The following is a 144,179-nucleotide window of genomic DNA, read 5'->3' as shown; positions in this document are numbered from 1 at the left end:
TTTGCTCAGTCAATAAATCTGAAGACTGAAGTGTAAAACTTTAAATAAAAATAATAAAGTCAAGTTTAAAACTTTCTTTAAAGAAAGAACACATCTCAGTAATTCGCTTTATACTACGAAGGCACGTGGGTGTTTATGTACGTCTAATAAAAATGCTTACACTACAGAATTAATTGATTTTCCATCTGCATTAACTGAACTTGCCTAGCTGTGAATGGATATCATTAAATTACCTGGCTCCAAAATACACCGTTCCCATCCGACTAGGGGGTTTCCTGTGCATTAGACCATTAGGAGGGACATCTAGCCAGCTGCACCGCCCAGAAGAGATGACACCGAACGGCCAGGGAAATGCACCATCAAAAGCCAGACAGAAATAAAGTACTTTGGAGCACTCCGTCCAAACATGGGGAAAAACACCCCTAACATTCAGTGGCCTCTCTTTTTAAACATTTAGAACAAATACTGAACTGCTTAAACACCCCTCATAAACCACACACTGCGGCTATTTGGCAGTTACAGTTTAAACAAGTCCATTTGTAAGTTACACAATTTTAACTTTTTTTTTTCCTGTCATAAATCAAACTTATAAAAAGTCAGTGAGATGAGAGATCCTCCATATGGTTTCACTTTTGGGGGGAATAAAAAGATAGAATGATAGAATAATTTTGGTTGGAAAAGACCTTTAAGGTCATCACGTCCAACCGTTATCCTAACACTGCCAAGCCCACCACTGAACCATGTCCCTCAGCACCACACCTATAAGTCTTTGAACACCTCCAGGGATGGTGACTCCACCACCTCCCTAGGCAGCCTGTTCCCATGTCTAACCACTCTTTCGGTAAAGAAATTCTTCCTAATATCCAATCTGAATCTCCCCTGGTGCAGCTTGAGGCCATTACCTCTTGTCCTGTCATTAGTTACTTGGGAGAAGAGACCAATACCTGCCTCACTACAACTTCCTTTGAGGTAGCTGTAGAGAACAATAGGGTCTCCTCTCAGCCCCCTCTTCTCTAGGCTAATCAATCCCAGTTCCCTCAGGAGCTCCTCATAACACATGTTTTCATGACCCCTCTGCTTCATTCCCCTTCTCTGGACCTGCTCCAGGACCTCAATGTCTTTCCTACACGATGGTGCCCAAAATTGCACACAGCACTCAAGGTGGGGTCTCACCAGTGCTGAGTACAGGGTCACGATCACTCCCCTGCTCCTGCTGGCCACACCATTGCTGATATAGGCCAGGATGCTGTTGGCCTTCTCGGCCACCCGAGCACACTGACAGCTCATGTTCGGCTGACTGTCAACTAGCACACCTGAGTCCTTTTCTGCCGGGCAGCTTTCCAGCCACACTTTCCAAAGCCTGTAGCGCTGCATGGGGCTGTTGTGATCGAAGCGCAGGACCCGGCACTTGGACTTGTTAAACTTCATGCAACTGATCTCAGCTTATCGATCCAGCCTGTCCAGATGCCTCTGCAGAGCCTCTCTACCCTCAAGCAGATCAACAGCCCTACTTAAATTCGTGTCATCTGCAAACTTGCTGAGGGTGCACTCGATCCCCTCATCCAGGTCGTTGAAAAAGACGTTAAACAAGACCACTCCAATACTGAGCAAGTTCCTCCACCAGCTCCCTCAGCACTCTTGAGTGTATTTTATCCGGCCCCATAGACTTGTGAGTGTCCAAATGGCAGAGCAGGTCATTAACTACTACTTCCTGGATTATGACGGAATTCTCCTGGTCTCCATCCCTGTCCTCCTGCTCAGGGGGCTGATTACCTTGAGGGTAACTACTCTGACTATTAAAGACTGAGGCAAAGAAGGCTTTAAGTACCTCAGCCTTTTCCTCACCCTAATAACAAATCCCCAGTGCTGCAATACCTAAGGCTACCAAACACGACTGGCAGATGTGCCAGGAAAAAAAATTAAAAAAAAAAAAAAAGAAAAAATAAACTTGATCATTCTTAGTATAGATGTCAGTGTCTCAGTCAGGTTTTCACATACCCCTAAAAGATATTTTAAAAGCTTGCAGACTGCAAAAGCATAAAGCTTTTAATGTGAAAACAGTCCGTTTCTTCAGAACACCCGATCTCTTATGCACAGGTTTTCCTCTTTGAGAACAATACAATTCTCACAGAATCATTTCTTAGTAAGCGCACAGAAACAGAAGAATACACACGCTTGCAGGAAGAGAAAATAAACAGAGGGAAGTACATTTTCCATTGGCCTAACCTGCTCCAGGATAGACATTATTTTATTTATCCAGTCACGATGGAGCAGTGGGGAAAGCGGCAAAAGCGAAGACAAACAGCAGCAATGTTAAGTGAAATCCAGCTTTAATTCTGATCACATCTTTAAGAGACTCTCCAAGTCTACACCTCAGTCCTACGAAGGACTAGTCCTTTTTTGGAAGGACAAGCCTCTTTTTTTATGTAAATTCATAGACTGAGGACTCCACAGAACAGAACGTGGACTGAACCACAAGACAAGCAGTCATCAATGCTCTAATGAAAAAAACAAATCAATTATAAACCAAGTTTAAACATTACTTTCCGTCCTCTTTCTTTGGTTACATTTCTACGGGCATCTAGGTGCTCAAAACTTCACTGTCCTGACACCACAGGTTACTGACAATGTATTCGGGCATCTAAAAATAAAAGGCCATCTCCGTCTCATCGATAAAATTAGGGTGAACCAACAGAAGAGAAATAGACAAGGTAACAGGCAGCTCTTACTTTATCACAGATGAGTCTCTTCCTTTACCTGGAATGAAAACATTTCAAACTCCCAAAGGCCCCCCTGGGGAACAAGCTGTGCTTTGTTAATGGCACTTTGTCACCAGCTTTTCTGCCCTGGCAGCAGATGGGCCGTTTTCCAGGCTTGAGTGGGGAGGGGCGGGGTGTGGTCACACAAGGACGGACTCTGCATACCAACCAATATGGTTTCAAGCAAAAGCCGTTTATTGAACGTTTGGCTGCGTTTTATATACTGTTTTATTTCCGTACATGTGATCATGCATTTTCAGATTGGCTACCTCGCTTTGTCCATCCGCCCAGCATGCAGTTACCTTACTTATGCGATTGGCTACAAGTTCTATGTGACAGTGTCTGTTAGTACCTACTATTCACCCCTTATTTCCTCTATGTCCATATTAAGTATGCTCTCTCTCTGCTAGATAGTCTCCTACAATTCCCCCTTCTTTTGTTTGTAAAGCAAATACAGAAGCTACAGCGTGCTCGAGCGCTTTTCCTACACAGCTTAAAATCACAGGTATTAATGATAATATTAAAAGTACAACGATTAATAAAACAAGTCCTCGCACCAGTAACCCTTTAAGCCAACCTGGAAGATTTATTCCCCATTTGCCCCATATTTCGTCCCACCATGTTGATTGTCCACTGTTTCACAGATAGACACTTGGAACAGTTCCCAGTTGCTTCGCCCGTCTTCAGCCGGGCCCCTCGTAGGGTTACGGAACTGCAGATCGGGACTCCACACTCGCTTCACAGTAACACTGCGTCTCACTCACTCACACATTCAAATACTGATAACCGGTTTTTACGCTATCACACAAGGAGCTCCTTTACACCATTCGCACAAAGGACATAAGGGGACACTTGCAACTATGATTACTACAATAGCAACTACAGCATTAAACAGACTAAAATCCAGTATCATACATGTGTCAGACAAGTTCCAATTCACGTAGTCAAATATCAATGTCAGTGATCAAAGTACATGTTAACATCAATGCCGACCCAGTTCACAGTGCGAGGACTGAGCAAATTACAGAACCAGACCAGAGCACGTTCCAGATCAAGTGCTACGCATTATCTTGCCAGATGTACAGTGCCCATCATAGGACGTCTCCTACGTTTTACGGACACCTTCCACAGGGTATACTTGAACCAGAACCAGAAAGAATACCTTTTTCCGTAGATGGTCCTTGTCTGCCCCTGCAGTGAGCCAGATGAGTCAGGGAGTCCCTCCGAGAAAAGGTCCCAGGGCGCACCTAGGGAGTTCCTGTCCTCAGCAGCTTCTGCAGCCGGTCAGAGATTGTCACATCTGGGTTGTCAACTGAACCTGAGAAAACTCAATAACAACTCAGTTTTATTAAGCAGGTATTCTTTATTGCGGCACCGGGCAGCACGGGGGATAACTCCTTCCACACGTGTGCCAACCAGATAAGTATGCCTGGGATTAATCTGATGAATGGCTGAGCTACCAACTACTCCTAAAATGCCCCATATTACAAACTTTAAGATCTTCATCTTTGATAGACCTGTTGTTGCTTCTCGCATTTTCGTTGTTTTTCCTTCTGTTTCTGCTCCTGCCTACGCTTCCAAACAAGCCATCTTTCCTTTTCTACCTTTTCCCACTGTCAAGGCCACACCGACCATAATACTGGAACCTTGATATGACTTCCACGCTCTACCCCACACAGTCCACATGCAACCAATACCCAAGGTCAACACTGTCCTTTATGTTCGGGGCATGTAGATGGCTTTGTCAATGGTGACCAATGGTGTCGAACCGCCGGGTTGTTCTTCTTCTGAATTTGATTCCTTCTCCATGCGATTCTTCCACGGCCGGACGCACTTAGCAGGTATCCATCGTGGATCGCTATTTGTAGAAACACAAGCATATCCCCTTCCCCACATCAATAAATCAGCAGGTCCTTGCCAAGCATTCGTGTTAACGTCCTTCCACAAGACTTTCAGTTTCTCCTGACCCCAATGCTGCTTTTCTCCCATTAACCCTTGTATATGTATTATTGCTGGTGGAAATTCCCTCTCATTTGCTAATCTTAAATAATTTAATACATATAACGCCTTATCTATCCGAGCTAATGGCGATAATCCTCCACCCTCCCCCTTCTTTTGTTTTTCGAGGAGGGATTTCAAGGTTTTATGGGCTCTCTCTATAATTGCCTGTCCAGTTGAACTACCTGGTATGCCAGTAATGTGTTTAACTCCCGAAGTTTGCAAAAAACATTGCGCAGATATAGCAACATAACCTGTCCCATTATCAGTCTTTATAGCCTGCGGGACGCCCATCACCACAAAGCGTTGTCGCCAGTGTCTTATAACTGCTTTAACATTTGTGGATGTTAAAGGGGTAGCCCAAATCATTGCTGAGAAGGTGTCAACAGTAACGCGCACATGGTGCAAACGGCCAAATTCTGGGACAACAGTGATGTCAGATTGCCATAATTGTAATGAGTGTAATCCCCGCGGGTTAACTCCTGGGCCTGCTAGGACTGATTGTCCTTGGCAGTCAGGGCACATGGCCACTATTGCCCGTGCATCAAACAAAGGAATCTTATATTGCCGGGATAGTACTTTAGCAGACTGATGAAAAAACGCATGTGAACTTTTGGCTTGAGTGAGAACGTCTACTGATGGAGATACCGTCGCCCATGCTGGTGCTACTAGTTGGTCGGCTTGCTCATTTCCTTCTGCCAAATCCTCCATGATGCCAGAGTGACTGCGAATATGCACTACATAATACAACTGTTTTCTCTGAGCCAAAAGCTCCCATAGTGTTGTTAACAAGTCCCAAAGATGCACATTAGGCGCTGCTCGTAATAAAGAACCCTCAAGTTGGGAAACTACTCCCGCCACGTAAGTGGAGTCTGTAACAATATTGAGTGGATGGTGAGGCCATTTTTTAAAAGCTCGAATCACAGCTCGCAATTCCAATGTTTGCAAAGAACCTTCCTCCACCACCAGCTCCTGATGCCATTGTTCCTCAAACCATACTAGACCCATACGTTGTCGTCAGCAGCTGGCATCTGTAAAAATTGTGAGTCCGGAGACAGGTATTGGAGGTAGCCGGGGTGATTGCTGGATAATGAGGTTAATATTGAACAGGCGGTGTTTAGGATAATGGTTATCTATGTGTCCAGAAAATCCTGCCAATGCTATTTGAAAGCTTTTTTCATGTTGCAATAATTGTGACAGTTGTTCAATGTCATATGGGCAATTAATACATGCGGGATCATTTCCACTGATATCTACAAGGCGCTTGTGGCCTTTAGCGATACACATTGCGACGGCTGCTATTCTGGTGGTAACAGTTCGAGGGAGCTGAGTTCGTAAAAAGACCCATTCCAGGACTACCAAAGGCTCTGATAGCTCACTATTCCATTGATATAATATTCCTGTAATGAACTTAGCCGAATTTAATACAGCCAATTTTATTGACAAATCTGGATAAACTCGACCAGAATAAGCCACCGCAATTTTTTCACTAATAATTGGTATTGCTTGGTCCTGTTCCTTTGTTAAACTCCTTGGCTCATTAGCTTTAGTGCCTCCCTTCAACAAACTCAACAATGGTTCTATATCTTCGTTCATGATACCACACAAAGAACGCACCCATTGTATATCTCCCACTAATTTCTGTGCGTCAGCTAACGTTTTAATGTCTGTCTTTATTTGAAGTTTCTGAGGGCGGACCTTAGCATCCATAATCGTCATGCCAAGATATCGATATGGTGCCTAGCGTTGAATTTTTTCGGGCGCAATTATCAAACCACCGCGACCTAATTCACGTTGTAAGATGACAATCGTTTCATTTATATCCATACGCTTTCCAGCTATCAAGATATCATCCATATAATGATAAATTATAATGTCCGGTAATTGAGCCCTAATTGGTTTCAAAGCCCATGCCACATAAAGTTGACATATGGTAGGTGAGCTTTTCAGCCCTTTAGGTAGCACACGCCACTGAAACCTTAGTGCTGGTGCTTGCTTATTCTTAGAGGGTACAGTGAAAACAAATTTCTCCTTATCATCAGGATCTAATGGGATAGTAAAAAAGCAATCCTTTAAATCTATTATCAAAAGTTCCCAATCAGCTGGCAGCATGACAGGCGATGGCAACCCCAGTTTTAAGGGTCCCATATCCTGCATGACTGCATTGATTGCTCTTAAGTCATGTAAAAGCCACCACTTCCCTGATTTTTTCGGGATTGCAAAAATAGGTGTATTCCACGGACTAACAGAGGGTTCTATATGGCCCTGATCCAATTGTTCCTGTACCAATTCTTCTACACGGGTGAGCTTTTCATCTGATAGCGGCCATTGATCAATCCAGACTGGGTTTTTAGACACCCATGATAATTTCAGGATTGGTCACCCCTCAATGGCCACCCCACAAACCCCTCATTTGACATTTGAATGCCCCATTGCGACAGCACATCGCGCCAAATTAACCATATTGAAGTGTTCATAACTTAAGGGCGAACCTTAGCCCTGTTCGAGGGTTCCTCCTCAGGCCATACCGTTACAAACTCATCACTGATGCAAGTCAGCTGTGCTCCGCCCACTCCCATTATTGGTGTATTCAAACTGGCCAGGGGCCAATTATGGGGCCACGCCGACCCGGGAACAATGGTTACATCTGCCCCGGTATCCAGTAAAGCCGCATTACAGTGCACGGTGTTTCCCTCTGGCCCCTTAAATGCTACCGCTTTTACAGGCCTCTTTTCGGTAATTGGCACGGTCAAATATACCTGAGGAGATCCCATCGAACCAAATGCTCCACCCCCTCTAGTGTCCAGTCCCGGGTGAGGCACACAAGCACGGAAAGGCACAAGTTGCGCTAGTCTCGTCTGCTCGGGAATGTGAACTGGAGGTTGTATCGCCTGTACTATGATTCCTATATTTCCGGTATAGTCTGCATCGATTACACCGGGGATTACTAAGATACCTTGCCCGGAAGTAGAAGATCGTCCCAATAACAAAGCGCTCAATCCATTACCTAATGGCCCATTAGCTGTGGATGGAACTACATGAACTTGTTTGTCTTCTATGGTGATTGGGACGGCAGTGACCACGTCCACTCCGGCACTTCCGGCCGTTGCGGATCGCATACCGGCCAGGCAGCCTGCCCTTGAGAAGGTATTGGTGTCATTGCGCTCCCTCTCCCTGCGCTCGTTTTCCAGTTTCCCGCCCCCGAAGCTCGCGGGGCAAGGGGGGTCCCGTCCCTTCTAAAACGTGAACAACATTCATTCTCCCTATGCCCAAGTCTTTGACATCGATGACATGCCCCAGCAAGGCCTGTACCTGCCAATGGTCCCCCGTTGTTGCTGTTAACTGTTGGTTCCTTTTTCCCTTTGTTATTCGGACACTCTCGCCTAAAATGACCTCTTTGTCCACAAAGAAAGCAATTTTGTGACCTCGGTCCCTTATCCCCTTTTTCTTTAGGTATAAACTGCTTGAGAGCAACGGCCAATGCCTGCGCCTTGACATGCACCGTTGCTCTTTCTTCCTCTTCTACCAATGAAGCCCTAGAGCAGGCTTCTATTATGTCTATTAATGTAGCGGTTTTGGGAAGGGCCGCAATTAACTTTCGACATGTGCTATTTGCATTGTGGGTTGCCAATTCCATGCCAAGCGTAGCCTTCATGTCTGCAGTTAGCCCGGGCGCTGCATCTAATGCTGCCCTCAAGCGATCCAAAAATTCTACAAATGACTCCTGATTCCCCTGTTTAACGGTTGTATATGGTGGCCGTGGTTTTCCCATTTGTGGGACTTGTTTTATCGCAGCTGTGGCCAGAGCTTGTGACTGTTACAAAATGGCAGGGTCGAGTTGTGCCTGTATCTGGGGGTCAGCAAATGGACCCTTTCCTAACAGCATATCCTTTGTGGCCGCAAACAAGGGGTCGTTTGGATTGCAGTCAAGATTTTGTAATATTGCAAGATCGACTCGAGACTCCCAATTTGCCTGCCACAACAACTGTTGCGTAGGGGTTAAGAGCATTTCAGTCAGCTTAATACAGTCAAAGAGTGTCAACAACTGGCCCGAAAATATAGAATCCACTATGGCTTGTACATATGGATTTTGCAAACCCCACTGTTGAATTGACTTTTGTGCCTCGCGAACGAGTTTCCAATCTAATGGAGCCCACTGACGATGTTGAGGGCGAGCTCACCGGGAAAGCATTAGGAACAAATTCGCCCTCAGTTATGGCTTCTCTTATTATCCCTTGCCATTTCTGAGCAGGATCATGGTTCAGGAGGGCCACTCTTGCTTTCCGTTCCCCCCCCCAACCCTCTGGCTGCTCTTTCCTGGGCGGATCGGTTAAGCAGCGCATTCTTGAGAACTTAGTTGTTTCTAAATCTAGGTGTCTGCTTGCTGCTCCCCCTACACCTTTCCCAGACAGATCGGTTAAGCGGCACATTTCTGAAAACTTAGTTATTTCTAAATCTAAAGGTCTGCTTGTCGCTCCCCCCACACCTCCTGCTCCCCCCACACCTCCCGCTCCCCCAACTAATTGTTGCACAATCTGCATTATATGCTTTAGTTGTTCCTTCTGCCGTAAAAACTCCTCATGTAGCTCATGCTTAGTAGGAGAAGCAGGAGAAGACAATTCAGGCTCCTCTCATATCGGTTGTACCTTAAACTCCTCAGGCTCTGTTTCCATTGGTGCATTCTCCACGAGGGACTCGTCTAGTGGCGGCACGAACAGTAAAGGCGGTGCAGGCGCAGACGGTAAAGGTGGTGCAGTAGGAATTATTCCATAATCCTGCCTCCCCCCCCCCCCCCCCCCCCCCCCCAATCATCTGGCATCCACAGGATACGCTCGCAACTCGTTAGGAGCCTCGGCTTCTGGGGTCAAAGCCTGCTGCGCCGAAAGCACTACTCGTTTTTCTGTTTTAATATCCTCCAAAATGGTCTTAATCTGTCTCCAGATGGGAGCGAGATTAGCTGCTTCCTTCGAGCCAGCACTGACCAAGTCCCACAAGTCCTGACCCATATCGGCCCATATTCCATATTCAAAGACGTTGTTCGGGGTTTTGAAAAATCCTCGTCTTTGTCCCCAATGCAACAATTTAGTCACAGTTTGTTCGTCAATATTCACATCTCTCTTAGAGAGTATAAGTAGCAGCATTTCCCGAACTTTTTCTTCCTCTTTACTTAGACGGATTCCCATTCTTCTCGGTCACCCACCTGCAATTTCCCAGGTGATTCGTGTGCACACTTCCCGTCTCTCGGACGCCCAGAGAAGTTCGTCTTCTCCCCTCTGACCGGCCCCTTGCCTGCCTCCTTAATCGTTATCACATCGGGGTCACCAATTGTGGTTGCACAAGGACGGACTCTGCATACCAACCAATATGGTTTCAAGCAAAAGCCGTTTATTGAACGTTTGGCTGCGTCTTATATACTGTTTTATTTCCGTACATGTGATCATGCATTTTCAGATTGGCTATCTCGCTTTGTCCACCCGCCCAGCATGTAGTTACCTTACTTATGCGATTGGTTACAAGTTCTATGCGACAGTGTCTGTTAGTACCTACTATTCACCCATTATTTCCTCTATGTCCATATTAAGCATGCTCTCTCTCTGCTAGATAGTCTCCTACAGCAGGGGAACCCTTCCACTCGCCCCGGTCCCTCCACACACACTCTCCCAGCCTCACATGGGCCATCGCCCGAGCAATGACAGCAGCCGCTTGCACAGGATTTCCCTCGTGGGACGTGGAAGGTGACACTGGGAAGAGGCGGTGAAACAGGAACCTCTTGGTCAGGATGCCCGGCCAGCAGCGAGAAGACCAGACAGGGTAAAAGCCTCACATGGGCAAAAACCTCTCACAGAGGCATGGACAGGTGGATAGGGAGGGGCATATACAGGTGCATACATGTTGCACATTCTAATACCTAATAATCTCACCTTCAGTCATATTAAGGGAAAAGCTGTCAGCCAAACTAGGGAAAAAAACAAGGTTACATCCTGCATGAAGTCCAGAGTTCCAGGAAAATCCAGTGCAGCTAGAACAAAAAAAATTCAGTTAAAAAAAAAAAATCTGTGTTTTTAAAGTATCTTGCCACCCCTGAACACTCAGTATAAAATTGCTGACACCAAAAACAACAAACCGGCATCCAATGGCACTCTCTATGTGCTGCTGGACCTTGCCCAGTCCCACAAGTCTTACCTCACACAGATGCTTCTGCTTCTCTCCGTGACCAAACCCCAATACCCACACAGCCCAGCCAGCTCCTGAGCTGCCACCGCTGACAGCACCAACAAAGCACCCACACCACAGCAACCTCAGAGCAGAATGAGCTCCCTGAGCAGAGACCAGGGCTCATATATCCCAGACCCCGACCACCACCCTTCCCACAATCACAGGGAACTGAATAAACAGAGACACCGAGAGTGGGAGACCTAGAAATGCCATTGTCACAAGCAACGAGGAAGAATGAAATCAGAGCTGGTGGGGTGCCAGAAAGGAAGAGACATAGAAAGGAAAGGTAGAAGGTGACACTTTACAGGGCAATGCTAGCAGAAGAGCAAAAAGCTTTGGGGAACCAGACAGCCTGAAAGGCAGACAGAGGCAGGGACAGGCAAGGAGGCAGGCAGAGACCTGCAGAACAAGAACAGGGATGGGCCCGGACACACACGAGGGGACACATGGCTCCTGGTGCCAACGGCAGACCTTCACCACCCCAAGGCTTTTCTCTCCGTCTCTGCCCCTTCCTCCTCCACAGTACCGGCTGCCTGACCATAGGAGTAGGCAGTGGGTGACTCAACGCACTTCTCCCATGAGGTTTCCTGGACATGCAGCAGCTCCCACTTGCGGCCAACAGAGCCGCCAAGGTCCTGGTGCCATGTGCTGGTGGCATGCTCTGTTGGGGATGGCTGGGAGGGATCCTTCCTTGCCACAGGGACCAGCTGGAGACAGCTGCCTGTGGAAGCCCCTTGGTTTGACTCCTCAGCCAGCTCCTGCAGGCAGGCATGCCCAGGCAGCCCCCTTCCTAGCCCAAAGCAGGGCCAGCCCCATCATTAGCCTCACTGGCCACACCTGCCCCAGCTGGAGCCCATCAGGAACAGGGGCCTGGCCAAATCCCCACAGCACATGGCCCCCTCCCTGGCACCTGCTCACAGCTACGAGCTCTGTACCCAGCGGCTTGAAAACCATCCAGGGGCACACAGGAGGCCGGAAAAGTTTACTCACCTCTGCCCAGAACGACTCCTGGCACTGAGCTGGCTACAAGGCTCAGTGCCCAAATGCAGCAGGACAGCAGGAGAGAAGAGAAGGGAAAAAGCAGGAGGAAGGTAGAGAAGAGGTGGGGGACAGGCAGCCAGTAAACGGGATGCTGCAAACAGGAGAGGGACAGGGAGCAGGACAGTAGCGTAGAGAGAGGAGTACTCGGACACTGAGCAAAAAACCCAGGGAGAGATGGAGGAATACATAAGAGAGAGGAGGAACAGGAGAAAGAGGCCAAAGGGACCAGCAGGACCACAAGGCAAGGACAAGATGAGGGACAGGCAAATATTGTAAAGGAATAGGGGAAAAGCAACAGAGGCAAGAACTAACACATAGGGTCAGGAAGACAAAAAGAGGGAGCCTTACAAAGACAACGTAAAAAGTGACACCATTCCCACCCACTCCTGACTTCGACATTTTCCCTGACTTTCGCACCCCATCTCAGCCTCCACTTTCTTCCAGCCCTGCCACCTCCCCCTGGCTTGAGGGGAAGCCCCAGTGCCATCGGAATGGCAGCAGGATGCCTGGCAGGCTTCCACAGCAAAGGGGCCAGGACAGAAAGCCATTGTTGGCCCTCCCCATCCCTGGGCAGCCCTTTCCCAGGCAGCGGAAGGAGCGACAGGCAGGGCAGCAGAGATGGACCGGGATGTGCATGGGAGAACGTGTGACTCACCCCAGCTCCCAGCACCAGCTCAGACCTTCAGTGCCCCAACACTTTTCTCTCAACTACCCTCCACTGCCAGGCTGGCCAACGGCTCACACACAGCTGATGCAGGCACCAAGCTCTTGGAAACCAATGCTGGTGGTCTGCTCCATCATGGACAGCTCAGAGGGATCCTTCCTCACCACAGGGACCAGCCATTCCATGCTGGGGGCACTTCCACTCCCTCCTCAGCCAGTTCCCCTTTACCAGCTCCCTCAGGCAGCCCCTTTATAGTCCACAGCAGGGCCAGCCCTGTCATTAGCCCCACTGGCCACACCTGGAGCCCATCAGGAACAGGGGCCACAGGCAAGAACAAACACCCAGGGACAAGGAGCTCAGAAGAGGGAGATGTAGGAAGAAAACGTAAAAAGTAATGCTGCTTTTCCACTCTCCCACCAACTTCTGCCCTTGGGAAAGCCTGATGGAAACCATGAGACTTCAGGGTGTCCCTGCTGGGTGCCCCTCATTCCCCCTGACATCTACTGGTGATGGCATTTTGAGGTAATCTTAGGGATTTGGGGCCCAAGGAAGTGCCAGAGCAAAGTTCGGAATGTTAACAGTTTATGGGTGCTGTACATCTGGAGCAGCAATACTCGAAGAGGTGGGGGCAAGGCAGGTGCATGGAGCAGGGACAAGGGGGGGACAATGCATGCCCATGGGAGGCAGGTGCAAGGCAGAAGCACAGGGCGAGGACAACAGTGTGAGCTATGCACACCCATAAAAAGGGTACAAAAAGCAGGCAAGGCACACCCATGGGAGGCAGGGACATGAGAAGTAGGGCCAGGCACACTCACCCTTGGCAAGGCCACCGAGTTGGGGGTGGCATGGGAAAAACCCCACCTGCGGCCACGGACGGAGGGATGGGGGGGCATAGACAGGTGCAGACGTGGTGCACATCCTCACGGCTGCTCGATAGTCTCACCTTCAAGTCCTAGGAAGGGGAATGCGGTCAGAAACACTCCTCACAAAAAACAAGTTGCCAGTTGCCATCCTGCAGGAAGTTCAGAATTCCGGGAAAATCCAGTGCACCTAGAACAAAACAGCACCAAAACTGTCAGTTATAAAGGCTGTGTGTTTTAAAACCCTCCTGTCACCCCTGAACACCCCGTAGGAAACTGCCGACGTAAAAAAAACCACAAACAAACAAACAAAAAAAAACCCACCAAAACCCAAGCTGCAGCCCAGGGCACTCTCTCCTGTGGGTGCCGCTGGACCCTGCCCAGTCCCACAGCTCTCGCCTCGCACAGAAGGAGCTCCCTGGGCGGAGGCCGGGGCTCATCTACTCCAGGCCCCCCCGCACCGAACCGGCACTTGGGCATCCTGGAGGACTGCGGGCCCATAGAGCGCAAGTTCGGAGGACTGAGGGGCACTTCCGGCATCATGGAGGACCGCGGGGAAGCGGCGGGAGCCTGCCGGAGCCCCGGAGGAGCCGGTGAGTCCCCCGCGAAACGAGTGCCGGCGGCCGCGGCGGCCGCGGCGGCGGCGCCGTCGCCGTCTCGGGGCCGCATCCGCGTCGTTTCTCTCCGGAGCTGCGGCCGGTGCTTGGAGGGGGGGGGTGGTGTGTGGCGCCGCCATCTTGTGAAGGCTGAGGCTGCCCGCGGCGGGGATGGGGCCGCGCGGGCAGGAGGGGACAGGCCGCCGCCCCGCCGTGCAGAGCTGCGTTCCTTGCGTGTTTCGGCAGGAATCGCTGTTGAATCCGTCTCGCTCTCCACGGCTTCCGGGCAGCTTCTCCGCCGGCCCTGCCGGTCCGCGGTTAGGCCGGCGCGGAGCACCGGTGACGGGACCTGCGTGCGTGAGGGGCTCTTGCGAGAAGAGCCTCACAATAACCAGGCTCAGCTCCGGGGCGGCACTAGTAAATGGCATGGTCCTCGGGCGCCGTTAATTCGTGCCACGCGTTTGAGCTGGGATGTGAGAGAATAGTCTGTTATTTAAATGGCCCGATTGAAGAGTTGACTGGTACAAAAAGCCGGTGAACGAACGGCTCACAGCCAGCGAGCGCTCGTGTGCCGCTGCTGAAGGGAGCAGGAGCAAAGCGCAGGCACCGGACTGACACAAGAGGAAAAGGTTAATTACCGTTGGAAATCACGGTTTCGGATTGTGAATTAGGACTCTAATTAGGGGTACGTTCACGACGACCGTTACCCTAAACTGCTCCCAATTGGTATTCTATTTCTGCTTCCTAATGAGAAAATTTTCACCTGATAGTGAAAGATACCCTGCGGGGGTATCTTTAATGCATCAATTTAAGATCGCTAGTATGGTTAAACGGGCATTCACGATGCCCAGTTAGCGTTCGATCTGTTTCTAAAATGAAATCTAAGTTTTTGTTCGTCGGATTTAATTGGCGTCATTTTTTTCTTTTAGCTCTACTTGGAAGGAATTGGTACCCGTCCCCTCCTCCCCCCCGCAAACGGCTATGTTTAAATTTTGGCAGTCGTGACTCCCTGTTGGTTTTCTAATTTTCCTTTTATTTTAAATCTAAGTCTTTTAGCGTTATGTTAGTTCACCACCGCCCGGGAATTCTTTTAGTACTTACGTTTAAACGTAGCCGTTATTGAACGATTCCTTTTTTTATTTCTCTTTATCTAAAAATCTAAAGCTTCGATTACTCTTTTGGTTCTAAGCAGGAGTCACTGTTGCCTCCCAGCTTGCTTACAGGGGTGTGATGGTTTAAGCGTTAGAGCCTCCCAATTAGTTTCCAGTTCAATTTGTTTAGCAGTGGTTATGTTTAAATGGAGCTGTTAATGACTCCCAATTAGTTTTCTGTCTTTATCACTTAAAGAGGGTCTCTAAACTATTAGTTTTTGGAATTGCAATACGGACTGGGAATAACTACTGCCTGGTTCATTAAGTAACATCTGCCACTAAATTTAGTCATTACTCAACCCTAGGTAATATTTCTTCTCTTTAGGCGCGCTCTAATATTTTGTGACTTTACCACGAAGTGGATTAACTAGGACGCGTGATTGTTTTCTTTTCCTGTTAGAGTTGTTTCGCTACAGGTATTCCTTCCAGTTAGTGCTCTGTTGTTGATATTCTGCTCCTTGCCCTTTGGTTACATCAATGGGGAGTAAGTCCTGTCTGCAAAGTGGGAAGCAATAGCTAGAGCGGACGACGGGCAGCATTCGCTCCCAAAGACTATTCTGGTTACTGTGACGGACATTTTTATTTTGAACGTTTTGACGTAAACGAGCGGTAAAAATTAAACTAATAGAAACTGACCACTTTGGAATTCCCCAGGAAAAACCACCGGAGCGCCTCGACGCGACCGGAGCGAGGACGCCTGCCGCGGTCCACTTGGGACGCTCGACGGTTTTGCACTCCGGCTCCAAAGTTTGAAGCTCCGCGGAGCGCAACCTCCCCGAGCGGCGACTCGGCCTGTAGCCACCGCCCGCTCTTCTCTCCGGCTCCGCCACCCGTTTTTCCAGAGCAGCCCAAAATCCCGGGGAAGCGAACCCGCGCACAGCAGATACGCCGCGACACCAAACCTCCGGCTGTCCAGCTGCGCCGCCCCCGGCCGTCGCTGCTGCGCCAACGGGAGCCTCCGGCCGACGCAGTGCCGAGCGCCCGCGACCCCGTCGGCCGCCGGCTCTGCCAGCGGCGTGGTCCGGCGAAATCCGCGACGCTGCCGAGTGTGCGGCGCGTCCGGGGCGTGTTTTTTTTAGCGAAGGAAAATGCCATTTCAAGTCTCGAGTCCAACCTGCAAGGAAAAAGAAAGCCCGCGTAACAAGGCTAGACCCGTTCCTGTCTGTTGCAGAACTTGTACCAGCGCTACATTCTGGACGGGACCGAATGACAGCCTGCAAGAATCCTCCTCTCAGAGCTCTCTGGTTGCAAAGTGAATATTGTAGATCGCCAGCAGTTGTAAGACACTGAGACTCCTGCTTTTCTCCGTCTGCCTCCCTCAACAGAAATACGTCCCAAAGGACAGAAAACACCAGGATAGGGTTGAAACCAAACCAAAAACCAAAACCAAGGAAAAACCGTCGGGGAAAAGAACCCCAAAGCATCAGGAACGGTACCAAGCACCTTAAGTAACACTGAAGTGACTCGAACCAAAACAAGTGACAAAGCACCTCAGGAGAGGTGCCAGGAAAGACAAATGAGTCCACACAGAGCAACACCCGTGTCCTTCTGAGAGGACTAGGCAGGTGAGAGAAGGCCCTTTGAAGGCCCCTGGTTCTGAGAAGGCCACTTGTCACGCAGATTGATTCTGGTGCCTGGATGGGAAATGGAGGGGACTGAGGGGCACACGAAGGGGAGGGAGGAACTCGGACAGCTTACGGAGATGCCTGCGGTGCAAAGCCAAAAAGACGGCTCCGGGATGGCTCGGCGTCGGTGCCATCGACCCCCCCCCAAAGATGCTGTGACCCCACTTGGGGACGACAACCTTTGGCCCTGGCGCCCCCGGGGCTGGGCAGAGGCAGCAGCGCTCGGCGTAGCTGGTGGCAGGGGGCCGGACGGGGTGGAACGCGTCCCGGCGGGGCCTGGCCAGGCCCAGGAGCACATCTGGTCCTCGCTGAGGGGCTGGAGCCGATGGGGGCCTGAGGACTACAGGGGTGGCCTGGTGTCCCCGGCCGCAGCTCTTCCCTGCCGCAGCCGCCTGCGCTCCTGTCCACGGCCGAAGCCCCATGCCCGCAGAGGCAGCTGGGTCTGGAGCTGCCAGCGCCAGCAGCCCCAGAGCAGAATGAGCTCCCTGAGCAGAGGCCGAGGCTCATATACCCCAGGCCCCGCCCCCGGGCAAGTGGTGGGGATGGGACACAAGGGGGGGCGGTGCCGGTGGAGGATGGGGGGGGGCAGCAAGGCACGCCAACGGGAGGGTGAGGCATGGGGCAAAAAAGTCACGCCCGGGGGGGGCGGTGCTGGGGTGGGGTGCAGAGCAACAAAGGCAAATGCGGGAAGGGGAGGGGGGGGGGCCAGGCAGGGCACGGCCACTGTCGGCGAGGCCATGGGGGGGGGGGGCGGTGCCGTGGCGGGGGGGAAGCAAGGCACGCTCACGGGGGGGGGGGGGGGGGGCGGTGCCGGGGCGGGGCGCGGGGAAGCAAGGCACGCCCACGGGGGGGGGGGGGCGGTGCCGGGGCGGGGCGCGGGGAAGCAAGACACGCCCACGGGGGGGGCGGTGCCGGGGCGGGGCGCGGGGAAGCAAGGCACGCCCACGGGGGGGGCGGTGCCGGGGCGGGGCGCGGGGAAGTAAGGCACGCCCTCGGAGGGGCGGTGCCGGGGCAGAAAAGGCACACCCGTGGGGGGGGTCGGGGGGGCAAGCAGGGCACGCCTACAGTGGCCACTGCCGAAGAAGGGCAGCAAGGCACGCTCACGGCGGGGGGGGGAAGCGCCGGGTGGATTTGGGGCCAGGCACACCCACCCTTGGCAAGGCCACCGAGTTGGGGGTGGCATGGGAAAAACCCCACCTGCGGCCACGGACGGAGGGATGGGGGGGCATAGACAGGTGCAGACGTGGTGCACATCCTCACGGCTGCTCGATAGTCTCACCTTCAAGTCCTAGGAAGGGGAATGCGGTCAGAAACACTCCTCACAAAAAACAAGTTGCCAGTTGCCATCCTGCAGGAAGTTCAGAATTCCGGGAAAATCCAGTGCACCTAGAACAAAACAGCACCAAAACTGTCAGTTATAAAGGCTGTGTGTTTTAAAACCCTCCTGTCACCCCTGAACACCCCGTAGGAAACTGCCGACGTAAAAAAAACCACAAACAAACAAACAAAAAAAACCCCACCAAAACCCAAGCTGCAGCCCAGGGCACTCTCTCCTGTGGGTGCCGCTGGACCCTGCCCAGTCCCACAGCTCTCGCCTCGCACAGAAGGAGCTCCCTGGGCGGAGGCCGGGGCTCATCTACTCCAGGCCCCCCCGCACCGAACCGGCACTTGGGCATCCTGGAGGACTGCGGGCCCATAGAGCGCAAGTTCGGAGGACTGAGGGGCACTTCCGGCATCATGGAGGACCGCGGGGAAGCGGCGGGAGCCTGCCGGAGCCCCGGAGGAGCCGGTGAGTCCCCCGCGAAACGAGTGCCGGCGGCCGCGGCGGCGGCGCCGTCGCCGTCTCGGGGCCGCATCCGCGTCGTTTCTCTCCGGAGCTGCGGCCGGTGCTTGGAGGGGGGGGGGTGGTGTGTGGCGCCGCCATCTTGTGAAGGCTGAGGCTGCCCGCGGCGGGGATGGGGCCGCGCGGGCAGGAGGGGACAGGCCGCCGCCCCGCCGTGCAGAGCTGCGTTCCTTGCGTGTTTCGGCAGGAATCGCTGTTGAATCCGTCTCGCTCTCCACGGCTTCCGGGCAGCTTCTCCGCCGGCCCTGCCGGTCCGCGGTTAGGCCGGCGCGGAGCACCGGTGACGGGACCTGCGTGCGTGAGGGGCTCTTGCGAGAAGAGCCTCACAATAACCAGGCTCAGCTCCGGGGCGGCACTAGTAAATGGCATGGTCCTCGGGCGCCGTTAATTCGTGCCACGCGTTTGAGCTGGGATGTGAGAGAATAGTCTGTTATTTAAATGGCCCGATTGAAGAGTTGACTGGTACAAAAAGCCGGTGAACGAACGGCTCACAGCCAGCGAGCGCTCGTGTGCCGCTGCTGAAGGGAGCAGGAGCAAAGCGCAGGCACCGGACTGACACAAGAGGAAAAGGTTAATTACCGTTGGAAATCACGGTTTCGGATTGTGAATTAGGACTCTAATTAGGGGTACGTTCACGACGACCGTTACCCTAAACTGCTCCCAATTGGTATTCTATTTCTGCTTCCTAATGAGAAAATTTTCACCTGATAGTGAAAGATACCCTGCGGGGGTATCTTTAATGCATCAATTTAAGATCGCTAGTATGGTTAAACGGGCATTCACGATGCCCAGTTAGCGTTCGATCTGTTTCTAAAATGAAATCTAAGTTTTTGTTCGTCGGATTTAATTGGCGTCATTTTTTTCTTTTAGCTCTACTTGGAAGGAATTGGTACCCGTCCCCTCCTCCCCCCCGCAAACGGCTATGTTTAAATTTTGGCAGTCGTGACTCCCTGTTGGTTTTCTAATTTTCCTTTTATTTTAAATCTAAGTCTTTTAGCGTTATGTTAGTTCACCACCGCCCGGGAATTCTTTTAGTACTTACGTTTAAACGTAGCCGTTATTGAACGATTCCTTTTTTTATTTCTCTTTATCTAAAAATCTAAAGCTTCGATTACTCTTTTGGTTCTAAGCAGGAGTCACTGTTGCCTCCCAGCTTGCTTACAGGGGTGTGATGGTTTAAGCGTTAGAGCCTCCCAATTAGTTTCCAGTTCAATTTGTTTAGCAGTGGTTATGTTTAAATGGAGCTGTTAATGACTCCCAATTAGTTTTCTGTCTTTATCACTTAAAGAGGGTCTCTAAACTATTAGTTTTTGGAATTGCAATACGGACTGGGAATAACTACTGCCTGGTTCATTAAGTAACATCTGCCACTAAATTTAGTCATTACTCAACCCTAGGTAATATTTCTTCTCTTTAGGCGCGCTCTAATATTTTGTGACTTTACCACGAAGTGGATTAACTAGGACGCGTGATTGTTTTCTTTTCCTGTTAGAGTTGTTTCGCTACAGGTATTCCTTCCAGTTAGTGCTCTGTTGTTGATATTCTGCTCCTTGCCCTTTGGTTACATCAATGGGGAGTAAGTCCTGTCTGCAAAGTGGGAAGCAATAGCTAGAGCGGACGACGGGCAGCATTCGCTCCCAAAGACTATTCTGGTTACTGTGACGGACATTTTTATTTTGAACGTTTTGACGTAAACGAGCGGTAAAAATTAAACTAATAGAAACTGACCACTTTGGAATTCCCCAGGAAAAACCACCGGAGCGCCTCGACGCGACCGGAGCGAGGACGCCTGCCGCGGTCCACTTGGGACGCTCGACGGTTTTGCACTCCGGCTCCAAAGTTTGAAGCTCCGCGGAGCGCAACCTCCCCGAGCGGCGACTCGGCCTGTAGCCACCGCCCGCTCTTCTCTCCGGCTCCGCCACCCGTTTTTCCAGAGCAGCCCAAAATCCCGGGGAAGCGAACCCGCGCACAGCAGATACGCCGCGACACCAAACCTCCGGCTGTCCAGCTGCGCCGCCCCCGGCCGTCGCTGCTGCGCCAACGGGAGCCTCTGGCCGACGCAGTGCCGAGCGCCCGCGACCCCGTCGGCCGCCGGCTCTGCCAGCGGCGTGGTCCGGCGAAATCCGCGACGCTGCCGAGTCTGCGGCGCGTCCGGGGCGTGTTTTTTTTAGCGAAGGAAAATGCCATTTCAAGTCTCGAGTCCAACCTGCAAGGAAAAAGAAAGCCCGCGTAACAAGGCTAGACCCGTTCCTGTCTGTTGCAGAACTTGTACCAGCGCTACATTCTGGACGGGACCGAATGACAGCCTGCAAGAATCCTCCTCTCAGAGCTCTCTGGTTGCAAAGTGAATATTGTAGATCGCCAGCAGTTGTAAGACACTGAGACTCCTGCTTTTCTCCGTCTGCCTCCCTCAACAGAAATACGTCCCAAAGGACAGAAAACACCAGGATAGGGTTGAAACCAAACCAAAAACCAAAACCAAGGAAAAACCGTCGGGGAAAAGAACCCCAAAGCATCAGGAACGGTACCAAGCACCTTAAGTAACACTGAAGTGACTCGAACCAAAACAAGTGACAAAGCACCTCAGGAGAGGTGCCAGGAAAGACAAATGAGTCCACACAGAGCAACACCCGTGTCCTTCTGAGAGGACTAGGCAGGTGAGAGAAGGCCCTTTGAAGGCCCCTGGTTCTGAGAAGGCCACTTGTCACGCAGATTGATTCTGGTGCCTGGATGGGAAATGGAGGGGACTGAGGGGCACACGAAGGGGAGGGAGGAACTCGGACAGCTTACGGAGATGCCTGCGGTGCAAAGCCAAAAAGACGGCTCCGGGATGGCTCGGCGTCGGTGCCATCGACCCCCCCCCAAAGATGCTGTGACCCCACTTGGGGACGACAACCTCTGGCCCTGGCGCCCCCGGGGCTGGGCAGAGGCAGCAGCGCTCGGCGTAGCTGGTGGCAGGGGGCCGGATGGGGTGGAACGCGTCCCGGCGGGGCCTGGCCAGGCCCAGGAGCACATCTGGTCCTCGCTGAGGGGCTGGAGCCGATGGGGGCCTGAGGACTACAGGGGTGGCCTGGTGTCCCCGGCCGCAGCTCTTCCCTGCCGCAGCCGCCTGCGCTCCTGTCCACGGCCGAAGCCCCATGCCCGCAGAGGCAGCTGGGTCTGGAGCTGCCAGCGCCAGCAGCCCCAGAGCAGAATGAGCTCCCTGAGCAGAGGCCGAGGCTCATATACCCCAGGCCCCGCCCCCGGGCAAGTGGTGGGGATGGGACACAAGGGGGGGCGGTGCCGGTGGGGGATGGGGGGGGGCAGCAAGGCACGCCAACGGGAGGGTGAGGCATGGGGCAAAAAAGTCACGCCCAGGGGGGGCGGTGCTGGGGTGGGGTGCAGAACAAAGGCAAATGCGGGAAGGGGGGGGGGGGGGGGCCAGGCAGGGCACGGCCACTGTCGGCGAGGCCATGGGGGGGGGCGGTGCCGGGGTGGGGCGCGGGGAAGCAAGGCACGCCCACGGGGGGGGGGGGGGCGGTGCCGTGGCGGGGGGGGAAGCAAGGCACGCTCACGGGGGGGGGCGGTGCCGGGGCGGGGGGAAGCAAGGCACGCCCACGGGGGGGGGCGGTGCTGGGGCGGGGCGCGGGGAAGCAAGGCACGCCCACGGGGGGCGGTGCCGGGGCGGGGCGCGGGGAAGCAAGGCACACCCACGGGGGGGCGGTGCCGGGGCGGGGCGCGGGGAAGTAAGGCACGCCCTCGGAGGGGCGGTGCCGGGGCAGAAAAGGCACACCCGTGGGGGGGGTCGGGGGGGCAAGCAGGGCACGCCTACAGTGGCCACTGCCGAAGAAGGGCAGCAAGGCACGCTCACGGCGGGGGGGGAAGCGCCGGGTGGATTTGGGGCCATGCACACCCACCCTTGGCAAGGCCACCGAGTTGGGGGTGGCATGGGAAAAACCCCACCTGCGGCCACGGACGGAGGGATGGGGGGGCATAGACAGGTGCAGACGTGGTGCACATCCTCACGGCTGCTCGATAGTCTCACCTTCAAGTCCTAGGAAGGGGAATGCGGTCAGAAACACTCCTCACAAAAAACAAGTTGCCAGTTGCCATCCTGCAGGAAGTTCAGAATTCCGGGAAAATCCAGTGCACCTAGAACAAAACAGCACCAAAACTGTCAGTTATAAAGGCTGTGTGTTTTAAAACCCTCCTGTCACCCCTGAACACCTTGGATGAAACTGCTGACATAATAAAACCCATAAAAAAAAAAAAAGCCCAAGCTGCATCCCAGGGCTCTCTCTACTCTGGGTGCTGCTGGCCCTTGCCCAGTCCCACAGCTCTCACCTCGCACAGAAGGAGCCCCCTGGGCAGAACCCAAAGCTCATCTACCCCAGACCCTGACCACCACCCTTCCCGCAATCACAGGGAACTGGATAAACGGAAACACGGAGAGAGGGAGACCTAGAAATGCCATTGTCACAAGCAACAGGGAAGAATGAAATCAGAGCTGGTGGGGTGACAGAAAGGAAGAGACATAGAAAGGAAAGGTAGAAGGTGACACTGTACAGGGCAATGCTAGCAGAAGAGGAAAAAGCTTTGGGGAACCAGACAGCCTGAAAGGCAGACAGAGGCAGGGACAGGCAAGGAGGCAGGCAGACATCTGGAGATCTAGGGCAGGGATGGGCCCAGACACACACGAGGGGACACATGGCTCCTGGTGCCAACGGCAGACCTTCACCGCCCCAAGGCTTTTCTCTCTGTTTCTGCCCCTTCCTCCTCCACAGTACCAGCTGCCTGACCTTAGGAATAGGCGGTGGGTGACTCAACGGACTTCTCCCACGAGATTTCCTGGACATGCAGCAGCTCACACGTGTGGCTAAGAGAGCCACCAAGGTCCTGGTGCCATGTGCTGGTGGCATGCTCTGTTGGGGATGGCTGGGAGGGATCCTTCCTTGCCACAGGGACCGGCTGGAGACAGCTGCCTGTGGAAGCCCCTTGGTTTGACTCCTCAGCCAGCTCCTGCAGGCAGGCATGCCCAGGCAGCCCCCTTCCTAGCCCAAAGCAGGGCCAGCCCCATTATTAGCCTCACTGGCCACACCTGCCCCAGCTGGAGCCCATCAGGAACAGGGGCCTGGCCAAAACCCCGCAGCACATGGCCCCCTCCCTGGCACCTGCCCACAGCCACAAGCTCTGCACCCAGAGGCTTGAAAACCATCCAGGGCCACAGTGGAGGCAAGAAATTTTACTCACTCCTGCCCAGAACAAATCCTGGCACTGATCTGGCTACAAGGCTCGGTACCCAAACGCAGCAGGGCAGCAGGAGAGAAGGGAAAAAGCAGGAAGAAGATAGAGAAGAGGTGGGGGACAGGCAGCCAGCAAATGGGATGTTGCGAACAGGAGAGGGACAGGGAGCAGGACAGTAGTGTAGAGAGAAGAGTACTGGGATACTGAGCAAAAAACCCAGGGAGAGATGGAGGAATACATAAGAGAGAGGGGAAGCAGGAGGGAGGCATGGGAGGGACCAGCAGGACAACAAGACAAGGGACAAAGAAAAATTCTAAAGCAATAAGGGAAAAGAAACAGAAGCAACAACTAACACATAGGGTCAGGAAGACAGAAAGAGGGAGCCTTACAAAGACAATGTAAAAAGTGACACCATTTCCACCCCCTCTTGACTTCCACATTTTCCCTGACTTCGCACCTCATCTCTGCCTCCACTTTCTTCCAGCCCTGCCACTCCCCCCCTCGGCTTGAGGGGAAGCCCCAGTGCAATCAGGAAGCTGGCAGGCTGTCCAGCTCGCTCTTACAGCAAAGGGGCCAGGACAGAAAGGCATTGCTGGCCCTCCCCATCCCTGGGCAGCCCTTTCCCAGGCAGCGGAAGGAGCGACAGGCAGGGCAGCAGAGATGGACCGGGACACGCACGGGAGAATATGTGACTCACCCCAGCTCCTGGCACCAGCTCAGATCTTCAGCACCCCAACACTTTTCTCTCAACTCCCCTCCACCACCAGGCTGGCCAGTGGCTCACACACAGCTGATGCAGGCACTAAGCTCCCAGTAACGTGTGCTGGTGGTCTGCTCCATCATGGACAGCCCAGGGGGATCCTTCCTCACCACAGGGACCAGCCATTCCATGCTAGAGGCACCTCCACTCCCTCCTCAGCCAGTTCCCCTTTACCAGCTCCCTCAGGCCAGCCCCTTTATAGTCCACAGCAGGGCCAGCCCTGTCATTAGCCCCACTGGCCACACCTGGAGCCCATCGGGAACAGGGGCCACAGGCAAGAACAAACACCCAGGGACAAGGAGCTCAGAAGAGTGAGATGTAGGAAGAAAATGTAAAAAGTAATGCTGCTTTTTCACTCTCCCACCCACCTCTGCCCTTGGGAAAGACTGATGGAAACCATGAGACTTCAGGGTGCCCCTGCTGGGTGCCCCCCATTCCCCCTGACATCTGCTGGTGATGGTGTTTTAGGCATAATCTTAGGGATTTGGGGCCCAAGGAAGTGCCAGAGCAAAATTTGGAATGCAAACAGTTTATTGGTGCTGTGCATCTGGAGCAGCAGTACTTGGAGAGGTGGGGGCAAGGCAGGTGCATGGAGCAGGGAAAAGGGGGGGGGACAAAGCATGCCCATGGGGGGGGGGGGCAAGGCAGATGCACAGGGCGAGGACCAGGGTGTGAGCTATATACACCCGTAAAGTGGGTACAAAAAGCTGTCGGAGATAACCTGACCGAAGACAATGAAGTTGACCTTGACAGCATTCCAGTATACCTTTGAAAAGACGGAAGAATTGGATGAAGAATGTTGTAAACCAGTTTGAAGAAGTGATAAGAGACTGAGCAAGAAGAGACTGAACAAGTAAATACCACAGAGCAGAAACTTGGCAAGAGAACGGTAGATAACGTGGGAAATAGAGTAGGAGCTCCAGCCAATCAGTATGTGAATAGAGGTGAATGGACAGAGCTAGTCAGTGAATCATTTTAGCAGCCTTAGTGCATGAACAGGTGGACAGATAAGAAAGGTTATAAAAGGGTATGCTTTTTCTGCTGGGCCATCTCGACCATCTTGGCTTTTGTAACTTAATAAATACTGACTTCTTACATATATTTTTGTCGTTGTCCATCCCTATCGCGAGAAAAAGCAGGCAAGGCAGGCCCATGGGAGGCAGGGACATGGGAAGTAGGGCCAGGCACACCCACCCTTGGCAAGGCCACCAAGTTGGGGGTAGCATGGGAAAAACCCCACCTGCAGGTACAGGCAGGGGGATGGGGGGGCATATACAGGTGCAGACGTGGTGCACATCCTCACAGCTGCTCGATAATCTCACCTTCAGTCCTAGGAAGGGAAATGGGGTCAGAAACACTCCTCACAAAACACAAGTTGCCATCCTGCAGGAAGTTCAGAGTTCCAGGAAAATCCAGTGCACCTAGAACAAAACAATAGCAAAACTATCAGTTAAAAAAGCTGTGTGTTTTAAAACCCTCTTGTCATCCCTGAACACCCCGGATGAAACTGCTGACGTAAAAAAAAAAAAAAAAAAAGCCCAAGCTGCATCCCAGGGCACTGTCTACTGTGGGTGCTGCTGGACCCTGCCCAGTCCCACAGCTCTCACCTCGCCCAGGAGTTCCCTGGGCAGAGCCCGGGGCTCATCTACCCCAGGCCCCGCCCACCGCCCTTCCCACCATCCCCCGGGAAAGGGGCGGCCTCGGGGCATGAGGGGAAGAGCGTGCAGTGCGCAGCACACCCACTGTAGGCGGTACCACGAGAGAGCGCGGCAGCACCGCCGGGACTGCAGTACCGCTTTTCGGTCACAGCGTGGCAGCAGAGAACGCGGCAGCAACCCCTAGGCTGCAGTACCGCTTTTCAGTCACACCGTGGCAGCGGAGAGCGCGGAAAGCGCCGCCACGGCTGCAGTACCGCTTTTAGGTCATAGGATGGCATCACGGAGCTCGGCAGCGCCGCCAGGACTGCAGTACAGCTTTACGGCCACACGGTGGCAGCAGGGAGCGCAGAAAACGCCTTCTGGTCTGCAGTACCGATTTTTGGTCACACGGTGGCAGCAGAGAGCGTGACAGCGCCTTCGGGGCTGCAGTAACGCTTTTCGGTCACACCGTGGCAGCAGAGAGCGCGGAAAGCGGCGCCGTGGCTGCAGTACCGCATTTTGGTCACACGGTGGCAGCAGGGAGCGCGGCAGCGCCTTCGGGGCTGCAGTACCGCTTTTCGGTCACACGGAGGCAGCAGTGAGCGCGGAATGCGATTTCGAAACTGCAGTACCGCTTTTCGGTCACAGCAGGGAGCGCGGCAGCGCCTTCGGGGCTGCAATACCGCATTTTGGTCACAGGGTGGCAGCAAAGAGTGCGGAAAGCGCCTTCGGGGCTGCAGTACCGCTCTTCGGTCACAGGATGACATCAGGGAGCTCGGCAGCGCCGCCAGGACTGTAGTACATTTTTCGGTCACACGGTGGCAGCAGGGAGCGCGGAAAACGCCTTCGGGGTTGCAGTACCGATTTTCGGTCACAGCGTGGAAGCAGAGAGCCCGGCAGCGCCTTCGGGCTGCAGTACCGATTTTCGGTCACACGGTGGCAGCAGAGAGCGCGGAAAGCGGCGCCGTGGCTGCAGTACCGCATTTTGGTCACACGGTGGCAGCAGGGAGCGCGGCAGCGCCTTCGGGGCTGCAGTACCGCTTTTCGGTCACAGGGTGGCAGGAGGGAGCGCGGCAGCGCCTTCGGGGCTGCAGTACCGCTTTTCGGTCACAGGGTGGCAGCAGAGAGCGGCACAAATCGGTGTCACCGCACACGTGCGTGTACCAGGCTCCAGTACTCAACCCTAGTCAAATGGTGGCAGTAGAGAGCCGCAAAGGGCCGCCAGCGCGCATGCGCTTATGCCGGGCTGCAGTACCGCAGCCACCCACGCGGAGGCAGCACGGAGCGCCATTTCACGCAGCACCCCCGTGCGGTCACAGCGGGGCAGCAGCACCTGCGTCCTTTGACAGTGAGGGTACACGCGGACCCGGAGAGGGGTGGGGGATGACCGTCACCCAGGGCTCCCCCTGGCATAACCCACAACTGAGCACTGACCTGCCACAGCCCACGAGACAGAATCCACTCTCGATGCCTGCCCCACGCCGGATCATCGACACCGGCTGCCACACAGCAGAGGGGCAGGGGGCATCCGCCAAAGGACGGTGCTGTGGCTCTTGCTCGCACTCGGCTCTGCCACGTTCCCCCTCCCGGACCACACCCGGACTTGCTCCCTAAAGCAGCAACTGCCCTTTCCGCACTGGACAGCCGTGGCTGCCGCGCCTGCGGGACAGCCCTGGGATGGAGACAGAGCTGGCCCCGCGGGGCGAGAGTGCTGGCGACCGGGGGGCAAACCTGGGGGGCGGGGAGGGGGTAGCTGCTGCGCAGCACCGGACACTCACAGCAAGAAATCGGGAAACAAAGAGCCCCAACCGAAGTTCAGCACATTAGAAGAACAACACAGAAGAAAGGAGAGGAATTCAATAGAATGAGGGACAGGAGAGCCATTGAACTGAAGGAGACCAGCCCGAAATACAGACGCATCCTCTACAAACCAGAGTGATTTGAATACTTAACACTCCACAGTTAAGACAGACACGTTTTGCAACACACTCTTAGCAGAAAAGCAAACGCTCTTGCTCGTGTTTGACGCTCTTCCTTACAGCGCTGCTGCAGGACAAGCCTGTACACCCCCATCTAAATCTATGCTTACACCTGTCTCCAAAATACACAGTTGTTATTTGACTCTGCTCCCCCCGCCTTGTTCTATTATGTCACATGATTAGAAATGAAGTACTTCAGAGCGCCCTGTCAAAACACAGGGAAGAAACGCAGTAACATGCAGCTGCCTCTGGCTTGGAAGAGTTAGAGAAACCCCTGACCGCTTAAGTACACCTCATAAACTACACGCTGTACTGATTTGGCAGTGAGTTTAAACTGCGTTAGTCCTTCTGTCAATTATACAATTTTAATTTTCTCTAGAGTTTCATGTATGACAGGAAAAGATCAGTGAAATAATAGATCCCCCACATGGTTTTACTCATTAAAAAGAAATTCAAATCCCCAGGGCTGCAATAGGTAAGGCCACCAAACAGGACTCGCAGATGTACTAAGGCTTCTGGCTGTACCAAAGCACGCAGAGGAACATTTTTCAATCGTATCTCGACTGTTGCAACCAAGAATGCAAAGACCAGCGACACCATCCACTTTTGGAACACCTGCTGTGCTTCGGTCTTCGGAAAAAAAATTGACTTTTCTGTTGTTTCGTTTTTCAAAAGAGGGCAAAGTCTCGCTGATGACAACTTCTATGGCCAAGCACACAGAGTCCGACAGGCAGTTCGTACAACGCAATTTCTTTGAAGGAGAAAGATTTCCATTCCGGGAAAATCTCTTTTCCAACTGAAATCAAAGTTACGTGCTGCAGGACAACGGTCCCCGGTCCCTCAGCTTCGCTTCCAGAGGGCCGGGGACCCGCGTCCATCCTCAGCAGAAACCACATCAACTAACCCCATTACTCCTGCAGTTGCCACGTTCCTCCCCGTCACCTGCAGGAAAAAAAAAAAAAAAACAAAACACACACCACTGACAGCAGTAGTTGTCACACGGGTCAACACAGACCTCCTCCAAACACCCTCCTCCTCAAAAGAAATGTGGTCTTCCACTCAACTGCTCCGCACCAATTCCCACGTTGGACGCTGCAGCCGTCATCGCTTGCGGCACCTAAGGCAACAACAGACAAACAAATACCGTCACGCTTGGGAGAAATCACCAGCCCCACGCTCCTCCTTGCTGCTCCTTAGCTCACCACCTCAAAAGCTCACCCAACTCCAAAGGCAGCTGCGTAACACCTGCACAACCGAACAGAAACACTTGACCGAGCTGCTGCAGGACGCTCTGCTCTCAGACGCCAGCCTGGCTGACAACCGCCTTGCCTCCTCAGGCCGCTGGTCGGTGCGCAGCTTTGCCCCTCCGAGGCTACGTGCGTGACCTGCAAAAGCCAAAACAAAAGGCACGTGCTGAGATACCGCCCGAAACCACAGCCTGTCCATGCCCATTCCCCTCTCCTCCTCCTCGTTTACCTTGGCCGCCCACCCACCCTACCTCTGCTTCGTGCCTTCAGAATACAACAAACCTACCAAGACCTGTCAGCTGCTCACACAGCCACCGGCCGCACCTGCCCGCCGACACCATGCCGACCCGCCTTCTTACGGCCGCTCCCCCGCCCCTCCTCTAACCCTTTGGTGCACGGCTCATCTCACTGCATCTGAAAACAGCATCGAACGAGGCACGAAGCAGCGAGCGAAGCAGGGTATCAGCAACGCAGGTGGCTGGGGCGAGGCGAGCTGGCACTGGTGGGCTGCATCAGCGCAGTTACTTTTCAGGCGTTGTGTTGTTCGTGAAGTTTATAAGCATCCCTTATTGTTTGTGTTTTACAGATGCAGTCAGCAACATCCCCAGGGGAGGAACTGGCAACCGAGTCCTCAGCACTGCCCCCAGGAGACATAAAGAACGGCCAACTGTTGTCCACAGTGACAGCCACCCCTCTCGCGGGCAGGAACTCCTCCTTCTGCAGGAGCTCCTGGGGACGCCCCCAGTGTAACACACGCAGGAAGCACAGCAACAGCTGGAGGGCAGAGAGGGAAGAATTAAAACACAGGGACAGGGTGCCAGAGGTGGAGTGGGGAGACAGATAAAGGGGGAGGGGGCAGACAGAAAGACAGGCTACAGGGAGAAGCAGGAGGAATTAAAAAACTGGGATCCAGAGCTGGACAGAGAGATGGCGAAAGCAGCACAATCACCACAGGCTACAGGGCCAACGTCCTGGTTTGGACTACATCAGAACTAATTCTGTTTTAGTGCTTTAACTTTTCAGTTAAGTCTCCCCTAACTAAACGGCATTTTCTAAAACAGCAGCATGTTTTTCCAGATAGTGACTGCTCCAGCAGTGATAAGGCCTGAAGTTTAGAGTTTGTACCAAGGAACAGGATGCAGAGAGGCCCTTGCTTGTACTTGTTCTTGTAGCGAGCAAGGTCACTGCTGAATCTTGTACCCAGGGTGCCGGGAGTGAAAAGGGCCGCAAGCACGAAAAAGGTCACCCCTGCAGGGAGGAGCGAACCGGACAGGTGACCCAAACCTGACCCACAGAGTGTTCCACCCCATAGACGGCATGGTCAGTGTAAAGCTGAGGGATCACGAGGGTCTCTCTCTCTTCTTTGATGGCCGACATCTGAGGAGGACTCTGTCTGTCCTTCTGTCGTCGATCCCGACCCGTGCGTCCCTGAATCCAGGGCCTGAGTCCAGCTCCTGCACCTCCTTCATCCTGTGTGCTGCCGAGTCCAGCCTGGGACTGCCCCAGTGCCAGCCCTGCAGTGTGGTGGGGACGTATCAGTATCAGGGTGGGGGGAGTTAGGTTTGGTGTTGGTTTTGTATATATTTGTACATATTGTATATATTTAATTATTTCCTTATTCTTATTATTTTCTTTTATTGTTACTGTTTCATTAAAGCTGGTTTAGTTTTCTTTTCCAAACTGTAAAGTCTCTCTCCCTTGTTCTCTCTCCTTTTCCCTTTTGGGAGGTGTGGTAGGACATTTATGAAATAAGGGACATGTGAACAATCCAGCCTTTCCAGAGAATCTGAGCTGGGACGTACCGGAACTGCTGAAAGCATAAACAACTTCCGGTGCAGGCGGCATGAACATCTTACAGGTGCAGGAGAAGAGACAGCCGCCATTAATGACGCAGTTTTAATTTCTTGAAGAAGATGGGTGTGAACATTTGTGAACGTGCCTTGAACACGACTCGCAATGTGGCCAATCAGGTTGGACTATGGGCTGTTATTTGCGATGAAGCCAATCAGTATTTATTGGGTGTGGTCGAGGGTTATAAATTGCACTGGAAACAAGGAAATAAAGGTTCACTTGTTAGATCACATTGATCGTGTCAGTGTCCTCATGCAGCTCCCGCAGGGAGGGGAGAGGGGTTAATAGAGAGCATCTGCCATTTGTTAGTGGTCGGCCCAGCCTCAAACTGTGACGGCCCAGAAGGAAGAAATTGAAAAACAGGGAAGCGAGAGCCATCCAGAGAGAGAGATGCAAAAAGGGAAGATAGTGGGGAGCCACCACACAGCAGCAAGGGAAGAATTAAAAAGGTGGGGCAGGGAGCCGGACGGGGAGCAATGGAGAAAGAAACAAAGACCCGCAATGGGCTACAGGACAGAGAGGGAGCAACTGAAGACGTGGGAAAAGGAGCGGGACAGAGAACAGAAAAACAGCGATGGGCCACAGGGCAGAGGGAGGAACCACATCTGTGGGGAGAGGGAACCGGCCAGAGAGAGATGAGGACAGACAGATAACATCACTGGGCTACAGGGCCGAGAGGGAGAAACTGAAAAACGGGGACCGAGAGCCGGGAACAGGAGAGATGCAGAAACACCAAATCGCAACAGGCCACAGGACAGAGAGGGAAGAAATAAACATCTGGGACCAGAAGCAATCTACAGAGAGACATCAGGAAATGGAAGTTTCAAGAACAGTGCGTACGAGGCAGAGAGGAAGGCATTTTTTAAAGTGGGTAAAGACAGGGACAGGGAGCCCAGAGACAGAGAGAACAAGAAAGCAACAATGGGCTGCGAGACAGACAGGGAGGAATTGAAAAATCCCAGCAGGAAGCCGGACAGGGCGAGATGGCAAAAGGAATGAAATCGTGACGTGAACTTTGAAAGTGACAGGCTGCAGGGCAGAGAGGGAGGAATTTTAAAAAATCCAGATCTTGTGCTGGACTGAGAGAGACTGAGCAACTAAAAATGGTGAGGCCTAAGAGGGCACAGAGGAAGGAATTAAACAACAGGGACAGAGAGTCAGACAGAGAAAAGTCCCGACAGGCTTCCAGAGAGAGGGGGTGGAATTGAAAACTAGAGACCAGGAGCTGAACAGAGAGAGACCGAGAAAAGGGAAAAAAAAAAAAAAAAAAGATGGGGGGGGCGGGTGGGAATCACAGCAGCACATGAAAGACAGGGGGCCAAGGGAGGGACAGGGAGGGCCTGGGACACACACGTGGGGCGATGGGGCCCCGAGGGCCCAGGACTCACCGCATCTCTCGCTCTCAGGGCTGCTAGGAGAATTTGCCTGTTCAGACGCTTCCTTCTCTTCCTCTCCCTTCCTCTTCTATAGCTCTGGTCACATGGTGGTTCTCCACCTAAAAGATTACATGGCTGTCTCAGCTTTTGCAAGACAAGGCTTCCTAGACATGTAGCCTTGCTCCCTCGTGCGTCACACAGCCATATCGTGCCTTGGGTTACGCACACGGACCCTCCGGTGCACACCGGCAGGCTCGGCCTTGCCTGCAGCAGGAGGCAGCTGCGGGCCAGATGGCCTTCGATTCCTTCTTCTCTACCTTTCTCTGGCCCCTCCAGCTTCAGCCGCAGCAGCTCCTGTCCACTGCCTGCAGCCAGCAAGCGCTCTGCCCGTCCGTTTTTGCCCCCACGCCGCGACGAGAGCAAGGCCAGGCAAAGACAACCCAGGCAAGACTGAGGCGGATGCAGACAACAGCATCCCCAGGGGAGGAAGGGACAACCGTGCCCTCAGTGCAGCCTCTGGGAGACAAGAAGAATCAGTGACCATTATGACCGTAGATCATCCCTGGCCAAATCGCCTCCTTCCACAGCAGCTTCTGGAGATGCTGTTTTTTTCCCTGCACTGCAGCTAATGGCATCCGCGTTAAGGCAGAATCAAGTGCATTCGAGGGCCAGCTTGCTGCCATCACAACAGGGTGACCTGGGGCTGCGAGGCAGGCTGCAGGAGAAGTGCTGGAGCTCGGGGCAGCTCCGTCGAGCCGGAGAGGCGCCCGGCGCCTGCGCCTGGAGGGGCGTCCGCCTCCTTCCCCTCTTCCATCCCACCAGCTCCCGCGAGCTCCCCGGGGCTGCCCTGATCCGGCTCGCCCCGAGCAGACCGGCAGCCCGCCGCAGCACGGGCCTTGAGGCTTCCCGTCCCGCCGCCCCCGGCGGCCAGCGGCCAGCAGAGACCCCCGCACCCGCCGAAGGGGCTCGCTCGCCTCACCGCCGGCCTCGGCCCTCTCCCGCAGCCATGCTGCTCCCGCGCATGCGCCAGAAGGGCCACATCCGGCGCGCGACCGCCGCGAATCGGGACCGCGCTTTGGCCGCGCGGCAGCAGCGTCCACGGGACGGCGCGTGCCCGGGGCGACCCCGGCGCTGCAGCCCCGCGCGTTGCGCACCGAGCGCCCGCCGGCCCCGCGCCCCTCGGCCGGCAGCGGCCAGCGCCGGGCACCGCCCCGCGGGCACCGTGGCGGCAGCGGGAGGACACGCCCCCGGCGGGGCGGGGCAGGGAAGGGGCGGGTCTGAGCTTGGGCTGGGGGCGAGCGGCGAGTCGGGGGGTGCAGGCGGGCCCCGAGGTCCGGAAGCAGAGGGGCGGCGGGAGGGCGGTGCCGAGCATAGCGGGGTGGAGGGGGCACAATGCAGGAGGGCAGGGGGTTCGGGGGGCACGTCCCGCAAAAACCTCGCATGGGGCAACAGCTCCGTGGGAATCACTGGGGGGGGGGGGGGCAGGGATGTGCGGGGGGCGGCAGAACAGCGGGGAGGAGACCCTCTGGGCCCCGGACTCTCCCCACCGGACAGCCCCGGCTGCAGCACCCGCGGGTCCCCGCGGGAGACAGAGCCAGGACCCTCCGGCCGCAGGGCTGGTGCCACCGGGCGAGCATGCTGAACGGCCGGCAGGCAAACCTGGGCGGGGGGAGCTGCCGAGCAGCACCAGACACAACACGGCAGCTCAAGAACAAAAATCCCAAATTATGTCTCAGCATATCAGAAAAGTAATGCAGGAGAAAGCAGAGGAATTCAGTGAGAATGAGGGATAGGATAGTAGTTGAGCTAAAGGAGGTCAGCTCAAAATACAAACACGTCTGTTCAAAGCCAGAGCCATCGGTACGCTAAAAAAAAAAAAAAAAAAAAAAAAAAAAAAAAAAAATCAATATTAAGACTCATCAATACAATTTTGAATGCATTCTCAGCATAAAAGCAAACACGCTTGATAGTGCTGGAAAACGTCTCGTCCCTTTCTCACACCACCCCTGGAGGGAGATAACCCCCCCCCCGTGAGACTGCAGGAAGACCTCGTACCGTCATCAGACTCACCGCAACAGCTACAGCCCTTGCGCCGCCACCACCACTGCTGCTGTACGTCTCGCTTGCTCAGTCAATAAATCTGCAGAGTGAAATGTAAAACTTTAAATAAACATAATAAAGTCAGGTTTAAAACTTTCTTTAAAGAAAGAACAAATCTCAGTCGTTCACTTTATACCAAAAAGGCACGTGGATGTTCGTGTACATCCAACAAAAATGCTTACACTACCAAAGTATTTGATTTGATGTTTGCGTTAACTGCACGCACCCAGCTGCAAGCAGATACCATTAAATCACCTGTCTCCAAAGTACACCATCCCCATCCGACTGGGGGGTTTCTTGTGCATTACACCATTAGGAGGGACGTCTGGGCAGCTGCACCGCCCAGGACAGATGCCACCCAATGGCCAGGGAAACACACCATCAAAAGCCAGACAGAAATAAAGTACTTCAGAGCGCTCCCTCCAAATATGGGGAAAAACACCCATAACATTCAGCAGCCTCTCTTTTTAAACACATAGAAGAAATACCGAATTGCTTAAACACCCTCATCAATTGTACCCTGAAGCTCTCGGGCGGTTACAGTTTAAACAAGGCCATTTGTATATTACACAACATGAACTGTTTGGGTTTTTTTTCCTATCAGAAATGAAACTTATAAAAAATTAGTAAGATAAGAGAGCCCCATATTATTTTACTTGGGGGGGGTGGATGGGACGATGACGGACAGGGACGACGACACAATGCAGAAATCAAATACCCAGTGCTGCAATGCTTAAGGCTACCAAACAGGACTGGAAGATTTGCCAGAGAGAGGTGGGGGAAAAAAAACCCACCAAACAAGCAAAAAAAACCCCCAAACAACAAAACAAAACAACACAACACAAAAAAAAACCCCAACCCACGACCTTGATTGCTCTTAGTACAGATGTCAGTATCTCAGTCAGGTTTTCATGTACCCCTATGAGATATTTTAAACACTTAAGGACTGAAAAAGCAGAAAGCTTTTATCTGGAACACAGTCCATTTCTTCAGAACACCCAAACTCTGACACACAGTTTCTTTCCCCTTTCAGTACCACATGATTCTCACAGAATCGTTTCTCAGCAAGCGCACAAAACAGAAGGCTACACATGCTCTCAGGAAGAGCAAATAAACGGAGGGGAGTATGCTTCGCATAGGCACAACGTGCTCCAGAACAGACCTTATTTTATTTTGAGTGTTTCTGCTGAAGTACTTCCTATCAAAACTAGAGAAGGAGAGCTGGCATGTTCTTCATGTTCACTTTAAAGTCCGTACTACAAGTACCCAGGGAAAAACGCAGACACACGTGGCAGACGTACCTTGTCCTTGCAGGCCACTCGGGATCCTTTCCACCCACCTTGTACCTCCAGAGCAGAAGAAACGGTCACCACGGTGAAATGGTGCCAGTTGACATTCTGCTGAGAGAGGAAAAAAAAACCAAACCACCTTTTAGCATAAAGTGGGGTAGGAATCGAAAGCTTCCTATTTCGGTGAAGGTTTGCAAAGACTACAACCGAGTGGAGGAAAAAGCATTTTGCATCATCTTTGGTACAGTTGTTGAGATAGGCCACTAGAGATTTTGGTTTTCATAGAAAACAGGGTGCTCTTTGCCTTTCTTTTTTCCTTCTGACTCACTGGCAGCTTCAGTATCACCGGAACTGCCTTCCCTAGATCCACACAGATAACTATGCACCTTTTCTCAAGCCTACATAGAGCCAGGGTTTCCTCACCCTAGACATCCCAAGTCGAATACTTTCCTTAAACAGTACAGCGACCCACCTGCCCTCGTCAACTGCCTCCTTGCAGAAACTGCCCCTTCACAGCTCATCCCCGTCTCAGTGGATTGTCCTGCTGGAGGATGAAGTGCAGAAGATCCGTATCGCCACATTTGCCTGCGAGGGTACATGTTCAGACATACTCTGGATCTGTAAGACAGACAGGCGTCATTTCTGTGGTTTCAATCATCAGAACTCAATTCTAAGGACTTCGACGTTTGTGAAGGAACGAACCAACTTTTAAATGTAGGGTCTGTATGCTACAGTCCTATGGGGGGGGGAGAGAAAGGCATTACAGATTGAAAAAAAAAAAAAAAAAAAAAGGGCACGGAGTGGTGGGGACAGTAACAAAAGCAAAGACAAACAGCAGCAACATTAAGCGCCTTTTTTTTTTTTTTTTTACATGAATGTCCTAGACTGAGGGCTCCATGGAACAGAATGTGTACTGAACCACAGGACAAGCAGTCATCAACGCTCTAATAAAAAAAACCAAATCGATTATAAACCAAGTTTAGACATCACTTTTCAACCTGTTTCTTTGGTTACGTTTCTACCGGCACCTAGGTGCTCAGAAGCTCCCTGTCCTGACACCACAGGTTACTGACAATGTACTCGGGCATCTAAAAATAAAAGGCCATCTCCATCTCGCCCATAAAATCAGGGTGAACCAAGAGAAGACAAATGCTCAAGGCGGCAACAGGCAGCTCTGCACTTCTCACAGCGGAAAGTCTGTTCCTCGACCCGGAAAAAAAAAAACACTCCCGACTCCCAAGGGACCTCCCGGGGAACGAGCCGTGCTCCGTTAACGGCGCTTTGTCCCCAGCTTCTCTGCCCCGGCAGCAGGCGGGCCGTTTCCCGGAGTTGGGTGGGGAGGGGCGGCGGGGCCCTTCCACTCGCCCTGGCCCCTCCGCGCTCCCCCAGCCCCACACGGGCCATCGCCCAAGCACCGACCGCAGCCGCCCGCGCGGGATCTCCCTCGCGGGACGCGGAACGTGACGCCGGGAAGAGGCGGCGGACCAGGAACCGCCTGGTCAGGTCGCCCGGCCAGCGGCGAGAAGACCAGGCAGGGTTCTACCCGAGGGGCCGGGCCAGGTCCCCGGGAGTCCCGGCCGGCCGGTTTCTCTCCCCTTTGTCCAGCACCGAGCAGACCCCGCCGCCCCGCCCCGGACACCGCGAGCACCGCCCGGCCCGCTCCGGCGCACCAGCAGGGCTGCCCGGCAGCGCCGCGCCCCGTGACCGCCGCTCCCGCCGTGCCGCGAGAGGCGCCCGCCCGGTTTCCGGCCCTGCAGGGACACCGCCCCCCCTACACGGCGCGGCTGCCCCCCGCCCGGCTCCGGGCGGCCCCCGCCGCTCCTTCCCACACGGCGCAGCTCCGCCGCAGCCCCCCCCCACTCCTCGCCCCCGACACGGGCCCCGCCGGCCTGGCCGCCCGCCTCACGGCTTTCCCCGGGACCCGCCGGTGGATCGCCCGGTCCTCCCTCACCCGCTCCCTCGGTGGAGCCCCAGCCCCGCAACGCTCGGCAACCGCCGCTCCTGCCGTGACTCGCACTGCCGGGCGGTGCACTGGGGGGGGGGGGGGGGGGGGAGGAAACAGGAAGTGACGTCCCGGGGGTGGCGGGGAGAAAGGCGGAAGTAACTCTTCCGGCGGGGCGACGGGATGCAGGAAGACGCGCCCACCACGGCGGGGGGATGCGGCAAAGCGCACCCCCTGCCGGGCGGGGGGAGCAGGGAAGACACACCCCGGGGCGGGCGGGAGCACCGCGGGGCAGCGCCAAAGCACGCGCACCAGGGGCGGGGAGCGGGACGCCACCGCCGGGCGACCGGCGACCGGGAGACCCCGCGCACCCGCCGAAGGGGGTGACTCGCTCGCCTCACCGGTGGCCTCGGCCCTCCCCCGGCGCGCCGCCATGCTGCTGCCGGGCAGGCGCTTGCCCCGCCCACGAACGACGCGCCGGAGGGGCCGGAGCCGGCGCGCGAACGCCGGGCTGCAGGACCGCGCCTCGGGCACGGGGCGACGAGCGGAACGGCAGAGCCGGCACCGCGCCCGCGGAGCGGCAGCGGGGCTGCCTTACCGGGAGGCAGCAGCCAGCGCCAGGCAGCCCCCGCAGTGTCGCATGGCCGCTGTGGGCGAACGGCAGCGTGGAAACAGGGAGCGACACCGCGCATGCGCGGGTCAGGGCTGCAGTACCATTTCTTGGTCATCTGGTGGCAGCAGAGAGCGCAGGAGCACGTCGCCGAAGCGCACGCGCAGCTTCCAGGCTGCAGTACCGCGTTTTGGTCACAGGGTGGCAGAAGAGAGCGCGGCAACGCTCCGCAGGGCCACAAGTCCTGCCAGGAGCCTGCTCCAGTGCAGGCTCTCCAGAGGGTCACGGCTTTCTTCAGGTACATGTGCCTGCTTTGGTGTGGAGTCCTCCATGGGCTGCAGGTACATGTCTGCTCCCGTTGCGAGTGTCACAGGTTCCTACAGAAATAACATTCATAACTATCCCCGGCTGCCTCTGCTGCTGGCCTGGTATAGGATGCACATCGCTAGGCTGATATGACCCCATCCTCCCCCTTCCCCAGGGAGTCCACTCTCTGTCCCCGTCCTGCAAATTTTTTGCCAATGCTGTTGCCAACAAATTCACCTCCTGTTCCTTTAACACCACCTTCACTTTCTGTTCCTCTCTTCCCTTCCATCATATAAAAATGTGGCTACACAGTATTTTTTGTAAATTGTCTCCCTGCCATCCAGGCAAATGCTTCTTAAAGTAATTTTGGATGTCTGGGGCTGCTTGATTCACAAATACACTTGCTGCCAATTCATTATTATAATTCTGGAGAGTCATTCCAGAGTCATATGTCAACAAAGCCTGTCACAATCTTCCCCAGTAGCCACTGGGGTGTTCCTCTGGCCTCTGTCTACATTCCTGTACTTTAGTGCAATTTACTCTTATCTCTTTGCAAGCTCTAATCACATTTATCAGGTCTCCAACCACTGTTTGGTAATTATTGCTATCTGTTTGATTATTACAGTCCCAACCAGGCTCAACCTGAGGCCACACAGTCCGATTTCCCCCTGCCTGCAGGGTTAACCCCACATTCTTTTCAGTTATTTTATCTTGCTCATCTGGACAGAATAACTCTCTCAGTAACAGGTTAACATTGGCCCAGGATGGATTATACCCTGAACAAGGAATGGAAAATAATGATGCACATTGACCTGCATCTTGCCTTAACCTAGGCATTTGTTTTCACCACACACCCAAATCCCTGGGGTTGCAGGGTGATGGGCCTATACCTGTAACACAGGGGAGGAACATTTCACACACATATACATGCACATCCCCACCACTGGCTGCATTGTGAGGATTAGGGATAACTTTAAAAATCAAGGGTAAAGCCCAGCAGAAGCAGTGGGGACAGGAGAGGCAACTGAGGGGGGAATCAACAAGTGATACAGAGGGAGGGGTATAAGGTGGTGCAGAGATGGCTCTGCAGGCACCTCAGTTAAATTACTCGCTATTGCTGTGGCTAAAGTTTTTCCCTGAGGTTTTTGTACTCCTTTTCGACCACCCTCTTTATTGGTCATATGCCAATTATGTTAATGCACGTAGCTTCCTTATCCTCTGGCTTGAACCAGCTCTGAGGCTGCCTTTTACTTGCGTAAAAGGGTGTTTGGGGACCAGAAGTACCTTTGGGGCAGCATCAGGGAGCGATTGGGGTCCCTGGGATAGGATCTGGAGGGGTTTGCAGGACGGCAAACCTGCCATTGCTATGTAAAGCAATTAGACCAAGCAAAACAAGACAAAGATGAGATAGGACATAGGTAAGCCATCTAGCCATGAAAAATCTTATTATAGGCATTACTGGTTGTTCCAGGCAAAAAGACCAAAATAAAACTCATAAAGGGCAGGTGAGACTTCATGCAGACTTTGGGATCCTGCTAGCAATGGTAACATGGCATTGACGACCACCGGTCACTGTTCTCTTCCCGTGTTAGTCCATGAATTAGAGGTTATTAGTCACAAGTCCAATAAGGATGCTATAAACCTTCCTATGATTCCAGGCTCCTAACGGATCAAGCTGGAAACCTTCATGAAGGTGTTTGTGTTCTCCTTGCCACTGTGCTAACTTGTAAAGGCCTGAGGATGGCAGTCTGTAGTCCTTCCTGTATAGTTATTCCTTGCCGTTTTAAATTTCTAGGATCAATACAATTTACCAACACACAGATACTATCACGGTAGGGTTTAAAGCTAAGCTAAGATTTCTGCAACTGCAGAAAACCTTTCGGAGTCTAACAGTGTGAACCACACATACCAGTGGCTACTGCTAAAGGCTAAACTGCTACTGAGTGATGTTCTGCTGGCAGTCTGCACATCTCAAGTCCTTAATCTTGCTTTAGAGTCTCCCTTGTGGCATTATAACTTTGTCAGCCAGCAGTTGTCAGTGGAGTCATAGTGAAATCCTTTGCCCTAAAAAAATATGAAGCAAAGCAGCCCAAGTTGTACAGCAGATGTGAAACATATTTGGTCCAAAGCACGCATACTCAGCAACTGACTGCTCTCTTTGCAATGAAGAAGCCACCTGTTCATGTGTTTGGCTGGCAGATTCCATTAGGAGAAAAATAGTTGATTAGTCCACCTTTCAATGTAGCTGAATGCACCTAAATTATACACAGAACAAGATAGACTGGGTGCAAATCTACAAACAGGTGTCTTGCTGCATTTCTCATGTCTTTACATTTGACTACATGCAGACTAGAATTGAAACATTTAAAAAGACACTGACAGACTGATGTGGTATACGAGAGACACAAAATTATTCATGAGCTGGAGAAAATGCTTTAAAATGAGGGACAAGCAACTTAATCTTCTTTCAGAAAAAGACTGGGACATCCAAACACCATACATAAAAATCTTCACAGGGAGAAAAGACTTAAAAGGTTGTGGTGGGTTGACCTTGGCTGGCTGCCACGTGCTCACCAAGCCACTCCATCATATTCTTCTCCTCAACAGGACAGTGGAGAGAAAATACAATGAAAGGCTCATGGGTTGAGATAAGGACAGGGAGATCACTGAGCAATTACCATCATAGGCAAAACAGACTCTACTTGGAGAAGTTAATTTAGTTTACTGCCAATCAAAATCAGAGTAGGATAATGAGAAATAAGAACAAATCTAGAAACACCTTCTCCCCACGCCTCCCTTCCCAGGCACAAGTTTACTCCCAATTTGCCTACCTCCTACCCCCGAGTGGCACAGGGGGACAGGGGATGGGGGTTATGGTCAGTTCGTAATGCTTTGTCTCTGCCGCTCCTTCCTCCTCACACATCCCCTGCTTCAGCGTGGTGGGGTCCCACCCATGGGAGCCAGTCCTTCATAAGCTTCTCCAGTGTGAGTCCTTTCCATGGGGTGCAGTCCTTCATGAATGGGCTGCTCCAGTGTGGTCCCCCACAAGGCCGCAGGTCCAGAAGACCTGCTGCTGAGTGGCCTCCTCTCCACAGGTCCAGAAGACCTGCTCCTGTGTGGCCTCCTCTCCACAGAGCTACAGCTCTTTCCAGGAGCTCTCCACAGGGTCACAGCTTCCTTCAGGCACATCCACCTGCTCCAGTGTGGGGTCCTCCACAAGCTGCAGGTGGGTATCTGCTCCACCGTGGACCTCCATGGGTTGCGGGGGGACAGCCTGCCTCACCATGGTCTTCACCACTGGCTGCAGGGGAATCTCTGCTCTGATGCCTTGATCACTTTCTTCCCTCTTCCCTTCTTCTGCAGAGTTGGTTCTCTCACATATTCTCACTTGCCTCTCTCAGCTGCTGTTGTGCAGCATTTTTTACCTCCTCTTAAAACATGTGATCAGAGGCACTACCACCATTGATGACTGGCTGAGCTTTGGCCAGCGGTGAGTCCTTGGAGCCATCTGCAACTGGCTCTGTCTGACATGGGGCCAGCATCTGGTGTCTTCCCACAGAAGCCAACGCTGCAGCCTCCCCCCCTACCAAAACCTTGCCACATAAACCTAACATAACGGTGCTCTAATTTCTAAATTTCTAAATAAATAGATTTTCTAATTTCTAAAATCAGTAAAATCTGAGGCTGTGAAACTGAAATTAGCAAACAAAAATTTCACTTTCACACATTTTTATGTGAAACAATCAACCACCACAAAAGAAACAACCAAAAGAAGTAGCATATCCTCCATTATTATTGTATTCAAGTTTAGATGCCTTTCTAGAAAGTTGTACTTTAGTCACAAATGGCCAGGTTAGATGAATAAGTAAGCCAGTGAAATTCCATGCCCTATGCCACAGAGATGCCAACTTTATACTGTTACTACACCTAGAGAAACAAACTTTCAATCATGTATGAGTTTTAGCTCATTTTCCCTACAAAATGCAGGAAGTGCCTCCCATACTATTATAATTTCCTTTCCAAAACAAGAAACCTCTCCATACAAAAAGACTGCATTTGCAAAAATCCTTTCTAGCATGTGCCTTTCAAATGTTATAAACATTCCCATATACACACACCCTTCCTAACTTTGGGGGACCTGGGACTGCTTGCCAACCTGTTGGAAAGAAACCCGAATATATGGACCAGAAATGCTTGAGTAGATACTGGTACCTAATTCCCAAGGAGGACCATGTCTTAAGTCATACCTTTTCCTTCAGCACATCCTAATAGCTAGCTGAGACTGTTTCCCTATTAATATAGCAGCCATTATAAATAATATTCTTATAAGCCAAACCTGCCTTTGTGGTTCTGCTGATGCCAACAGGTAACAAAGCATGTCACAGTAAGGCCTCACAGCCAAGCTGGGAACTGAAATGTCTCTGACAATCTCACTGCAGAGCTTCTTTTGTGACTTCACTTGTTTCATCACCAAGGACACGCACAGCTTACAAACACCACCATTCGTCAGAGACCACAGCCAGGCTATCAGCAAACGCTGTCCAGTAAACCAGGAACAGCGAGACAAAATAAGCTATTTGGAAAATCTGTCAGGACCAGAGGAGCAGGAAAGGTCAGTGCTTTTCTAAAAAAACCCACCTTTTGTATAATACTAACTTCAGCAGGGTCTGTTTTTTCCATGCTGATTTAGCAATTTCTCTAACATTCGTACAGCTTTACAATAGCCTTCCCCCAAAACTACATAATTAGTATTATCTGAGTTCTACTACTTGTTTGTTGTGACACCCTTCTAGCTCTTCAAGTCTGTTTCCCAAAACACAACTGCACTGATTTCTATACAGATTTTTATGTCTCCCTATAGCCACTCTTACTTCTGACGCAGCTGCCACGTACCCAGTTTGGAACTTGTTCTACTTTTACTATGATGGGCGATTTTAGTATACTTATTCTATTTTGTTCACCTATCTACTTGAATTTTGCATATTTTCTTTAAAAAGGGCCACCAATTGCTTTAGGATACAGGAACTTTTATTTACAAATGTTCATTAAAAACCATCAGACTTATCAGACATCTCTCCAGTTCTAAATCCTTGATTTCATTGTTTCTCTTTTGAATAAGTAGTTTAGAAATTCAGCACACAAAGTACTATTCACTCCTTTATTTTCCAATTATGTCTGCAAGAACCACTAATACTGATGCATTTTCCTTCCTTTAATATCTGCTGTGGACTTAACTGTGCCTCTTAAATTGCAGGTATCTCAGCAGTTTTAAAACATAATGTTGCATGTTAAAAGAAACCCAAATCCCCTCCTGAAATGAATGCTTAAAAATATAGGAAATTCTTAATGTAGGATTGTAGGCACAGCGCTCACACTATCTGAATATATATTCAGATAATTGTATTACCACTTACTGTTATTTCAACAATTCCCTGCCTCATTCAAATCACAAAAATTGTATCTAACAACTAGACATCCCTTACTATGATGTATTAACTTTTAATAACTTGATATATACAGAAGATAATTTTTAAAAGCACTATATAGAGCATCGACACTTATTCCATCACTGTCACTTAGTATCTCACCAACGTTACAAAACACATCTTCTAACTTATTTCTCAAATTCAGGAAGTGTTTAGCTATACTTGCCAGTGTGAACCTGTGCCACACAGACAAGAACAACAAAAACAATATTCTGAACCTAAAGGAAAAAGGGAATTCAGCGGTGCCCAGTGAAAAGGATCAGAGGCAATGGGCACAAACTAAAACACCAGAGGTTACACTTGAACAGCCCGAAACAGTTTTTTACTGTGAGATGACCGAGCACTGGAACAAGTTGCCCATAAAATTGTGGAGTTTCCATCCTCAGAGATATTTAAAAGCTGTCTGGACATGGTCCTGGGCAGCCTGCTCCAGGTGGCCCTGTTTAAGCAGAGGGGTTGGACGAGATGACCTCCAGAGGTCACTTCCAACCTCAAACATTCAGTGATCTGTGAACTACACACTAGGTAGGCACAGTCCTGCTAGCCCTCATACTATAAAATTACAGCTAGCTTTCAAAACAGTTCTTCCATACCAATATTAAAAAGCTCCACCAGGAACTTCTAACGATATAAAGGAAGCAGCAGACCACAAGAATGAGGTCAACACTGCAAACATTAGGAAGAAGCCCGTTCCTGAGGGTTTATAACTTTATGGTGAGCCAGCAAAAGGGTACAATCTCTACCAGGCAAAAGCACAGGCTTGGCTGAAACTTCTGCGTATGTCTTGATTGCCTTCGCAGGGCTGCAAAACCCAGAGGAACTGGAGAGAAAGCTATCAGCCACAGTACCTATGCATGCTCTAACAGTCACTGATGACATACCTCTTAGGGGCAGGAGTGTCAGTGTGTACTTCATGTATGGTGCCAGGATTCTGGAAAATTCAGGTGTCGTATGCTTGGGTAGTAGTCAAGAGTGGTTTTTTTAGCCTCCATCAAACCACTGGTTCATGAGGGACAGAATGGATTGGGCCAAAGTCTGGGCCCACACTGTTATCTCAGGGGACAGAAAGAGCATGCCAGATGAAGCAGCCTCATCAGCCCTCATTCACTACAGTAAAGGAAAGAGCTATGATCCCATCTTCTACCACTACTGTATTGGTTTGAACCATTTCGTAAAGTGTGGATAGATCCAAAGGAAACCTCTGTGACCAGGTTTCTAGCCATGGAATGTCAGAGGCCTCAACTCAGATCAAGAGCCTGAGGGAAGATGTAGCTCTCCATATCTCAAAATGCTTGGGAGTGTTTGGTGCCTCTCATTCTGTGTGGCTGGGGCAGGGGGAGATGGTCTCCTTACCAAATCTGTGTTGCCAAAAGACCTGCAGGAGGAGGTCAGCAGATTGCAGCATCAGAGGTAAGAAGAAGGAGATTGACTGGTTCTTCTGAGACCCTGCAACTTCGAGAGCCCAAATCCCCAACTGTACTGAGTCTGAGCTTATCTCGTTGGGGAATGGAGACTCCTGTGATGGCAAGGCAGGAATCCTGTGTCTTCCAGCAGCAGGAGTCAGGGGCCTGCTCCTCCTGCAGTTCTGCAATTACAGAACAGGCTGAGTGCTCTGTAAGCAGCAAGGGTCTGGGAACTCTCTCCCATGCAGCATCTCAGCTGGCTGAGCCTGAGCCACGCAGCGGCACCAGGAGGAAGCAGCACATGACATTAGTGGGAAGAGACTCCTTTCTGCGGGGGACGGAGGCCCTCATCTGCCTACCTGACCTGCTGCCTAGGGAGGTTTGCTGCTCTTTCAGAGCTCAATTCCAGGATATTGTGGAGAGGCTGCCAAATCTTGTCTATCTCCCGGACTATTACATCCTGCTACTTTTCCACATGGGCAACAATTATATTGTCAGGGGAGACCTGGAGCCTATCAAGCAAGACTACATGGCTGCAGGGGCAAGGGGCAAGTGGATGAGGGGGCAGGTGGTTTTCTCTGTCTTGTTGGTGAGGGGAAGGGGCTTGAGTAGAAGTGGGCTTATCCTGTGGGTCAACATCTGGTTGTGCAGCTGGTGTCAATAACAGGGAAACGTTTTTTTATGACCATAGGATCCTCTTTGAAGATCAAGAACTGACAGGAAGAGACAGGATATACAATACAAAGCAGGCAAAAGCATCTTTGCCAACAGAGCGATGGCAGTCTGTTCTCCTCTGCTGAGGAGAACTTTAAACTAGGAACAAAGCAGGAAAGATGATGAACAACAATCCAATGAGGAAGTGGTGGACTAAGTCTGCAAGCAAAAAGTGCAGAGTGAATTGGACAGGAGAGACCTTGTAGACAACAATTCAACAATTCAGTGCTGAAGGGGGACCACCTCAATCATATGGACATAAATAAGGGAGCACTTACAGGAAAGCATGATGAAGGAGTCTCTCTCACCTTTTCTAGGAAATCAGCACAGCTGGGTAGCTCTCTGAAGTGCCTGTACATTACTGCACAGAGCATGGGGAACAAATGGGAAATTAAAGAGCATGTGTGCATCTGCAGATGTAAATCTCATTGAGATTTGGTGCAAGACACATGGTGGGCTAGCTTACAAGATCAGAGAGCTGCTATGGATGCATACCTGCTCCAGCAGGGCGAAATGCCCTTTCTGCAAAACAGCAGCAGGAATGCATGGAGCTCTGTCCTTGGACAGATGATGAGTCAGTTGAGAGTTTATGGGTTAGGATTAGAGGGCAGACCACTCTGGGTAATCTTATGGTGGCACAGACTGCCTGACTGGGAGGAAGCAGAGAGGTTGCTGTAGTGCACTGATGATAAATTCCTGGCACAGGCGATCAAGGAGCTGATAAAGAGGAGCACTCCCCTGGACCTGATACTTACAAACAAGCAAGTACTGGTTTGGGATGTGAAAGCTGGGGATAGCCTTGGCTGCAATAACCACAAGATGAGGGAGTTTAGGATCCTGAGAAAAGGGAACAATGCGAAGAGTAGAATCACAGCCCTGGGCTTCAGGAAAGTAGAGTTTGAGCTATTCAAGGATCTGCTTGGAAGAATTCCATGGGAGATGGACTTGGAGAGGAGTCCAAGACAGCTGGTTGGCTTTCAAGGAGAACCTCCTCCAGACTCAAGAATGGTCCATCCCAATCAGCAGGAAGTCAAACAACGGTGGCAAAAGGCCTACACCAAAGACCGGGATGCTCCTTACAAAATTCAAATGTAAAAATGAAGCATACAAGAGGTGGAAGAAGGATCATGCAACCCAGGAGGAATACAACGACACTGTCTGAGTGTGCAGGAATGGTGTTAAGAAAGCCAAAGCCCATCTGGAATTGAATATGGCAAGGGATGTGAATGGCAACAAGAAGGGCTTCTACAGGTATACAAGCAGCAAGAAGACAACTAGGGAAACATGGCCTCTTAGCTGAAAGGGGCAGGGGACCTAGTGACAAAGGATGCCAAAAAGGCTGAGCTACTCAGTATTTGCTTTGCGTTCGTCTTTGCTGGTAAGATTGACCTTCTAGAATCCCAAATACCTGAGGCCAGGGAGAAAGCCTGCAGCAAGGAAGACTTGCCCTCAATAGAGGAGGATCAGGTTAGGAAACATTTCAACAAAACAGACATACCCAATTCTATTGGACCTGACAGGACGAACACGACACAAGAGAAAACTTTTTTACTGTGAGGGTGGTCAAACACTCAGAAGGAACAGGGTGCCCAGGGGGGTTGTGGAGTCTCCATCCTTGGAGATACTCAAAACCTGACTGCACAGAGTCTTAAGCAATGTGCTCTGGTTAACCCTGCTCTGAGCAAGGGGCTAGACTAGACAATCTCCTGAGGTCCCTTCCAGCCTCAGCTATTTGGTGATGCTGTCAGTCTGTCCTATCCGTGGTGAATTAGTAACAGAGACTGAGTGGAATGTGTCAGACCAGAGTTCTTACACGCATAGTGCGAAGTGGTGTCTAGGTGTACACAATGCGGACGAGCTGAAGCAGGAAAGGAATACTAGAAAGGAATTTCCAGTCAAGGACAAAAGAAGGTGGCATAGCGCTTCCACTACAAACCACTCCTGCTGCCCCCCAATATGGATATGATTTGCCCACCCAAAAAGTCCCTGAAACCTTGAGAGTTTAAAAATAAAACCACATCGTTGTATTTGACCTGCTATGCAGTGCTTTTTCACATGCCTACCACAGGCAATAAATACATAGTCTACTCCAGAAACACAAGTAGATTATCTATGATAATGTTATGCTTGGCAATCATTTGACCAGTATAAATAGGAAATGACACAGACAGAAAGAGAAGCCTCTTATTCTGCCTTAATTAAACTGTCTTTATTAAAGGACTGTTATCTTCTCAGCAAGAGGACCCAGACAGAACAACTCCTCTAACAGCACAGAAAACCAAGGCATCAGCTTGGATACCAATGATAGAGCTCTAACAGAGCCATAACATCTTTCTCATAATAAAGTAAAATATTTTGCCTTAACTTGGCCAAAACACTAAAGCGAATTTCAGGTTACTCACCTATAACAAAACCAAAATAGAACACAGATAAAGCAACCCAGATGAATGATCTCCGAATTAATAATCCAGCATGATACAGAAATGATGTTCAGCCCATTTCTGTAGCTATCTCCCACCCACCATCTCTGAGGGAAGAATGCAGTCCTAGGCAACTGGGAAGATCACATCTGCATGGCACATTCAACATTCCATCAAAATCCATGGCACACATTCCATGGCTGGATCTGGTAGGATGTTTCTTTAGCCACTATGCCCTTTATGGTCATTCTTTCATTCTCTCTGTATTCATAAATATTTAGTTATCGGTGTCATGTCTCAAATGACATTATAATTAAGATAGTGTCCAAGAAGATACCTGTTTATGTTACATCAGGCAGTGGAAGGTTAACAACGTGGTCACTCTCCGAAGTGAGTAAATACCTTGATTGATCATTGAAGTCCTAGGTTAAAACTGGTTGCAACATTTCCTTTTCTGCTTTCATTTCATAAGACAATACTGACTTAACATTCTAAACCCAGGAAAAGGATGCAGCTGTCTCTTCAAATACAGATACAGGAATCTAACTCTGATGGAGCGACAGGGCTTAATCTGTACTACTGTCCGTAACATTTTCTATAGGCAGCTTCGAGTCCAGCATGATGACTTAGCAGTTATATTTCAGAATTTACTCTATGAATTTCTATGTTTCAGGCATGCCTCTGTCAGCACCTCAGTACTTAATTGCTGCTGAAGTTTTACGGACAAGATCTACTGCTTACAGAAAGACAGTACACAATGTACAGCCGTAATAATTTGCCAGTGGAATTTATACTCCAAACTACAGAAACAACACAACATGAAACAACTAAAAAGAAATCCTAAAAAGATATGCATTTTTAGATTAGCACAACTACTTCTTCTCAGTTAACTAGGAATGTAAAAATGCAAGTACACATATGCGCACGCGTGCTTCAACTCAAGACATAGGCCAGACATGAAAAATTTTAGGTCAAACTTTTTAGCTGCTGGATTAATCAGTTAAAAACATGAGAACATAAGAGGGCATGACTCAGGAAAAAAGCAACTGTCATACATGTGGCATAAATGCTCACTTAGAATTTGTAATTTTTCATTCTGTTACAGTTTGCCCAAGTTTGATAGCCCCAGTGTGGAATATGGCATCCCAGACAAAGCAGATGAAAGAAGACACCATGCGTGCTGGGAAAAATAAGCAAAGAATAAGAAGCAAGAATGGAAATACATCCAAAGGAATAAGTGACATGGAAATACTTGTCAAAGAGAGGAAATCATACTTGCAGAAGGAATATAAGATTCTCACTGAACATATGAACACATACATGGGACGAATGGAGCACTTCCTACAGGAAAACAAATACCTAGAAAAGGAAGCCCAACAGAACCAGGAAGAAAGCAACGCTTACCTCTCTCACATAACAAAACACAGACAGAAGTGCCAGAATCTGATAATAACTCTAAATGACCAGAATCACAGTGATCTGTCTCAAGTCCAGATGCAGAAAGAGAAGCTAGTCTCACAGTATACAGAAAAAGAGAAGGAGGTAAGGAGCTCTCTGATGAGTATGGAGACAAAGTACTTTCTTATGAACAAGGAAGTTGAAGACCTGCAGCCTTTCAAAGATCCATCTGTTCAGCTGGAACAGATGAAAAAGACTGAAGAGCTGGAGAAGGAATTGTTGGTCACAAAGACACAGCATTCAGATGAAATGCACAAAATCAAGAGCAGATTTCTGAAGGCCAAGGCTGACTGCGAGATGGACTTTCATCAGAAGATCCAGGTTCTCACCACAAGAGCAGAAGAAGCAGCAATACAATCTCTAATTCAGCACATCAAACAAGTAGAAGCAGAGAATTGGTATCTGCGCCAGGAATTGCTCAGACTTATGCAATACTCAAAAATCCTTAAAGAAACCAAAGTTCAGCTGAGAGAGCAGCAGCAGCAGCTCCTTTGGGAGAACAAACACACTTGGGACATGGCAGACTGGTTACACCAGCATGAGGCACGTGTTGTTCCAGTTGGTCCAACCAGGTTTTGAAAACCTGCAAGATCAGAGACTGTACAACCTCACTAAGCAGCTTGTTCTAATGCTGGATTGTCCTCATTGTGAATTTTTTTTTTCATATATCCAGGTCATAGAGGGAGCAATATCTCTGAACCCTCGAAGGAACTAAACTCCTGAGCTTTTTCTTGTGCCTACCCACTCCACTAGTCTCTATTATCTTGGCCAAACTCCTATTGATTTCATTGGGATATTTGTACATAGGGGAGAGTAGTCTGGACTGGCAAGTCTGGAGAGAGGATCTGTGCCTCTGGAGAAGGATCAGAAATGGTATTAGTGCAGCAAATACCTGAACTGCATGAAGCCCTGTGAAAGGAAATGCATACCCCATTTTGGTATCATCGCACCCCAGAACATCAGGCTATTGTGTTTCTCGAGCTGTTTCATGAGCCAAAATTCTGGCTGAGTCACAAGCTGGTTCCACCTGACTGCAGCAGTGGGGAGAACCACTTGTGGCAGGAGGAGGAAAAAATGTCTCTGTAAAGGAGCACTATGAGCCAAACCCACAGAGTTTTGCAAGGCTTTACTAAGCAGCTAACTATACTTGCACACTTCAGTTCTTCAGGAAACCTCATCTAGAATAAGAGTCATGAATATAATTGTTTAAACAGCCTCGCCCTTCTGTGGCAGATATCTTGGTGGGTTAATCATAAACACAAGCAAAATCCTTATGGCAGCCAAGGGAAGAAGAGTGGTGTGCCTTGCAGGTGCTAGATGAGTTGCTGAAGCCCAGCTTGACACCAGACAACAGAAAAGTATAGGAGATGGAGGAAAAAAAACCAAGGTAATGTCTCTTCTATTTTTCTTTTTTTTTTTTTTTTCCTTTGGGCACTGAAAGTGTAAGACATTCTGCAGTGAGAAAAATGAGGTTTAGAAATACCTAAAGACTCAGAATTCTAACACTGAAGTGTTTGTGTGTTTCATTTATGTCAGTAAGTTTTGTATTTATTTTTATGCTTTAAAAGTCTTTAAGGGGAGATCGTTAATTCTACTGAACTGCAAATGGGATGAGATTAATGTCTCTGACAAGCATATTTTCTTGTGTCTTTAGGGTTTTCTTTTCCTGTCTGCTTTTTTTTAGAAGTTTAGTGTCTTCGGGATTACCTGGGTTCACACTTGGTATGTGCCAACCCAGCAGTGCAAGTAAGAGAACAGAAATCACTCGGAGCACCCTGGTCCAGGGCTTTGGGGCTCGAATTTATGAGTGGTGTCTGTGGCTGCATCAGTTGGTCTAACATAACTTATATCTGTCCCTGTAGTTTTGTGATTCTGCCTTGAAGAAGTATGTAGAAACAGTACACCATGTTTCATAGGTAGATCCATGTGCGCTTCACTTTACCCAGTGAGAACTTCTTTTGATTTCAATAGGATGCATCTAAGGGCAAAATTTGACACTTAGATATTTTAATGCTTAGGTGCAGCAGCTGGAAATTATCTTATTTTCCTGAAATCAGTGCAGTTCATGAGTTGAGGATTAACTCTAATTTGTGAAGCGCTTCTGTTTGTAAGGAAAGGATACTGCTTTTTCGCTGAAGAACAACAGAGGAGTGTATGGGTGTATGTGCCTATGAGTGTATACATATATATGTGCATATATATGCATGTTTATTTGTATGTGTCTGTATTTCTGTTTACAGTAAGACTATTTAAATAGGAAGTTCTGCTTCTAGTGTATTTTTCTGTTTCTACTGCTTTTGCAGTAGAGCTGAATGTGGTACTAGCAAACAAATTTTGCTCTGGTTGTAGTAGGCCAAACCCAGGATGTTTTCATGGATTTTGTAGCATCTCTACAGACTCAGAGATGTGGAACTGAGGCTAAAGCTTGGCTGAAGTGCTTAGAGGATTCACCTGGGAATTTACCATGAATTAGTTTATATGAGTAGTAAATAAATGGTAGTGGTTAAATAAATTTAAGTTAGTGACAAATTTTAATTTGTGCCTGCCCTAAGGTCTAAAACAACTGCGCAAGGTTGTGTGAAGAGAAAGCCATGTTTTGTTTCAATAGTTTGCTTCCTTCATTGAAACAGTCCAAGAAAATGTACCTAAAACTAATCTAGCATTACCTGTGGTAAGGTTTAGAAAAACTTTTTTAATCCTTCTGCTGAGAGTGCTAGGTCGTTTTGGAGACAGATTCATTTACTGTTCTGTGGGTCTGATCAGGCAGACAGCAGAAATCTTGTCTGCCAGGTGTCTAGGGTGTAGGATTAGTCTCTGTACCAGTGTTTGCAGGCTCAGGGTTTTTAAAATTGTCTCTAAACAGTTTATTAGCTTTTCAAAGTGGCAACAGCTTGTTTTTCACGGTTAGATACCTCTCATTTCAGTTGATATAGTTGATTTTTAAGAAACCATAGTCATAACAATGCAAAGCCTTGTAAACAAGTAGGCTAAAGCACCTGGGAATTTGAATTGTTCATGGGAAAATGTGAAATAGCACAACGACATGAATCCAACCTAAAAAATACTAATACCAGTTTCTTGTGGGTCCTTTGCTTAGATTGCTCTTGCTGACATCAACAGATTTTTACTTGGAGCATGCTGAAGTATTTAGTATTTCGTTCAGTCTGTGGTCTCATTTTCTTATGTACTGCTATTGTAATTTCAGAAGTGAACCTAGTTTCTATGGGTAGTAAGGAAATGTGGGTAATATTAGAGTTGAAATTCTACTGATTGATTCTGATTTTTATCTCAGATGCAGTTCTGGGATAACTCTAGAGAAATATGTAATTGCTTCAGAATTTATATCAGCATACCTGACAACAGCATTTAATCCACTAAAAATAAATGTTGCGACTTCAGCTATTTATTAAGGTGTGACTGATTTATTTTTTTAATAAATCCTTATTACAAACGAGACCAAATATCATTTTACACTTGAAAACAGAGCACAGTTGTTCGCACTTGTACATGTCTCTTTGCTACCTCATAGTCTGAATTCTTTTGAGGCTGCTGCCATGCAACTGTCCTTTGTGCTAGACAGGAAAGAAACCCACAATGCAAGGCAGCTTTGGGCTGAGGCAGGCATACAGAGCTTGTCAGAAAAACCAAACATGCATCAGGGAAGGAGCTGGGCCTCCCCTTGACAAGTTCTCGGCAGCTGCAAGAAGCATCTGACTATGGTGACACAGCTTTGGAAGAGGGTTCGTGTTTCTCTGTAAGCTCTCGGGCAACTATAATACCTCCTTTTTCTGCCCTGTGTTACGGTTTATCACCTGTAGCACTGCTGAGGGAAAGTCAGGAGGAGAATCCCCCCATGAGCTCTCTGGGGACCATTTTGCTCTCATTAACCCTGTGCCTAATGGCACAATCTAGTCATGCTTGAGCACGAAATGAACATTGGCTGGTGCTTTGGGCTGCTGGCGTGTTTAGATGGATCATGATGGCATTTGGCATCTTTGGGCTCTGTTGCTCTGTGTCGTAGACTGACCTCTCCTGACTTGGTTGGCTATGTCCCAGCATGGGATTTGGCTGTGTCTCCAGCTTGGCTCAAGCCAGCATGTCCCCAACTCCCATGTGTAAAACTCCTAGCATGTGAAAAACCTGAGAATTCAGATTTAGAGCTCTGAGTATCGGGCCATTGCTCAAGATGCCCCTAACTAATTCATAGCAAGCTGTGAGCTATGGATGCAAGTTTTGCTTTCTGGGAAAGGCAAAATTCACCTTGAGGGTTGTATGACCTATCTGTGTAGAAGCAGCTCCTGGTGTTAAGCCTGTAACCACAGTGGGAAACTTCCTGCTGCTGATTTTAAACCTTGATGAAGCGTGGTGGCTTATTAGACCCAGAAAGTTCTCCCCACCAATAAACAATCAAACAAAAAATCGATGGTACTCAAGTATTTTGAGCACGTACTTGCAGAACACATTTTACCTCAAGAGTGCATTAATTGCAGCCTTCTTCCTCTTTTCTCGTTACATGCCTTGAATCCTTTTTCCTGGCATTTTCGTGGGTCAGGGTGAGGTACAGGCACCAGAGAGCAAGCCTGTGCCTCCAGCAGGTGACCTGGCAATTCTGGGGCAACAAGGTCCTGGATTCACTCTCTGCAGATGGAGAAAGCTGCCATGGGAGAAGGGGAACTCCTCCAGTCCTGTTTCCCCTCTGGAATGCAGGAAATTATCTGTGATCTTCTGTGACCACCAGCAACTTGCTGCACATGCAGTAGCAGCGAAGCACTGGGACATCCCCTGCCAACGGTGACACTGCTGCATTTTGAGTCAAGTCATTCCTCTTCTTCCTGACTCATTATGTCTTTATTGCCATTTTTTCCATTTTATTGCCTTTTTGTTGTTTGTTATGGGGCTACTGTAAAAGCTCTGGGAGGTTGGCGTTCAGTTTCTTGCTCCTAAAGCTTCTAACAGTATCACTGAATAACTTCACCTGACTGAAATGAACTGCATGGATAGAAAAGGTGCCTGATGGTGAGGTCTTTGGAAGGGCCTTGGAAAATATGCATTGACTCCTGTGTGTAACACCAGCCTTAGGTCCTGCCTGCAATGCACACGTGCTGTGCACGTCTCAGGGAAGTTTTGCTAAACTGGTTCTGATGCAGCTTTTCCCCATGGTCCCTCTCGGTTACATTTTGTTATTTGTACCAGTGCTTGCTTATGCCTTAAACTCTTTAGTACGAGCCCATCAAATAAATGCATTCAATGGAGACCAGGGCTGTAGGCATCTCCATTCCCGCAGAAAGCTTCCTACTCAGAGGACACAACTCAGCCCTTTTCATCCTCAAAGGACTTTGTAACGACCTGACAGGGCTTCAGACACCACCAGGTGGCATTTGAGGGCCAAAGCACTGGTGACACCGACAGGCTTTGCAATGTCACTTACTCCTCCATCAGGACAAGGTGATGAATAATCTCACTTCGGAGTGGGGAGATTTTCTGACTTCTACCATGAGTGGGAAAGAACTCACACTGCTGTTTCCCCTTCACCAACCCAGAGAAATGCTGACATAAAGTTACTTGTGTAGAGCTGTGAGGTAGAGCTAAATAGATCATGTTCATAAAAAGATGAGCTGCAGGAAAATCCTTACATTTGGGCTTCTCAAGTGAAATCCTTGGCTATTACAAAAACATTTATATTTTTTTTCACCTCAAAACACTTTACACAATCTCTCTGTATTTGAGATCTCTCTCTCTCTAAGAAAGTTTGATACCTCTTTTTTTTTTGTTGTTGTTTTTACAGCCTCTTGCTCAGGCCTGCGACACAGGGGTGGGATTAATCAGGACAAATGTAGATGTCTCAAGTGTCTAGACTCTCCTCCCAGCGGATGGGGAGAAATGGACATTTCTGATGCCTGATTCATATGAATGTGTTTCTGATGTCTACTTCATACTGATTACCTGGGATGACTGGCTGGGGTGTAGCAGCCTACCTCTAGATGTCTGAAGTTAGGTGAGATGAATCTGTCAGTGGCATCTAGATGTGTGGCAACAGATCACACTCATGTAAACCCCATATTGTGATTATATGGGATATTGATGTCTTTATCCCCTTGTGCTTTCTGATGAAAGTGCTGGCCAGGTAGCTGAGCTGGATCCAGCTGGTGTAAGCAGGGAAACTGTCAGAGGGACCGTGCTGGTTGACAACAACAGAGCATCTGGCCTAAATTTCTTTTTCAATATCAATCCGTATTTCCCACTTTATTTTCATGTGAAAGTATCCCTGAAAGTCTTGATTTCTGCAATTATTTTTTTTTTCATTTTTAAAGCTGTACATTTGCAAATATCAAAATTGAAGCAAAGTGTATTTTTACTGCTAGCTCTATACTCTTACTGACTTCTGAGGAAGTAAGGTGGATTTTCTGTGTGGTTTATAGAATTTCTGAAGAACACAATCTTTTCATGACAATGGATATCTTAAAATTTCTTGTTTCTGGCTGTGCAGGCTGGAGCCATGCAAGAAGGTTGAAAGAATCATTATCCAACCTGCCTATGCAGAATGAGGCTGACATGCATGCTGTGCCTGATCAGCAGTAGCTCTGGGCTCCTACACTCTTTGAAAATAGGAGATAATTTGATTGAATTTAACCTGCAACAACAAACATTTAGGTTAAGTGAAATTACTTGGTATTTCCTGCAGTTAATGATCCGTATGGATACAAGGCAACTCAGTTGTGTCTGAACCCTGTTCTTATGAGCTGTGTCTCTGCCAAACTCTGGCTCAGGGCTTTGGCTAGCTCTAAAATGATGGTTTTAGACAGCACCGTCAGAAATGTTGCCCTGGTAGAAGTGGCCAAAAAAGGCACATCCCTTACAGTGGACTCCACAGAAGGAAAACTACCAGGCTTTGGTGTGTCCCTGATGAAAGCAAAGGCATCCAAAAGTCTACTGCACATTGTGGCTTCCTCCAAGACAGAGAAGTTGTAGGATGGTCTCTCCACCGAGAGCAAATGGCTGTCTTGCCTCTCTGAGAGTGTCTCGTGTTGCTCCAGCTAATGTTCATTCGTGCTGGGGATTTGTTGGTGGCAGGGAGTTATAGAAGATAAGAGACTTGCTGTAATGCATTGCTTGTGACAAAAGTAAGTAATAATTTCTAAAGCCAAAATCAGCTTTCACTTCTCACCTTTTTTCACATGCCTTAACTATGTTCCAAGTAATCCTGCCTTTTGGGCAAGCAGATAGGAACTGCAAGCTATGACTTCTAGCCTAGCCTCTGTAGGACTGTTAACTTCTCTGTTCCTTGATTTTGCCATTTTTAAAAATGAGCCTATGCTTGCCCTTGCAAAGCTCTCTGAAATCTTCAGAAGAAAGGATTTCTAGTTATTATCAGACAGATTTTTCTGCCGCATTACTGAGGAATACATTTAAAATAAACAAAAGGAAGTGTCTTCTGAAAAGGGCTTATTGCAGTAGAAAGGCAATAGGAGGTAGGTGGGATTATTCTGATTAATTTTAGGTATTATATAGGATTCAGGCTGCTTACTGTCATTGAGGGAAGTATTCCTCCTGAAAACAATTCACATAATACTGGATAAGGCTTGGCTGTCAAATGCTGTCTGGATGACCCTGTCTGCCTTCACTGTTCTGCTAGGAGGATCCTGCCTGCTAATATGCAGTGGCACCCTCCCTTCCTCAACCCCAGAAATGGTGAAGGTAGTGGATAACTTTTAATTCAAGTTTGGGGCAATAGTCCTACTCGCTACAGCTCACCAGCTCTGTTAGGACCTGCAGCACAAGGAAAACCAAATCAATTGTACTAGGGAAGAAATGCTTTTGAAATAGTGGATATGGAAAATTACTTCAGTGATGTATTGCTTTCCTCATTGAGTAATATGAATACCCTCAGTAAGTTTGTAGAAGACACTAAGCTGAATAGTGCAGTTGATTCACCTGAGGGAAGGGAGGCCATCCAGAGTGATGTTGACAGGCTTGAGGAGTGGGCCCATGCAAAACTCATGAAGATCAACAAGGCCAAGTGCAAGATCCTGCACTTGGGTTGGGGCAATTGCCAATATCGGTACAGACTGGGAAATGAATGGTTGAGAGCAGCCCTGCAGAGAAAGACCTAGGGATGCTGGTGGATGGCAACCTGGACACGAGCTCATGATGTGTGCTTGCAGCCCGGAAAGCCAATCGTGTCCTGGCGTGTATAAAAATAAGTGTGGCCAGCAGGTGATTCTTCCCCTCTACTGTGCTCTTGGGGGGCCCCACCTGGAAGTCCCCTGTCACCATTGTGCTCTGGGGTCCGTAGCACAAGACAGACATGGACCTATTGGAGTGGGTCCAGAGTAGGGTCACAAAAATGATCAGAGGGCTGGAACACCTCTCCTGTGGAAAGAGTTGGAGTTGTTCAGCCTGGAGAAGGGAAGGCTTCAGGGAAACGTTACTGCAGACTTTCGATATAGAAAGGGCACTTATAAGAAAGATGGAGAAAGACTTTTTACCAGGGCCTGTAGTGACAGGACAAGCAGTAATGGTTTTAAACTGAAAGAGGGTGGGTTTAGACTGGACATAAGAGAATAATTTTTTTTATGAGGGTGGTAAGCCACTGGAAGAAGTTGCCCAGAGAAGTTGCGGATGCCCCATCACTGGAAGTGCTCGAGGTCAGGTTGGATGGGGTTTTGAGCAACCTGGTCTAGTGGAAGCTGTCCCTGCCCATGGCAGGGGGATTGGAACTAGATGATTTTCAAAGGTCACTTCCAACTCAAACCAATCTATTATTCTATGATTCTATGAATAGAAGATTAATTCTTTCTCTGTATAGTTATGCAGAAGGGGGCATATTAGTTATTCCTCCAACAGTCTTTCTTCATATAATAATATGTATCTTATTTCATGTTCGTTTGCTTTTCTTTTTTATTAAATAGTCCCAGTAAAACATGAATGAAATTTGAAGCACAGGGGTTGCAGACCTGATCCTTCACAAGGAGGTTCATTCCAAATTTTTATTTGGAGACAGGGTTCTGGCCATACTAAGCAGACAGCTGGTTTTGACCAGCCATTTGCATCTCTGACAATAATGATGCTTGTGGCAATTGCTGGAGCTTGGCTGCTTCCAAACACTTTGAGAAATACTGCAGTAATTGAAAGTATTTGGTTCAACCAAATGTGCTTATTGTTGACAAAGTGTGAATCATACCCCCAAACGGCAAACGCCCTTGAGTTGCACCCTGTGAAGGCAGGACTCTCTCAGGGCACTGATGAGAAGCAAATACTGAGACATAAAGATGTTTATTTTAGACACTAGTAGTGCTCTAGTAATTTTATACAGCCTTTGTTTGAACAGCTTCCCTCTGACTCCAGTAAAACGAAGGAGCAATATTGATGAATGATGTTATATTGATGGCTATGATAAAAACAGGGAGAGATGTTTGTCTGGAAAACTTTCAGGCCCCCTCATCTGAAAGACACAGCTGGCTTTAAATGAAAGGGTGATTTTGTGGAATGTCAGGGCTGGCTGCACACTTTCTTTTTACAGGTTTGGATTTTCCCGTAGCAAATGGAAACTAAATTGCTGTAGCACCAGTGGAAACTGATTTCCAGTCCCGTTTAAAGATGTTTGGCAGCATCAGTGTGAAGCACGTGTACTTGTGATTGGCCTTTTCTATCTCCCTGATCAGCACCTCCAACAGGTCACCTGGTGCTGAGTGGCCAACCCCATGTACTGCTTGTAGCCCTTGGAAGCTCCCTGGGATTTGGCTTGGGCAACAACCTCATGCTCTACGAATAATTGTTTAAGGAGATATTTGTTTCTTTCTCTCATAACTAGTTCAGGACTGGAGAATGAAGGAGTTTATTTGGCCTGGCAGGGTATAGGCTCTCCAGAGTGAAAATTGAATCACCCTGCAATTGCAGTCTGAACTTGGGCACAACTACTGTAGCAGACATTTCATAAAATGCTCAGTATAAACTTGATATCTATAGAAAGGCTGAAGGCATCATTTTGTCTTCTGGCTTTCAGAAGATGTAAGTCTGATATGAAGATAATCCTCTAAAACCATACTGAAGATTAATTTGAAAGTTTTTCAGAACAGGAGATTATTCTGGAATATATGACTGTTAAGTTCTAGCATTTCATAACTCCACTGAGCCAGAAATAAATAAATTCTTAGCACTTAATGTGGGATATTCATCCTGTTTCAAGCAATGTCAGAAACATCTGCTACTAGCCTTTTCATCTAGGAGCATCTTTTACATTGGTCAACAACTGTCTTGTTACTTATCCAGACTGGGACTGAAGTAGGCACAATAAGAACAGATTTATGACTGAAGAATAGATTTAAAAAGGAAAAAGATCCAATGTTGGTGATGTAGGATCACAGGGGCATAGGAAGTAAAAGTGTTGTTAGCACAAGGACAAGGCAAAAATCATAACTTTAATCTCATACATAGGCAGCTATAAATAGATAACTGTATTATGTGTTCAAGAATTGGCTTTTGGTAAAACTCTGGGAGGGCAACCTACATCCCTTATCTTCCACATCTGCCCAACAGGTCTTTTTCTGCTGGACCTCTGTACTTGTCTTGGTAAGGTAAGCTACAACCTTTCCGAGGCTGGAATAAAAAGACTTTCTGCCAGGTAGAGTGACTTCTGAGCTGCTTTGTGCTCAGATGCCTTTTTGTTTATGGAAACCAACCTGCTTGGCCTCCTGAACAGTGTTTAAACTTCATCTCTACTTTGTAGATAATCTCACAGTGTGTGTGATGAGCTCAGATCCCAAGGACTTCCCACATCAGTCTGGTTTTGTCCCTGTGCCAGAAAGGATTCATTTGGGATGAATACTTCTCTGCTGAACAGCCAAGGGTTATGTTTCAGTGCAAACTGTGTGCTGATAAAACAGAAGCATCTTTGCAGATATCACTTCTTAATTGGCATTTACAGAATATTTCATGTTGTCACTGGAGAGTGACAAACCCACCTGCAGTTTAGAGGTCATATTGGTGGGCTGTAGTTTTGGGCCATGAGTCCTAATAGCTGTACTGAGCAGAAGTCAGAGCCTCATTTCCCCATTTGAGCACAGGAGAGCTCATGGCTTTGCCTTCAGAATAGATGGGCTTGGTACGAAACAGGGCAGCCCTAAGGATGTTTCATATCCATGGCCCAGGCAGCCTTTGATGACTGGGAGCACACATATGGGGAAGGGAGGGAGAGGAGTTAAACCAGTGTAGCTTAATTCACACCTTGGCAAGATACTAACTTCTGACTTGGGACTGATCCTACAACCATGTCCAAAACTTACCTGTTATTGTGTGCTAAGCCCACCCAGATGGGACTTATCATTTCTCTCCTCTTCTAGCTCCGAAGTAATTTGCTGACAAATCTTGCCAACTGTCTTTGGAAAGTTGAGGATTAAGTATGTTGGAAGTACTGTAAAATAACAAGCACCTTGGGCAGAAGTAGGATGCACAGCTGAGCTGCAAAACACAGTCTTGAACGCTGATATGTGGCACCAGCTGTGAAGGGTTGAACCACTGCCTGTGAGAAATGGCTTGGTAAGGGATACCTGCCTGTCAGACTTCCCGGGAACAAAGTTTGGTCAGGAAAGGTTCCTGTCCCGCAGAGACGCAGGCTTGTTTTTACCCCTACAGGACACTAGGTGAGGTATCAGCACTGACTATAAGCTGATTATAGACCCCTCCTGACTGACCTGGCAATGAGGCTTCTCTCTGCCTTGCCAGCTGAGGGGGTTTCTTTCGCAGAGCGGCACAGACCCAAGCCTGTCACTGATGCTTCCTTACTTCTGTAGACACAGTACGTTTTTATGGCATTGCAAAAGTAGAACTAAAGGCATTAGCAGGGGTCTGAGCCACTTCGTGCTGCCTGAGCCGTGCTGCAGCACCCGCTGCATGAGCAAATAGGTGGAAGGGGAAGCAGGGGTGCAGAGACCTGCCAGCAGCTGCCTGGCTGCCTTGAGGCAAAGTTGGGATTACCATTCAGGACTCCCAAGTAGCAACCCCTCTGCACTTCAATATGTTTTTCTCTTCCTAAAATAAAAATTTCTAGTAAAGCAAGTGCAAATAGATTGAGTTAGAGATGATATCACAAAGCCGAGGTCCCTCTGGGTAGGGCACTCAATGTAATACTTTGTTTCCACAAAGCATTTATTTTATTTTTCAAGTTTGAAGTATTTCCCTTTACATCAAAGCATCCATCTGTTCAATATTCAGGAAGAAATGCATTCACTGAGGTAAACCAACAGCATTCCCCACACCAACCAGGTCTTGCAGCAGTCAGCCGGTTCTGGCTCTCCAGCCCTGGCTGACCCCCCTACAACATGCTCCTCGAACCTGTGGGAAGCATCATGGTCTGTACAGACGTTCTGTATCTGTACTTCTCTTGACCCAAGATAGCTCTGCAGCACCACTTACAAAAGTCAAATCCTGCTTTTTATACTTTGCTTTATCAAACCTCTTTGCTTATTTTCAGGTGGATCATAGCTAGGTGCTCTTGCATAGTTTTTAACACATTGATTCTTCCCTTAAAAATGTCAGTAATCCCATTTCTAGGGCCACCCAGTCACTGAGATAACACAATTTTTACCTTCTAAGGAGATGGCCTATTTAAGCTTCTCAGTTTTTCTAACCTGGTATCACTTTCTCTCAAATAAGGTTGTTCCAACGCTTTGAGGACTCCCTGGCAGGAGGCAATCTATGGCTCATGTTGTTTGACATAACTCAAAACAAATCAACTCTTGTTTATAGCTGCTTGCATTTGTCAGCAATATGCCGAGTGTGAGGCCATTTAGAATCATATAATAGTTTGGGTTGGAAGGGACCTTTAAAGGTCATCTAGCCCAACCCCCCCTGCAATGATCAGGGCCACTTTCAACTAGATCAGGTGGCTCAGAGCCCCATCCAACCTGACCTTGAATGTTTTCAGGGATGGCACTCCTACCACCTTTCTGGGCAAACTCTTCCTGTGGCTCAGTGGAGCAAAAGGCACTGGGTCCCTCAGGGTTTCAAAGGTGATTAAGGACAGTATTCTGCACCCATTAGAGGAACCAAAAAGAAAACTAAGTGCGTATGGTAATTGTGAGGAAATATTTTGTTCAAGCTTTGCTTAGATGCACTGGTCCATCTCTATAAACACTGTGGTTTTGATCAAAGCACTTCTCAAACAACACTTAAATCTCCTGATGCCCTTCCCATGTGACAGGTAAATGTTTCAAATCCGTTAACTGAACAGAGCACCCAAAGCTACGTACCTTATGGATGTGGAAGGAATGAGGCTGGAAACAGACTCTTTATCTTGACTTTCTTCTTATCCCTACTGTTCCATTAGAGGCCTGGCTTAGCCTAGGACTGGTCTACTTTTTTATGAGAGAAAAGGGACTGAGTCACTTTTTTAACATAGTGACTATTGAAAACCTCCCCTTATGTAAGCTTTCTATTTCTTTACACTCCTAAACATCGTATAACTTGGTGCTGGGCACAGCCCCACCTTGATTTATCAGGCAACTCAGAGAAACACACCCTCTGTAAATACAAGGCAGTTTCTGTTTGGCCTCTGGTTCATAAAATGAAAACCCCAGCACTTCCTGTTCACCTCTTCCTGTGGCACAGAGCAATTCATCGGGCAAATGGATTACTGCCCTGTGCTGCCTCATACAGTGGGCACGAAGACATCAGTGCTGTGCTCGGTGGGTTGATGCTCACAGCCCAGTGCAGGGGGTGTTTCTTCTGGATGGCAATGGGAGGTGCACAGCGCAGTTGGCCTTTGAACACAGCAGGAAAAAAAAGGAGTTTCACAAATATTACTGGGGATTGATTTACTAGGGTAGGGGAGAAAAGAGGCAAGGCTCAGGAAAATGTTGCCCCTTAGGCAGCAATTTGTGATGTCTAATGTGATATCTGTCATAGACGGTTGGTGAATGCAGGGTGCCCACGGGGCTGTTTGCTGCCGCTTTCATGTGTTAACACTACAGCTAGAACCAGCTCCCTTTATTTTACACTGATTTCAATAGGATGCTGTTAACCACCTGCTGAAGAAAGCTTTGGTTTTGGCTACCACCTCCCTGAAGCCTGTTATCCCAGTCCTGGACATCAAGCACCTCAGACACCATGAATGCCACAGCAATAGCCAGAATTGTTCCGGTGACGTTTTTCACTGCCCTTGATATGATGGCAAGTAGAGGCCAGGACTCTACTGTGTTTGGGTCAGCATATCTGCACAGACATTTTCTGTCCTGAAGAGCTTTTTGTTACACTAGCGAAGACAGGCAAAGGGTGAGGGGAAAGGAGTTATCAGTGTGATAGTCGTACAGATAGGAAACGTCAAATGGATTGATTTCAGTAATTCAGCACATATCTTCTATATAGCAGCCATGACTTTTTTAGTGATTAATAATAAATGGAAAGGATAGTTCCTGGGACAAGACTCTCCACTGTACCAGGTGCTTTGCAAACGTGATTTCAGTGTACGTATAGGCACATATATAGAGTCTGTTTCTGCCCCACTCGTTGTGCAGCAGCTCTGGAAAAGTAAACTTTGGGAAACATGAGCAGAAGTTGCAGCTGGAATGTGGTCCTTCCCAGCAATAAGAACAGGAGATACCACCCCCTCAGCCTTTCACTGCTGTTATGGCACTTAGTTATAAAACAGTCAGTGGGACTTCTCCGCGTCAGGTCTTGCCAGTCTGGAGGCATGTGGACTGAGGAGCAGTGTACATGTTTACATCCATGTCTTTCAGCACTAAACCTCTTCTTGAAAGAAAGCCCTGTAGGCAGCTCATGGTAGGCATCCCATGTGGCCTGGGGGCTGATCTAAACCTCTTTGCACATTGAACCATAACTGTTAAAGTCTGTAAGTCTGAAAGTAGTTCCTACAAAAAATGAAGCAGTCAAGACACACGTACTCTTTACTTTCTCCCCAACAAAGTATCTCCTCTTTTGATAAAGACCTGTTTTTGTTACCATCTCAAAAATAAAATAAAATAAAATAAAATAAAATAAAATAAGGAAAGAAAAAGAAGAAAAGGGAAGAGAAAAGGCAAAGCAAGGAAGAGAAAGAAGTCCCAATTAGGTCAGAGCAGCTGATGAAAGGTCACTTCAGCTTCTGCTACTCTAGTACTAATTGGGTGCTCAGTGTAGAGCCACTGTTTCCAGCTGAGCAAAGAAGATGCTTGCTGGTTTATTTCAGATTTTATGGGAAGCTTTGTGCAGTTAGGAAAGAAGTTGTTTGGAACCCGGATGGTGTGGGTGGCTTGCAGCCTGGCAGGGAGGCTCTCAGCCTTCTCAAGGAGAGTTTGCTTGCCTGCTGGGATGCTGATGAGCAAAACTGAGCAGCCACTGGTGGGTACTCAGGGTGCCCAGGACTGTCTCTCCCTGACAGCCTCTTTCCTGCAGATGTGCAAGTTCATCTTATCCAGTTGCAAATTTTAGGACAAGGCAGTGAATATGCAAATACTTAAAATAGGCCTATTTTTCCAGAGAGTGGTTGCTTAGTCGATCTGAAATCTAAACCTTTTTGAGGTGTCTGGGTGGGTGTGAAAATCTGAGTGTCCTTTTAGCTTGTAGCTGTTGCTCGAGGGCAGTGTGTGGCTCTGTGGCTTGCTCCTACATGTCTCTGCAGAGCAAGAGGAGTTAATGTTTGCACAGGGATAAATCTTTGTTCTTATTCAATGTTTACCAACTTGACCAACAAGGCACCATATTTGCTACCAGCAAGTAGCAAACTTAAACACGGTCTTAAATGCAAATATGAGCTTGGAGAGCCTGTTCACAATGCAGAAGGCAGTGACTGGAAACAAAACAGCAGGATGGAGCCCAGAGCAGTGACACCTCAGGCCCACAGGTATGTCTAATACCCTCATGAAATTCTTCCAAGGTTTGAGTTAAATTCAGCTAATCATATTTAAAGACTTCTTCTTGAAGGAAAAGAATATAAACAAATCCTTTAATGCTTGTTTAACTGATTCTGGCGGATGTGATTATTATTGCTGGTATTTATCTATTCCATACTGCCTTGTGCTTTCTTTAATCATTTCTACCTGCACAAAGCCGAGGGAGGACTTTCTAAGAACAGCAGATGGCTCAAGCTCCCTGTGGAGAGAGGAAAGGACTCCAAGAGGTGCAGGAACAAGGGGAATGACCCCCCTGTGGGTAATAACTGCATTCTTTATTTTGTAGGCATATGTTAGTATTTAGTAGATCTGTTACCCAGCTTTTGTGCACTGCCATAAGAAAAGTTGAATGTGGCACGAAGACTTTGCATCTGTTCAGGATGTGGTTTCTTTACTGTCAAGACTCATGATGTATAAGGATGCTAAATGTGTCAATAAAAAGTCATTGCTATTCTGCAGAAGGGACAGGACTTGAAAGAACCAAGGCTATATGTGCCTGAGTAAATGGCCAGTGATTGCAGGGGTCCTGTGCTGTGGTGCTGCTATGTCTGAAGCCTTCTTAGAGCTCTGGGAGTTTAAGATAATTTGTGGCAGAACTGTGCACAATTCAAAAGTTCAAATTATAAGTTGTTCAAACTGTGTTTGAATATGCCTAGTATTTCTTCTTCCAGATCACCTTTCAGTCAGTCTGCATATAACAGCATCTAGGGAAATAATGTTTTTTAATTAAAATGCTAAAAACATGGAAGCAACTGGGTCAAACCTTAAGGTCTCCTTCACCCCAGTTTCTGCCTCCCAAGACAGGCCAAGGGTGGATACTTGGGAAAAGAGTCTGTGAACAAATCCTGCCCTTAGCCGTGTCATGCTCTTAGGAAGTCTGTGAGCTGGATGGATATAGGACCTTCCAGCCACAAACTCCATAAATTTACCTGAAATCTCTTTGAATTCTTTGGTCTCATCAACTTTCCTTGCAACGTTTCTTACGATTTGTGTGTCTCACTGAAGAACACTTCTGCTCATTTGTTTTGAACTTGTTGCCTGATAATGTCATTGAGTGCTCCTGTTTTGTGGTCTGGGGACTGAAACTGAGAAACTCCTTCTCTATTCATCTCTTCACGTCACTCATTATTTTATAGCTCACTTCCAAATACCGCAGTTAGACAATATGGTAAATCCAGGTGCCTCTTGAGAACATGCTGACCACATGCGGCCATGCTAATTGGGGATGAACTCACTTTCCTGTTCAAGTGCATTCCAAGAACAGATTAGTTTTTCGCTATCAGGCTTTACACTGGATTAGGTATAATTCTGTCAAAAGCTTGTGTTGTGTGCTTTGATTGTTCTGATAGAAATGTGATAATGAACCCATAACCTGATTCAAATCTAGCATGATTGCCAGCTGACCCAGCCATACACATACCTGGTATTTATGATCAAGGAACCACCTGAACATGAGAAATACCCTATGAGATCAGATCCAGTATCCAGCTGGCACAGCGCTGGCTCCAGCCGTGGCAAAAGAAGGTGATATTCAGCGAGAGCATATGAGCCTGGCTGCTTTCTGTGGTCCGTTCTCCCCAGCATCCAGAACATTTTTATAATGAGTGTTAATGGATACATCTCTGTCTGGTCCTTTTAGTATTTTTAGACATGTTTCATCAAGTGCATCCTCATTCTAGTGTTGTGGGTTTTGCTGAGTAACAAGCAGCTCTACTTTCATGTTATTCACCAGTTTAATTTTATAAACTTTGATCCTATTCCCACTTAGTCATCCCTTCCCCAAATGCAGAGTCCCAGCTGTTTCAGCCTCTCATAAGGTGGCTTCTCCCACCCTTTTTCTGTGCCGCCTCGAACCCTGTTATCTTTCTTAAGGTGTGGAGACCAAAGCTGCACACAGTATCCAAGATGTCAACCTGAATTATTCTGTGATTCCGTTTTATGATCTTGTGTGCATTGACCAATGCTTTAGAGGCAAAATGACACTCACTGCCTTCTTCCTAATATCCATCCTGATGCTGCACACTGGGCTGCTGAATTCAGAGATGACCAGTGATGACACCACGGTCATCTCCTTGAATTTGATTGCCAGTTTAGCTCTTCTCAGGAGTGCTTGATTATTTGACCTCTCTGCACCACCCTAAAACACAGGCTATCAACTGTTTTTCAGGCTGAATAGACTCTGCCCAGAGCCATTACGCTACTCTGGTCACACTTACCAGTATTTTCTGCACATTACTGAGTTTTGAGTTCCTTTTGACAGAGGCAATCAGGGCAGCAAGCAGTCGCCAAAATGCAGTGATTTAGTGGTACATGAGGTTCTGTGTCATATTTTTATCTAATTTCTTACACTTCCTAATGGCTGATTTCAGTTTTTGACTGCTGCAGTGCAATAAACTGCAGTTTTACAGATAATTATTTACAAAGACAGCAGAATTTCTTTCCTGAGTTGTAATAGCTAATTTAGAGGCTGTTCTTGAATGCGTAGAGTCAGTGTATAACCAATATTCACCACCATACTGCCACCTTGTAGTTTTGTTTTCTTGTTGATATTAATAGCTGAGACAAGACATATAATGTCATAGTGTCACATAGATGTGAAAAACCTCAAGCTTCAGAACAGATTCATGTGTGTGTGCCACAGCTGTTTTTTAAATAGCCCCTTGTCATAGAAGATTCTGTATTCACCTTCTTGAGGAGCTGAAGCTTTTCCATTGAAAATCCTTGGACCTGTCAAAACAGTGAAACCAGTAGGAAATCAGGAAAATGGAAACAAGACAGCTAGTGAGAGCTCTGAGATATAAAAGAACCACAACAGAAATAATGGATTTGGGGATAAAGGGAGTCTCATTACTGAATCAGGATAAAGTATCTGACAACATATGGTATGAAGCAACCCTGCACTGGCAAAGCAGATAAATTAAATAAATAAGCAGACAAAATCTTCTCTTAACTTCTCTAATACTGAGAAAAGAAGGCATGACATGAATACATCATTAAACATTCATTAAGGTGGTTTTTGCTTTCTGTATGTCCAAGAACATAGAAGCTACTTTATTCATCCCTCTTTGACAATTAAATAGAATGCAATAAATTTCTTCCCTGGGACTTTGTTTATTATCACAAATGACATACTAGCTTCATAAAAAATGTTTCTGAATTAAACAGTTATGCTTGTGTTATAGTTTTAGATTGATTTAGGCTTTTTATTTTGAAGCCCCATCTTCATATTGTAATTATGTTTTAGTCTTTGAAATGAGTAATTTAAATTATGAGATCATTTACTTTTCCTTTCAATTTCCTTGAGTAGTGCATATTGTGGGAGTGATAAATGAGACAAGAGTCTTTCTGCATTTAAAAAGGAAAGAGAAAACATTTTTATAACCTAGAGAATTAGATTCTTTTTGCTTGTGTTTATTTGATGAAAATTAGAACTAATCATGTGGAGATAATTATTCACCTAGTGCAATACTGTTTGGAAAAACTCCTTGGAAAATGAAGTTATGTTGAAAGAAGCAGAGTTTTAAGGAGTTGCAAAAAGAAATAAAATACAAACCACCTTACAAAATGCAAATCACAAAACACAAAGATACAGACCCACCTAACAAATTTTACATTCATGTGCGAGAAGGCTGAAGGCTGTTTTTCCTCTTTCTTCAGTTTCTAATGCTTTCTCAGTGAAGGCAGTCACCGTACCCATAGATTTACAATCCTTAGGCACTGGAGCTGGCTCAGATCTGAGCTGTACAAACCTTTGATCATCCCTGAGCTAAATCATTTTGATGGTGCCAAAAAGTTTGCTGAGACTGCTGCTTCTGGGGAGGAAGGGACTTGGAGGGAAAAGCAGGGCAGTTGCTCCAATAAGGATTTTCTGCTGCCAGGAGCACACTGGCAGCTCACTCACCCTGTCCACATGGGGACTTCTGGATGGTCTCAGAAGACATACTGGGTAAAACAGGGTTTGTTTCTGTGTCTGCCCTCCGTGTTTCCAAACTGGACTCCTTGGTTTCGTTCCTCTGTGCTCCCCAAGAGCATGGCTCACACGCCAGCACTGAGGAAGGGTGTTCCAAGGCTCATGGCTGTGAAAATGGACCTTGTCAAGCATCTTGGTCTAATGCAGGTTAAGCCCAAGACTGGATTTTGTTTGAACAAGAGGTAGAAAGCTGCACTGAAAGGGGGCCTTGTGGAAGGGGACAGAGAGTCCCTCCTCGAGCTACACATGCCTACGTTTAGATGGCTCAGGCTGTTCTGACTTTATAACTGAAGGAGAAGTGACTTCTGCTGTCCTACAGTGAGTGTGTAGAGTGAGTTAGATACCCTGCACCCTAGAAGTGTCTGTTTGTCTCTGGATGATGTGTGACCATTCCTACAGCAAGAAGCTATTTTCCTCATATGTCAATTCTCTGAGCACACGGACTTCTGGAAGGATTTTGCTGGAAGAAGAAACTAAGTTTAAACAATGTGGAGAAACTCCAAGGACACGCAGTATTTAGTGAGGTCACTTGTGCTGTCTTGCTGTCAACTCTGAAGTACTTTTTTTACAACTTGCCTTTAAATTAGACTGCCAATTGCAATTATTGGATATCTGAGAGAGCATTATGCAGTGCAAGAAATGATCATGAAGCCTCTGTGACGATGGGACAGCTTAAATGAAAAAGAAAGGGCATGAAAGGATTTTTTTGGAAGCTAACAAGCTGGAAAGCTGGAAGCTGCCATGAATAAATCTTGATGAAAGCAGAATACAGTTTTTGAGTCCTTTTCAAAGAGTGTAAAAATTAATTCAGAGACCCAGTCGACCTGTAGCACTGATAATGGGAAATGAACCCTTGTATTTACAGATTTCTGGTGTAGTGCCAACGTGGTCTAGGTATAGTCAAACACTGTGATACGGTTGCTGTCCCACTCTTATTTGCCGTCTATATCAGGGAAACCTCAGTGAATCAGTCATAAACTTGAGCCTACAATGTCACAGTATGTATGCAGAAGAGAAAAGGTTGTCCTTACTCCAGATTTCTTTACAATCCCCATGTGGAAGGAGCTGGAAGAATCAGTCCTCTTTGAACTAAGCAATGTTCTTGATTAGCTGAGATGGCTCATTTTTAATTGTTTCTAATCAAGGCACTTAGAATGGGAAACCTGTTGCTAGCCTGTAGAAACTCTGTCTTCCACCTTTTCTTTGGATGTGAATTTGTTTTATTGTGTCTTAAATTAGTTTGTTGGATCCAGGAAGGAACAAAATCCTTATCTGTATTTGTGCATCACGCAGCATATGGGGGCTGAATCTTCACTGAAGTTTGTCAGTGCTACCGCAATACCAACAACCTCCAACTTCACCATGGGGCCGGGATAGATGAAAGATTTTTTCTGCACTCCAAGTCTCTCCTGATTTCCCAGTTCTCGCATTGCCATGTTTGTGCCTTTTTGACAGCCAGGAGGTCCTGTGGGGAACACGGGAGACACTTCCTCACAACATCTTTGGGGTCTATCTAGAGGTGGCACACAGTTTTATGCTTGGCTTAGGAATAACAGATGGTATGAATAACTTTGGGGACATTATCAAATCTGGTGAAACGGCATGGAAGCCTGAAACTTTCCCTTCTTGGTAACATTTTCCTGTAAAAATTTCCACAATCTTGGGAAGAAGGGAGGAGTAATTTTCAAGTTTTGGGCAGTTGATTGAATTTATGTTGAAGCTGCAGTGGAAAGAAACATTATTCATGGAAATTTGGAGAAAGAGTACTTTTTTCTTTCCAAGAGAATGAACATTCTATCACAAAAAGAGTATTCATAGAACATTTTTAAGAAGTCTACATGATTTTATTAAGCATCATGGATGTTACCCGTGTGCACACTATTTGGAACATGTACACTGTCGCTGGATGACAGGCAGTTTACACATCAAAGTGATGGAGCCTCTCTGTTGTGAGGGATTGATACTTCCAGTTCCCTGAAAACTTCATTTACTTAGCGCTTAGACCTGTACAGAGAAGATTCTCTCTGGCAAATCCCATGTATAATGAACGCTGCCCTGCCATCTTGGTGATCAACCCCATGCTCTTCTCCTTTCCCATAGCTGAGCTGTGCTAGTGGCTTGTGCTTGCTGCCTTTGCAGTGCTTTTGAGGGGCACTTCTCTGAATGGTCAAAGCTGCCCTCGGCTGAGGTAACCGGTGGGGACAGGGGTGTGGGAAAGCTCAGGTGCACCCTGATGCCTTTCTATGCCTGAACCTCTGTCAGGCCAAAAAGCTGAGATTGGAATCTGGTTTGCTCCAGAGATTTTGCTGTTGGCACCTGTGGAGTTGCCTCAAGCTTGGCTGTTTCTCTTCCTGTCATTCCACGGTACCTTCTGCAGTTCTGTCTTTAAGGAGTTTCAGTGTTATGTAAAGACAAAAATCATGAAAACAGCCCAGTTTCCACATCAGGCTTTATTAATGGCCATTCCCTCCAGTTGCCCTGTGACTCCTGCTTTCCTTGAGCCATTTTTTGTCTTGGTACTACATTTCCACTTGTACTGGTCAGGTTTTGGAGTTTTTTGGTACATGGAAGTTGTGCATTTTCTGTGATTGTGCCCAGCATTGCTGACATTTCTCTTGGGCCTGGCCAGTCAACTTTATTTTCTTGCTTTGCATAAAACTTCTAAATGTTATCAGCTTCCCTTTCCACTTTGCAGTAACTTTTCCTCCATAGATAAATGTACCTCGAGTTTGCAGGAGATTTCAGGTGTTTGAACACTGATACCTATCAGGTTTGCTCAGCTTGTAGGTGCCTGCTTGTTTGGGTTAGTTAGGCTATGTGCTTCCCCAGGTAAGCTTTTATTCCTACAGCAATTTAGGCAAAGAAGTCCTTTGATTCTAGGAGGAAAAAAAATGTGCTGAATATTTGTTACTGCATACTTGTAGCCAACAGAGAACCTGAAAAATGTTGCCGTTATACTAAACCATTTGTGTGTCCACTCTCACCACCAGGTGTGGCTGTCTGTAGAGTTAATAGCACAAAACTCATGAGCAGCATAAGTTGTTTCTCCCTCTGAAATATGTGGCATGTTTGTTTCCTTTGAAAAACTCTAGTTTGAAATCATGCCCACAGAGACCTCCTCTTGAATGTACGTGACCCATAATTGGCAAAATAATACAGAGCAATATACTAATAAAAGTGAAGTTCTAGGTGCATTGAAATCCACCACTGCTCACAAATTTGCGTGGGATTTAGTGAATGTTTCATCTCTCAAAGTGAGGTGTAAAGAAGTATATTTTCAAAATATAAAAACATATTCAGATATGCTGAAATATTTTTTTCGATATTTCAAATTGAAAAGGACTAAATTGCCTGCAAACAGAACCACATATTTCACTACTACATAATATGAAATCTGAACTATGTTGATTTCAGCAAGCAGGTAAGATCTGCAACAAAGGGATTTATGTTTTCACCATCAAATAAAGCCAAGTGAATCATTCCAGTAACTTTGGATTTCTGAGTATAAGTCAGATTGATCTGGTTAATTCAAAATTATAAGTCCCCAGGCTTTTATTTAAGATCAATTTGGTTTCGCTGATTTGTTTTTTCATTTTTTCTTTTTTAGTTTTAGTTCAGGCATTCAGTGTCAAGTGCCCATTATTGCCCACTCCTATTCCAAGCACTGTCCAGTTTATCGTTAAGGAAGAACTTTGATGTGCTCCTGCATTATTGTGACTCTTTTACCAGATCTTGATTGGCAGTAAGAAAAGACATGTGCAGGCTCTAAAGGTCATTGTTAAACACTGGTTCAAGACTTCAGAAACCTAGAAAAATTAAACTGCATGCTCCAGTGCTCAGAGATTTGATTTCCGCTCCCCAACCCCCTCTCAAATGGTGAATCATGTGTCTTAAAAACACACTTTCTAAAAGGAAGAAAAGATAAGAAAACCATGAAGATAAACAAAAAACAGCCAGTCCTTTCCCAAAGCGTAAGGATAACGGTGCTAAACTTCCCACTTTAATCTCTCAGGAAGGCAATTGCAGGACAGCCAGCTCTTTCCCACCCCTTCTCCAAAATCTTGGGTTAAAAATGGCTCTCTGGGCACACCTTTAATGCAGAAAATGTTGTTTCTCTTCCACGTTGTTAAGAATGGATGCTGTGCTGAGCCCTGCTTAGGGGCAGCGGGGAGAAACCCCATCTTCTTCCCACAGCTTTCCTCCTCTGCAGTGTATCAGCTCCAGCCTCGGCTCTAGCGTATGGCAGAGCAGAATTTGGAGCAGTAGGTCAGGTGTGAATTGGAGACTGTTAAAGTTATTAGTCTTGTTGTCATACTTTGTTCTGTGCTTGCAAAAAGTCAGAAGAGCGTCAGTGTCCTATTGCAGGACCAGTGCTTCTGGACCCCAACATGGGGCAAATAGAGAGTTTGGTGGGATGAGGCTGGCTGGCAACTGTGAAGGAGGAACTGGTGGCTACAGGAGGAATAAGGAGACCCTTTGTTGAGGGGAAAATACTGTATGATATTTGTAGAGATATTACCTTTTGCCTACCTCTTTAAAACCAACTCTACAAAACACAACTGCTCTTTCTCTCTACTCTCTCTACTCACTGAAGAGCTGAAAGACAAATGGAAGAGTAAAATAGGAAAAGGACAACCAGGACAGACTTCTAAACAGCCAACCTGGGCCTGCGCTGTTGCTGGGAGAAGTGCTTTGTCTTAGCTCAGCAGCTGTACTGCCTCCCGCCTCGGACCCACAGGGTGTTTTGCCATCAGTTTCCCAAGAAGCAGGACTACACCGTGGGTACTTGCTGAATGTCTTGACATGTTTTATGTGTGATGGCAACCAAACCAGGGCCATGCTTCCCTGCCTGGGTCTCATCCCACAAACACACCTTGTTCCTGGATGACTATGGTAGGCTCCCAGCAAAGAGTTGCGGCTAAAACTGAGTTGAACACAATGAGTAAGGAAGCCTTAATGAGGCTGTGGAGCCATTTTAGCCAGGTATGATCTGAAAAATGACCTCACCAAGCTTAACTGTGTTGGTTGGTTGGATCATTTCCCTAATCCAGTAAAGGAAGAAGTGGGAGGCAGAAAAGCTCCACGCAGTGGTAGTTGGGGTTGGTGCTGGGCTGAAGCATCTCTGTAACACATCTTGAGGAGAAACCCTTGTCCAGTTGTTTTGATGGCTTTGCTGCTGGAAGGGAGTGAGAACTAACTAAAATGGCAAAAGCTGTCATGGTGTATGTGCCACTGATGCAGTGGATGTCCTCGTCAAGGAAGTTTATAGAAACACATGTCTGTTTCTCTTAATTCACTGGAAATCTGCTGTTAATCTGGAACCTGTAATTTGTGAGAAGTTTTTCTCTCTGGTCTTGTCACAGGCATAAGAATTATGTGTGTGGGAAGTCAGTAGATTGGAAACTTTTATTGGATTTCCTTTCTTTGCTTCTTGCTGTCTTGGTTTGAAAAGAAGTTTTGGCTCTTATTTTAGTATATTTGCCTGTACTTGACCAAATTTTAAAAATAAACAAAATTAGATGAAGCATAAAGTCAGAACTTCCCCTTGTTTGTTTTCAGTAAAAGGAAAATCGGAATACAATGATCTCATCTGGAAATAAAAACTCCCTCTTAACAGCTTCTTGAGTTAAACTAGACTCCAGCACAGGAAAGTGCTTGAAGATATTGCACTCATCACTTTTACTTACTTTTTCAGAAAGCGTCTGTTTGCTGGCATGAAGTTGAAGAAGAAGAAAAAAGGCGAGAAAGGGTTGACTATTGCAAACAAAGATGCACTGGGTAAGGCCTCATAAATCAATATTGCAACTGGGAAGAGCAGGTCGGGGATTATAGTATATCTAATATCATGTGAACTCGTTTGAATTGTGTCTTAGGGCTCAGTATTGATTAAATGGGCAGTAAACTGCTTATCACTCACAAGTAAACAGAGAGCTAATTCTTTTTGCATTCACTGTTTTGTTAAGTCCCCCTTCAGGTTCTGTGAGTTCAGACTGGTGTATCTGGTAGAGTAAAACAATAATATCAGCCTGACTCTTGCCATAGAGAGATGACATAATTTTGAAAGTTTATTTTCTACTCTAGGGATAGATAATTCATTATAGGTGTGTAACTCCTCCAGAAGATCTGCTGCTTCTAGAACCATAAGAGCACAACCTGAATAGGCTCTGATGGCTGGATGGGCTGTCTTGATAAAGCTGGGAGCTTTACTTAGTAGCTATTCTCCTCTTAAATATATGACTCCTCTCCCTTCTCCCCTTCTCTCTCCCGTTCTCCCGTTCTCCCGTTCTCCCGTTCTCCCCTCTCCTCTCCTCTCCTCTCCTCTCCTCTCCTCTCCTCTCCTCTCCTCTCCTCTCCTCTCCTCTCCTCTCCTCTCCTCTCCTCTCCTCTCCTCTCCTCTCCTCTCCTCTCCTCTCCTCTCCTCTCCTCTCCTCTCCTCTCCTCTCCTCTCCTCTCCTCTCCTCTCCTCTCCTCTCCTCTCCTCTCCTCTCCTCTCCTCTCCTCTCCTCTCCTCTCTTTTTTTTTGCTTTTAACAGATGTGGATGCATCCACAAGACATGTAGTCTCTCTTCTTTCACTTAACCAACCATTGGTTTCCAAGCTAAGGATACATTCCCCTGCACATCCTACCACCATCATTTTTCTCCTGTCACCACAGCCCTTCCATTCACCAAAACCTGTAGTTTATTCACAACAAACTCTTCGCCTTCTGTAGCTTTATTTTGCAGTCTTATGCCTCAAATTTCATGGAATTTTTAAAACATGGATTACTATGTCATTAGTGCAACCCTTGAATTACAGTGTTGTAATCATAGAATCACAGAATGTTAGGGGTTGGAAGGGACCTCAAAAGATCGTCTATAAACCATCCATGTGTGTCTTGAGTCGCTATTGGGCAGAAACATGTATTTTGTGCCATAAGCATTATTTAGCTAAAGGGCACTACTTTTAAAAAGATTCTCCTCTGGTCCTTAGAGCAAGGGGTTTGGGCTTTTGGAGCAGAGAAAACTAAAGGCCATTAAACTTCTTATAAATACAGATATGTTCGAGTTTGTTTATTTTACACTGCATGAAATACACCGTGCTCTACAACATACCTTATACTTAGTTTACTTCAGTCTTCCATGTGAGCATTCTGATGTCTGTTTATTTCAAATGATTGTGTTTGAATTATTGGACAGGTCGGGATCCTTATGCTGCATCTTCATCTATTTCATATAGTGGCTTTGTTGCTGAAGACTCTGAACTAGCAAAGATACAGCAGTCACCAGTTCTTTCTTGTCTTGATTGCTATTTGGGCTTAAGAGATCTATCGGGGGAGTGTGCAGTAAGGGGATGTTGTCACTCACTGAACAATTTGAATTTTCTGTCACTGGATCCATACAGGGGAATAATTCCTGCTGGTCAGTTATGCACAACATACATATGGTTATTGACAGGAAAAAAGGATAGCGATACAGATATTAGAATGTCAGGAAAATGGAGCTGTAAAGTGAAAGAAGCATTGCAAAGAGTTTACATCTCAATAAAACCAAAATGGAACTCACAAAAAGTAGTTCAGGCAGGGCGTCATGCTGAGACACGCCTGTCCTCCAGCTGGGGGGGAAGTTTTATCTGTTTTAGTCTCAGAGCAAACAATACAGACTACTGCAAGCCCCTAATCAAACAGCATGCTCTAGAGTAAACAGGATATGGAGGGTAGTCATGGGAACTTGGCACTACAGATACAAAACTATGGACAGATGTTTTTGCCTCAAGGGCTGAAAGTCAGGCTATGCCTACGTGGATACAGAGACAAGTTCACCTTCCTTGTGTTCTGGGGAGATTGGAGAAGTGCCAGAGGGGCAGTCAGGGAACACATAAGTTATACAAGATTGCTGGTGGAAGAACCTTCATGGAGCTGGCTCATGTCTGGCTGCCTTGTACCACAAGCAAAAGTTGTGTCTGTCTGTACTTGTCTGGTGGTTTGAGTAGGGGTTTGTGGAAGCCAGCTGAAAAAGGAACATTCAGACCTGATGAGAGCTATCCAAGTGAGATTTACTGTACAATGGATGGTCCTTTGCTACCATCACCAGTTTCTAGACACCCCTCAAGTGACCATAGCTTTGCAAAGGGACAAGGAAGCACTATTACAACCCTTTATCTAGATTTGTAGTGGGAGCACAGTGCTGTAGAGTACTTGTAGAAAATGCACTTGGATGTGTTTCCTTTCATTTGATGCAAGGTCATCCATAAGGTCACCTAAGACACTGAGTATTGCTGGGCAAGTCATCTTTACTGTTGCAGGTACCACTTGACAGCTTCTAGACCAGAAATAACTCGTGTCCAGAGTCATTGAACATTTCTTGCTTATAAATGTAATTATTGGAACAAACTATAGGCACACAAATGTTAAACATTTGACTCCCTTCCCAAGTAAGGTGTTGAACACAGACGTGCCTGACAAGGGGAAGAGATGCTGGTAAGACTTCTTTCAGACCAGCAGGACAAAGCAGAGCAGTGTGGGAAGGACTTTTCTGGCCAAATGTAGATGTGTACATCTGAGTTAGTTGCTGACATTCCCTTTATGATCAGGAAGAAAAGTAAGCACTTCTGGAAGCTATTTGTCTCATCTGAGTATAACCTCTATACAAGATCCCACGAATCATGCTCTTCAACTCTCTTTTTCTGTCCTTGATCTTCCAGTTCATCATCTCTGCAAAGAGGAAAGGTGAGAAATTATTTCTAGTCTAGGCTTTGCTTTGGCCACTTGGAAGGGACTGAAGTGTGTCATACTGTTATGACAAACCATGGATGGCAGACTCACTGCTGCAAAGTAATACATGCAAAACCCAGCAGTAATCTGTCCCACTGTCTTTCTAGCAAATGAGAGATGGGGCAGTCAGATGCAACTAGTGCACACGTGCCTGTTGTAGGTGCACATGGAATGAAGAGAGTGGCTACAGCCCCAATTTACATGGTATATGATTTTGCACAGGAGAGGAGCTGCTGCTGTAATCAATGCTGCTCAGTACAAACCACTACTGTATCTCTAATTGCGGTACCCAAATAAATAAAATATTCATCTCATGCTGATGAATTCACTGCTCTGCTCCAAGTTAGCTTTTTACCAGTAGAAATCAGAGGTTGGTTTTACTTTCTTGATTGTTTTCTCCATCAGGTGATCATGATGAAAGTGCAAATCTTCACCATGACAGTCTCGGAAAAGAAGAAGAGGGAAAGGAAGACCTAATGAACAGCAATGCACTGTCCAATGTTTTTGGATCCTTAAGCCCAAAGAGTAGAAGGTGCTCCTTGGCATACCTTACCTAACGTCTCCCCAAAACACCTTTTCCATCCTTCTTGGGAATAGCATTGCCCTAGGACAACACATCTGCTGACAGAAAATCTGTTCACTGGCAGCAGTGATCGCTTCACTCCTGCTCTCCTACATGACAGGGTGGGATGTACTTGTCAGCAAGCTATTATCAGCTCAAGACGGATTGTCACCAGATGCTATCCAGTGCAAGGAGGGATAGAAAGGGATGCTGAGAGTACCTCAACTGAGCTAATGAACTCTGCTAATGAAAGTGAGCCAAAGGGGACAGCAATCTCTGTAGCCAAGAGCTTGTGTAGTTTTTTTTTTCATACAGCGGAGGAAAGGAGCCAGGTTTGATGGGATCAACAAATGAAATAATTCCCATGCATGGCGGGTAGCTGCCCTGGTCTCTGTGGATGCAAAACATTTCCCTATTACTAAGTATATGAGAAAGACAGAGATGGTCTCTGCTGATGAAACAAGCCTAACAGTTCACAACAAAGCTACCTTCTGTGAACAATGCTTGCTTAGTGATGAGCAGCCTTTCTGACATGAGTCCAAGCACCAGCTCTTGCCTAGAGATGCCTAATGACCTGTTTCATCATTTAAACAGGGCAAAGCTGGTGACCAGAATTCATGAAGAGGAGATGAAATCCCAGAACTACCAGGTGAGCAGGGTGTGATGGCCCTTATGCACCTGTGAAATCCTGAGGCAGGCTGGACCTGAGCCCAGGAGTGTGTGTGGTGTCCTTGTGCTCCACAGATTGCCATCACCATCATCGAGGCCAGGCAGCTGGTGGGTGAGAACATTGACCCTGTGGTGATCATCGAGATAGGTGATGAGAAGAAACAAACAACAGTAAAGGAAGGCACAAATGCCCCTTTCTACAATGAGGTAGGTGCTTTCTCTTGAAGAAGGCACTTTCTTCAATGACTCTGGGTGGCCTCCACCACTTGGTAGCTCAAGAGGGGTTGAACTAAGTTTGTAGCACCTGCATGCCTAAGCAGGGAGGTCTGTCCAGGAGCTGTTTGTGTTTCTAGCTTGGCCAAGCACCAGCAATAACTCCCTTGGGTTTAGCTCTAGTTGCTCTTTCTCTTCTCTATCTCTATCCATCCTGTTCCCCACTCCCTCTGCTGCATCCTGCCCTAGTAGCACTGCTGCTGCAATTTTTCAAATGCTCCATTTGGAAGCTTTGTCTAAATTGCCCCCTCAACCTCCCTTTTCTACTGTTTCACTGCTTCAGCATTTCTTTGACATGTGTCTATCCAAGCTAGTGACAAACAAGACCAAAACAATTCCCCAAAACAACTGGTCCGTTGGGTTTTCTTGTGCTTCCTGTCCCTTTTGACAACAGCCTCTGATGTGGAGTGAGGGCCATGGGTGTTTGCAAAGGGCAGATCTGTGCAGCCATGCAAGGAGGAGAATAGAAAACAGGTCTAGGCCACAGCATACATGAGCGAGGAAGAAAGGAAAGGGTTTTGCTGTGTGCACCTCCACCTACCCAGCACCCCCAGTGTCTCACCAGGTCTCTGTGTAGTAACCCAAAAAAGTTAAACCATGCTGCTGAGAACACTGGCTACCAGCACAAGGACAATTCTGACCTGCCATCCCTTTTCCCCACAGTACTTTTTGTTTGATTTCATTGGACCGCAGGTGTTCCTGTTCGACAAAATAATCAACATCTCTGTAAGTACCTCGGAAAGCTTAGCACAGTAAGTAAAGGTCATTGTTGTTTGTGTCACTTCATTTCTAAATGATTCTTCTTAATGTAATTAAAAATAGAAATAATTTTAGGTACGAAGTGTACTGTAAAGTCAACATGAAGCATAGGAAAGAGAAAGCATAAGGGAGAGGAAAGGAGGAAAGACAGCTGGCAATGATTTGAAGGAACATAACCCTAAAGGAAGATGAAGTGTGCACTTTCAGGAACACTCATTGCTGGCTTGGCAATCTGCAATGTAGAATGAGAACATTCAGGTTACTTAACTCTTGTGAGCATTGTCTTCATCCCTCTAATTTTCAAGCTGCCACTTCTTTCAAACGACTGAGTTGAAACTTCTGGCTTATCTCAGTTCCTCAGATACAACTGTTTCTAACTAAACTATCCAGGTACCTTATCCTCAGCAGCGGCTGGCAGGCTCTCCGGGAGTGTCAGTGGCTGGTTGCTATTAACATGGGAGTGGGCTCTGAGCGTTCAGTGCTGCTCCCACTGCTCGCTGCAAGTAAAGCCCCAGCAAAGCTACATCACATCTCAGAACAGCCCCCATAGAAGACTCACATGCTCTTGGACTTGGGGCACTAGATAGTGATTTGCAGTTTCGAAGGCCAGATCTGTGGAGCCATGCTAATTACCTTACCTGAGGCTCCTGACGTTCATCACTACATGTAGCAAAGCTGCTAAGGAATTAAAGAATTAAGGAAGATCTCATGAGACTCTGTATTTGTTTTACTTAGAAATATCACAAGCTGTGCCCTTCATGAGCTGTTTTTTTGCATTTCTACTGGCAAATGTCCCACCACTTGGCCAGAGAAATAAGCAGTGAGTTGTTGCCTCAGGAAAGGTTTTTCTCCCTGAAGTGCTTTGTCCATGTCAAAAAAGTACACCAGGAAATGGTCTGTGCTAGTTGTGCTTGACAGAGACAGGCAGTGGCCAGGAGGTATAGGAACATCTGTGCAAAACCTCTTAGAGGTTCACTGTGCCTGCTTCACTGAGCTGCTAGCAAAGTGATTTTTCCCAGCTACAGAAATAGAAAGTGTTCATTTACACGTGGCCAGTTAGACAACAAGGTTTTCAATGCTGGTAGTAAATTGACAGTCTGAATCTTAAGCTGCAGTTCAAATCCACTATATCACATGCACAGCACAAATGTATGAAATTCATACCTACATAATGTATCTGCAGATCTGACCTTGCCTTATCCCTGAGGACAGAGTTTACTACAGACTGACAATGGCCCATCTTTTGCATGGGAGCAGATATCATCTCACTGTTATGACTTATATCACAGTGTATGGCCCCTGTGTATGTTTCTGACATGGTTAGTATCAGCGCAGTACCAAGGCATCAGCTCTTGTAAGCTACTGCTGCTTGGGGATGTATAGTTATTTTTTTCCAGGATATGGCCAGACTTTCCAATCTCCCACTCTTTTGAATAGGATTCTATGCATCCAGTAGTGGAGGGGACAGTGCCAGCTTTCTGATTGTGTTGGGTGTGTGAGGAAATGTGTCACCATTACCTGCTGTAAATCTGCATAGTTTCATCAGGCTCAGCAATCTTGTTTGATTTATAGCTGGTGAAGGTGCAACATTAAGAAATTAAAGATCTTCTAGATAAAAATGATATTTTTTTTAAAAAAAAACCAACTAGCTGACACAGCACAGTGCTCATCTATGCTACTGAAAACAGAGATTCATTACCTTGCAACTTAGTTTTGGAGAATGAAATATATCAGGGGAATAGAAACAAATAGAGGAAACGTGCGCTGGGAGTGAAGGAAACCCTGGGGAATGGAAAATTTCACAGCACTTGCTTAGCATGAATCTCACTTAAGGAGAAACAAAGATTGACAGCCTCCATTACCAGCAATCATTCATGCACTGAATTTGCTTAATCTGTGAAAACAAGCTCATCTGCTTATGGAAGCTCCAGGAAAACAAAAAAGATTAGTGCTCTTGTCCCTCAGTTCAGCAGTTAGCCTAGCTGTATTCAAACCCTGCATTTTAGAGGAAAATAAGATTTTCAGTTTCTCAGCACCTGCTAGGCAATAGTTTTTTTCATCATTAGTATCTTCCAGTGCATTCCAGCAACCTTGTAATGATGCCATAGTAAAACCAAGATGCCCCTTTCATGCTAAACCTGTGTCTGCAATACTGAAATACTCCCCAGTTTAACACTTGTCCTCATTAAGAAAACCTGAAAAAAATCCTTCTGTTATCTATAGTTGGATCATCAATCAAGTCTGAAAAGACCCAAACCTTTAATTAGATACAATGTAGATGTAATGCTCCCTCTCAGAGAAGACAAGAGGTGTTTGCTGTAAGTTTCATGCTCACCTGTTTTGTTACATTAGGAAAAATACACTTGAAAAAAACATACCAGGAAAGATGCAGAACATTTAATAGAAGCAGTGAGTTCTTTTCTCAGCAGTTAAAAGCAACATGTCTACTACAGGGAGTGGAACCCCCCATCATTTCTGTGGGAACAGGGGGCATTTACCCAAGGACACGACATTTCACACAGTAAATCTTGAGGACAGAGAAGTGAAGTTTACACATTAACATTTAATGCTCTCTGAACATGCTGTCATGCCCTGGAGAGAAAATGCAAGGATCAATGAGACACCACCACCTTTGACTCACCACATATTCTCCTCCTATTTCTGGGTCTTAAAGAAACTCCTTTATTTTTTGGCTATAGAAAGGCTACAGCCTTCTTCCCACTTCAATCCATCCTGTGTTGGATCAGTTGATTTGCACAAGCTCCTATTTCCATGTAATTCCTCCAAAGCTGTGATTTTTGCCTGGCTTCAGGATAAAACCCACTGGTTTTCATGGCTTCTTCCCCATCCCTGTGTGCCCTAGAATCATTCAGGCTGGAAAAGACCTTTGAGATCATCGAGTCCAACCATCAACCCTACTCTACCTAGGAGCCCTATGATGGGACCTGGCAGCATCAGGGATTGAGAAAAGCAGCACCAGTGCATGAAGCATTAGCTTCACAATGGCTCCTCTCCCACATGAAGGTTGCTTAATTTTTAAGTTTTAATAGTAGAGTGAAAGAAAACTACTCTCTTGTCAACTCTTGATTTTTCAGCCTTAGAAACTACTTCCATGTTGAAGTGAGGAATTATCAAGGACAACTGAGTGGGTTCCCTAAATCATAGGGGACCAGTGGCCCCAGCCCTTTAACAGGGAACGACATTATGTTGCAACTAGAAACCTTCCGAATTTTCTGGTAGAGCTTGATGAAGGCATCAATAATCTTTACTTTGGAATGTATATCTCCTGGTCTTGAAAAAAAATGCACAGAATGAAGTCACATGACAAATCCTATGCAAAATCACAGAAGTCTTGCATCTCTATCTAGGATATGTAGGTCTAAAGCCAGGGTATGAAGTCTTCCAGATTCCTAAAATGCTCTCAGAGGCTTGATTGTCTACCTCCAATACTTAGATTATCTTCTGCGGGCTTAAATCCCTGGGAATTAGATTCTCTTTGCAGTTTGGCCAAGGTGTTCCAGATAATTCAGCCTTTCAGAAGCTTTTCCACAACCAAGGAATAGGTTTCAACCTTTTATGCTATTCTGAAACCATGAGAAATACATTTTTTGTGAAAAACAGTTCTAGAGCCAGTCTTCTCTTAGAAGACGTTACTAGACTCTGCCTTGTCTGTAAAGTAAAGCACATGCATGTATTTTAAAACCAGACACAGAAGTACATAGATCCAGGAATCATGACAAAGCAAAATTATAAATTAAATTTAAACTAAATTAGCTTAAATTCATTATTTGGCCGGAAGGATAAGGAGGCAGATTCACATTTACATCTGTATCACTTCTCTGATTTCATTAGTGTTGTGGGGGATAAATCAGAAGTGAGTCTCTTGGTTTATGTGCACGTTGAAATGTTGCAAAGGAACAGTTTAATTCTTTCTCCTCTGGGTGTACTCAGTTCTTATGGCAGTTCAGCTGTTGCACAGAAAGTGATACGATTTCTGCAGCCTTGTGTGAAACCAGTTACGCCCCATGAATTTATATTCATTATGATTTATTTAAAACTACAGGATAAGTAATATAACTGCATCTTCTCTGAAGATGCATTCATGTGATTCCTGTTCTGTGTAATCCTGGGACCTGGGATGAATCTGTGTAATTCCACCTGGATGCAACTATATTGGTTTCTAAATTGGCACAATATTGGGTAAAGAACAGATTTCAAATGCTTGCTGTATCTGCCGTGGCTATGTACACCCAATTTTGGGTGGTGCTGGATGTTGCTACTTATTACCTCTGAACCAAATGTGGTCTTTGGATTGCTCTTTCTTATACTGACTGGGAAGTGATATTCTTCAAGTGGCCTTTTTCTAACAGGTTATGCACAATAAACTGATTGGGAGTGTGCTGATAGGCTCGTTTAAAGTAGATCTGGGGACGGTGTATGGTCAGCCAGGTAAGTGGTGAATTTTCTGCCCTTTTTGTCTGTTAAATGAGATGTGAGGCGGGGAAGGAGAGGGGAGAGAGGCTTTTTTTGTTTAGATGCTTGTGGTTTATGCCAAGGGATAAACTTAACAAGGTTTTTGGAAAGGTTGTTTTCCTATTTGGATACTAGAGCACCAGATGAATTTTTGGAAGAAAGTTCAACACTGGAAACACCTTGACAATCTGCTCACTGGTGGGAAGAACTTACCAAGGACGGCTTTTCTTTAGGGGGTCAGAATGGGCAGCCGAATGCTCTACAAAAACCAACTCCACTCATTCATTACAGAGCATTCAAAGCTCTGCTGCATGTGTTGGGGTAGAAGGAGTGGAGGGAGGGAGAGCGGGGTGGAGTGTGGAAGGAACTGTAAGGAGTGCACAAGATAAGAGGAGGAGCAGACCATAATGGGAGAAGGAGGAGATGACAAAGGGTTGACCATGGGTCCACTTAACCTGCCATCTTCAGAGCTGTCCAGTGCTTTCTGAAATTTGAAGCTAAGATAAGAACACCTACCCCTTTTTGGCCTGTTTTTCACAACCATCCAAAATCATATATCTTTCTCTCCTCCATAATTACTAAAGGACTTGGTCTCACTCTTCGGGAATGAACGTATTAGGCCACTTGCTATAGATGTCAGTTATGGCAAAAGCGTAGAGTCATTCAGGCCACCCTCTCTTCAGGGCTCCTGCCTTTCCAGTGGAGGGAAATGGCCTGACTGAAGTGAGCAGTGTCCATCCGTACTCAGACTGCGATCGTCTCTGAATTGTGTCCTGTATTTCCTGCTCCTGGATGTTTTAAGTTTATCCACCTTACAGGTCATCAGTTTTGTAACAAGTGGGCACTTCTCACAGACCCTGCTGACATTAGGACGGGAGCCAAGGGATACTTGAAGTGTGACATCAGTGTGACTGGGAAAGGTGATGCAATACAAGCTACGCAGAAAACAGCTGATACTGAGGAGCAGATTGAAAAGTACTGCAACAGTTTCTTTTTTACCGCTTTATGCTTTCCTAAGTACCTCAAGAGACCTCTGCCTTCCTTTCAGCCCTTTGCTTGCTAGCTTAGGGTTAATAGCAGGATAGCATTGTACACCTGGCTGTTCTGATGTGCTCAAAGAGAGATTTTACAATCCTCTCAACTAAATTATAGGGCATGTTAGGGTCACTTCTCTGCAGCTGATAGAGTTGACCATGTCCTGTGGCTAAGTGCCAGGTCATCTCTGACGGAAGGTTCATTGATCTGAAAACAGCTAAATATTTCTGAAAAGCAGAGAAGAAGAAAAAATATGAGGAAAAGCTATTCCTTCTCCTCTATCAGATGTGTGTGCCTGGATATTTTCCATATGCTTAGATAAACTCAAGTGCATTAGCATTCTTCCTGTAAAACACACAAGTTCAAGGTGGTGAAGTACGCTGCCGGCATTATATAAATTTTACAGGAGCAATGTTTCTGGTCAGTACTGACATACCTGACCAAGTCCATGGAGAGTCACCAAGATGATGGAGGTCTGGAGCATGTTGGTTTCTCGAGCCCTAAGAAGAGCAGATTAATGGGGACCCTGCATAAAGTAGGCAGAGCCAGACTCTTTTCAGAGTAATATGGTAGAAGGATGAGAGGCTTTGGACTCAGGTTAGAACAAGAGGATTTCAGAACAGATACAAGAAATTTTTTTACCATGAAGATGGTCAAATGTAACAGGGGCCCAAAGAGACTGGGGAACCTCCATCTTTGGAGATATTCAGAGTTTACTGGACAAGGTCCTGAGCAATGTGGTCTAACTGGACCTGCTTCTATGTCACATAGACAAATTTGCTGAGTAATGCTGTATGGTTTTCTCATGGTAACCAGAAAATGTTTTGATTTAGATGCAGAAGCAAATTCATATGCCTTTTTGTGTCTTCTCAGGATGCAAACTAACTTGAGATGACAATTTTGTTAGAAGAAATATCACTTTGTTGTCCGAGTTTTCAATTTTAAGAAAATGGCTTCCTTTTTTCTTTCAGGAACCTCTTGATCCCCAAAGGCTTTCCATCTGAAAGACCATGGGCCAGATTTTATGTGAGAATTTACAAAGCAGAAGGACTTCCGAAGATGAACACTAGCATCATGGCCAATGTCACCAAAGCATTCATAGGCGACAGTAAGGACCTTGTGGATCCCTATGTGGTGGTCATGTTTGCAGGTCAAATGGTAATTGGGATCCTCTTCATCACAAATGTAGGCCTTCTTTCCTATTAGCTGTGCTACAGGCGGGTGATTATGCTGACGTCCTTTAACATAGTTACATACATTAAGCAAAACATGTATTTCTGTCATCAGAAAGAAAATTTTCAGTTCTTAAATTTTGCAGGAACAAAGGGATGGACACACTTAATGCCAGAAGGTCTAATAGCAGCCTTACAGCAGTAGGTTAGAGATAGGCAGCAGGAGGGGAAAGAGAATTCTGTAGATCTGTTACTAAAACATCAAGTTAGAAGACAGTGAATTGCCCAGTGTGGTATTAGGTAAGTGCTACGTTCTGGTCTCTCTAGAGTGAAAAAAAAGGAAGCAGGGCTGAAATCAATAAAGATGGTTCAATCTGGATTTTAGGGCTGTGTATTGACTTCCGAATTACTCTGCTGTAATTCAGGACCCCTGCAGCTTTTCTGTGGGTAGCAGAAGTGGAAGCATTTGGGTAGACTCCATCTCAGTGTTGCCTGACTTCATTGCTTCTAGAGCTCCTTCAACACCAAACATGGTGCTACAGAGAGCTGCTGAGAGTGGCGTTCTGACTTTGGTGGAAGAGGAGTCCAGAGGAGGTCCAGGGGCCTTTGTCAGGGAGCTTGTCTTGATTGTTTGTGTAAATAAGCAAAGAATAAAAATGGAAAGTATTTTAAGCCAGCAATGATTTCTGTGTGCAAGGAAGCCTTAGGGAGAACACCATTTAGTCCAATACAGATGTTTCAGGCATGAGAATGAGGGCCTTGGTGCAGATTTCATGTTTTATGGTGAATTCAAATTGCAAAGTATTACATCTCAAACTAGTATGGGTTAAAACCGTCAAGTGCATGCAGCTACTTCAGGTGTAATACAGGGCTGAAGAAGACATAAGAATGGGTCACTGATGTGAGCTTGCATGCTGGTGTATAAAATATGGGTTTAGAGGTATCATTGGTGGGTTTTCTGACTCAGTTCTCCCCACCGAAGATGAAAGTAGAAGGCCTACCTCAGCCTGCGACTGCACGGACTAAGATACGGTCCTGCTGCCTCCTTCAGGTTAGGAGGAACAGGTCTAGTCTCTACATCCCTAGCACACAAGCATATGCACAGAATGTGAGCCACAGTAATCATATTTTATACTAGATAAATTGCCTTATTTAAGGTAATTCTGTTGGTACATGCAGTCTGGTGGCTTTAATAAATTTCATCTTCTATGAGACAAACTGCGCTGCATTACCGCCACACAGGTATTTCAAAAGCCATTTGAATATGTGCAGTTTGTAGCAAAAATGCCAGTCTGGCTTCACAGATATATTTTGTACATAAGGGCCCTGAAGAATTAGATCTTATTGCAGGCTCTGCTGTCTGCAGATGAGAATTCTTTAACTGTAATATGGTCTTTTATTAAATATGGAGGGTAAAATAAACAAGCTAATAGAGAAGCCAAAGTGCTTTCAAGATAGGATATCTGTGCTTTAAAAATGACTGGAGAGATGTTGCTAAGTGCAATTCGTGCTATACTCATCGCCATTCTCCAGAGTCTGACCCCTCTGGGGTTAAACTTGCTGGACTTTCATTTCAGGGTCGGACAACGGTGCAAAAGAACTGCGCAGATCCGGTATGGCATGAACAGATTATCTTCAAGGAAATGTTCCCTCCACTCTGCCGGAGAGTCAAAATCCAGGTCTGGGATGAAGGCAGCATGAACGATGTGGCCTTAGCCACCCATTTCATTGATTTGAAGAAAATATCAAATGAACAAGATGGTGACAAAGGTAAGGGGGAAAATGTCTGTTCCAGAATATGCCCTTAAGGTAAAATCTACTTGCTTCGCATCTACGCACTGTCTAATCCCATTTTAGGAATGCCCAGAGCTCAAGTGAACATCCATAGTTTTTGTTGGTTCTGAGAGACCTTCTCTCACTTAATTTGAAGTTATATTGTATCGTGCTTGGTGCATTGTGGTCTGCCACTGCCTTTCTTGTTACAGCGCTGCTACATAATTTGGTACCTTCTTTATGACTGTGGCAATGGTCTGCTCTAGTCCATTAGGGGTGACTGATGCAAGTTCATAGTTCGTGCAAGTTTCTGTTGGGCAATGAAAGCACAAAGTGCAAGTCATGGGCAGAGCAGGCTCGTGGTTTTGATCTATCCAGTAAGAGTGAAGTGTTTCAGCTGGGTGCAATCACAGCTCAAGGAGGAGCCATGGACTAGTGTGTTCATCCTCACATGTGTGAGGTAAAGCTCACTATCTGGAATCTTTTCACTCGTCAACATGTGGAACATGGTCAGTTATCACAGCTCAGCAAAGGCACAGTAAATCTTTAAACTTGGTGATTTAAATGTGTATCTGAGCCTTCAGTCAGAAAATAAAAGAGAAATCATATAAACTGAGTAGTCACATAGGCTTTTTGTGAAGAGTAAGCTCTTTTTTTCAACAGGTGTAATAGGCCTCACGGCTCAGCACATGTGCTATCAACACCTTCTGAGAAAGAGCTTCACACTGGCAGAGTCTCTGGTTGGGCGTTGGCAGAGGCTCCTTGGTGCCTAAGAATGGCCCTGCAAAGCAGGGCAATATATGTTCCATATGAGGTAGTCCCCACCTGCATAGAAATGGGTCCAGGTTTGGCTTTTGACGTGCAAGAGGCAAGATTGCTTGGAGCAGTGAGGAGAGCATGCTAACATCTGATGGAAATGCCATAAAAGGTGCCTTATCTCTAGGGTTTTTGCCCACCTTTGGGCCTGCCTGGATCAATCTCTATGGCTCACCCAGGAACCACAGCCTCATGGATGACCACCAGGAGCTTAATGAAGGTTTTGGAGAAGGAGTATCCTTCAGAGGACGTCTATTCATCGAGATTGCAGTGGAGATACTTTCAGGAGGAGCCCGTGAGTCAAAGTTTTCAAGTATTATCAAGGATCTCAAATTGCCATCTAAAGATAAAGACCTCAGAGGATCCAAAGGAAAAGACAAAACTGAGAAAGCAGGAGAGGATCGAAAGTCAGCTTCTCCTTCAGATAAGATGAACTCAACTGAAGTGGAAGTTGAGCCATTTGATGTGCCTTCAGAGGTTGGTATGATTTAAGAGATTGATCAACACATGTCCCTAAACTTCCAAGGACGGCACTGATGTGTGTATTTGGGTTCAGGCCATGTAATACTCCTTTTATGTGCTCCCTACAGATTCTCCATGCCTCCATAGTCTTGAGACCTTCTGGTAATAATGTAGCACAAATGGAACATTAACACGTAATTGTAATTCATAAAAAAATCTCAAATAGGAGTTGGCTTCCATAAAACTTAGTCTCCTGTCCTATTATCCCTTCTGCACTAGCTACATCCATGTGTTGCTGCTAAATGACAGAATATTTGTAATATTTGCTAAATGACAGAAAGCCAATGTGGGCAGCTGGTAATTATAAAGTCTGTTTTCTTGAATTTATTTGAGAAAATCAGTAGTTGTCATTTGAAGTCAGTAGGGAATCACTGACACAGAGTTTGTGCAAATCCAGAGATACGCAGCCTAGCCTGTTTTACTCTCCTCCTTTAACTCTGCATTGTCAATGCAGTTTTAGATTGCTAATCACTTTAGGAGAGGGGCTGCAGATCATACCCTCAGTCTCAACTGGTGTTAACTGATGTTGCTTTCCTAACTCCACCTGTTGTCCTGGGTTACATCATGGGAAGATCTGTGCTATGATGCTTTGAGAAGGTTGTGCAGTTGTAGCAGGGCATGTGGGCTCAGGTGCTGAGCCAACACTTGAGCTTTGATTCTCTGTTCCATCACATCACTGACTGGGAGCACAGCACATGGGTGCATATGCAAGGTCTGGTTTTTCTTACCCAATACATAGGAAGAAAAATATAACCAGTTTTCTTCTCACTTAACTATGTCATTGATCAAAATTTTGGCTTTTGTAGTGGGACTCCCACCTCAGTGCTTAAGGCACTTGTGTCCTTTATTAGATCTAATTCTTGGTCTTTTGACTCCATCTCTACAAGTAAATAGAAGAAATTGTTTCTTGGTCTTGAGGCCTGGCCTTGACAAGTGCTCTTCCTTGGACTGTGTCCTGGCATTTCTGGCATAAGTACTAGCTGGAGCAGGTCAAGGACTGTGTTAGCAGAGAAATGGCATGGGTAGTTGCAAACCAGTTGTGTGAATCTGTGCCCTGGTCTTGCTTTATATACTCACACCGTTGTAAATTGCCTCTGTCTCTCAGTTCTTCTCTGAAGATTGTAATAGAGGTGACATGAGAAGAAATTTATTTCCATGTTGATTTTCCTTATGTGGAACAAATCCATTATTGTGAGCAGCTCAAACACTATGGTCTTAGGTGCTAGATAAATACTCCAGGTAGAGGAACAAACCCTGCTGTAACTCCAATAAGGTGTAATAAGGACTTATTTCTGGCTACTGTGCCTCAGTTTCAAACATCGAATAAGTAAAAGGCAGCAACCAAATACAGTAAAGTTTGATATTCTTTTGGGTTTGACATTCAGCAATATTTCATGCTACAATAGACACAGTAATTGTATTACAACTCTCTGAAAGGAAAAGCAGGAACTGGGGACATCACAAATAAGGCGAAAAATGTCTCATAGAGCCTCTGAGAAAACAGAGGCAAATTACCCAACCCCACAGCACAACTTTATTGAACTATTCTGGCAGCAAGAAGACATTAAACATTTGCAATTTGCTTTCCTTATAATGGGAGATGGATGTGTGCATTGCAGTCTCTGAACCTCAGCTTTATTGGGCAGCCTATGCTCTGGGTTCATGCTGAAAATAATCAAGGCACAGGGAAGCTGAAGACACTCTGGAGCTGCAATCTGTTTGTAGTGTTAGCTTTGATATGTGATGCTGCTAATCCTTCCACTGAAGACCTATGCCCTTTTACTGTGTATAGCAGAGGTTTTTCCAAAATGAAGAGATCATGGGCTGTGTCAAAAGCTGTTTCTGCTTTGCAAATTCAGGGAAACAAATATTCATATACAACTGATGTTTTATTCATTGCTTCTCTCTGTTGCAAAAGAAGGTAGTACTGACCTTGCCTAGTGGGCTTCCGTACACTGGTGTCCGTACTGTGAAATGAGTAGGGTTTGCATTGGAGAGATTGTGGCAGTCAGGGCGTAAACTTGGGGAGAACTCAAACCATAAAAATTATCTCCTTTGAGCTTAGTCTTGGTTTGGGGCTAATAGCTTCTTTTGTTAGTGACCCCAGAGTGCTAGAGGCATTAGCTGGCCTGCCTTATGTGAGACTGTGTGCCAGGGACAAGCAGATGCTAGGTCTCCAACAGATTTAAATAGAGCCTAGCAGAGCCTTAAAAGGTCGTTACGCTTTTCAGGGTGTGCTGCTGTGCTGAGACTCTTTGGTTCCTGTGCTGCCAAATTCTGTCAAAAGCTGAAAACAAGGTTACTGGGTTACTGGTTTCTGTGCTGTGATGTCAGGGAAGGCAAAGAGCATAGGACTGCACTCCCCCCACTGAGGCCCCACCTTTGGGCTGGTGGTTTAAAACACAGCAGGACAGAAAAAAAAGAAGGACTGCTTGGTTTCAGTAGGCTTTTGCATGGGGCTGCCATCTAAAATGTGGATACCAGAAATCTTTGTGTCTTACTGGTGTCACTGGGAGCTGAGCGTCAAACTCTTGACTTTGAGCAAGGTCAAAGTTTTGACAGCACAGACACATGGGCAGTTGGTTAAAGTCATCCTGGGGAAAGCAGAGCTGTGAGAGCACTCCGGTCCCTGGATACATTATGATGGCAGCATTTACCATGGCAAGACAAAGGAAAGCTACTGCCACGTTCACTGATAAATGACTTATATTGGGATGGCAATATTTTGTTGCTGTCGTACTGAAAGAGTGCCCTTAAACTGCCCTTGAACTGCCATACATGTACAGTTTGAATGATAGTATAAGAGTATGTGAAGATGCCGAAACCATTTAATAATGACAGCTGGTGAGGCAGAGTATGAAGTGAGTGGTAATGACTTTTATGTAATCAGTTATGATATAACTGGGCAATAATGGCAAGACCGAAGTCGCACAGGCTTAGCTCTTTTTTCCAATCATATCGAGAAGAGGTATTATGTCTTCCTACAAACTGTGCCTCCTTGACCACTTCAGAGTGATAGATCTACGACACTAACACAGCTGCTAGAGACTTATAAAGACTATTCTGTGCTGTAAAAAAGAGTAGAAGGTAAAATAAATGTCATTTTCCTGCCTCCTTCTTCTCCAATAGATCTATGAAGAGAAATTTGAGGAATTCCTCCTCTTTGGGACATTTTTTGAAGCCACAATGATTGATAGAAAGGTTGGGGACAAGCCAATAACCTTTGAGGTTTCCATTGGTAAGTGTGTTAAGCTCTTCTCCAAAGCAGAGAGGGAGGCTCAGGAGCAAGGGAATGTCATATTATTGACAGCTGTGTCTCATGGCTCAGGAGTCAGCTTCAGAGTAGGGCTTGTAGGGCTTACATTTGAATTAAACTCTGATCATAGTTTCTCTGGATAGCATTCAAACTGGACATGCTGACGCCTAGCTGTCTTTACTACCAGATACCCTGTATTGACACAAATCCTGTTACCCACGATATATATACAGCAACCCACCCAGTATTTATCCTCCTAATCTCTTGGGAGACCAAACTCAAACAATTTACTTCAGTGCAGTGTTCATTCTGTGGTGCCCATTGCAATTAGTCCCTGGCAGGGAGGATCCATGTGGACTGTCTTGGTGTCTTGGCCAACACCTTCGAGATACACATGGGTCTGTGAGTGAGGGATGGGGGTAATGTGCAGCTGGGTTTCAAAATGCATGCACCAGCTTGTCTTCTAAGATCCTCCTGGTAAATCCTGTCCTCTTTCTGAGCGAAGCAGGACTGTACTGTGTAAGGGACCTCCTCATGGTGGAGATTAATTGTCCCTGGGAGCAGACTAAAGAGAAAATGAAGACACTTTCATGAACATTAAGTGGATATTTTCAAAGCAGAAGACATTTCCCTTAAAAGAGAAACTTGAACTGGTCTCATTTCTCTTGCAGGGTTTTGCTTGTCTCTGTACTAGCCCCACTAGAGTCCAAGTACATAGAAGAACCCTGGCACTTCACATCTGAATGTGCTCAACTGTTAGGCTATGTGTGCAGGGAGAGATGTCTGTGAGAAACAGAACAATCAATTAGTGATATTGATTCCTGCTGAAACTTAGCAGGAAGCAGAGCTGAGAATGACATGAAAGTCATTTGTATAATTGCGCAAGAAATTGTACTGATTCTTCTCAGAATTAGTACTTAAGATGAATCTGGCTCTGAACTCTGGACTTGAACACCTGCCAGCTACTGGTGCAGTTGAAATTTGGATACAAATTTGGCAAATGGGCATTGTTTACATGAAAGTCTGAACCAATAGTCCAGATCAGGATGTTGTATGGGGTGATCCAGCACATGCTTCTCCTGAAGGGAATGTTTTCTGCCTGTCTCTAACAAAATCTGTAATTACTAGTCTGAAGGATGCACCTCTTTGTCAGTGCTGACCATTGCCCTTTAAAGCAAAATCTTATGAGAGACGATGGCTGTAACATTAGCAGAGTTGTCTGCCATTAGGCTTGAAGCTGAGGCCTCAGAGCATTGTTATTACTAACTCTGCTACCCTATTATGCAAAATTTGCTTGTCTGAAAATGAGCTTTAGCACTTCTGAGATCAGACTTTGAAATGATCATCCATATGTTGTAAAGAAGACACATATTTGCTACGTAAATTAAGCACATATCGGGGCTCCTGGGTCTAGAAACATCAACAGCAGTATTAGTTTAGCTTCTGAATTTCTTAAGCAAAACCAGAAGGTCCTGGAGGCCAGCAACCAGAGGATCACATCACTTAGTCATGGGTGTATTATACTAGGTATATATCACATAGGGCAGGTAAGGAAGCACTGTCCTGGAGTCTGAAAAGTCATTGGGACCAACATACCCTGACAGGACCTTTATAAACTGTGGTATGTCCAGAACAGCTAACGAACAGGAGGGGACAAAGATTTTTGACTTGTTTGACTGGTCTTTCTCTTTTTTTTTAAACCTTATTTAGGTTTACTACCTCCAAGCTAGTTGTCTGTTTGCTTGTAACCCTGTGTCTCTAGGTAACTTTGGAAATATTACTGATGGAGTGTCAGCAGCAGCTGGAAGGAAAAAGAAGACACGTGATGGAGAAGCAGAAGAAAGCCTGCTGCATGAGGGAGAGGATGAAATTTCTCGTGACCTTGGAGTACATCTGATTTCCACCACACCCCCTGAGAAGCCACTAATCACAGGTGGGAACAGGTGAGGATCTGTGTTTCAAAACCTTATAACGCAGTACACTGGTTCCTATTTCTTAATCCTGCAGGACTCATTAATGAACCCTGGCAGCATGAAACAGCTTGTGCAGAATCGAGGCTTTCAAATCCTCAATTACATCTTTCACAACTGCAAATTTTCTAGGCTCCACTGAAGTGAATGGGCTCTGAGCTGTTTTACAGTTATCTTCTGATCTTGGCCTTATGGGCTCTTGAACTCCTGGTATTTCTAAAAGGGTTGTGTTATACCAGCTATACATCGGAAAGCTGGAGGAAAGTGCAACTCCTTCAGTGCTATCCCTGGTTTAGGGTCCCATACCCTGATTAAAAGTAACATCCACCCAGTGACCAGCTGCAGAAGCAGAACACCACGTCAAAAATACTAAAAACTGGTCAAGACACAATCAGCTTCCCAGAACACTTTCCAGAGCTAATAATTATGTAGACTTAAATAGCAAGTAGAAACAGAAGTAGGAGGAAGTAGTCCTTGAAGAAAATGGAGCAATGGATGAAAACATGCAGAACACTTCTTCTAAATGGCTTTGTTTATAAACAAAACTGTAAAGGTTTGATTCATTTCAAAGATGCTAATAAAAAGGAATATTTTCTTTGTTGCTTTGGTAGGTCAAACAATCCCTGACATTGCTGAGTGCCAAGATTAGACGTTATCTTTTTCTTTAGAAGGCCACGCACTGCCAAGCAGTTTACAGATATAAGGACCAGGTGGGAAATATTGACCTGGATCTGTTTGGTTTCTGGACCTTCCCTAAAGTTTAAAAAGTACTTTCATTCTTTGTGGCAATCAATGGTTCAGTCAGATTAAACAAGAGCTAGTGGAAGAAAACAAGAATGAAAATATCATGGTAGAAAATTTTGTTTCTGCAGCAAATGAATAAAGAGAAGGGAGAAAAAACCCAATGTTTGACAGAAAGATAGTTTCCTCTCCTCATTAACAGGACTGCAGATTTGGGTACATGCTGGGTTATTATCCTTCCTAAGAGACTCTGAGATTTTTAGTTTTTCCCTTAACAAGAATTTAGATTTAAAGAACTGTAGTAAAAGAATGAATCATTCTTCAAATTTGCTATTTGCTTCTTGGCTCACTCCAATATTAACAAAGTTTTCTCTCATTAAATATCTCTTTTCCTCAAATTTATGTAAAATGCTGTGTCTTTTTTTCCCCTCCCTATCCAAAACAGTTTGGCCAGCCACAGATACCAATGATTTTATGACAGTCATGTCATATTGGCTTCTTACTGGTCTCATCACCGGATATTTTTGGTAATAATCAGTACTTAATGGGATATCCAGTAGTTTAGATGAACTCTGCATTTTAGAATCGTAAATGAGCAATAGAAAACAATAACAAGATTGGAGATTAAAACCAATAACTAATTAAAGGAGCAGGCAGAGCAATAAGACTTCTAAAGCAGACACCATGAAATTGCCAGGAATTTTCCACATTTATGTCAAAATGTATAGCAAGGATTAGCTAACACTGAAAAAGTGGTTCCCCTAAATTCTCATAGAGGGAATAATAGACATGAAAGTTCAGTCTTCCATGTGAGTTATTTCATGGCTGTATAATTTTCTTAGTAGATACTGTGAAAAGACTCAAAAGTCTTTTCTTTCTGAAAAGAAGCATCTTGTGAAAGTAATGTGGTGATGAGACTGCCATGCCTCTCCCGCTGCGCAGTGTGCAGAAACATTGGTCTTGAAGAGGTGATCAGATTTTAATCTTTGCTCCTTTTTCCCTTGTTGCTTCCCACCATTAACAGTATTTCAGAGCTTCTCTGCATGCCTCTTTGCCTGGCTTTTCTCCCGCCCTGGAAAACGCTGAAATTAGATCCATTGACTTCAAGCTTTTTGTCTTCAGGGATATCATGGGTAGCCTAGGTGATGTTTGTGTCTGTTCTTCCCAGTGTTTGCTGGTCAGCACATGTGAACACATGCTGTCGTGTCTTTGGTCTCTGTGCTGTAAGAGAGCACCAAACAGTTTTTCTTTCCCACACCTCCCCCTGGACTCCTCTATGATCTGCTCTGTACTTCATTTTCACAGGAACTACCAGTACCTGCCATACGACGAAAGGAAGCCCTGTGTCTGTGTCAAGAGCTACTGGGGTGATCAGACCTTTCGTTTGTACTCTTCCAATACTCTTGAGAAAATGGCAGATCACCTGGTAAGTGGCAGCCATCCTCCCAGGCTCATGTATTCAGCAGAGTATGGCAGCGAGAGGTCACATTCCCCAAAACAGGCTTTAAAAATGTCCCCCAACTGCATTCCTTGCTGTTAATTTTGTGAAAGAATATCTAATACCAGACCCTTCTCTCTTTTTTTTTCCAAATTGCTTTCATCTGTTAGAGCTAGTCAAGTATTCCTGTCCACAATTTTTTTTTTTTTTTTTTTTTTTGCTGCAGGGCTGTCTTCTTTTCTCAGAAATATTTTGTTCTTTGTAAGAACAGTCAAACAATGAAAATACGAGATATAGAATGATTTTGTCTCCAATGGCTCTTCCTCTGATGTCTACTTGCCCAGACCACATGGTTTAACCTGTGTTTATGTTGAGACTCTTTAAAGGACACATATTGATTTTAATTTTCTTAAAACATAGACAGAGACAAAAAGGCATATTGTCTCATGCACAGACACTGTGATGCTCTAGTCATAGTGTTTTGCCATAACGATGGTTTTTTCTACTGTTGTTTAAAATTGACTATCAACAGTGTCAAGAAAGTAGTAGTATTCTTTTTTAAAGTGACTTCTAGTTTAGGGCACTCAGGTTAAAGTCTGATTCATCCCTCATTTATTCTTATGTACTTCATGAGCAACACTGAAGTCATACTCATGCAAGGCTGTATTGTGAGAGGATAGTGGCTTATAGGTCAACATTTTGAACCTAGGTATTTGAAAAATAAACATCTGAATATAAATATCTGGAGAGATATGTTTGTCAGCGTACCTGAACACCTGCAGGCCTGGCTGGAATTCCTGCATTTGTTTTAGTTTGTAAGAACAGACGCCATTTCTCAATGATAACAGTAGGTGTTGCAGTAGACCTTGCATATGGATTCATGTGCCCACTAAAGTTTAAGAAATTAACTCCAGCAACTTTCTAAATTTAAGCAGCAGGGCTGGAAACAGAACCAAGGAGAACTACAGTTTTTCCTCCTACCTAGCAGAAATTGTTTCCCACTGACTGATCTTCACCAAAGAGGTGAGAAAACAAAGCTGCTCCAAGCAGCAGTAGCTTGGACTAGTAGTTGGGGAGACTGGGGAAAGGTCAAAATAAATTATGCTGTGGAGTCTTCTCTCTGCGCACTTCAAGTATAGTGATATATCAAAGGTCCTGGTCTGTCAGGTTACAAAGTCACCCCCCTCATTCTTGCTAGTCATACGGTGAATAATGATGTTATAACACTGGCAGAATAACAAAGTCCCCTCCTTTACATAACGGCTTTTTCGTGTGTTTTTTGTAGGAAGAATCATTAGAGCAAGTAAAGGACTTGATCAAGGTTTCAGAGGTTGCATCTGAGGAGAAAATGAGGACAACCCTAAATGATTTTATCAATCAAAGCAGGTGACTATGTTTACTAAAGGCATACAGAAAACTAACTTTAAATGTTGGCTACAAATTTGAGGCTAGACAAGGAAACCAATGATAATTAAAAAAAGGTACAGTAAGCTTACTGAGATCTATATTTTATTTATTCTGCTGCAAAAGCAAAGGCCTTCCCAAATTGCAGTTTCTATTTATACAGAGAAAATATTTTATTGTTATTTTCAATACTTAGTATTGACAGTAGACTACTGCCTATCATTGTCATATTGTTTTGGCTTTCTGGACTCTAAGAAAAGAACATATATGGGATAAGTAGGATTTAATAAAGTGTGTGATAGACATACTGTAACGAAGGACAAAGTTAAGATAGAAACAAAGGATTTCACATGCTGGGATAAATCGCCCAGTAGGCTCTGTGTCAGATGACATGATTGGGCTCAAAACAAACATAAACCCCAGTTTCTAGATATTAACCCTGTTTCTGTGAAATGTGGTGCAGAGTTTTTGGACTCTATTCTTTGAATCTTATAGGTGCTCAATATTTATTTTAGAGAATATCAGCATCTCTGTTGTCTGGTTCATGTACTGCACCAGAGAATATTTCATCCCAATGTATTTTATCAGCTCACATTAAAATAATAATACATTTATTCTTGTGTCTTAGGGCCTTCATTACCATTGCTGAAAAGAAGCCCAAGGGGTTGAGCTACACTGCTTTGGACAAAAAGAGACTCATGCTGTTCAAGCAAGAGCTGGTATGTGTGTTTTTTCCTTTAAGTATTGATGCTATGATGTTAACTGAAAGCATGCTGGTAGTACACATTTTACTTTCTATTTGATTTCACCATGCTGGAATGCTTTGCAATTAATATGAATATAGTATCCAGGAGCATTTTTTTAATAAACGCTGCTGTGCTTAATAAAGATAAGATACCCTAAAATAATTCAGAACATGTTGAGTTTTGATACAAATAAGACATTATAATTATGAGCTGATTTTAATTTTCCATGCATCTTAAAATGGGATGGTGCTGAGTTCAGTGGAAAAACACCAAATTAACACTGTTGTTAGACATTTAATTACTGTTGTGGGGCTGAACTTCAAGACTAGTAAAGTCTGGCATTGGATATTCCTGGACCTAGTCATGTCCACCAGGGAACTAGTGAGAAGAAACTAAACTGAGTGGAGGTTGTCTGAATTAGCTTTATTTACTGTTTGTAGCACAGAATTTGGTTGTGACTCCTGTCAGGACTGAAGCCAAATAATTCTAGGAGGTAATCACATGTCTCTTGGGACTTCCATATATGCAGTATACATACAAACATAGAGAAAATGGGGGACATTCACATTTTATGTTATTCAGCTTCAAAGAGTTAATCACTTTCTATTGTGACTAAGAGGACAATTGTTACCTTGAGCCACATGTCTCCATCTTCTCTTTTCAACTTGAATTGATGACTGGTTTCTCCTTATGTGGCCAGTTCAAACTACTTCATAATGCATAAAAAGTACATATTGTCTTTCCTGACTGCAGGAAGCGATGTTCAGTGATGCCAAGGGAATTCTTCAGCAGCAGAAAAAGAAGATGCCACTGGATGAAATGATGCGTGAGACTCAGAGCTTTATAGATAAAATTCGATTCTTGGTTGATGAGGTAATCCACAAAGAAATTCAGATAAATTTAAAATTCAGGGCTTGACTTTGATTTTCAGAATCCTGTGTGAATAATAAGTCCTGACCTGGTTATACAAAGAGTTCTCCTCTGGATATCTGAACCTGATCCTGTTTTGCACTGCATGGACTGGGGTGGGAAACAGTGTGCTATGTGGTACGGAGAGGATGTGGGACAGAGAGTTTTTTCTTCTTTTTTTTTTAAGAAAGAAAAATATAAGGTCATCCCATATGTGCCCTGGTGGTTTGGAGACAGCCTGTTTTCTGATCTGAATTCATGTCTTCATTTGTGTGGATATAGTGATTTGGACTGGTATGAGCTCAGGGGTCTCTCTACTATATACTTCACTGTACAGACACTGCTTAGACATGATATTAAGCCTGAGAATAACAGAAACATGGACATACTTCGTCAGGTCAAAATCCAGCCGGTGGAGTGTTGTGCCTCTGAGAGCTGTCTGTGCTAGCAAAACAAACAGAGCCACAGCTATTCCGTGGCTCAGAGAGCAAGTGGCACAGCCTGGCATGGTTTGCAGCCTACGCCCAAGTTCTCTTCCTTCCCAAACCAGAGTGACTCACTTGCAGTGCCTCCTGGGAACAGCCCCTGGGCTGGTCTTTGCTTCAATCCACGCTCAGGCTTTGCTTGGGGAAATATTTGGGACAGGGCAAGGTGATGCCATGCAGCATCCTCACAAGCAGAATAGATGATTATATGCCAGTGCTTGAGTTTAGCCCTGGTCCTTTTTTGGTTTGCTGGTATAAATGAAGTTGATGGTATTTCCATGATAGCTTTCAGTTTACGCAGTCTGTGGGTAAGTTATTTCCTGAGACAGAGTCATATCCAGATTTTTTGTTTTAGCTTCTCCTGAAATGATTTATAGAGTGAGTGCTCCTTAATCACTCTACAGAGCTCTTTACTTTCAGCTGTGCTTAGGAATGGAGATTTGGACTGCAAAGCATAAAGTGACAGCCTCTTTTAGTCTAGGTGCATATCTGCCACTCCACAGGAGTTGTGAGGGAATCAGCTCTTGGTAGAGAGTGTTTTAACAAAAAATAAGGGTGGTAGCTCATAGAAAGAATTCAGTATTAGTTCAATGTTCCTCGTCATTTAACAGCCACAGAATACGGTGCCTGATGTATTCATCTGGATGCTCAGCAGCAACAAGAGAGTTGCATATGCAAGAGTCCCAGCAAAAACCATACTCTATTCCCCAGCGAAAGAGCAGAGAGGCAAGGACTGCGGGAAGATTAAAACCCATTTCCTGAAAGTAAGTCTGGGGCGCTCTGCAAACACAGGAAATGCCTGAGGAGTATTTGGTATTCACATTTCTTCCAGGGATTGTATTTTACAGGCTCATCTTTAGTACCTTAGTAAGGTACTAAAAATGTGTACACGTTTATATCTGCCATTAATGTTTGCTTCTTACGTTTGGCTCATCTTTCCTTAAGCACTGTATCATTGCCAGGCTTTTGGTGTATCAGTTATTCATTCTCTCACTACTTGTTATGGCAAGTATATAGCATTGTTTATCTGTAGCTGTATAAATAAACAGATAGAAGAGGTACAGCCTCTTTGCTGGAAAAGACGTCAGAATGCAGAACAGTCTGGGAGGAGACTAGTAAGACATCAGCACGCAGCAACTCAGATAGCAAGGAAACCCAGGTATTCAGAGGTAATACAGCTATTATTTATGCTTCCTATTTAAAATGTCCTTAGGTTTGTCCAATATATGTCCAAAATATTGTAATGGGATTATTAATCTTTAAGGAAAGTCTTAGTGGATATACTCCTATAAAGGCAGTGTGACCAGTAGTACCTGGCAGTGGAATATTTTGCAATGTGATTGTTACTATGGCCATCAGGAAAAGACCAAACATACAAGACAATAGTCACTTTGTATAATTACTTTCTAGTGTTTTTTCACTTGGAGCTACTGGGAGCACTCCCATAAAGCACAGCTAAAGAGCAGACAGAAATATCTAAGCTCCTGATAGCTGCAATAGGTACTTGTTAAGCACAGTACTATTTGCCTGCATGAGCAAAAAACCACCATAATTAGCTCTCCAGACCCTTCAATATCAAGAATTACCTTAGGAACAGATGATACTAAACACTGAGCTTAGCAATGGGAAGGGAGAGGAAGGAAATAATAATATTGTTTGTCAAGACTAGTAGCATTTCATACTGGAACATGTTTCCTGACCTACCCAATGGAGTAATCTTTTCAGTAATACATGGGACTAACTATTGAAGACCAGCAAAACTGCATGAAATGGAAAGTGGGCTGTAGTCTTGGAAAAGTAGAGTATTAGCTAGCACTGATATGCTTGCAGCTATGATGTAGCCTGCACAAATCTCTTCACATTAGGCAGTATGCCATTTATATAGACTTTCAACCGAGCAAATCACTCATTTCTTCCCTAAGAGTCACAGAAGTTCCTCGTGCTAAACGCGTCTCAGGGCCACTCACTGTGGAGAAATGCCATTTATCAGCGTATCAACTCAGCGAATGCTCCTTTATTTTGCTCTGGCTTGGTAGGACAGCACCCAGCTGTCTCTTTTTCTTGAGCTTCTTGGTGATGGGTGGATTTTTTCTTCAGTTACCAGGCAAGCGCCCACTGGGCTGGAGTGTGCAGGCAAAGGTGGACATCTACCTATGGCTTGGTCCTGCCAGCTATGCCCACAGCATCATGGAGAATTTGCCTGTAGGATATGAGACTGAATTACCATCTAAAACCAACTCAGGGCATGGTGTGGTGCCCTCACCTGCCTGCCTGCTGTATAAAAGTAAGGCACTGTTTCTTCTCCATATTGGCAATTAAAAGACATGGCCCCAAAAGCTCTAGTTCAGAGGGCAGCACAACCTCTGTTTACAGTAACTGTTCTAAGATGATGATGGCTTAACATCTTTTCATCAGAAAGGGCTGGTTTTGTTGCCAAGTCTTCAGTCCTGCCTCTGACACTTTGAGGGTGTCAGGGAAAGGACAGACTTGTTTGCTGGCAATTTCTGTTCCCTGTCTCATGGGTCTGTCTCCTCATAATGAAGATGCACCCTTCAGTTCTCCTGATGAAGCTACAATATTGAACACATAGTAGATAAACCAGCGATGGAAGATAAAAACTGGCGGTTAACAACCTTGCAGTAGAGACTTACACTGGACATTGATTTTAAGTGAATACAGAAGTCTTCCACAACTTCCGAGTGTCTCAGGTCTTTAGGGAGACAGCACTAGCAACAGTTCCCCTTGTCAGATCCTGGTTGGACAGCAGGTGATGAATCTTGCCTTCTGACCTATGTGTTGCATCATTTCCTTGAAGCTGATATTACTGTTTTCTTTGCAACGACATAGCCCCACACCTCTTCCAATTGAGAGCCCACATGTATCAGGCGAGGGGGCTCATTGCAGCTGACAGCACTGGACTTTCCGATCCTTTTGCGAAAGTTTCTTTCACGTCACGCTGCCAGACCACAAAGGTAAGTTTCAAAGTCTCTTTTGGTAAATGAAAACACATTTTTTTTTTTTTTCCAATGAAGCCATGAAAAGGAAAAATCTTGTTTTTTCAAGAAGGTACCTAGCAGGAAAAATTAGATGCCTGCTGTTAAAGGGCAACTGCTGACAGTCCACTACTCTGACATGGTGCAGTACTACTAGTTTATTTTAGCTGAGGTGTCAGATTCTGTGGGGCAACCGAGACCTTGTAGCAAGTGAATTACCTTTCTCTTCATCTTTTTCTATACGTTTTAAGTTTGGCCTGTTGTCATTGCATGGTATGAAGACAAACCCCCACGGTTCTCTTTTTCTATAGACTATGCATGCAAACGTTGAGCAAAGAGTAGAGACCTTTATATGGCTTCTATAACCACGCAAGCCAGCATGGCTCTTTGCGATGGAATTCGGCAAACACTCTGATTGTTTTAGAGTGGCAAATTTGAAATGAGCTGAAAACAGAGAGGTGTGAGATTTTCTGCACCACTTAAATGCTGCAAAAATGTGTCCATAGGGAGTGGTCTCACATCTTCCTCGGGTATCTCCAGGGGGCAAATGGTCTCCTGTGGACATCTCATGGAGTCTAGAAAGAAGGTGGAACTTCTACAGAGCTCCAGCAAGAAAGGTTGAAGTACAGCCCTGGCAAGTGAGCAGGAGGATGATCCCTCACAGAACATGAAGATGGACTTTCAGAGCTCCTGAGCCCTCTATAACTACTAGGGAGTTAAAATGGGGCTGGCAGTTCTGAACCCATGCCACAAGCAGAATTTGCTGGGACAAACATAGCCTTGCTTCAGAAAAAGTGTTTAACCCCTCCATCCAGCCCCTCCCCAAAAAAAGCTCCATCGGAGACTGTTTTTATTTAATTAATTCTAAAATTCCTCTGACACCTTCTCTTATGAAGCAAGTTCTATAACACGTGACAAAGGGAATGAGAAGAAAAAACCTTTCTCTGCTGTAAGTTGTAGGTGCCTCTTTGTGCTACTTTTGTCTCAAGGATATGGATTGATTTTTTCCTGTAATGTGATTTTAACTGCTAGTAGAACCATAGAATCATAGACTCTATCGGATTGGAAGGGACCTCTAAAGGTCACCTAGTCCAACCCCCCTACAATAAGCAGGGACATCTCTAACTAGGTCAGGTTGCTCAGAGCCCCATCAAGCCTGACCTTGTTGGTGAATGAAGCCAATGAAGTTCATGTTTAAATGCACCGGAATCAGGAAAACAGAATTTGGCTCAAGAAAAATAGGATTTTATATGCACAGAAGTGTTAAGTTTATTCACTGCCTGAATAAAATATTGCAGATAAGAACTTGCATGTTTTCAGAAGACCATCATCCAAGTGCCAATATACTGTAGTCAAGAGCCTTATTGCCATTCAAAAGAACGATAGCAGGATATGAGTCATTTTGCAGATAGAGTATTTTTCCTCTTTAAATGTTATATTTTTAAAATGTATTTCCTGCCAAGACAGTTAAAACATTGTCTATGATGAAACGCTATAAGTATCCACAGAAGCCAAATTACAACAAATTAAAAACTATTGTTTTATTTTTCGTCACACCGAAGTTAAAACAAGGTTGAAAAAATGTACCCTGGGAAAGTGAAAACTGGCCACAGTTTAGGGCAAAGGTTTCATTTTAATAGCATTGGACATGCACCTGCTTTCGTAAACCAAGAGTTTTTCTCTAAATTTAATGTTGAGCTTTATCTACACGGACTGGTGGTCACGTAGATACGCTTGTGATGGGTCTGTGAGTCAAACAGGGAAATGGAGAAACTGGAGATACTGGGATCAAGATGAAAGAATCATATCCTTCTGGCTGGGAATAGCTGCTGGAAAATGTGCTATCTCAGACAAGGAATTGTTCAGGCTGTGGGAAAGAACGTCAGCAGATCAGTGTGTCTTGCTAAAGGACTCCCAACCAACCAGTTCCTAGCTCATGAAGCATTTCCTCTCTTTTGTTAGATCATTTCTCAGACGTTATCGCCCACCTGGAACCAGATGCTGCTCTTCAACAGCATTGTGCTTCATGGCGACAGAGAGGAGATTGCCCAGTTCCCACCAGAGATCGTCATCGAGCTGTACGATGATGATGCAGTGGTAAAGCCAAAATCTTTCTTAGTAAAAACCTGGGCTCTTACATCTTACTGCCAGTGTGAAAGCAAAGTGGTGTCACTGAATAGGCATTGAATGGATGACCTTGCTGAATGGAGCTCAATGTTACAGTGGTTTGCAGTTTAACATCTAAAACCAGCCCTGAAACGTACTTTATGTCCTTGCAAAGCTGTGGTCTTGTATTTTCCCAAGTGAATATTGCTCCCAAAGACTGGCTTACAGAAATCAGTAGCATCTAGCCCCCACCTCCTTTGCACACAGCTGTAAATATTGTATCTAAGTCTGGGAAGACATGGATTTATCCCTGACCGTGCAAACTCTGACACAGTCTTACAGACTGAATCTAGAGGTCAGAAACTTTGGGTGCTCTGAAGAGGTATTAAGTACTCAGCTCTTCCATTTACATAGCTGCCTTGCATTTTACCTTGCTCTATCCTTCAGGAGGTTTTTTTCACAAATATTAAACTGCATCATCTTGGCGCCTATGACAGCTGCAAAATTCAAATGCATTTGACACCTGTATTCTCCTCCATTTAGGGTAAGGCAGAATATATTGGGTCTACAGTGGCTGCCCCTGTGGTGAGACTTGCTGACCAAAACTACGAACCACCTAAACTTTCTTACCACCCAGTGTATTGCGGAAACCTTTCAGGAGGAGACCTTCTTGCTACATTTGAACTTCTGGAGGTAAACTAGACTTTCTTGACTGTTAAACATTTATACTCTGGGGTCACAAAAGCAGCCATGGCATCAATGCCTGTCACCCTCATGAATTAAGGTGAACTGCAACTGGAGCAGAATCATTGTTGTTGGACCTCATGGTCCCCGTGCAATCTCTGTCACACCCTCCACCCTGCCAGTGGCCACTGTCCATGCACACACCACTGCCAGCCCCTTGCATGCTCTGTGCCTCATTTGCCCATCACTTGCCCTGCACTAAATTGGGCTCTGGCCTGAAAAACAACTGTGAAAATCTTCAAAAAACCTCAAAGCTCTCAATACTCCTTTCACTCTTAGGAAAAGGAAGCGTGAATAATAAGGATTGGATTAGGGAGACTGAGTTTTCAGATACCCCTAACATGTTAAGATAAATGTTACACTGGTTTCCAAATGCCAGACAAAAGGCAAATTCAACTTACCTCTGGGGCTAGCCTGGCAGATGCATGAGTGGAGTGTATCGTACCTGGGATTTCAGGGAATTTCAGTGGAATTTGAAGAGCCGTCAGTTAGAGGTAACTTCTCTCTGCTGAAAATCTGCAGCAGTTTATTGTGAAACAGGAAAAATGTGGATGTCTGTGACATGTTTTACAGATATTTTCAAGATAAAACAGGCTTTTAAGCATGATGGGTTAATGCCTGAAATATGACATCATGTAGAACGTTTCCTTACTATGGTGGGTACCTAGGAATAGAGTCTACTACCTTAGCCATAATTTTCCCATTTTTAAATTGAAATCTACTTTTTGGTGAACAAAGAGAGCATTGTATTTTGTTTTGCCATCTTTTGGGACAAGGGAAGCAGCATGGCTTCTGGTATATATCCAAATATACCCCTAAGACTTCTTTAGAGAGTTGACAAGAACTGTAAGTAAAAACTCTGCCGTCCTTATTTTTATGCTCTTTATTATTCTCAGTGACAACACTCTAGAGCATCTCATACGGCAGATAATAGCAATATGGACATTAAAGAAATTTTTATGAAAAGATACATATAGATGTCAGCCAGGCTTCAAAGCACTCCCAGAGCTGACGTGCCAGTGGCTCCTTCCAACATCAGGTGATTCCCAATGTTGCTCTGTGTGAGGATGGAAACAAAGATCTCTTATCACTAATTTATTTTCATTCTGAGCCCATAACATTTCCCATGACACGCTGTGCTCAATAACTCTGCAGGTACAGTGTGGTTCAGCTGAAGAAGTGTTTTATAAGAAGTGAATGCTCCTTTCTCAAAATGAATGCTATTATGTTGGTTCTTGCTGGAGGGATGAAATTATTCTTGTAACAAAGCATCCTGGCATTTAGAAAAGTAGTAGACTAAAAAAATACAGACTGATGCATACTAGGAGTCTTAATTTTGCACAAAGTGTGCTCAGAATTTACTGATTTTATTTTTTTTTTTTTTAATCAAAAATGCAAAATCCCCTTGTAAACACACCTTGTGGGTATTTTCCTCTACTGTCATTTGGGTGCTAGATCATTCTTCAGCTCTTGTTCTGTGTTTCACTGTGGCCATGAAGCAAAGTCCTTTCTGAGTTATACCAAGATAATTTCACTGATATTACAGAGTTTCACTGTGTAATACAGAAACACTCTCAACTCCACTAGTGGTTGTTAGATCTTGGAAAACTGGGGACCTTGCAATGTACTGGAGAACTGTTCAGTTAACTTAAAAAGAACGAAAGTGAAGATCCAGGGAATCTTGATTTGATACCAGTCTTAGGTTTTGCAGTCCTGGAGTGCAGTTTAAGAAAACTCTTTATGTGGTAGTTCTGTCCTCAAATGTGAGATCTTGCCAGCCTTCCTCTCCTAAGCTATGTCCTTTGGAATTAATCCCTTCTCACAGCTGTAAGAGGAGACACAAATAGCTAGGTATGTTCTAGTTTTTAAAAAAAAAAAAAAAGAAAATAAATGGTGCAGTTTAGAAAGTACATATGCATAAATCACTGTATCATGCAGATTTATACATATTTCTTAATCACCTGTCATCAGTACCCAAGTTAGACAGTGCAATGAAATCGGGTACCCTGAGGTGTGAACTGTGTGCAGGAATATGACATCTGGCATGTGAACTGGTTCAGGTGGTCATTGCCTCTTGTTTTGTTTCAAGTACCAGTTAATCTATTATGTCAGTTAATGTAGAGTTGGAAGCTCTGAATATGATTGAAGTTAAACAGGTAGATTTCTAGACAGGCAGGTATTGTTCACAAAGTTGTGTGTTTCTGTTTGGCTTTTTAAACAGCATCATGGAGGTGGCTGATAGAAGCTGGATACATCGGGGAACAAGAAAATTAGACCTAGATCTCTGGCCTCAAGTTCCATGAAATCTATTAAAAATTGCTTTGGATTTTTACTAGTAAAAGGCAGTAAACATGTGTATGTGAATTATTGATGCTAATTATGTGAATAGTCACATATGCTGCGGGTGCTATGCTAGAAGACATGTTTTCCGCTCATCTCCTCCTTTAACTACAAGGTACTAGGGAACACATCCTTTCTCCCTTCCATTAGTTAAACTCCCACACAACTGTACATAACTGCAGGTAACAGACAGATGGCCTAGTTAAATTAAGCAGAAGGCTTCAATTTTACAGGTCCTTTGAGAGCTGGATTTCAGCTGCTTCACCTTTCAACACTGATAACATAGGAATGGTGAAGCACTCCAGAAGTTGTATTTCTTCTTCCCAGGAGCTGTAGGTACAGTACGCTTTAGGTACCATACTTGATGTGAAAGCCAAGGAGAGCTCTGTCTGTAGGTTGTTAGCTCACCTGTGAAACCTGTGTTCCTACTGTTCTTTGCTATCACAACCTGAGCTTCTGGTAGGACTGATCATCAGGTGCTGCCTTCAACAGTTTTGTGTAGAAATTTGGTAAAACCGGAGAGGCTTCAGATCTGCCCTGCATGGACCGAGAAGGTCATAAATACACCGTTGAATACTAGGAAGGGATTGGGAAATGAAGCCAGGGACCTTTCCCACAGAAGGTGAACCAAACAGGCAACAGAGCCTTGAGCACAGCAAGAGGCAAGGAGATGGTCCAGCCTCAGAACTGTGGCGGAGCATGCTTTTCTCCCACCCATCTTGCACAGGGCAGTCGTGTATGCCCAAACAAGCTCCTGAATGTCGGGCAGGCTTACATTCAACCACACACAAAGAATGTAAGTGCCGCCTGCAGCAAGATTTTAGTAGTCGCACAGAGAAACCCAGCCCTAATGCTGGAGATGCAATTTGCAAGTTCTCAGATGGTGACAGCATGCAATAATGCAGGACTGCTCTTCTGTAGTGCCTGAAGAGCATTATGTTTGTTTGATAAATATGTGGTTTAGCTGATGTGTACTGCCTGTTCACCAGCCTTTTTACATTAGAATCAGATCTAGAATTTTCCTGTGAAAGTCTTCTAAACAGTTTTGCTCAGGATTTTTGTTGAATAGAATTACCATGCTTTCCATTTTTAGTAAATAGAATTACCATGCTTCAGTACCTGTATGTCTTTAGGGCAAACTATGTCCTGCTAGAACAAAGGACTCTTTTCTTTTTCAGAAAGATGCATAAACCAAATCTATTGAATACTCTGCCTGCCAAATGTTTTAGTATCACAGCAGGACAGGTGGCAGTCCAGGTCACTTTCCTCTCACAGCACAACCTGTCTGCTCTGCAACATAGCTTGTAAAACTGCATTAAATTGATGTGTTCTATGTGCCATTCACAGGTGCTTCTGATACTGGTTTTATTCTTCCAAAAAACAGCCTAAGTTATGACTGTTTAATCTTTTAGATTCCTGAGACAGATCCAGACAGACTTCCCCCACTGGATCCACCAGACGTTGGCCAGATTTACCCAGTCCCAGCTAACATCCGACCTGTTTTAAGCAAGTACAGAGTGGAGGTGAGTTACTTGCAATATTTCTGTTTCCAAATCTCAGCTCCTTTTATTCTCTTATTGAACTGTAACAGTAAGGGATGATGATTTTAAAATCCTGATCAATAGGAGTCATGTAAAAATAGCATATGGATCCTAAAATAAATATGTGGTAAGCTCAGATCAGATTGCCTGAGGCTGGGCATGTGAGGCAGTGCTTCCACCTGAGGCCAGTAAGGGCCACATCTCAGTCCTGACCTGCTGGGAAGGGACTGCTCCTGCAGCAGAGCGCGGCTGATGGACCCGCGCTCTGTGTAGTACAGGGAAATGTCTGCAGGAGATGGAGAGCTTCCCCTTGCAGCTGACCTCGCTGGAGGTGAAGTTCAGCATCAGCCACCCACCAGGCTTTTTCTGGGTCCCAAACTTTAACCAAGAAATGTCTCCTGGACTGTGGGCGCCTTCTCTGCCCTCCTCTCTTGCACCAGTTGGATCCAAAGTCCCCTTATGTTAGAAAGCAGGGAAATACAGCAGCTTTTCACGTCAGTGTAATGCCTGGATGCTGCCCAGCCTCACCACTCACTGTCACTCATCCTGCAGCCTTCACATCACCTGCCTATTTGCCTGTTTTGCTGTGCCAAGTCAAGCCTGGTGGCCCTTCCCCAGAAATACTCTCTCGGGAGCCCAGAAGCGGTTCCAGCTTTGCCTGTAAAGATCAAGCAATTGAGCTGCTGAAAGGAGAGAACAGTTATTAGCCCTGCTGTATCATTTAGTTAAGCTAGTGTTTTCTGTACATAGGAAAGAGTTTTTGTTACCAGTATTCTTTTTTCACACCTGACATTGTGAGGTAAAGCCCATGAACTACTCTGCTGATGCCAAAGAGATGGCTTAAATCCTTAAATGTAGGTGTTCCTTTAAATATTGTGCTGTGAAGGCCTTCCCACTGCCCCTGCAGTACGATTGCTTTGTGCTGCTTGTACATTTTCTATTTTATACTGCTGTGGCATTCATCCCAACTAGCTCTAAGGCACCCAGCTTAGACGTATCCTCACTGTAGGCTTGTTTGGACAGCTGAGCAGAGCAGCCACCCTCCCAGAGTGATTCAGATCTTAAATAGATTAAATTGTACTTTGGAAAAGCATCTCTGTCTCCTTCGGTTCTGGAGGGAGCCCAGGACCGCTCCACTCCTCAGTCTGATGCCTTGGGCACCTGAAAATCAGGGAAATTGCATCCAGATCCAGACAGTTAAATTGCTATGAGAACAGGTTTACAGTTGAAGTGCATGTATATATATAGTGAAATATGAACCCTGGAGGGTATGCAGCGAGGAAATAACACAGAATGAATATAACACAACTATTTTTGTTAAGATATCATAAGCTATATCTCACAATAGTAGAAAAGGGCATGGAGCTATTGTACCTACAGAAGTGTGCCCCAATTTTAACTGGGAACCTCCAGCAACAGAGCAGGATCTCACCGATCTTCATGCCCCTCCAATGCCCCTGGCTACTCCCTGACTCACACAAATCCCCAGTCCTGCCAGCATTCAAGTTGTCCACAAAGGCCCCCATGCTCCCTTTTGGTTTCAGTCTTCATTTCAGGTTCGTGAGGCTCACGGCTTCTCTCACCAACCATAATGTAACCGTCTCTTGCTGCCCCAGCCTGCTCCTGCAGGGACCCCCACCGTGTGCTATATAAAGTCCCATTTTTCCTGCATACCTCTATTTTACAGACTCAGTCTCCTTGTTCTTCTTGTTCTTCAAAGGAGCATGGTCCTTTGAGGGAAAGCTGCTTGGGGACCTCCTGCAGTCCATCGCAGACCTGAGGGCTAGCTCAGCTGGCAAACTCTGTTAATCACCTCTGCTCGTATGGGATTTGTTTCCTCCTTCAACAGCTCTGACACTTCAAACAAACCAAGTCCCTGCTGTTCACATAATTGCCTGCTGAAAAGACAACTTTTGCAAATGTGATTATTGTGGCTTGCTGTTGACAATAACTTCTTGATAATAGTTGGATGTTATTAATTGCTTCAACTTCCACCATTAAGCCTGATGGTTACTGGATATCATATTTAAGCTGTTTGTTTTTTTCTGGTAGTCCTGCATTCACAAAGGGATACGAGGTGGTGGGATCCCAGCAGTGGCTTCCCCCAGCCTGAGGGGTCTCTGCAGGCCACCCATGTTTGTCTCTTCCCACCACAGGTCCTGTTCTGGGGTGTTCGAGAGCTGAAGAAAGTCCAGCTCCTCTCTGTAGATCGCCCCCAAGTTCTCATCGAATGCGCAGGGAAAGGAGTGAAATCTGGTGTTATCCAGAGCTACAAGAAAAATCCCAATTTCAGTGGCCTTGCAGACTGGTTTGAAGTGGTGTGTACAGCATGATGCTCCTTGTCTGTCCATTTTCTGGTTAGGCAAGCTGTTAATTACTAATTTCCTTCCTTTCTTGTCAAATAATTTCCTCTGTGTCTTGATTAAATACAATCAGTTCTCATGCAAAACTACTGATTTGAAGATGCTTTAAAAGACTTCTGTTACAACTGTATGATAAAAGAAGATGATGTTCCTCATGTTATGTCCCAAGTAAGCAAAGAACTATGTTGCAATCAGATTTTACTGATAGGTTGGAACTTGTTGGCAGATTACAGGGATATTTTTAGTAGTTTCTCCTCCTCCTGTCCCATTTTGCAGGATAGTGCTCAGTTTCCTTTATTTTCTTTCAATTCTTATAGTTTTCCTTTGCATGTTACTGGGCTATTAAGGGGATTGATCAGTTCTGGCTTGTGAGCTCTGGACTTTTTTATATTCTAACACCTGCAGTTGTGGACTGGAAATCTCATTAATGCCTGTTGGCTGGGTTATCAGAGCTGGTACTTCCAGTGGACAAAGGTCAGCATTAGAAAGAAATAATCTGTTTGATCTGCTTTAGTTGCTAGCATCAAAAGAGAAGTTTATTTCTAAGACAAAAGGATATCAAAACACTAACCTGGATACTGAAGTACAATTGCTACAGGATTTTTAGCCTCCATTGTATGTCACATGTCCAAAGATCTGTTTTCCCTTTTGTAATTCATCCTATAAGGCATGTAACCACCCCGTGTCCACATCTCATGGGCAAACTGAGGCAGGTAGCCTTCAACAAAGCAGCAGTGGCATTAAGTCTCACAACTTCCAACAGAGCGTTTGTTCCTTTTGAATGTTCCTAATTCTCCCAGTTTGTTCTAAAAACTGATGCTTGTATTTGACAGCATGGGACTCAACTCAGTAGCACAGTCCATACGTTCCACTCTGTATTCTTAAGGACAAGGCTTTTTCCAGATTTTGCAGAAAACTGTGGACAGAACTATATTGCATTTTGCATTTTGAGTACGTTAATAGCTGAGCAGGAGAAGGGAGCAAAGAGTTAAAGTCTCATTGCTGTGCAGAACAAATATTCTATACATGTCCTGTATTCTCTAGCAATTCTCATGCTGCTGTCTGTCCTCCTCCACTAGGAGCTGCCTGAAAATGAACTCTTGCATCCACCACTAAGCATCTGCGTGGTCGACTGGAGAGCGTTTGGGAGGAGTACACTTGTTGGAACGCATACTATCAATTGCCTTAAGCAATTCCTATGTAAAACCCAGCTGGGTCCTCAAGCTGCACCAAACAGACTAGACACTGTAGAAATTGAGAAAGGTAATTGTCCAATCCTGGCTCCAAATAAAAAGACGAAGGACCTACTTAAGAGTCTTAACACTAGGCATGTACTTAGAAGTATATGCTTTATTGTGTTGAGCATAGTATCAAACCCTTAATGATATGATCATTTGATGATCACCAAATGTGATGAAAGCATTTCTAGCAAAATCTTACCTAACTTGCAAAGGTTCAATTTCAGCTTCACCTGAGTCATCCCAGCCTGCTGAGTTACCCCAAGAAGAACCATTTCTAGCTGACTGCATCTACGCTGAGGTGGAACAGGGTAGATGGACAGTGGTAGAGCCAGACCCATGTCTCGCAACACTTCCTGCCACTGAACCAGAGCGCTCTGCCTCTGAACCAGCAAAAGAGAGAAAACAGAAGGTGGGTATAGCTGAAGTTGCCAGCTTTCTGTGCAATCTTGCAGACATTATACTTTCCTTATAAAATGGTAGTCTTATACTTATCTCAGGATTAGAGATAACATCAGCACCCATGCTATCTTGCTGGCCCTGGAGAGAACTAGTTAGCAATGCGTCTTTGACCCCACATAATTTCATTATTTCCATTACTAGATACTTCCTTTCTTTCATTTTGTGCTAGATGGTCATCTCATGCGCAAGCCCTACTGGAGTAGCAGGATTTTTGCTTTTCCTGGCCTTGAATGATCTACTGAATTGCAAAACTCTCACTGTGAATGACTGTTTCTCTGCCCAAGGCATTTAGCCAGGGATGAAAACCCTCTTGTGTTAGATGCTGTGCAAACATGGAGCAGAAAGTCTGTTTCCAAAAGATCTTATGGTCAAAGTATAAAATGGGTGTCCATCTGTGGGTACAGGAAAACAGGGCACTTCTGGTCAGCATGGCTTTTACAGTACAGTATACACTTTAGTTTGTACACGTTTTTTTGTTCAGATGCATATGCTCCTCCTTTCAGTGTAGTTTCTCCCATCACAATCGCTCTTTTATTAACAACAATAAAATTAAAGGGTGGAGAACTGAGTTTCATTTCAGAACCTGTTTCTGCAGCTACATAAAGCATGCTTCTTTAACCTTTGATGTTTCAGTGGTCAGATGTTTCCAGCATGCTTCATAATTAGAAGGTCAAAGAAACCGCAGGGATGTCTTGTTCTCTAGATGTACACATCAGTCTGGATCTTTCATCTGGTACAGAGCAATTTTCATGCATGACAGCGAAGTATAGTAAGAAAAGAGCCCTAAAGGGAACCCTGTAATTTAACGATCTGCTTTATATTAATTATCATTCCCACTTGTCTATCATTCCCAATTATCTGTCTTTGCTCCAGCCTTCCCAGCCAAGGTGATAACTCTTTCTAAGGGTGTAGGATGAAACATTCTATTTAACAAGGGCCAATCTTTAGGCAAAAATGAAGTTAGTAAGATTTGCCACATTAGCAGGTGATCTTCAGGATCAGATTTCAGCTTTTTGTAAGAAGAGAACAGGCAAACTGCAGCAACGGTTGGGACTCTCCTCTTCCAAAAGGCCATGAAGTAATAATGTGAGTTGTTAAAATACTTGCAGATGTAAGTGGGAGAAATCAATTTCTATCTGAATGTTCACATCCCTTAAGACATCGCTACCTATTTATCTGTGTAGATTTGACCTTTGTATGGGTTGCTCCTGTGGCAGTGTCTCAAATGTTCAAAGTTTTGGTATCATCAGCAGGTAATAAAGAGATAGCTTTAATAAAATTATGATAATGATGAAGTATCTCAGAATAAAAGACTTAGATACTAATTTATATTGCATTTTATTTAGCTCTTGGAGGCTGAAATATTCTTCATATACCCCTGTTTGTGCGTGATGTCTTGAGTCAGGTGATAAGTTTTAAACAGTTCTAGAGTTCAACAGTGTTTTCCCCATGCTTTAGTAGGATATGAAAAAATCCATCCGACAGTCAACAAAGAAGAGAAAAAGAACACTTGCAGATGAATCAGCTGAAAATGTTATTGACTGGTGGTCAAAATACTATGCTTCTGTGCTCAAAATGCAACAGGTAACTCACCCAGCATGCCAAAACTGGCATGGATGAGCAATGTTGTAAAAGTAGATTTACTGAATGATTCCTTTTTGGTGTTGCATTCATAATGAGGAGTTTGTCCATTGTCTTTTTCTTTTGAAAGGCAAAAGGAATATTTTCCAGAGAGGGAAAACCAGAAGACAGTAAGTAAATTATTTGCATTATTTTTTTTGTTATTTTGTACTACTAATACTTTGCTTCTTTACTATTTTACCATCGACAATTAATGTCTGGTAACAGAGTGCTGCTGGTATACCGGGTTCTTTCCTCTGCAGCTGATCAGATAGTGGGTAGGTTAAGACTTCACAGGCAATGTCGGGTTAACATAAATTTCCTGTCATTCAAATCTCATGCACAAAGATTTGCAAAGTCAAAGTCCTAAATGATAGAAGGTGGAAATTATCCTAATCATAACAGGTTCAGAAAAAGAAGCTTCTCTCAATTTTGAAACAAATTCAGGATCAATGATGTAGGAACTGCTTCTGCTAGGAGACTCCGTAGTCATGTGTGTTCCTTCCATAGCTGGAAAGCTTTGAGTCTAGCTCAGGTTCTAGTGGAATTATTTTTGCACAAGATCCTAAATGAATTGGCCAGAAATAGGCCCTCTGTGTGTGTATGTATGTATGTCGCCATACATGTGTACTCCATAGCTTAGCAGGCCCTCCCACAATAAAACACAGCTCTAGAAAGCTCTAGAATTTTTTTTTTTTTTTTGACAGATGTGACTGCTTGAGCAGACTGGGAAAGAAAAAAAATGTTTACTGTTTACACAGAGCTGCTATTCAGAATTAAACTATAGCATCTTCCCATGCCAGAGCTGACTGCACTTCACCAGTGATTGAGGTGATTTCTATTTTAAAGGAGGTGTTGAGATTGCTCTGGATGGAAGACGCGACCTAAATGTCATTCTGGAAATAGCGGCTGACAATATTTCAGTGATCACCAGGGCTGCTGAGAGATGAGGCGGAGATCAGTTCCCGAGTGAGACTCACTGGTCCACATGGAGGAAATATTTAGATAGAAAGTGTTCTACAAAGGTGTGATGTTCACTTACAATTAGAAATTTCCTTGACATTGTGACATCCACCCACACGCTATTCAGACAGCTGTGGCATATTTTTTTGACTGATGACTTCAGATCTTGTAAAATCTCTTCTGACAGTTTTTGTTACATATTTACACCTATGATGATAAGCATTAAACATACAGGACAGCATGACATAATACATACATATATATATATATTTCTAAATACTTAGTGATATCAAACACACACAAACTACTCAAAAAATGAAAGTAAAGTGAACTCAAAATACAGATTTCAGCGAGGGAACTGATCCATCTCAGTGCCGCTTGTAAGGGCTCATCCTCTTTTTGTTGGGAAGTCCCCTCTCAGTGTTTGGAGTCTGGTTTGAGGCTGGTCAGATACCTCCTCCCATTTCTCATACTTCTAGGCTTTCACAAGGTGAGATATACTTTATTTTGTGATATCTTTAAGCAGAGAAGTTCTTGGATCACCTCATGTCTGAAGGACCAGCCAGCCTAAATAACAGCTTCCAGTTTTAAATAAGCCTTGATTTTTACATGGAAGCTGTTAAGATTTGTTAGTCTGCATCTGAGAGGAGTCAGAGAGGAAGGAAAAGCATCCTCTGGGATATCATCAACAGGGAAGGAGTGATATAGGACACCATCACACTTGGTCGGCCAAGATCATCACAAAGACTGATAGCCACATAAAATGCCACCTTTCTGCCTGGGAGGAGAGGTGGGAAAAGAGAGGACCCTATGCTTGGCAGTAGAAGAATGAATGGAGAAGGAGGAGGAGGACTCTTTAAAATGTATTTTGCATCCTTATCTGAATCATTTGATGTGCTTTGCTCACTAAAACCTGCATGATGTCATGAAATCTCTGCAGACAAGCAGACTTCTGACCACATTGCATTGGTCATAGAAGAGGAGACAGACAAAAAGAAGAAGGATAAGACATTGAAAAGGAAACAGAAAGAAACTCCAAACCTAGCAACACTGCAGGTAAGTGAGAAGTAAGGCTGAGAGGTAAGGCTGTTGTTCACTGTCTCCCCAAATCTTGACATCAGCAGCCGAGTTTAGCAAACACTCCTTAATTGAGTTCAAACACTTTAAAATTAATAAACCACACATTATTAGAGTGATAATGCACATCAGCACATGGGGCCCAGGGGAAACCAGGGTCTCATAGGGCAGATGTGGCCCACTTGGCCTTAGACCCTCAATTTACCAGTATAGACACATCCAGTGAGTCTTAAGTGAAAATTCAGTTTTGTTGTTCACCTCTAAAACACTGAATTTGGAAATTCCAAATTTCACGTTGGAAATATTTCAACCTATTAAAACTTTTTTTAAAAAAAAAAGTGCAGAAAGCATCACTGCAATCTCTAGTACCTCCTCCCTGATGGGGTGGTAATGTTCAGCTTGCATTAGTTTTGGGTGGGTAACAATAGAAAGAATTTAGAGAAAACTATATGGGTCATGCAAAATGACTGGAGAGATGAGGAGGTTTGAAAAGATTAGGACTGCTTGGATTAGATTGTGGCTGAATAAATGGGAATTTGAAACTGCTGTTTCCATTTTTTAAGAGAAGGCACTAATGTAGGCCCTTCTATTTCACATTGAATAACACTTCATAAATTACAGGGAAAGAGTGTTGAAAAAAACCACTGTCCTTTTAAAAACGATTTGGTCTTTTTACCTGTCCTAAAACTCTGTCTGCACAAGGCTTTATTATTGTCTGCTTTGCTCTCATATTCTGGCACATTAATGTAACAGAATGGGTCAGCACATCAAAGGCATACTGCAGAGGAAACAGAAGCAAAGAGCAGCACATCCACACTGGTTTTCACCCACATCAGTGCTTACAATGTTCGGTCTGGCCCTTCTAGAGCCTTGTCTACCTGCTGCACCAACGTGCTGTTCCAATAGCTGGGAAGGACTTTGGTTAAGGACAAAACTGCTCCTGTTTTGAGTGGGGAATTAACTTTTTTTCCTCAAGGGCTTTAGCAAAACCTTGGGTTTATTAAAATCTTTTTTGAGTCAAAATGGATTTTTAGTCATCCTGTAATAAAAAAGTTGATATAAATGTATTCACTGCACCACAAAAAATAAGCATTCTCCTATTTTTCAAAGATTTATGAAGGAGACTTGGAGAGTGAATTTAATAACTTTGAGGACTGGGTGAAAACTTTCCAGCTCTTAAGAGGAAAATCTAATGATGAAGTTCATGCTGACTCTGAAGACAGAATAATAGGAAAGTTTAAGGTGAGCTTTAATGTTGATTAAATGGGTAATAATTTAGAGACTTCATGTTTTCATGCATATTTCAGGTATACCAAAGATGAAAGAAAAAGACAATGACAGTCTGTTGTAAATAGAATTATCTCTTTTATTGGATCTAGAGTCATGTTTTCCCTTTCTCATTATCCGACAGATGAAAGCAGCATCCAGCACCAGGTGTTCACTCTCATTTTGAACCAAGGAGTTACAAAAAAGTTTTAAATCACAGAAAAGGACAGAGATACATTATGTAGTCCAGATTCTGCTAATGCAGCTTTATTACTGCCCTATCAATTATAGCACCTTATATGTAATTTTCAGTAATATTAATGGAGGCCCTTACAGCCACTCCGGTTGGAAAAAATTGCAGAGCCAGATCCAGGGCACCATTAGGCAATCTGAAAACATAGTTCAAAGCATGAATAATGTTAGTAGGATTTCAAGCACTTTGTAGTTTAGAGGAATTGATTGAACTCATTGATACCTCAATTAGTTTGCAATGCAAATTTCTGTTCAAATAACTTGCTAGTTGCTTTCAGGCAGTGTGAGCTACCCAGTAGCATGAGTCAGTATTGACTTATATGAGTTGTACGGTGGCTGCAAAAATACAGTTGTCTTCCAGTCACACTGTTGTGAAACTAACCCAGTGGAACTATCAATTTGCAAATATACAGTTAAGAGTAAAATATTATTTTCAGAAAATTAAGACTAAGAAAACTAGATTTAGAACACCTGCACGTGTTAGTCCTTTAGAGAGCTAAAAGCATGCAAGCACTTCTTGCAATCACCTAGGTGTGATAATAGTACTATGTTATAGAGCAGAGACATTTTAAAAGATGATGTTTAATGCACTGAAGCCTGTGTTCCCTTTGAGTGGTACCACACGATGTGTTGTGTATATGTGCTGCAGTGCAGGCTGCATCAATGATTTTTTTTGCATTCAAAGGGTTGCTTTTGTATTGCACTTGGTCTGTTTTCAAGTGAGATAAAAGACAATGCATTACCAGGGTTCCTTCTGCATATACCCAAGTCCTGAGGATGGCAGCTTGCTGGATGGAGGGCAGCCCCGCATCCTGCAAGGGATACCACCAAACCACTCCATCAAAGTCCTCATCAGGGTTTATATTGTGGCAGTAAGTAGACAGATGTTCTTTTAACCTTGAAATAACTTGAGTGTTTCTTTTCAACTCAGTTTACCTCCAATGTCTTTGCAGTGAAGCTTCCAAAAATCCTCATCCGTGTGGTAGAATTATTTTAAATCATATTTCAGACAATGTTTCATGTTGTAGAAGGGATGTTCAGAGCAGAAAATGTTACATATTCCTCATGATAAATCACAAGGCTGGAGAATCATTTCACTTGTTCAAACTGAAAGGGCTAGAGACATAACTTAACATAGTATGGACAACCTGCTCCAGCCACATTATGCAAATACAGCCAGTTTATTCAGTAGAGTTTTTTCAAAATGACGCACATTTAAACAAAACCTCAGTAAGGGGGAAATGGGAGCCTATTTTTCAAGGGCTGTGAATTGCATGTAATCAAAGTGGTAAGCGCTGTGAATAAGTATGGGGAGGAGAAGGAGGTAGAAATATAGAGGACAATATGGTGAGAGAGTGTGATGAAAGAAGTAAAAGAGAAACAAGAGAGTTGCAAGTGATCAAAGAGGGAAGGATGGCACGCAAAGATACAATGGCAAACAAAACAGAAGAATAAGAAGAGATTGCTTTATTTCCTAAATATAAAAACTTCCAAGCCATCTCACAAAACCAGTCTGAAGAGTTGGTTTGTGCTGTTCAAAGATCTGGACCAAAATTTTTGGGAAACCTTTCCTGAATCCTACATGGACTTGTGCAGCCAGCTTCTTCCTCAGCGTGGCCTCTCCTGCTCATCTTTTTTCCCTTTCAGTGGTGGGACAGCACTTACATCTGCTCCACCTTTGCAAACTCTCTTCTCCAGATCATCTTTTCCCAGTAGCCTGCAAAGCTAAATTTCGAATTTTACATTACATGAGGCAAGCAAAGCCCCTGCACTTCCAGAACACCCAGGACTGGGCAGGAAACCCATGGTCCTGTGTTGTGACCATGCTGTGTTTAAGCAAGCTTCTTGAGGACACAGTCTTTCTTCCTAACAGGCATTTAACCTCAGCCCAGCTGATCCAGATGGCAAGTCAGATCCCTACATTGTGCTGAGACTGGGCAACACAGAAATTAAAGACAGGGAAAACTACATCCCCAAGCAGCTAAACCCAGTATTTGGAAGGTCAGTTATGGCTTATTTTTTTATTCAGGGATAATTTCTGCTTAATCACTTGACACCACTATTGATGTTACAATTACAAAGTGTTTGTTATATGCTGATTTCTGCCCGTTTGGTTATTTTGTAATTCTACTGGTTAAAGTGTTGAGAACTGGTGTCACCCTGTATGATTATAAATTACTTCATTTTTGTACCAGTCAAAACACATCACGGAATGCAATCTGTGAAAGGTTTTGCAAAATGATGCATGAGAGGAAATGAGGCAACAAATTATATTGTCCATGCAAATTAATGCAATTGTTAAGTTTAAAGTGAAATAAATATCAGCACAGTAAAGTGTGATTTCACAATCTTTGTTGTTATTTCAGTTTGAATAAAGTGCCAACTAAATCTCATAATTTTAGGACTAGGACAAAAATCTAGATTTTTGAACCCACACAGCCCTCTGAATAGGGGAGCCAGGGGCAAACTCTCAGTAAACATCAACTTTGTATTATCAATGCTGTATACTTATTTATATTGTTAATGCTAATAGCTGTGATTTTTTTTTGCCAGTAAGTTCCCCTGTTTTAAGAAGGTTGGAAATGTTTTGAATTGGGATGGAGTTATTCTGAAAGAACATTAAGACAGAGAACTATGCTATGCTAGACTGAAAGCCCCTTAGGCCAGGTTTCTGTCTGCAAAAGCAGACACTTAAAGAAAAAAGTGTAAGGAGAAAAGACAAAAACAGAGCGGTCCCTCCATAGCATGCCATTCCAGTTCCTGTGATTTAAGCTCTTCCTTAGTAGAGGTTGCAACTGAACCATCATTATGATAAATCGTAAAGCACAGCCATTATAGATGAAACAGAAAATCACCACTGTGTTTGTTTTAGAGAAGGTTAGGAATGGGCTGTTCATTTAGATAGTCTTTGCTGCTGCTGCCAGTGGCAACACTGGGGTGACTGGACTAGCAACCCCTTCACAGCAGTAGCATCAGTCATAGTAACCACCTCTTGCCATCCCAGAAACCCTGGTCAGCATGGCACCATCAACCTTTAGGAACCCCAGACCATTCCCAAAACTCTCTCTCCTCCAAAAACTGCTTTACTGTTACTACAAAATAGACTCTGGCCACTTTGAGAACAAGGGCAAAACTCGTCCTTCAGGAGACAAAGCTCAGTTCTGCCAGTGCTTTGGAGAAATCTGGAGTCAGTGTCGTGCTGGTGAGGATGTCCTCCCTAATTTGTCAAATCCCTTTTAAAATTGCTTTTGTGTTTTCAGCTTCACTAAATATCTCAGTGACAATGATTCCCATCCCTGAAAAATGTGAAAAGAGAGTTCTGATTTTTTTTTTTTGAGACTTGGATAAAGCTTTTGCCTGATCATTTTGTTGGGTGCGTCCAGATTCCTATATTCAATATTTAACCTGGAGCTTTTGGAGGAAAACAGAAGAGACTCAGATGTCCCTTTTGGGGATTCTGAAAAGCGTGTGAGAACTCTTACATACAGCTTTATTAGCTTTGCAATTTCCATACTTCCACCTTTGTTGGATTCAGGATAAATCATTGCAGCTGACCAGCTCTGAATCATTGCTCTGTCAACTGTAAGTAGGAACAATCTTAGAACTGTACAGGCGGTGGTAGGGAAGCAAGAGAAGGAAAATGCTTTTGCACTGTGTGTTTCCAGTATGTTCAGCTATTTCATTGAAACACAAGACACTACCAAAAAACCCTGCTGCTTATTAGAAGAGACACCGTCCACATGTTGTTTGCACAGTATCCATTAACTTAGTCTTTTAGGCTTCAAAACAGATTTGACTGCACATAGGTCTCAATTTTTGCTGTAGATCATTTGAAATCCAAGCTACATTCCCCAAGGATTCCTTGCTCACAGTCCTGATCTATGACCATGACTTCGTGGGAACAGATGATCTCATTGGAGAGACTAAAATTGATTTGGAAAATCGTTTCTACAGCAGGCATCGAGCTACCTGTGGGTTACAAAGTCAATATGAAATGTAAGTACCTCTTCAGACAGCAACAGAACACACAGTGAATGACTTGACTTGCAGGAGAAGTTCCAGATGTGGCTAAATATTATGCTTTCTCCAGCACAAAAGTGCCTCAGGAGGTATTTTAATTAAAATTGACCACAGAGCTTAGCAGTGGCTTTGAGTAGCTGCCAGACTCAGTAGGAAGCAGATACTTTAAAATTAGCAGCACTTTTGTTCACCAAGTATTTTAGATAGTAAGCAGCCTGTGTATAACATATGTGCTTGATAAACTGCCTTTGGACAGGCATAAAGGGCAAATGGAAAAATTCTCAGAGAAGTTGACAGGGCTCTACTCTGCTCTCCATTATTCAGCTGCAACTGGAGTGATTGCAGCAAGGCTGGTGGGACTGGGGCAGTGGGAGCAGAGCAGGGCTGCAGGCATGGCCTCTGTAACAGAGATGGGTCACAGAGCAGTGGTGTTGAGCTACTGGTCCCTGTCATATGGTTCAACTCTCAAGGATGTTGTGCACAAAGATTAATTAATGCAGAGGATGTCAAGCTAAAATAACTCTGTTGCCCTGGAGTGGGGCACTAACCTGGGAGATGTGAGTTTGGGGTTCTTCTGTCACAGAGGCACCCAGAAAACAGACAGAGTAGTCACTCGGAACACTCCAACAAACCTAGGCAAACCGCAAGCCTGGATGCCAGGCAGAAGCACTTGCAAAACAAACAGAGCAGCTACTCAAAATGGGGATTTATTCCAACTAAAAGTTAGCCAGCGCTCCAACAGACCCAAGTAAAGTTCAAATGTCAGTTGGGAATATAATACTACACAGCTTGACTTAAGAATTCGTAAGTTTTGTAAACAGGTCTTTTAGAAAAATTATTCAAAATGTGCACAAACTCACTTAAGAAAGGGGGAAAAAAAATCTCCCACTTAAGGGTACCCAGCAACTGGAATCACTCACCCAAAAGGGGCAAGGGCTCACTCAAGGATATATCCAGCAGTATTCATTCGCCAAACAGAGGGGTGAGGGATCTCAGCCCCTGAGAATTTCTTCAGGCAGATGTCAGGTTCGCTGACCATGAAGCAAAACTCTGCATGGGAAGTCTTGATTTGCCAGTGCACTTTGCTGAAGGAAACCCTCACCCATTTCTCTTCACTCTCTGATCTCTCCTTGCAGAGAAGGGTACAATGCATGGCGAGATGCAATCAGGCCAAGTGAGATCCTCACTAAGCTGTGTAAGGACTACAAAATAAGTGGACCCTTCATGCGGCCAGGGGAGATACAAGTAGGAACAAAGATCTTTAAGGGACAGACACTCTTCAGGGAAGATGAGAACGGTAATGAAGTACTTCATCATTCTTCAGCTGCATTGTAGCAGTACCAAGAGCCTGCCCAAGCTGCAGCTGGGGCCCCCTTGTGCTATGCACTCTGAAGACAGATTGCTGGTACCTGTCTCTGCTTTGAAATACTCTTATAACTGTGGTGATGAAAGCTGTGTCTATCTTAGCTATGGCTGTAGCTTAATTGCAGAGAATCTGTAGGGTGAGACAGTTATTGCTGATGACCTGACATCCCCATGGTAGGCGTTGGGGGCTATTTTGGACTATCTCCTGCCTGATCCCAAGGATGGGACGTCCAGGATTGGTTGGAGTGCAGGGGTCCCTCTCAGAACATGTCTTCTGGCTTAGTTTCATCTGAAAGGAGTGCAGCTTGCATGCTCTGAGATCCTTCCACACAGCAAATCAAAGCATGGGAAGTCAGGCAGAGTCTTTTCAAAAATGCATTCCCTGTCTAAACTAAAACACTAGTGTAGACAGACCCAGGATGTGAGAAGAAGAGGGAAGGGAAATACAGATGTGAAGTGAGATACTCAAGGTCAGACAAGTCTCTGACCACAATTAGGTTCCAGGCTACTCACTGCCAGTCCTACCTTACCTACTTGGCTTTCCTCTCTGCTGTTTTTTTCCTCTTCTTGATAATTACCTAAATATCTGACTTATCTTCTGAGGCACTAACACAGCGCTCTGTAAATCCAGGTATGTGTGGTGTCCATGAATCCAGAGGGCAGGACAGAACTTGCTTTCAGAGCTCCCAGGTTAACAAGAGGGCAAAGCTACCAGGAAGTTGAGTGTCCATATCACATAGGGGTAGAGAGGGACAGAGCTATCAGTGAAAGATGTCCCTGCCCATGACAGGGGGGTTGGACGAGATCATCTTTGAAGGTCCCTTCCAATCCAAACCACTCTATGATTCAGGTTTTTTTCCTCAGGGTAAGGAAAAGAGGGTGAGGGTGGAGACTTTCAAGGGGCAACAAAAGGAGCTGGTCTTGGAGACAGTAGTGGACACTGTGGCAGTGTAGGGACACCTCTACTGCCTTATCTTTATCCATCTTTGAGCAAATTCCCTTTGGCAGCTACAAAATATAGCTTACATGTCAAGTGGAAGGCTGCTAAAGTAGTGCTGTTGAAGGGAGCAGAGTTGATCCATTTTTGGTTTCTTGGCCTGAGAGAGATTTATGACTCCAATATTGCTGTTTGTTTGACTCACTGGCAGATGACTGAGCGTGACTACTAGCAACATTATCTCTCAGTCAAAATTCTGTTTCACTGAAATACAGGACCAGATGGTGAAGTCCAAAGTACTTATGTACACAAGTTTTTCAACATGTTATAAAGAAACAGTTTACAGCATACAGTCTTCTGCATGATTCTTTTTCAGACTGGTGTTCTGACAAGTACATCTGGGTCTCCTGATTTCCTGCTGGGTTTCTGTGCTGTCGTAATTTGGATCTATAAAACTAACAAAGACCACAAATTTGAGCTCTAGAGGAGTACTGAAAAGGGGAAACAGTAACATTTTCACTTTACATGTGGAGAAAATGATGCTTATGGGCCTTACATCCAGCTTTAAATTGCAAGGGAAAGAATAATTTAACTTTGCTCTAGGACATATAGAAGTTGGATAGGATAGGATAGGATAGGATAGGATAGGATAGGATAGGATAGGATAGGATAGGATAGGATAGGATAGAACAGAACAGCTCAGTTGGAAGGCACCTACAACAATCATCTAGTCCAACTGCCTGACCCCTACTCCCAGGTAGGTAGTCTAGGACTACTTGTAGCCAATGGGAAGAAATAGGCATCTTCAGGGGGTGAAAACAATCTTTAGAAAGGCATCTTAGAGAGGATATGCGTTATCATGGGACAATCTATATCCTTGCTATTGAGGCCCCTTGACTGAGTAGCTCAGTCTAAAGACCTTGCTTTTAGCTGGCTAAAATTAGATTAAATACATCACATCTCAAACACATGTCAGTGCACAGAGGGAACCAGGACTCTTAACCACAGGACCATTCTTCCTCACTCTCTGAGCCATTAGGAAGGGTTTAATAACTATCTCAAACAAACTTTTTGTCACCTACCAACAATTCAGAGACAGCAACACCCATAGGAAAAGTGATAACAAGTTTTCTGACACAAAGAACTCTTAATTTTCTTCTCACTTGGGTACTTCTCTCCTAATCTAGGAGATACTCCTCTTCAAAAGTCTGGATTCCTTCTGTCTGGAGCCCACACAAAAAGGGAGGAAAGAGAAGCTCAAGAGCTCAAAAGGCTTTCTCTGCTTTCCAATATCCAACCTACTTTCAATGTTAGCAGTGGTCCTTCCTTGAGGTGCCATTCTCTCAGGTCTCCCTTCTTCTAGCAGCCAACCTGAGCTTGTCAGGAGGTGACATGTTCTTGCCCATGGGCTTCAACCCTCTTCCCTTGAGGTGTGATTCTTTTCTCTAGGAGATTCTTCGCTGTTGCCGTCACAAAGCAAAATGAGATGTAGATATAATTACTAATGTCTATTTACTGCCAGCTGCATCAAAATCCAAGTCTCCTTGTCTTTCATGACCTGTAAAATGCCTCACATTTGCAATTTCTGTAAAAAGAGCAGTTCAGAGGTTTCTTCCATCTTCCTGTTAGAAACTGCTGCTGTAATAGTGAGATGATTCACAGTGTTTCACAGATAAACTGCTGACTAAGTGCTAATCTTCTAGTTACCTTGGTGGGTACCCTTATTTACAAGAATTTAATGCATTTCAAGACCCTTCTTTACTTAGCTGGAATACATAAAACCCTTCTTTTAACTCAAGCAAATTTTTATTGACCTTCTTTAATAATTAATGGAACATATTACCAAGGGGTTCAACATTATAATTCAGCTCTCTTTGTTCTTTTTGTTTTACTCTTTCCTATAGAGGAGCCAGTTGAATCGTATGAACATCTCTCCTTAACGGTTTTACAAGCTTGGGAAGAAATCCCTGGAGCTGGATGCAAACTGGTCCCAGAGCACATTGAGACTCGGCCTCTCTACCATAAGGATAAGCCGGGCATGGAACAGGTAGAGCAGCTCAGAGTTAGTGGTGATGGTAGACCCAGAGGCAGTTTTCCTTTCCTCCAGTTATTGTAGTTTCTATTTGTATTTGCAAACTTACAGACACAGCATCTAAGTGTAGTACCATACATGACACTTTATACAGTATCAGCCTGGAAATTGTCACACATATGTATACAGCCAGTTACCTAAATACACAGTACTCATGCAAGGTGTAACTGCATATTCTCATTCTTTTAAATGCTTTAGTTTATTAAGTTAACACAAACTCTGCTTGTATTTAGACTCTAGTTCTTTTTCTGCATTCATTACGTACTATTTTTATACGGATTTTACCTTGAAGTTGCCAATGTTTGAGCTCAGTTTCACATTCACCGAATTCCTGAGAGACTAATAGAATGTGTGTATAAAAAAATGTATTGTATAGTAAGTTTGTAGATGAAATCATAGTTGCAGGATAGTGAGCTGGTTGGTGCTTATAGATGAAGTCAGAACTACGTTTAAAGCCTTTTAAAGTCTCTCTAAAACAGGGTTACAGAGATGTTTATCTCTTTGTTTTCAAGGGTCGTGTACAGATGTGGGTTGACATGTTTCCTAAAGATATGCCTCTGCCAGGACCCCCAGTGGACATTTCACCAAGAAAACCCAAAGGGTAATACTCAATGCTTTTCTCCCAGCACAGTGGCATAAGTCTTCAAAGACAGTCTTTCTTAAGTGTCTGGAAAGAACTATAAAAAGAACTATCACAACAAACTTCTGTGACCCTGAGAAAAGTTTTCTTAGGTTCACATAACTTCAGGTCAAACAAAAGCATTAAATTTGGTCTCCCCCGTTAAACAACTCAAAGAACTGTTGGTAATTTTTTCATCAAGGGTTATCACACACCACTTTTAGAAAGACATCCCTTTTTCATGTGGAGATTGCAGGCGGCTAGAGGCAAGAATCCCTTAATAATTCTGATGTTATCATCCGCTTGTTGAGCTGAAAGAAGTAATTCTGGTTTCACTACCTCTTTCAGCTAGATGGCTTACCTGGCTCTGGTTGAGATCTTTAATCTGATGCAATAGTATTACACCTATTGGATTTCCAGCACTTCGTTCAAAGATAGATCAAAAAACACATAAAGCAGCAACAGATAGAAGAGATAGGTTTGAAATAACCTCTCAAATTTCACACAGGTACTTACGCTGCTTTATATGCAACACTACACATAGTTCCTCAAGCTAATTGGGAGTTCTCAGCCCATCCTCTACCAGCTTTATTTCAATATCTTAGCAAGGTTTTTCCTGAGAATTTTGTGTCGGGAGCAGCATCAAGTACTGCTTCTGTATTATTTGTGTTTGAACAAGAAACAATTCAATAAAAACTTGTTTCTTTTCCTTTCCTTTACAAAAGCCAAGATTTGACAAAAATAAGAGTCTGTGTAACAATTACTTTCTTCAGACCAGAACTTTCTTTAACAATAAGCGTTTTCTAATCCAACAAGTTTTAAAACTAATCATACCCACAAAAACAAATTGTTGCTGAAATTTCTGCAAAAAACAGGGAAAAAATATTGTCACACCATTAATTATGAGAATGAAAGGAAACATGCAAACACAAGTTACACAGTTTGCTGAGAAATGCGTATTTGCTGCAGCAAAACAGGTTCCAGTCTCCATAAGACTCCAAACACTTTGTGAAAACATTCCTTGTTGACAGTCTTCGACTGTACAAGTCTCTGACGGAGCATTGCAGTTGAAAGTTTCTTTGGCTAGTGCAGAGGCTTGGTTTTCATGGTTGATGTCTCCTTAAGAGCTCCATGACCTAGGGTACCTAGTAACTTCTTGGGCAAACTGTTTCAACCTGAGATGGAGGCTATTTCCAAGACAACTTATGTTGTATCAGAGAAATAATACGTTGGTGTTCTCAAACATATTTTTAAATTATTTTTCAGTTCGTACAATGACTCAAGACACACCTAAATTTTCTATGTCATCTGCAACATCTGTATTTCAAGCTTCTAGAGGTTTGGATGGCCACCGTAAATGTCTGTATATAGGGAGTGGAAAGGAGGGGAAAACTTTAATTCCTTTTACTGTTGCTTCTAAAGATGATTGCACTTGCTTAAATGAAAATATCTCTAAACAGTGCTTCTCTTTCCTTTTAATGGACTGGATTGCAACAAATAGCATGTTTTTAGGTGTTTCTCCTCAAAAGCACCTCCCAGGGAGCTCTGGGTTTTGTTAGCAAGATGCTCACTGTTTTGGAGACTGCTCTGATGACGTTGTTCAGGTCAACTTTGCCTTGTTTCACTGCAGCATTTTTGTGAATAACATTGAAAAGCAATAAGCACATAAAAAGCAAAGAATTTTCCATCCCTCTGAAACTGGCAGTGACCCTGCTGTCATCCAGCATGCTCCAAGAGCTGAGAGAAGTCACCATCCCCACTCTATCACTGGACTTTTGTAAACGGAAGAGGCCTGAGGCTGATGCTATTTTAAGAGTTTTGCACAAATACAACATTTTTCCTTTTATAATAGCATGATTTGATAGAAGTTTACGTCAGTGTATGACCAGAGCTTGAGTATTCACAGGCTTACTTTCTCTTCTTTTTCAGCTATGAACTGAGGGTCATAATCTGGAATACAGAGGATGTAATTCTAGAAGATGAAAATATCTTTACAGGGCAAAAATCAAGTGATATCTATGTAAAAGGGTAAGTTCTCCAGGACTTGTTTTCAAAAGAATATGTAATATTTCATTCAAAAATCAGACAAAAAAAATATGTTGTTAGAATATCTGATAGGCTGTTTCTGTGACTGTGGTGCTCTGCTTTAAACACCTATCCAAATCCACTCATATTAGTGGATACTGCTGCTTTTTTTTTTTCTCCCCTTAAAATCAAGTAACTGTAAAATGACCCCAGTCATTACCTCCTGCTCAGGCAGAGAAGGCACAAGAAGAGAACCAAGCCCACAGTTTAGCAAAGAGAGATCAAACACTTACAGAACTTGAACTGTAAGAGCTTACACAGATGCGGAGAGGTTTGGTATAATCAGAGAAAAGGGAATTATGACCACATCAGAAACAAGAAGGGTGGTGTTTCCCAGGCTATTTCTACTTGAAATATTTCCTAAGCTCATGTGGGGAGCATGTGTGGGTGAATGACCATGGCCATGCTGGGGAGAACATCACGTGGGCACTTTCTGCTCTCCATCTCCTTCCTGCTGCAGACAAAACGTCTGTCACAGCTTCACAGACGTTACTGGGATAATCAGCAAACCATACCACATAAATAAAATGAAAAGAGGGTGAGCGAAAGGGGAGCTTGACACTCAAACCAGCTCTTTCCTAAGATTGCGGCCGGATACTTCTTAAAATTACTTGCCTCTTTTGGAGTACTGTTTTGGACTTTCTGCCTCTGAGCAGGATTTGAATGCAGGCACCAGAGAGCAGCGGGGGGAAATGGTGTCATAAATGGCTGTAGGAAGTATTGAAAATCTTGGGTGCAAGACTGGTCTTGGATTTCTTGCTGTTTCCACTACTAGAGAGTGAGATTAATATTCCAAGATGAATTGTGTGATTGTGAAGTTCTGAAAAAAATCTGAATTTCTAGAGTGCTAGGCATATGGAAAAATGAATTTCCCTAAAAACCTGTCACAGTTTTGCCAATGGCCAAATATAAAGAGCTGGAGAAAGAAGCACGAGGACTGCTGGAGCAGGGAAGGGAAGACGTTTTCAGCTTTGCAGGTTCTGAAAGTCATGTGAACATAAGAAGAAATCCAAAGTAAGCATAAGGACAGGGCAGTCTGGTAGCAGCTCTTACTCCTGTATAGGATTTATCTACATGCATTTTATGAGGGAAATTTGCATTAATTAGGTCTGACAAAGCTGTGTGGGGCACCAGGAGTGGTGCCACTTCTTTGGAGCAGCTGATGTGCAGATTGCACACACTGGCTGAGCAAACCTCCCCTTAACAGTTCCTTGTGAGGATCTACTCTGAAATCACTGGTGTTCCAGTTCCAGATACATCCAACTTAGTAATAAATTAATGTGTTCAGAGCAGTAGCAGAGCCAGTCTTTGTGCTGAGCTGTGTGATAACATGAGGACATCACTACCAATTCCAGAGCGGTCTGACAGGGAAAGTCAGGACTGGGTAACTTCTTGCTTCTGTGCCTTAAAGATGAGGACACAAATCTCATTATGTTCAGACAGTGCACGTGACAGTGAATCTGTCACCAGGCATGGATTTGCACTGGGGGCAGTGAAGTGCTTGGGATTGTTACTGGTTTTCTGGATTCGTTTTTGAAATAATAGGGGAAAAACCACTCTTTGGATGCAGTGCAAAAATGCTAATCTTTACTCAAGCTGTGATAAATCATCTTCAGAACTAAAACATAGCTAGCTGGATCATTACCTCAGTGGAGCTCTTCAGAAGCAAAGATTATCTTTAGGAAAGCATTGTCCTTTTGTACCATAGCATTGCACCTCTGATGTTGTGCACACTGTAGCAGAAACCAAGAGGAAATCACAAGAAGAAACAGAGATGTCTCCAGCCATACTTATGCCGTGTTTATACTAAACAGTAACTGCAAACAATTTAGACTCTAATACTGAGCACTGAAATCAGTCTTGGGACATTGACAGAGTTTGTTAGTGTGGTACAACATGAATACAAGTTGATTAGTAGTGGAAAAATGACTGATGCTGTCTTTGCCTCTCCCAAAGAAAACAGGCGTCTTGGCCAATAGCAAATGTCCAACTCGTATTTTGTGGTTGGATCAAAATTAAAATAATGTTCTCACTCTCAGCTTTTGATTATCACTGGCCATTACTGCAGCCTGTGCCACAGCTGGGAAGTAGCCAAGATCCCCAAGCCAGGGCTGTTGCTATGTGTCACAGTCCTGAATGGTGTGTTGCTTTGTACTGATTAGGTGTTAGTAGGAGGAATTAGTAAATGATTATGCCTGTAACCAAGTAATGACAACCACAATTCAAGCTGCCCTGGTGACAGCAGTGCTTTCCATTATGTGCTTGCTGTAGGTGGATAAAGGGCCTGGAAGAGGACAAGCAGGAGACAGACGTACATTACAACTCCCTGACAGGAGAGGGCAACTTCAACTGGCGCTTTGTGTTCCCGTTCCACTATATCCCAGCAGAGAAACAAATGGTGGTTAGTAAAAGAGAAAACATATTTTCCTTGGAAAAGACAGAGCGCAAAATACCTGCTGAGCTGGTGCTTCAGGTGTGGGACTTTGAAAGACTCTCCTCAGATGATTTCTTGGGTAAGTACGCAATGGATCTGCCTGAACTTCACCTGAGGTCTTGCCAGACCTGTATTTTGTAGAGGTATGTACAAAGCGGTGTCTGAGACCCAACTTTTGCTTGTCTTTCTCTGGAGCACCACATTGCAAACTTACACATTTCTTGGAGAGGGAATAATTAGGAACTCAGATGACACAATACCAGGACAACACAAATGAATGACTGACAGTACAGAGAGATCCCCAGCTCTGAAGTTTGGGCCCAAGCTGCTGCACTGCTCCATGTATGCCATCTGGAAGCTGCTGTTTGAATGCCTTTGTGTCTGTCTGGTCTCTGACTATTGTCACATTACCTCTACCTCCAGGCACTCTTGAGTTGAACCTGAATGGGTTCCCTCGAGCAGCAAAGACAGGCAAGAGCTGTGACCTAGGCATGGTTGTGGCAGGAAGTGAAGAAAACAAGATCTCCATATTTCAGCAGAAGCGCATCAGAGGCTGGTGGCCTTTCATCAAGGCTGGGGAGCTCACGGTAGGTAGCTCACTACAGATGAACAGCTTTTCTCTGGGACTGATATGCTCTGCTGAGATCCTGAGACAGACAGATGCTAATTTTGGATATGGCATCTGAAGAACAGTCACCACTGGCAAGCCATAAGACTCCTCCAAATGCTTTAGTGGTTCCCCATAGATTTGGTTCAGATAACCCCAGGCAAGCAGAGCACTTTGTACTTTTTATTTACTTTCTTCCACTGTTTGTCTCCCAGCACACTGGATGGGTAGAGTGGAAGATCAGGTGTTTCCAGCCAACTTTATGTCAGCTGAGGAAATCCTGGGAGGAATCTCACCTGCTCATTGATTTCTTTACTATATATTTCTCACTTCAACCAGGATGAAAGAATTGATTCTGGAGTCTACCATTATTCTTCTTGCTAGTGACACATCTCAAGTAGAAAGAGCACAGTCCCCTCTTCTTGTTGAAATGTGCTAAATAAGTCAACATTTTTTGGTTTAGTTGCAGGATGCAATTGGTATAAAGGAATGCAAAGAACAACAACAGCTTCCCCCAAGCTCGACAAGACTTGTTAAGTTACAATTATCCTCCTAAGAAGAATATAAATGCTGCCATACACATTTTCGTTTACCTGAAGCCTCTAGAGTAATAAGGCTTGCAGCGCGGTGTAAATCTCACTCAGCGTGTAGCGAGCCATTTATCTCAGGGTTTTCTGCTACAGCTTCTCTTCATAGTGTTGTAGCGCTTTCTGTGTGTAATCTGGAGCTACACTAAAGTTCCTAGTGTTTAACACAACTTCTCCATTTTTCCTGTCTTTAAGGCTCCTTTGTACTGTTACAGCTGTATAGGGATCCTCAGCATAAATGAAAGACAGCTCTGATCCTCTGTTTCCTAGGTGGAATGTGTGTACCTAGGCATGAAGTACATCCTGATAGTTAACTCTGCACATGGTCTTTGGGGCATGTCTACATGAAACAGCGCATGAAGCAGAGCTGTGTGAGCTAGTGAAGGAAAACTCAAGCTGATGCGCTCACTTGGCCACAGAGCACTTTGGGAGCTTTGATCCAAACCTGGGCTCCTCTGCAGCTCAGTTCTGGGATTAGTGTGGTTGGAGTCTTTTTAGGTGCATCCAGATCCCTGTGAGGACACAGACCAAGAGCTACAAGCTACCTTCTGTAGTATAGCCCTCTACAAATTCACCTGCTTTGGTTCTTTTTTTAGGGGATTTTGCTCCCTCTCTAGACTTTCATTGATTTACCAAGGGTTATCCTAAACCTTACCCTCCCTTGATATTCCTGTCCATCCCAGCAAGAAGTTGGTGCTGAACAAAGTTGTGCTTTTGTCACAGCTCTGAGCATCATATCCTGGCCATCCATCATGAAAATCAACTCTGAATCCACCTGCCAGACTGCTATTCTTTTAGCCTGAACAGAGCTCTAGAATGCATGGTATTTTCTGCATGTAAATCTGATTTCTAGCCATCTTCCTTTTGTGAGCTGAAACCTCACAGCTCAACTGCTCCAGCACTTGTGACAACTGGCTGAATTTCTTCCTGTTGGTGGACTACACCTCATTCATGTCAGCAACACAGCTTCCAGCTTGACCATTCAGCTCTGCCAGGATGTGTGATAGATAGAAGACAGGTCTTCTCAGATGAATTAAGTTGTAATTCAGGAAGCTGAACATGTGTTTATGGGTCTGGAAGAAAACATCCTACATCTCTTTCCTCACGGCCCTTGAGCATAAGTCAGGAATTTGGTGCCTGGGTTTTCCTTTGTGCTTTCTTTTTAACCGCAAAAACTTTATCTTATTTTCTTTAATCCATTTCCTTTGCCCTCAACTGGTTCCCTAATTTCTCTACAAGCCAAATCCTGCTATGATTTAGTAGTAATAACCCGGGATTACATATGATCTCTCTGATCCAGGGCAAGGTGGAAGCTGAGTTTCACTTAGTCACAGCAGAAGAAGCTGAGAAGAATCCAGTAGGCAAAGCTCGAAAGGAGCCTGAACCCTTGGAAAAACCCAAGTGAGTAGGAGCATACTCATTAAACAAGCTGGGACAGGGGCGTTCAGAAGGAGACAGGGAAGAGCAGGTCTCCTTGCTCCTCTCCGGGCTTTTCTCCTCTTTCCCGCTGTAACCTTGAGCAAGCCATTTGTCCAACTTGTGCATCGTCTGTCTGCCAGCACTCATAGCTGGCAGCACCTTCCAGATTAGCTGAAATGCCTCCCTCTGGAAGCCCAAATAAATTGCATTGCTGCATGTTTGTCCTTAGCTACAGTTCACACGCGGGCTCATTCCATAACTGATCTAGCACTTGATAACCTCTTAAACCATTGTAACTTATGCATACACGCAACACCTCAGTTTGGTCACCTATAAAGATCAGACAGATTATATTGATTATATTAAGGGAATAACTATAAGCCATTACATTTAAGTGCTTTAAAATGACTGTATGAAATATTTCCTATGTCCAGTCTCTTTTAATATGTTCATTAGTAGACAGAGGCTTAGTACTACGAAACAAGAATTTTGGATATTAGGAAAAAATTCTTAACTGAAAGGGTTGTCAAGCATTGGAACAGGCTGCCCGGGGAAGTGGTTGAGTCACCATCCCTGGAGGTGTTTAAAAGATCTATGGATATGGTGCTCAGGGACATGGTTTACTGGTGGACTTAGTGTTAGGGTAACGGTTGCATTCTATGACATTAAAAGTCTTGTCCAATCTAAATGATTCTGTGATTCTGTGATTCTAAGAATTATCTGCTTAAAGGTGTCTTAGTTTCTACATATCAGTGGAAAACTGACCTCTTCTTACATCTAGCTGGTTTTGCATAAATTAATCACTTGAAGAGAAGGGCACATAAAACATGAAAACCAGGTCATACAGGAATGATATGACTTCAACAAATATGTCTAATTTTTTTGTACTTCATAATCAAAGAATGAAGATGCTTATTTTTCATCATAAGACTTGTTAATGAGGACATTTAAAGTGGTTTAACAGATGATCTAGAAGGAGCATTTTATCTCAATGTTTGTCACATTAAAAAATATTATCAGCTGAGATTTTTGTATTCATAAAAATTGTATTTCTAATCTATTTTGGCTCAAATACTTTGTTCTACTAAAGCAATGAGCTAGATGAAAAAAACAAAGAGCGATAAACTGATGTTATATTTCCCGCTACCAAAGCTTCTAAAAGTCATAATGCTAATCATAATGGTAATCCTTGCACATTCTGTTTAATTTTGTTGGTTTGATATATATCTCAGGATAAACATGAAAAAGGAGAAAACTGTATAAAGATGGAATACTCCTACAAAGTGTATAAATTTAGCCTGAAAATTAGGGGTATCAGAGACTTGTTGAAAATTAGCCTTTGAAAGGCTAATCAATGACTTCACCCAACATCTTTACCCAAAGGCAGGATGAACTATGCCTGACACATATCTATCTGAAAGAGTCCTGGTAATGGAAACTAAAGCACTGTCTTACAGAGGACTGGGATAGCTCTGAAACACGTGTGGTAGGAAGCAATCAACCTAGGCAGTTTTAAGAGGGAGTGTTGTGTGTCATAGAAGGATTACATGCCCAGAAGGTTGTCAACAAGATGTGAAAAGGCACTGTCTCATTTTCCTCTCATTTTTTCAGGCCCAGCCCATGCACCCCAGGCAGCCTGGGGCTCCAGGGCTCCCTGCATTTTTGCCTCAAGGGCATCTAATCCCCAAACGTTCTGTTAGGCAGAAAGGTTGTCACTAGCCTGGTGGCCCCTTCTCTGCTGCACAGCCAGCCTGGAGGTGTTTTGTCCCAGAAGCCACAAAACCAGATTGTGCACTAAGTAGTCAGAGAGGCTCCACATCTAGGTTTTCACGGTGAAATACACAGCCAACACATGGCTCAACTCAGTTCTACTTTTAATCGAAATGTGTGCCTCAATGAAATTAAAATTAGAGTGGGGCTGATCTCACTTGACATTACCCATCTCAGAAGCAAGCCATTCAAGCTCCTTTTGTAGCTGCTCATGTTACAGGTGGGGGAGTCATCCCATTTACCTGACTCACATATCTTAAGATCGGATCTGGAGAAAGAGATAAATTGTACTCCAGAAGGTCCTTCCTCTCAATATGCAGACAGCCCACAACTGACCAGGCTGGGCACCTAAGTTTTAAAGTTAGGCAAAATAAATCCTATGATTACTAAAGCAATATCAGTGTGTGGTTAGTAAATTCTATTTTAGCTAGACACTCAGTTACTGGAAAGAAAATAAACTCATAGCTGAATACAGTGCATGCCTCAGTTCCATATAGCTGGTATTAAATTGTACAAGCTCAGTGCTCCCAAGTGATGGAATATGTGGTTCATACATGTGGAGTAGTCAAAATCAACTGAGAAATAAGAGATAACTGTTTCTGCACTTCAAATGGGTTCTCTAGAGGAAGTGAATCTCAAGGAGCTTAGTGTCAGGACCTCCATATGCCTATGCCAGTACTGTAGGTCCACTTTTTTTCTTGCTAATTGTGTAGGCTTACATAGAGAAGCAGAGAAATTTTCAGATTGTTCTGCATAATTAAGTTTTTAAATTAAGAAACAAAATAATTTTAAAACCAAAATTATCTTCTAGGAGCTGCTAGACAGTGGCAGACTTTAATGTACTAGAGCAAAGGTGGACAAAGATTAAATGTCTAAAAGAGAAACATGCAAATGAGAACTAAGGTGCAGTGAGTGTAATTTCCTGCTGGCCAAAGCACTGTGAGGTTATCCATCTCTTCATCTCTGCCGATCAAGACAGGGTACTTTTCTGGATGCACTCTATTGTAACAAATATGCTGCTCTAACTGGTATTGAATTCTATTGTCTGCATTGCAAAGAAGGCCCTTAAGTGGTTGGAACATGCAGACTAATGGTTTTATTACTCAAGCCTATGATTCAGTAAGTTTTAGAGTATCCATTTTTTAATAATTCCTTTTAACCTGGGGGGCTTATTTGTTGATTTACTTCTGACTTATTTCCACCTCAGTATAAAACACAGTTTTTAATTAAGAGGTATTCAGTGGGCCTTTTATATTTACAGACTTTCTGTCACATTGGCATTTACTTCCACATGCTGAATGCTGAATTCTCCAGATGACTAAGACATTGTTTAAATTCCTTAAACAGCTTTCTGGAGTGAGACATAGCCATTGCTCTTTCTGACCCTGTCTTAATTTCATTCTCCTTAGTGCTGCACCATCTGCACAATTACAGTGATATTGGTAAGAAGGAAAACCTGTGCCAAATTTTACAGGTGTTAATGTTGCTCCATACCACCAAACTCATCAGGTCATCCCATCATACAAAGGGGTGTTGCAGGGGTAGGACTGTTGAAGTCAGAGGCATAGTGACCTCCCTAGCTGGGTGACATGCTAGAGGAGAGACTATGCCAGCGTTTTTCCTAAGGAGAACATTATTTTCCTCTGTGTATGCATCCAGCTTTGCTGTACAGTGTGAAGAAACTCCTGGTTATGGAGAATACAACATGGGGAAACATTTGGAAAAAACAGGATTGTGGAGTGTAAATATTCTCCACCAGAAGAAGGGAGCTCTTCTTTATGTACCCAGACAAACTACCTAGATTTTGGGTTTCATCTCATCTCCTGTTTTCAAGAGGCTTGTTTTAAATTTCCTTCTGAAAACACACCATTTTGGGCCATATGCCAGGCCTGAGCTGGCTCTGACTGTTATGGCACCATGACTATTGTTGAGCAACCAGATCTTTTGTAGTGGCTTATTGCTTCTTTGCAATGCTAAATTCCTTGCAATGATTAGAAAGCTTTTATACTGAAGTTTAAGATGTCTGCATTTCTTCTTTAGGATTTCTCATGATCTTGTCTGTAATTTTGAACCACGTATCTTGCCTTAAATTGAAATGTGAACTGGAATTTCATTGCAAGTGTGTGCAGAGCTTGGGCTTGGGGACGGATAGAAGAAGAGTGACCCAACAGTATGTGAAACTCGTGGAAGTTCCCTCTAAACTCTTTAGTGTGTTCCCAGGAGTTAAAGGTCCTTTTAAGACTCAAATATATATTTTGCAGTGGGATAGCTTTGGAAATAGCTGTATTAACCAAAAAAAAAAAAAAAAGCTGGATTTACAAAAGTTTTTCTCTTTTTTTTTTTCCCCTTTAGCCGACCAGACACATCCTTCTCTTGGTTTGTAAATCCTTTCAAGTGTTTGTATCACCTGATCTGGAGAAATTACAAGAAGTACATCATCATCGGCATAATTCTGATTATTCTCATTGTCTTCCTGGTGCTCTTCATCTACACGCTGCCAGGTGCGATCAGTCGTAGGATAGTTGTAGGAAGAGCATAGGTTATGGCTCTCATTGCAACCAATCATGTACAAACACTTCAGTTAAAAAGAAAAGTCAGGCTACGGAATTAGTCAACCTGAAACACATCTCATTCCTTGTAAAAAGAAACGTATCTATTTGTATCAGAAACGGGAGCTCTCTTAGAATATTTTAACATCTCTTTTGGCTGCTCAATCAGACCCAACCTTAAAGTACATTATCATTAACATACTGCTGCAGATTTATTGACAATGAAAGTTTGATTCTGCACCTAAAACTTCAGTTTGAAAGTAAATTCCTTAATGCTATTCAGAAACTGATTTGTCAGTTAATTATTTAGTATTGCAGACAAATGATTGAATATTAAGAGCAAAATCTGTACACCAAATATATAGTTCAGTCTTTGCATAGTTTTGTAATTAATTATTTGAACTGTTTTTCAAAGACCTTATAATGGCATGATTATTTTGAGATAAAAGCTTTATTACAAAAAAAAATCTAAGGTTAAATTGTCTTGTTTGTGTCATGTGCAGAATTCATCCTGCACCTCTCAGTAGGAGCTCTGTGCTCTGTAAAGATGTCTCATGCACTTATAAATGAAGTAAGTGTCAGTGATAGGGGGAGGTAGAAACAGAGATGGAAAGAACTTTTTTCAGCTGTGGTTCGAAAGTGCTGGAGGTTGCTGGAGGAGAGGGATCAGGAAGATAAAGACTCAGCCACAGGCACTGCAGTAGCAAATGATCCTTTTTAAGGATAGGGAACAAGGAGAATCATGCTGCTTGATGAGCACAGGGAAAGAGGAATGGAAAAGAAAAAGGCTTTAGAGTTGAACAAATCATGGAGAGTTAAAGAAAACAAGGAATAAAACCTTACACAGTTCTCAATGTGAAAATTCTAATTCTACTTAAGAATACAGAAGAAAATACTGCAGCCTGTGTCATGCACAAGGCAAGGCTTGATAACTTAGTGAGCCTACTTGGCCTTAAATTGAATGATTATGAATTTGAAGTAGCTATAGAAATCTGCTCAGGTCTTATCCATGGTTAGACATGCAGTAAAGGTGACCTTTGAGAAACTGCTTCCCATCATGCTCTGCTCATAAAAAGTGTGAGAACCCTTTGCAAATTTTAAAGTATCAAAAGGCAAGAAAAAGAAATCCTAGAAATGCTGATAACTCTGTCGAGATTAAGAGTGCGGGAATAGAAATGTAGGCATCTGCATCATTCTCAGAGGCCACTTTATGGGAAGCTTGTGTGGTACTGCTTGTACCTGCCCTGTTAAGGGTGTACAAGGAGCCTCTGGGCTCCCCTCTAGCCTACGCCACAGGTAACTGCATTATTCTGAAAAATGGATTTCAGTGAAACTTCCACAGAGAAAATATTTTACATTGAAAAAGCATTTTAGAGGCTTATTTTGGTTGGATGAATTGCTCTAAAAGTGCCTCTTCCTCATTCCACTGGTGTTAGAGGCAGATCACTAAAGGCAGGCTGAAAGCATGCCATCCTCACCCCATCTGGCTGATTGTAACTCTTAGTCTTTCCTCCAAATTTCATGTTCTAAGTATACGATAAATATAACTGAATTATTTAGGTATGTGAGTAAATACATTACAATTAGACATGTGGTTTTTACTGTTGGGCTATTTTCCTTTAGAAGTGCATTTAATATGACCAAGAAATTAGAACACAATTATATGGCTGAACCTGCACTAGTTAAATGTAGCAATGCAAGACAGTGATGTGGAAAGGTGCTGAGCACCCTCAAGTCCCTCTTAATCTCATATTCCTCCACACTGGGCCCTCATCTGGTGCACTATTTCCACAGCGTGTGTGACACATTCCTCTGAAACCACTTGGTTTTCACTTTTGTGCTATTCTGCAACAGAACCTATATGAAATACTAAAGGAAATCTTATTTCTCCTAATATATCTCACAGTACCATGAATTTTGGAATTCCAATTTAAAAGCTCCAACAGTGGCAAATAAAATTTTTGTGCAAAAGGTAGGAGATAAATCATGACAACTGGAATATCTTGTGACAGTCATAAAAGCAATGGTTCTGATGTTTTTCCAGTATGACAGGGCAGTAGGCATGATCCCGCATGGCAGCTGCTGTGTCCTTCTGTCCTTACTCTGCTTGTTTGACCTTGCTGCCATGGACTGTGTGAAGCACTGGACTGTGGCTTGAGCATCCTGCCCTTGCCAGAGGGTCCTCCTGCACAGCTTCAAGACCAAGCCTTGGCTCTGGACCCCAGCACCAGGCACAGAGTGGCAGCAGCACTGTTAGGATGAGATGGCTGAAATGGTATTCCCCCTCTGAGTCCTGGTCTGAGTCTGGATGAGCAGGGACCTTGCAAAGACCCTGTCTGCCTTCTTCTTTTGACTCCCAGTGCAAATAGTCATCTCCTTCATCCCTGCTGCCCCAGGGTCTTCAACTCCTGCAGCATGGCCATTCCTGAGCCCCTTGTATTGCTAAACACCAAGATCCTCTAACCCCTGCATAGCCCTGCATTCTGGGCTAAAAAGGGCATCACACACAAGCTAACTCCTTCACAACTCCTAAACTGCCTATAACTACACTCAACTTAGGTCGGCTG

The 144,179-nt window shown here is 45.2% G+C and overlaps 2 protein-coding genes and 1 long non-coding RNA gene across 8 annotated transcripts; 2 read left to right on the top strand and 1 right to left on the bottom strand.

Moving 5' to 3' along the window:
- Positions 1-28,695: 28,695 nt before the first annotated feature.
- Positions 28,696-36,789, bottom strand: LOC147415637 (uncharacterized). 6 transcript variants are annotated; one of them, XR_015183504.1, is made up of 7 exons: positions 36,688-36,789; positions 36,228-36,323; positions 34,897-34,966; positions 32,839-32,945; positions 29,571-31,113; positions 29,257-29,469; positions 28,696-29,148 (listed from the first exon to the last, which is right to left on the bottom strand). It is a non-coding gene; the product is annotated as an uncharacterized LOC147415637 (long non-coding RNA). The 6 variants fall into 6 exon arrangements; XR_015183503.1 differs by having other exon boundaries at positions 28,696-29,294; positions 29,417-29,469; XR_015183502.1 differs by having other exon boundaries at positions 28,696-29,469; positions 36,228-36,326.
- A 13,441-nt stretch (positions 36,790-50,230) lies between these two features.
- LOC104354745 (coiled-coil domain-containing protein 166) lies at positions 50,231-51,133 on the top strand. Its single transcript, XM_009961752.2, has one exon. It carries the CDS (start codon positions 50,234-50,236, stop codon positions 51,131-51,133), a length of 900 nt encoding a protein of 299 aa, XP_009960054.2. The 5' UTR covers positions 50,231-50,233.
- A 24,977-nt stretch (positions 51,134-76,110) lies between these two features.
- On the top strand, positions 76,111-141,602 carry FER1L6 (fer-1 like family member 6). The gene is made up of 40 exons (XM_086466046.1): positions 76,111-76,186; positions 79,566-79,692; positions 80,317-80,371; positions 80,467-80,598; positions 81,328-81,390; positions 85,794-85,872; positions 86,715-86,871; positions 87,903-88,089; positions 89,681-89,873; positions 90,820-91,169; positions 94,344-94,452; positions 96,233-96,413; positions 98,487-98,607; positions 99,905-100,005; positions 100,652-100,742; positions 101,523-101,642; positions 102,775-102,927; positions 104,261-104,447; positions 105,011-105,135; positions 107,119-107,253; positions 107,806-107,955; positions 111,759-111,869; positions 114,044-114,205; positions 115,330-115,513; positions 115,716-115,900; positions 117,412-117,534; positions 117,662-117,701; positions 119,474-119,589; positions 120,721-120,852; positions 121,875-122,000; positions 123,002-123,129; positions 124,954-125,124; positions 126,285-126,445; positions 129,355-129,497; positions 130,055-130,143; positions 132,091-132,189; positions 134,518-134,759; positions 135,104-135,267; positions 137,175-137,275; positions 141,416-141,602. Exons 1-40 carry the CDS (start codon positions 76,123-76,125, stop codon positions 141,600-141,602), a joined length of 5,544 nt encoding a protein of 1,847 aa, XP_086322172.1. The 5' UTR covers positions 76,111-76,122.
- Positions 141,603-144,179: the final 2,577 nt, after the last annotated feature.

Source organism: Leptosomus discolor, chromosome 5 (genome assembly GCF_034619465.1).
Source record: "Leptosomus discolor isolate bLepDis1 chromosome 5, bLepDis1.hap2, whole genome shotgun sequence".
Lineage (NCBI taxonomy): Eukaryota > Metazoa > Chordata > Aves > Leptosomiformes > Leptosomidae > Leptosomus > Leptosomus discolor.
Note: the sequence above shows the minus strand (reverse complement) of the source record. Positions and strands in the feature narration are given on the sequence as shown.

What these genes read in the sequence shown, in the direction of transcription:
- LOC104354745 (XM_009961752.2), top strand. Translation starts at nt 50,234, where the DNA reads ATGGCATCCCAGACAAAGCAGATGAAAGAAGACACCATGCGTGCTGGG.
- FER1L6 (XM_086466046.1), top strand. Translation starts at nt 76,123, where the DNA reads ATGAAGTTGAAGAAGAAGAAAAAAGGCGAGAAAGGGTTGACTATTGCA. An exon ending in CACGCTGCCAGACCACAAAG is followed by an intron (nt 105,136 to 107,118) that starts GTAAGTTTCAAA and finishes CTCTTTTGTTAG; the next exon opens with ATCATTTCTCAGACGTTATC. An exon ending in CACTGTAGAAATTGAGAAAG is followed by an intron (nt 115,514 to 115,715) that starts GTAATTGTCCAA and finishes GTTCAATTTCAG; the next exon opens with CTTCACCTGAGTCATCCCAG.